Source organism: Manis javanica, chromosome 13 (assembly GCF_040802235.1).
Source record: "Manis javanica isolate MJ-LG chromosome 13, MJ_LKY, whole genome shotgun sequence".
In the NCBI taxonomy this organism is placed as follows: Eukaryota; Metazoa; Chordata; class Mammalia; order Pholidota; family Manidae; genus Manis; species Manis javanica.
This window is the reverse complement of record NC_133168.1, coordinates 55858703-55987046: the sequence shown is the minus strand read 5'-3', so window position 1 is coordinate 55987046 and position 128344 is coordinate 55858703. Positions and strand designations below refer to the sequence as shown.

The 128344-nt window shown below is 39.4% G+C and overlaps 2 protein-coding genes and 1 long non-coding RNA gene across 3 annotated transcripts; all 3 read left to right on the top strand.

The window, feature by feature from the left end:
- The first annotated feature begins 9059 nt into the window (after positions 1–9059).
- Positions 9060–35847, top strand: IL22RA2 (interleukin 22 receptor subunit alpha 2). Its single transcript, XM_017681303.3, has 5 exons — positions 9060–9191; positions 11176–11311; positions 14623–14801; positions 31967–32136; positions 33091–35847. Exons 1-5 carry the CDS (start codon positions 9131–9133, stop codon positions 33238–33240), a joined length of 696 nt encoding a protein of 231 aa, XP_017536792.3. The 5' UTR covers positions 9060–9130; the 3' UTR covers positions 33241–35847.
- A 19825-nt stretch (positions 35848–55672) lies between these two features.
- On the top strand, positions 55673–89545 carry LOC140845481 (uncharacterized). The gene is made up of 3 exons (XR_012124273.1): positions 55673–63162; positions 63258–63395; positions 84837–89545. It is a non-coding gene; the product is annotated as an uncharacterized lncRNA (long non-coding RNA).
- Positions 89546–91265: 1720 nt separating this feature from the next.
- On the top strand, positions 91266–126285 carry IL20RA (interleukin 20 receptor subunit alpha). The gene is made up of 7 exons (XM_017681300.3): positions 91266–91530; positions 110973–111108; positions 116314–116492; positions 117711–117886; positions 118470–118614; positions 121760–121899; positions 123794–126285. Exons 1-7 carry the CDS (start codon positions 91416–91418, stop codon positions 124571–124573), a joined length of 1671 nt encoding a protein of 556 aa, XP_017536789.3. The 5' UTR covers positions 91266–91415; the 3' UTR covers positions 124574–126285.
- The last annotated feature ends 2059 nt before the right edge of the window (positions 126286–128344 follow it).

Sequence of the window (128344 nt, the reverse complement as noted above, 5' to 3'; positions counted from 1 at the left end):
TAAAACAGCAGAAGTGTACTCCCCCACAGTTAAGAGGCAGGGCCAGATCTCTCTGAAGGCTCTAGGAGAGGAGCCCTCTTTGTCTCTTCCTAGCTTTTGGGAGTTCCTGACCATTCTTGGAATTCCTTGACTCATAGCTGCATCATTTCCAATCTCTGCTTCTCTTGTCACGTGGCATTCTTCTCTGTGTATCTCTTGTGTCCAAATCTATAAAGACAGTAGTCATAGGATTCAGCCCACTCTAATTCACTATGACCTCATCTTAATTTGATTAGATCAGCAAGGACACTATTTGCAAACAAGATAACATTTGTAAGTACCAGGGGTTAGGATTTCAACATATCTTTTGGGAAACACAATTCAATTTTTATTTCCCCCCGATAAATTAGTCAGTTGTCCTAATACTAGTAAATCATCCAACTTTTCTGCACAGATTTCAAATGTCATATTTATCATAGGCCAAATTCTCAGTACTCCTAAGATTTGTTTTGTGGTTCTGTCTTTTCCTGTATCCATATTGCACGGTTTTAGTTATTATAGCTTTATATGGGAATATATTTTAACTTTAGAGACTCTCCTTAATACTTGAGTTCAGTGTTGATTGTACATACTCCTTATCAAATGATTGTTCTTACAGGTGAACTGTGGAAATTTTTGCCATTTTCCCAAAAATGTCAGTCATTTGGGGAGCTGTAATAAGCATTATCTTTTGCCTTTGTACAATGTTAAGGAATAACCAGCACTTTCTAAAGTTGAATGTTGCCCTTTCTCAGAGGGTGTAGCCAGAGCATAATAGGGGATCTAGTTGAGACTGGGGATCAGATCAGCCTCTTAAGGAAGTGCCAATCAAGGAAGTGCCAATCACGCATAAACTGTGTGGCAAGAGCAAGGAGAGTGAGAGAGTGAGTTGGGAAGAAAATTCCAAATCTAATTGACAATGAATGTAGGGTCCTGTGCTGCAGAATTTATTTTTCCTATTTTAATGTACATCAGGATATTATTTTTAATTCAGAGTCTTTCTTGCATTTCAAACTGTCCTCTTATCCTTATAGCTTAGCAGTGCCATCAGAGTCAGGACTCCCCCAAAAGTGCTGTCCTTTAAAGGCAAAAGATAAATGGCTTTGTTTGGCACTGATTCACACAAGGAGCAGCCAAAACAAGGTGTTAGAGCTGCCACAGCTATGTTCCCATCTCAACTACCTCGATATTGACATTTTTTTATTTTTTACTCTTCAGATTTTCTAAGCTTAAAGCCTTCATGTGGCTGCTGCTTCCTTCAGAATGCATCCAAAGTCCTTCCCATTGCATCAGATGCCTTTGGCTCAGACGCCTGAGGGCTCCTGCGCTCATGGCCAATCTCCTGCCCCTTGCTACCTCCCCTGCAGCCACAGGGCCCCTCTCTCTCTCCCATCTGGCCTTTGTTGTTCCCCTCAGACTGTGCTCCCCCGTGGCTGCATGGCTCTCCGCCTCACCTAACTGGGGCCTCATCCCATGTCACCTGGTCAGTGAGGTGGCCTCCCTTCACGCCTACCTGCCACAGTGAGGCCTCCCTTCACTCCTACCTGTACCGCCATCTTCCTAGAGTTTTCTCTGCCCACAGCCTGCATTTGTTTCCATAACACTGATGTCACCTGACAAAATGGCCATGTACCTGTTACTTCTGTTAACCCCCAACTATGCTACAGTGTCAGCTCTATGTGAACAAGGACTTGTCTAATCCACTGTAATATTTCCAGAATTTAGGACTGCCTGAAACAAAGCAAGTGCTCAATACATATTTGTTGACTAAATGAATTGTCAACACAACCACTTCTATTTGTCTTATCATGTCTGTGTCAGTTTTACTCCTTTTGCAGCAGTTTGTATGTGTGTGTATGCATGCATGTGCATGTGTACAGAGGGAGAGAATATGTTGGTTTCTGATATTTCTGAACATTTGAAAACTTGTGCAGAATTGCAGAAATTCCTGCAAGCCAGAACTAAGTCAGCAAAATATATGGAATAAATGGAGTAAAGGTGTGAGATTATAGTCAGATGATAAAGGCTGGACAAGCTGTAAAAAAAATCCAAATCCTTCTCATTTTTTATGAGCACTAACCTCCACGTCTTACAGAAGCTTGCCAAATTTAGTGAGCTCATTTTACCTCAACAATTCTACCTGTGTTATGCCATCAATAGAGCTGATCAACTCCATCATTTATGTTGTTTCCAGGTAGGGCTAAGCATGGAACTCAATTCTCCTGGCCTGTGGCAATCCTCTCTTTACATACAGCGGGATTCTGGCTTGAATGTTGGGGAAACATGGCAGCTATCACAACTCACCAGGCCCGGACGGAAGACTGATGTTTATAAAGCGCCTGCTACAGGCAGACGGTCGGCAAATTTCTCTTATGGACCCTCCTAGATTCCTGGTGAGGCAGGCATTATATGTTTTTTTCTAAGTGAGGACATTGGGGCACAAGAAAGTTAGATGTTGTTGTTTTAGGTTAACTGGAAACCAAAGAGGTATATCTTGGGAATACAACATAGACAGAACTCAGAATGCAAATAAAACATGAAGGATGGGCTGGGGCCTTGTGTTGCTGGAAGGCCGGGTGGGGTGCCACAGGGTCTGGGAAACGTGGCTCAGAGGCCAAGGAGTCAGCCAGAAGTTGGGACATGGGAGCCTGGAGTCCAGCTTGATCTTGTCAAGGACCCTCTGCTGGAGCCTGTGTTTGGCTGAAGAAAGAACATGGGCTGGCTGGGGAGAAGCTAGGCACTCTCTGCAGGTAAAGTAGAGCCTCTAGTTTGGGGAATAAAGTTTTCTTTTTAATTGACATATAATTGACATAGAACATTATGTTAGTTTCACACATAAAATACAATGATTTGATATTTTATAATTACGAAATGCTCACCACAGTGCCTAGTTAACATCTGTCACCATACAATTACAATTTTTTTTCTTGTGATGAAAAGGTTTAAGATCTACATTCTTTCTTAGCATCTTTCAAATACACAGTACAATAATACTAACCCTAGGTGCCATGTTGAACATTACATCCCAGGGCTTATTTATTTTTTAACTGGAAGTTTGTATCTTTTAAATATGGGATGTTTAAATGGGTTCAAGTAAAGAGCCCAGAAATCTCAGAAATCGAATGAACTTAGTGCTCCAGGGTTGTGAGCATTCTTATGCCCCGGTTAGAAATGGCATCCTATGGGACCTCATTGCAAGTGGAATGAGAAATGTATTTTGAGGAATTTGAACTCATATATCACCTACCTTCAAAAACGAGCCTTTTCCCACTGTAGTCTGATGTCACCAGGCGTCCTGGATTAAAAAAACCCTTCCTCTTGGTCTTGGAACGTATGTCACACTTTAACTTTGGCAATCCAGCAGCCATGTCCAGAAACAGCCTTAGGTGAGGCTGGAAATACACTCTAATAAGTTAGAAATGGAGGTTACCCATAATGCTACAGAAAATAAGACAAAAAGTTGTTACTTTAAAATGAAAAGGCTATTATCCTTTCTCTGAGTTTTATGAGGATTTTAAAATTTTATTTAGAAGTTCAGTGTACATCTTGCCAGGCTGATACTACATCTAAGCAATTTTCTGACCAAATTTTACCTTTGTTCATGAATAATAAGTTAAGAGTAATTTGTCTCTCTGCCCTTCAACTTCTAAAAAACAAAGCAGTGAAAGAGGGGATTTCCAAATTGCACATGGTTGTGTAAGACAGTATCTGGATTTCTCTGGAAATCATGAAAAACAGCAATGAGAATTAAAATTAAAAAGCTATTTCACTTGGAAATTTTGTTTTAAAACTTGTGGATCAAAAATTGGGAAATTGTTAAAAAAAAATAAGGAAAGTGGTCTACCTCAGAACAAAAGGGGGAGCCTATGGGATACATTTCAGAGTAAATTCCGAGTGTAAATACATGTTTGATGTAAATAAAGGATAAAACAAATGAAATAAACATCTGGCAAGGGGTTCTTACAAAAATAAACAACAAATTAAATGGAAGACAAGGAATTTTGAAACATAAAATGAGATATGAGACATGAAATGTTTTTAAGTAGAATATATAACTAGTTACAAAATCTGGTTCCTTGATAAAAATGTTAAAGATAAATAATTAGCTAACTGAACTTTAAAAAATTAAACAAGAGAGAAAATATCATTACTCAAAACAGGAAATAATAAAAAGGAAACCACAGAAATGGGGAAATGAGTACATGCATCATAAGGGAATAATTAGCATAACTCTACACAAATACATTTAACAGCATGAATGAAATGGACACTCTTCTAAAGAAAGTGTAATTTGTTGAATCTGAACTTTGATAGAAAACTGAAGCAGACTAATTATCATAGGAGAACTGGAATTAGAATATTGCCAAAGAAATGTCATGCCTATGCACCACACTCCCCACCCAGAACAGCACCCAGATGATTTCTCAGGGAAATCTCTCCAACCCGCAGGAAGCACCTAAGACCCAGTTCACAAAGATTACAGCTAAAGAGTGAGCAGTGGTGCCACATGATGTTGCAAAGGCCAGCAGTGCCTCTGCGTGTCTGACTGAACCATAGGAATCAAGACAGAATCTCAGCCCTCTTCTCTTAGGACTCCCACCCTAAATCATAAAAAGCAGAGAAACAACTTCCTGTTCCTTTAGCCTAAGTCTTGTAAATTCAGGCCAGCGGCTAATATCACATTCCCTTTCAATGATGCACCAGATGCATTAAGTGCTTACTCTGTGTTCAGCACTGTCTAGAGTAAAGCAGTGAACCAAACATACAACATCCCTGGCCCCATGGAGTTTACATTCTAGTGGGGGAGATAGACAGCAAGAACAGAATAAAAGTCTGTCAAATGACAGTAAGTGTTATGTAAAAAAATAAGGAAGATAAAGGGGATAAGGACAGCTGGTGGGAAGTGTTGGGTGGTCATGGAGGAATTTACTTGTAATATCTGAGCAGAGACACAAAGAACGAGATGGTGTGAGCCTGGACATCTCAGGGACAGCATTCAGAGGGGATGGTTCATAAAAGGTCCTTGTGTGAGGATGTGCCTGGCATGTTTGAGAAACAGCAAAAAGAGCCATCAGGGCTGGAGCACTGTGGGTTGAGAAAAAAGTTGTAGGAGATGAATTTAGAGGTAATGGGGCCAGATGATACAGTGCCTCAAGGGTAACTATATTTGACTTTCATTCTGAGAGAGATGGGAAGACATTAGAAGGTTCTGAGCAAAACCTTTCATCTGACATTTAGAAGGAACCCTCCACCTGATGCAGACGACAGAGGCAGAGGCAGGAAGAATGGAAAGGAGGCTAGGGCCATGACCTAGTCAAGAGGCAGTAGGAACCCAACTGGTTCCTGACATTGGAGAGGGTAGCATCTGGTTGGATTCTGGCTATGCCATTACAATCTTTCCAGAGTCAAAACAACATGCAGGCATATGCTAGTGCATGGGGCATAATGGCTGATTATATCTAGTAAGGTTTCCAAGGTTAGTAAAATAACTTGATCAAGAAGAGTCAGAGCAAAATCAATAGAATCTTTTACCCAAAGCAATATAAGTGAAGAGCAAAAAAAAAAAAAGGTATCTTAAGGAAGGTCTAAGTCTAATGAATGGAGATTCTAAATAATGTATTAGTGCTAACAGGCCAAAAATTAATCAAAACTAAACAATCAGATTGGTCAGTGAGCTTATTGTGTGTGTTTGAACAACGAAGTTCCTTTTTTCGGCACTTGAACACATAAACTATTTTGAAATTCATGCCAATTATTTACAGAATGCAGAACTGCTTAAAGGTCATGGGTATTACTCAGCAGAGTTATTGAGGGTCCTTTGGGTAAGAAAGAACAAATAGTATCCCATTTGTTGGTACTACAAGAATATGGTTCTCTGTAGGTCTGAGGGGAGAAGGGTGGTGTTCAGCTTACAATTCATTACAGAACTTTACAAACATGTCCTGCTGTTTACCAAATCACAGACTGAGGAAAAGAACCTGGGGCAGAAACCCAGTCCACCTGACCCCTTAAATAAATCCCAATGAAGCAGTTCAGAACTCCAGGTTTTGAACACTTTTCTGAAGGAGAATGAAGAACATGTGGTCCCTCATTACCGAGAGTTGGTAGTGATTCTGGCCCCATGAAGACTGGCTCTGCCTTCTTGTTCATTTCTGTATGCCTAGCACTGTGCCTGGTACACAGTGCATGCTTAATAAACATGTGTTTGAATGACTAAACAATTAAAGAAGCGAAAGGCCAAATCTCCTTTGATATCATGCTATCCTTTTATGGGATGAATATTACAAGTGAAGAATAATACATAGTGGTTTTATTACAGACCTCAGGCCCTTTGGCCACCCAGATCTGATTTCACCCCGCACTTTGTCACTACCTGCTGTAGAGTGTGGCCAGGTACTTTGATCCTCTCGATGTCTCAGTTTCTTCATCCATAATATCAGGATAACAGCACTGACCCTCTGGGCTTGTAAAGATTAACTAAGATAATGTGTGAAAAGAATTTAACACAATCATTAGATCTTATTATGGACAACAAAATATTCAAATTACCAAAAGAACCTTTTGGTAATTTTATGAAGAGGGTATCTTGTAGATTAACTTTTAAAATGTTTTCCCTATTGTTATGAAAAAATTTCAAATATATGCAAAAGTAGAGTATAATGAACCTTTGTGTCCCCAGTACCCAGTTTCAATAAAGACTAGCTCATGATAATTATTACTATATTACCCCCTCTTAACCACTTGGATTATTTTGAAGTAAATCCCAGACATCATGTCATGTTATATGTAATACTTCAATATGTATCTCTAAATAATAGTGATAAAAATAATAACCATAATTACATTTAAAAATAATTAATAGTGATTCCTTAATTAGATGAATCGTTGGTCTGCCAGAAGCCACAAAGAGAAAAGAAGAGGATCAAGTCGGCCCAAGGCAGGGGTTGAGGCCAGTTGTCTCCATACCCACCAGGATGGAAGAATCCACTGTGACTCCCAAGGTGGACTCTTCCCTCTAGGAGGGAAGGGCGTGAGTGTTGGGGTAAAGGTAAGGAATGAGTTTGAAGCCTTTGCTTAAAGCAAAGTAGAGCAAAGACCCCCATTATCTTAATTTTTTTAATTCCCAAAGCAAGTGTCATTTCATGTGAAATAATTCTATACAAATTCTTCTGCTTCCAAACTGGTGGGTTTTTAGAGTTTAATTTTATCTTTTCATCTACCTTGAAGCACTGTTGGTGGAATTGGCTTTTATGAAATCATGGAATCACACAATTAGAAAGCTTATTGGATGGTGACAGGACTCATTTCGTTTCTGAAATTTAACATAGCACAAACACTCACATGTCTCTGAGAGCGTTCAGGTCTTAGTAAATTCCATGCTCTTCTCCCTTGCGCTACAAAGTCAGTAACTAGTGGAAACCCCAATTTCATACTCTGCTGCTCTACTTACTAAACCTTGAATGAAAACATGTTTCTTCTTAACTGGAATTTGGAGCAAGCTGTTTGCATCAAAATAAGAGCTATTCATGTTTAAGTCACTGAACATCAATAGTTCAAACCCAGATTATCATCCTCCATTTAAAAACCTTTGCATAAAAGGTTATGCAAAGTCTAGAGTTCAGTGGATAACATCAGCAGGTAAGTGAAAGATACTACAGAAGAGGCCAAGAAGAAAAGGAGCGCCAAGACCGTGCAAAGAGAACCTAAAATGTGGTGTGTCTGATAATCATTTGAAAGCCAAAATCAGTTCATAAGCAATGGAAACTCCACCTGGAGGAGACAAGGAGTCTGGACTGCGAAGTCTGACACAGTCCAGAGGCTCTGGGAAACCTGGTGTGTCTTCACAGCCCCTCCAGACTGCTCTGGCAGTGTGCGGACTTTCCCTTGAGCAGTAGCTTCAAGAAGGCAGGGCAGTGTCTATTTTATCAGCTGCTGCATTCTTGCTGCAGGTAACAATGCCTAGCACACGACAGGCAGCAAGTATTTATTAAATGTTATTCAATGAATGAATGAGGACTGTTCAACAGCCATCAGTACTACTTACCAAAGAGGCTATTGTACTGAGAACTTGACAGAGACTACACCAAAGGGAAAAGAAGCCAGAGGATATTTCCTTTTATGACCTAAAGAACCTCATTAAAAAAAATCTTTATGACTTTCTTGTGCTTTAATGTATAATTTTAGTGCCTCTAAATACATGTGGTAAAAAATACTGGTTAGGAAAAAAAAATACTGGAAAAATGATATAATGAATCATGGGCAAAGAAGAGATGACCTAGCTTGACAAGATCTCAAAGACGACACAAAAAAAATCTTACGTAGCTCAAAGTGATTCACCCTTTTAAGGACTGTTTAGTTTGATGGCTCAAAATTTTTATCAAATTGCTGGAAACAGAGGGTGGGAATGGGAAAGGAAGAGGTATTAGTTGAGTGGGGCCCAGGGCCACTGTGAACTGGGAAGGCCATTGAGTATGGCAGGGAGCCCTATGGAGAGCCATCCCAGGATATGAAGCATCCCAGCAGCTTCGCTGGGGAGCTTCCAAGAAGCAATGAAAAGGAAGGATTAACCAGAGACCCCACCTGCTTGGACCACTGCCAGGGGCCCTGATAACTGCAATTGCCAAGCACATTACTCAAAATCACCCTATCAACCAAGCCAGGGGGCTGCCTCTCTGCCTCCTGGGCCAAGTTCTCTGCATGAAGGCCTCACGAGCTGTTCCAGTCACTCACCCTGAAGCACCTTGCACGGCAGCTGCCCTGCCCTGCCCTCCAGCCCCCATCCTCAATGCCTTGCCTTTTCACAGCTAATGAAGAGCCGTTCCAACAAAAATGAGCTTCCACATTTACGTGACTCACAGAAGTGTTTTTGAAGTGATTCTTATTAAGCTTTTATAATTCCCCTAGAATAAGAATACATGTCTTCACAAAATGAAATTGAAGTTCTTCCAGGAACCATGGTTAAGCCCAAGAGGGGAGGTTCAGCATGAGGATTCTGCGTTTCCTCTTCCGCTCGGAGCTGCGTCTCACGGAGGGGAACACAGGCTGCCGGACCAGTCACACTTGCGTCTCACGGAGGGGAACACAGGCTGCCGGACCAGTCACACTTGCAGCCATGGCACCTGGACGCTGCTTTGTGGCCTTCCTCATTGATTTCTTTCTGATGGGTGGAGTAGGTAAGTGCTTCTTTGCTTTTTAATTGCTCACGGCTTTGTCATCTAAGTCTGCTCACTGTTAGAAATGGCACTGGCGTGTTTCTGGGTTTTGTAAGTTTCACCTTTCTCCTGTCACAAAACAATCAGAGCAGACATGGGTCGGTTTCCATCTGCAGCTTGAATAACCCCATGTGGACTTAACGAGTAGTTACTAAAAAGGAGGCACTCGAGAAACTTCATACAGAACAAATGTACATCCATCCATCTCCTCAGCATTTCCCTTGCCTTCAAGGGACACTATAGCGTAGTGGTTCTGAGCACAGGCTCCAAAGCCAGACTATTTACCATCTAGGAAATCTTGGGCAATTGACTTATCCCCTTTGTGCCTCAATTTCCTCATCTGTAGAATGGGGAATGTGGGGCAGTGTGAGGATTGAGTGAGGTGATATACACTAAGTGCTTAGAGCAGTGCCTAGCACAGAATAGAGGCCATAAACAACACATGAGAATTTGCTATGGGTATTCACAGAGAAGTGTTCAAATGCAGTCATCAGCTTACCATCCCAACATACTCCTGAGCAAAGTCATTAGAGCCCCATTAACAGAGCAGTACCTCTCAGTGTAAATAGCTCAGGTCACTTTCCCAAGACTATACAGTTGCCCAGTGACTGGTAACATGAAAACAGCTCAAGCCTTCATTTCACAGAAATGTGTGGATTTGAGTAGAATATGCCTTTGGTCCTTGCTAATACCAACACCAATTCCTGCTCATCTAGCAAAATATGTCAGGAATTCAAGTCCTACTAAAGTGATGTTGGCTCTGTATGTCATCAGGTCTATAACCTTGAGCCTCAGCTTCCCCACCTGTACAATGTACTAATAAAAATATCTACCTTCTATGGTGGTTGTGAGAATGAAATAAGATGTGAGGGTTTGAACACAGTCCCCCAGTGTATGTTTAATGCTCATACGTTCAATAATCAATGAATGCAAGCCAGGAGGAGGAGGAGGGAAAGAAGAAGAAAGAATATCCTCAACCTCTAATTGTTTTTCTTCCTCCATTTGCTCCAGGCTTTGCTCTTGGTTTTCTGTGGCAGGTGAGAGGCAGGCTCTGGAGTCAGGCTGTAGGGGGTGCAAAACCAGCTTCACTATTTGCTGCGGTGCAAGTTCCTGTCCAAGGCTGAGTATTTCAGTCTGTAAGAGGAAGACTGAAATGGTACCTCTTACACAGAAGGGGGCGGGTAGGTTAAATGAGTTAGTGCAGGTAAAAAGCCCCTCGGGCTCTGGTACAGAGTGACTTGCTATTGCTGTGGATGGTAGTAGCAGCGGTATCATTACGAAAAAGAGAGAAGAGATCTGTAGACAGAAGAGATAAAGGACATCAAGCCACCTATCTTTAGGGCAGTACATTAACTCTAGTCAGGGTCTTTAGGAAATTGTGTCTATCATCTTCTGAAAACTTCTGGAATATTTACGGACTAAATGTGATTGATCAGGTAGTGATTTTGATGAGCAAAATCAACGGTGGCAATACACTCTTTCCAAGTACGCAGAAATCCAGTGAGAATCTGAGAAATGAGGAAAAGTGCTGGACTAAGGTCCTGGAACCAAAACAGCCTGGGCAAAATTTTGCCTCAGAGTAGCAGTAATATAGTGGCTCCTAGGAAATGAGCAAGTGGCCTTGGGTGGACCCTTCGTATCCATCATTACATGCCATCACCACATGGAGGGGACTACAGACATACTTTTCACTGCTATTTACTCCCTCTGCAGCTTGGAATGGGGTGAGAGGATTTCACTTATGTTTTTATAGTCTGAAACTTTGGCATGCACCAAAATCCTCATATTGAAGATTCAAAATGTAAATTCCGGACTCCACTTCCACCATCTGCACTTACAGCAACTACTTTAGAGATTCCTGATGTAGGTATTCTCTCGAAAATTATTGCTAATAACAATGGCACTTGTATAATATTCAGTGGTTTTCTTTCTCTTATTATTTTAGAAACTCATCCAGTCTATGAGTCTCTGAAGCCTCAAAGAGTATATTTTCAGTCCCGAAATTTTCACAACATTTTGCACTGGCAGCCTGGGAGGGCTTGTGCCAGCAACAACAATATCTATTTTGTGCAGTATAAAATGTAAGTAATTTGAGCTTCCTCCAGCTTCTAGAGGTGGCCACTGGGATAACATGTCCTAGAATGCAAGGAAGTGTTAGAATCTGAGCTTTGTCAGAGGGGTTGAGAGGAAGCTGACGTAGCAGCAGAGGCATCTTGTCTCCTTTGATGCCTAGTGACATAAAATGCATGATGACATGCTATCTGCTGGGGACACTTCATCCCTCAGAGACCCAGTACTGAAGCCTTATGACTCAGCCTTTGGCTTCAGAGCAGGACCTAAGGGCCCATGGTGGGCTCTATGTATTTGTTAGTGAATGTTTGGCAGTGACTTGTTTAGCACATAGTAGGTACTTGATGAAATTGTCACTATTGATAGTGACAAGCTGTGGGACACAAACAGAGGTGAGTAAAATAAGTTTTTAACTTAGAAGTTATTTTTTAGAGTTTTTTTACTATTTAGAAAATTATTTTTAAAAATGAATGGCCTTTGTAAGCCTGAGCACGAACTGGAACATGCAGCTGCATGTTCCTCTCGTGTGATCTTCAGGATAATTCTGGTGGATTGTTGCTAAGACTTGGCTATAATCCAGTCCTTTCCTGGATGGAGGCCCGGGAACAGAAGCTCCTGAATTACAAATGGCAGGTTTCGCACTCATATATTTCCTGTGTTTTTTTGAGGTTCCTCCTTCTCTTACATAGGTTGAGATGCTGGATGAGATTGAGATGAGAGATATTACTGTTCATCTTTCATGGTTTTTTATTTGAAATTCAGAAAATAAAATGCAGCTATGGACCAAAGCAGTCATTTTTATTCCATAAAGTCATCCATGTCTCACTAACATCCATGTCCTAGGTCAGATTTCCCCATTAACCTCTAAATTCAGAAGGACTATCTTCAGAAGTTTCTCAGTCAGTAACTGCTGCTGCTTTTCTCAACACATTTTTTGTGGAAATTGTAAAATTTATAAATCTTTACAATAAAGATTTCTTCATTCCAAAACTAGATTTATAGATGCAAATTTGTATAGTTGAAGATACTCCCAGCGTACGGAAAGTAGGGACTGGTGCTCTTCTGTTGTCTGTGTAATTCCAAAGCAGGCCTATTTGTGTTCCAACACAAAAAGTGAATTAGAAGTTGTTTTACCATGTGTGATTCCCACTTTTCCAACACCAAAAGCAATGGTGTACTTCTTCCCTACGTATATGTATAATAGTAACAGTATTGTGCACAACAGTAATAGTAGTATAACTCCATTCAGGTTCATGGACCCGATTCCAATGTGTGTCAGTATGTGAGAGGGGGCCTTCCCATACATACTTACACCAAGCAATTCTCAAACACCAGCAGGGTGTTGGAGAAGTCAGCTCAGTTCTGATGCTCTCTTCCCAGACACAGAACCAGATTCCCCAGGTTAAGGGCTCTGCCCTTCAAGACTGCCCTCCACTCCCCACTCCCCTTTCCCCCACTCCAGACACTCGGGTACAAGCCCCAGGCAGTTCCCTGTGCTCCTGACCTCTGAGGTACAGATTGGAGGTTCCCACAACCTCCCCCTTAGGTTCGATGAATTTGCTAGAGTGGCTCACAGAACTCAGGAAAACACTTACATTTACCAGTGTAATAAAGGATGCTAGTTAACAGCCAGATATAGAGAGAAACAGGGCAAGGTCCCAAATAAAGGAGCTTCTATCCTCATGGGGCTTGGGGCCTGGCTCAGCGGCATGTGGAGGCGTTCTGGTTCCCCCAGCATAGACGCTGTCCCCAACCAAGGCGCAGGATGCAGCTGAGCAGAGCAGGCAGAACAGAGAGCAGAGAGAGCAAGAGATAGCAAGCTCTTCTCACAGGTTTTTGTGAGGGCTTCATTGCATAGTCACGATTGACTAAATTACTGGCCATTGGCTGATCCAACCTCCAGCCCCTGCCCTTGGGTGAGGGTCCACAAGTTTCTCATTAACATGACAAAACACCCCTTTCACCTTTAACACTCCACAGTGTTTTCAGGAACTGTGGATGAAGACCAAACATACCTGGGAAATACATATTTGGTTATAGAAAGACCAATTCATAGAATGACCAAATATATATTTCTTATAACTCATTATCTCATACCATGAAACAAATGAAGATTAAATCTCAGGACCCCATGGGAGAATTTCATATTTATAATTCTTTTTCTTAAAGAGGGCACCCAAACTCCCATTGAATTCAGAAAACCTAGATTCACTCCTGTGGTATTTTCAACAGCACAATGAAGTTTTATGTTTTTGAAATCTTTCACTTTGATTCTATCCATTTCACATGAGTATACTGTTAACACTTGTTCCCTTTGGAGTGGGATAAAAAATGAGGCATTGCATTGAAAAGAAGCCAGTCATTACACTAGCTAGATTCAGCTAGTAAATAAATGTCTCATCAGTAAATAACAATTTTAAGAATATCAAATTGGGCTCAGTATGTGTGTTGCTGTTTCTGCTTTAATGGTATATTCTTGTATAATGAAACTGCTGTCATATAGTTTGCAAAGTACAGACACCAGAAATATCCCTCATTATTATGGCTAGAAATTCATAGAGTTCAAGTCCTTTAATAAATGATCTAGAAGACTTTTTCTCCAGCCTCTGAATCCTGCTCTGTTCCCACCATCATCTTACTACTTTGTCTCTGATTTGTCACTGGTAAGGAGGTTAAGTCTTAATCTTTCCTTTTGCTGTTATATAATCTCATTGTCACAGGCTGAGTCAGCCTATCAGCCCCTTTGCTTCACTGCCTTTTTTTAAATGTGTTCCTCTCCTTCTCTCCCAGTTCCTAATCCCAGGATTCCTTATATGTCCCCTTTACCACCACTGCTCAATTTTCAATAAAAAGATTGATCCAATGTGTTGCATAAGCACCACTTGAGATGAAAAGTGGTAGCAGTTTCTCAGAATCAGCCACATTACTCAACAGCAAGCTGATGGGAAGTAAGGAAAACCACAAAGTTGAGACCCCAGAAGCACTGAGGATGTGGGGAGCTAATACTCAAAAATGGAACTTGGTCCACACACCAGAAGAAAAATTTCACCATGTATTAGGAAAAGAAAAAACAAGAAACAAAAAACCTTATACAAGGGGTACAGAAGATGTCAGCCTGGCATTTATCTTTCAGCAAGAGGGCACTTTGGTTAAGAAGAGTACATTTCTTAAAAAGATACTTAAAAATAGCCATAAATGGAAACAGTGGTACTGATATTGGAGGGCAAATTCCAAACAGTCTAAAAAATTAATACACTGAGAAAACAAAAGACTCCTTCAATGGAAAAAAGAAACTCATATCTTTGTCTTTTCCCTTCCATAGGTATGGACAGAGACAATGGAAAAATAAAGAGGACTGTTGGGGTATTCAAGAATTCTTCTGCGATCTTACCAATGAAACTTCAGACATATGGGAACCTTATTACGGGAGGGTGAGAACGACTTCGGCTGGGATCCATTCAGGCTGGACCATGACACGGCGGTTCACTCCCTGGTGGGAAAGTGAGTTGTATGGAATTCCTTTGCATTTGCCCTTCCTGCCCTTGAGAGGTCCTCAAGAAGCAGAGCGAGCTACCAGGCCCTATGCTTTGCTGAAGGTTGCACCATCATCTCATTGGATCTAATTTCAAAACAACTCTAGAAGGTGGCTTTTATGCCCCTTTTACAGCCAGGGAAACCACGCCACAGAGGCACTAGTAGATGCCCAAGTCTTACAGCTGCATAACCTGACTCAGGGTTCAAATTCTTCTGCATCTGACTGCAGAGTCAACACTGTGTCCCACTGCCAGGTTGTTACCTCCCAGGAAAAAAGTAGTGTGAGAAGGCAGGAAAGAAGTCATATTGCCCTAGTCCTTTCTTTTTTTTCTTTTTCTTTTTTTGTATATCAATGATACTTTAATTAAAAAGAAAGGTGGCACTAGAACAAAGTGGTTTCACAGCTGCATTATATCTATATTTAAGCAGATGATTCCAGTAGTGTTTAATTATGCTAGACTTCATAAAAAAATAAGAAATTTCACACTTTCACACTTTCTATAAGTCAATTTTGTTATTACTTATTTGTTAGTTTTAATAGTTTAGAGGTTTATTCAGGCTGCTACTTTTCCTTGATATAGTTGGATAAATTATATTTTTTAAGGGAACTAATTGTTCAGGGTTTCAAAATTAATTGGCACAGAGTCGTTCATATTATCTCATAACTTTTTAAACTGTTAATCCAGGGCTGCCAATACAGTTGCACATATTGTTTACTGCATAAGCTTATCTGAACAAGGAATGAATGAGAGCAGTCTTCACCCAGCTTTCCAAGTAACAAACCCAGGGTGAGGCTGCTACCACCCAGGGGGGTGGGTTTTTTTCTTTTCCTAACTCTCTGTGAGGGCTAGTTGTGGCCTGACTGTAACTTACCTGTATCCCCTCTTTTCTTTCCAGGATTGTTGATTTGCCCTCTTTTGTTTAGAGTTTTGCCTTTTCTTTTTTTTTTTTTTTGAGAGGGCATCTCTCATATTTATTGATCAAATGGTTGTTAACAACAATAAAATTCTGTATAGGAGAGTCAATGCTCAATGCACAATCGTTAATCCACCCCAAGCCTAATTTTCATCAGTCTCCAATCTTCTGAAGCATAACGAACAAGTTCTTACATGATGAACAAATTCTTACATAGTGAATAAGTTCTTACATGGTGAACAGTACAAGGGCAGTCATCACAGAAACTTTTGGTTTTGATCACGCATTATGAACTATTAACAATCAGGTCAAATATGAATATTCGTTTGATTTTTATACTTGATCTATATGTGGATCCCACATTTCTCCCTTTATTATTATTATTATTATTATTATTACTATTTTTAATAAAATGCTGAGGTGGTAGGAGTCCTTTCTTAAGCATGGGGGTTATGTTCTTGAAAATAATCATTGCAAAAATTTTCTGCTGAAGAAATAAAGACTTTTAATCACATCCCCAAGGGGGAGACCAAAAATTCATTCTTATATTCATTTCTCAATGATGTGGATTACTTTCCTAATTTAGTCGTAATCTCCGAATAGCATATTTAATCTAAAATGTAAATTATAAACTATTACCAACAGACCTTACATAAAATAGTAAACAAAAGGAAGGAGAAGAACAGTGTTTAATGTATATGTACAAAGATATGCATAACAACACAAAAAGAAAATATGGATATTTACTATAGTCCTCATAATTACAATCAGTCATGAAGCTATACTTAGTATTCATAATGTCCTCCCTCAGTATTAACTCAGTGTTCACTTTCTTTTCAGCCAGCACTTTAGTTCTTCATCTTGAGAAGTTTGAGTTCTTTTGGCCTTTTCTATATTAGTTTAACATAACCTTAGATTAATTTTTATCACTGAATATAGGAGTTCTAAGAGGTACTACCAAGCATACTTGTACCTGATCCCATTTTATAAATAACAACTGTATTTTCCCTTGATAATCAGAACCAATCTCCCGAGACAACACAAGGACCTCATTTTCTCCCTGTTGGTTAAATTGAACGAAGAACTTCAAAGAGTCAGAAGGCAACCTCAACTTCCAATTATTTGAAGCTACCATTGCTAAAACCTGGAAGATTAAAGTCAAGTGTATGGAAACAAACCACTTCATGAGTTGTTCACTATATTTCATAGTGAGGAATTGCCCCTCCCACTTCATTTTCTTGTATCCTAGACCTGTGAATTCTGTCTGTGGGAGAAATAGCACCATATATTGGCCACAAGACTAGAACTTATACTAATTGATATGCAGCCAAACAAGCTATTGTCTCTCAAACTGTATTTTCAGTTATCTACTTTACCTACTTATAAAGCTAGGGATATCTGAGTGATGGGATATGTGGTAAGGCCAAATATTCCTGTGGGTATGAGACTTGACTCCACTTCTTCCACATTAACTCAGCTCTTCGTCATAAGCAATGCATCATGGGGTAGCGTGTCCATGAATAAGGCATTTATTACATCCACAGTAAGGGGCTGTCAGGGGGACTGCCGATAACAACACTGAGATAGGGAAGACAAATCTGTAACCAGAAAAGTGTCTACTCCATTGTCTCTTGTCTCCTCCCAGTTGGAAAGGATTAAAAGAAAACTATATAAAATGAACTATACAAGGGGTTCATGACTGGTCCTCCTTACAGGGAAGTTAGACATTCAGCAGTGTCAGTCCAACCTTGACAAGAAGTCCATATTGTTGAGTCCATAATTAGCCTCCATCCCTTTCACACTACCATTTTGTTCATTGCTTGTGGAACAAGGATTTAGCTGCCTCCACCTAAAACAATTTTCCTTTTCAACCTGACTCCAGTTATGCAGGCTGTAAGACCTGGGCAACTACTAGTGCCTCTGTGGCTTGGTTTTCTTGGCTGTAAAATAAGGATAAAAGCCATCTTCTAGAGTTGTTTTGAAATTAGATCAAATTTCATACTTTTAGCTATTCACCCTACTACTCTCTCTCTTCACTAGCCCCTCAGGCCTAGGTAACCACTAATCTACTTTCTATCTCTATATAGTCCCCTGTTCTTACATTCTGTATAAATGGAATCATATAATATGTGGTCTTTTGTGACTGGCCTCTTCCGCTTAGCATAATGTTTTCAAGGCTCATCCATGTTGTAGCATATATCAGTACTTCATTCCTTTTTGTGGATGAATAATATTCCAGTACATAGATACACCAATTTTTGTTTAACTGATCAACTGTTTTGGTCAACTGATGGACATTTATGCTGTTTTGACCTTTAGACTATTATGAATTGTGCTCCTATAAACATTCATGTACAAGCTTTTTTGTGTAGACATATATTTTTATTTCTGTTAAATATATACCTAGGAGTAGAATTGCTGGGTCAATTGGTAACTGTATGTTTAATCATTTGAGGAACTGCTAAACTGTTTTCCAAATCAGCTGCTTTCCACTCCCATTATTTTACATTCCCACTAGCAGTATTTGAGAGTTCCGATTTCTCTACATCCTCAGCAACACTTTACTGCCTTTTTTGATTATAGATATCCTATTGGGTATGAAGTGGTATCCCATGTGGTTTGGATTTGCCCTGATGATTCATGTTGAGCATCTTTTCATGTGTTTATTGATCATTAGTGTATCTCTCTTGAAGAACTATTTCAGATGACTAGACCATTTCTAAGTTGTAGTATTTATCTTTTTTATTATTGAGTTGTTAAGAGTTCTTATATGTTATGGATACCAGTCCTTTTCAGATATATGATTTTTAAATATTTTCTCCCATTCTGTGATTTCTCTTTTCACTTTCTTGATGGTGTCATTTAAAGTACAAAAGCTTTTACCTTTGATGAAGTCCAGTCTATTTTTTCTCATATTTCTCATATTTTTGTCATATATAAAAATCCTTTGTAAAATCCAAGGCTCTGAGTGTTCACCTGAAGTTTTTTCCTAAGAGTTTTATAGTTTTTAGCTCTTACATTTAGATCTTTGGTTCATTTTGAGTTCATTTTTCTATATGGCATAAGATGAGAGTCCAACTTCATTCTTTTATATATGGCTATCCAGTTGCCCCAGCATCATTTCTTGGAAAGACTATTCTTTCCTCATTGAGTGATCTTGGTACACTTGTTGAAAATCAGTTGACCATTGACCTGTATTCTTACTTCTGGACTCTCGATTCAATTCCATTAATCTATATGTGTACCCTTGTGCAAGCATCACACTGTCTTGATTACTGTTGCGTTGTTGCTTTGTAGTAAGTTTTGAAATTTGGAATTTGAGTTCTCCAACTTTGTACTTCTTTTCCAAAATTGCTTTGGCTACTCTGAGTCTCTTGCAATTCCATATCCACCTAGATTTTTGAGAGCTTTCTTGTGGTAGGTACCTTTTGCTCTGCATTCACATGAACACAGAAATATTTGCTTAGGGGGTCCATCCATATATCTCTTTTCCAGACCTCCTGCCGCCACCTGAGTGGTATATAATACTGCTGCAGTTCACTTTTGGCTGGTGCCATCATGTCATGAAGAACCTTCTGGGAACTAGGATCCTTTTTTTTTCTTCCTAAATTATGTGGTCATAAGGAACTCCTCAAGAGGCCATAGCTATAGAGGAAGAAGTATTATAAGATAGTAGGTGTAGATGCATTTGGAAAGATGAGCTACCTACTTTTGAAAATTAATTTGAGGTTAAGACCTGCTAGAAGCTGGACTCACATAATCTTTTCTATTTAATGTTAGCATATTTCTGTGCATTTTATGACTTGGTGTATTAGAGGACACCCAGTTCATGATAGGAAGTTCAGGCTGCATGGTTCATTGACATCCCAAGGAGAGTTGTTCAGTTTCTATCAGGACCCAGTAACAAGGAAGTCTGGAACTTTTTCTCAAAAGAAAAATAGTTATTTGCTAAAGAGAGTATGATTTTATTATAAAAATCTAGGGACCTGGAATTGCCACAGTTTCCACATGGCACCCCGTTCACCACAGATGTTTTGAAGATTGTTGGATATCTGGATCATAAAAGACTGAGACCTACTTGTTTGCAACATGAACTAGCTGAGAACTCTATCTCTTATTCTGGGTCCCTCTCAAAGCTGAAAATCTTATGAGTTACTTTGCAAATGGGAAACACAACTAATGTGGTATGTGTTTGCTCCAAAATTCACAGACACCTAAAATTCATAGAGACCCATAAAGACTTTCTTAGTGGAAAGGGATGCAAAGTAAAGCAACTTGTCTTTCATTTGAGAGAAAATGTCTCAACAAATTCCAGAGGAAATCGAACTCAACATTCTGCTTCTATGTATTTTACTAAAGCCTCTACAATGCTTAGTGTTGTAGGCATACCAAGAGCAATTAGTATTTTGTATTCAATTTAGTGGATCAGCATGATATCCTGTGGTGAAAGGGTCAAAGACTCTGCAGATTCCATGTGACAGACACCCAAGGTGACAACGAAAGCCAGGTAAAAGGAAACTGTTCTGATGCTTTCAAACTATTGAACAAAGGAAGGGAAAAAAAAAATCATTCCCCAAATCAATAACGATGTATCAGAGGTTGTGTTGATTGGCTCCAGAACAGAGGCACTAGACTGAATAACAATTACACCATGGTGACCACCTAAGTACACTACAATAATCCCTTTTATTGTTCAAGACCCAGCTTTTTGTGAGAAGGGTATAATTCAAATAAATGGGTTAAAAGAGGAAGCGATACCTCTCACTGTCTCTGCATCTTTCAAAGTATTTTTCAGGCACTGACTTCTGCAGTTTCCCCAAGGATACAGTAGTACCTTTGATTTTCTATTTTGTTCAGAGAAATTCTACTGGCTTCCACTTGGAATACATTCTAGGATGTTAGGACAGCATGTTCCTGGAGCTATGATACCAGCCTAATGAGCCTACTGGATGCACGAACTCATCTGAGACCTGTTTCTGAGCAGCAAAGTATTATTGCAGGTTAAGAGGTTCTGGTTTCTGGAATCTACCTAGAGACAATGCATGCTTTTTTTTGTTTGTTTCTTAAGTTAAAAGCCACATTTGAGGCTCAATAAGATTTCAGTATTATCTAACCCCCGAATTTCTTGTATTAAAAATAGTTGCAGAGTTTTGGAGTAGTCCTGATTTTCTAATAGAGTGGGTTAAGGTCAGAATAAATAATCACCTTATCTCTTTATTCATTCAGCAGGTATTTGCAAGAGACTTACTATGTTCCAGGCATCATACTAGGTCCTGGAGGGAAAACAGCAAGCACAGAAGACCCAAAGTTTCTTCATAGAGATTTCTGTTTAATGAGGAAGACAGTCATTAATAAAATAATCACACACAAACATAAAAGGATACCAATGACAGATGGTACAAAAGGGATTCCTAGTGCTATGGAGTCAAGGAGAGACCTGGTCAGCACTATCAGGAAAGGCATCTCTGGAGAAATGACACTTGAGCTGGTATCTAAAGCTGAACAGATGTTAACAAAGCTGAGAAAGTGGGTTAGAGCATTCCAGGCAAAGGGAAGAGCTTTGGCAAAGGTCCTCTGGCAGGAAGAAGAATGGCAAATTTTTTGCCATGCAAACCAGAGACTGAAAGATAACTGGTATGGTGAAGAAGAGAAGGCAGGAGGGAATATGAAATGAGGAGGGACTGGGGAGGTAGGCCAGTAATAATAGTTTTCTGGTAAGTTATGACTTCCTCCTGAAAAACATAAAGTAATTTTAACTAGGAGCCATATCATCAGATTTCTGTATTGAAAATATCACTTCGGCTACATTTAGGGGTACAGATCATATAAAGAACAGATTGAATACAGGTAAGTGAGGTAGTAGGTTCCTGTAATAGTCCACAGGAGGCAAGATTTGGTTTGAATTAGGATAATGAAAAGGGCTATAGAAAATTTTTCACTGGAGGGACATTTGGTAGGGAAAAATGGCAGAGCTTGGTGATGGGTTGGATATAGTGATAAGGAGGAAGAACATGCCAAAGACGACCTCTAAACTTCTGGCTTGCATAACTAGATAAACCACTGAGATACTTTTTATGGGGTTTGATGTAAAAAAGATGAGCTGGATGGGGTGAAGAGTGGAGATCATGAGTCCAGTTTTGAATATGGTGAGTTTAAGATGCTTTTCAGACATGGAGAGAAGTATCTGCACAGATCCAGGACTCTATTAGAGACACCATTTGTGAATCATTTGCATATTATATGATGGGCATTGGTAGAATTGTCTAGAGAAGGAATATTGCCTGAGAGAGAGTGATGAACAAGACCAAGGACTGAGAGAATCCCAATGACAGATGCCTGAGTAGGGAAGATAAATCTTAAAAGGAGACCAAGAAGGAACAGCTAAAGAGATAGGAGAAAATCAGCAGACTGTTACATTCATGAATATCATAGAAAGAGAATATTTCAAGGAGAAACCAGTCAGTGAATAAAATGGTGCTGTGAGGTCAAGGAATCTTAAATTGGCCATTGTAACACAATCACAAGCCAGTCAGTGGGTCAAGAATGGTCACTTAATTACAAAGCCCACTGTCATGGATCACACACCAGGAGTCCCTGTGATATCTGAAGCCAGGCTCACTGGCATTTCTAGGCCAATGTTTAAAATAAGCACTTCACCTATATTGAGGAATAAATATCACATTAAACAATCAAAATCTAAGGTAATGAATTGATACATTCAAATGACCAGGATGATCATGCCACAGCCACCTTACAGAAGCAAAGCCAAATATTTTAACCAAAGCTCAGAAGCAGCACAACACATACTTGGTCATTTGATTTATGCCCATGGTGCAGTTCAGTGGAGTAACTATGGTCTTTTTAATATGTGAAACTGGATTAATTGGGAACACAATAAATACATTACCCATTTACAAAATTAAGTCTGGCTGGACAAGACAATAAAACTCAGCAACTATAGCATGTGGGTCAAATCTGGCCTGCTTCTGTTTTTCATAAATAAAACTTTATTGGAACATAGTCACACCTATTCATTTACATTTTGTCTATGACTGCTTTCACACCTCAATGGCAAAGGTGAATAGCCACAACAGAGACATACATGGCCCACAAGGCCTAAAATATTTATTATCTCATTCTTTACAAGAAATGTTTGCTGACTACTATTTTACAGGATAGCATGGGAGAATATTTTCATGACATTGGGGTATATAGACCCCCAGTGTGCTAATGATGAAGGAAATAACTGATAACTTGGACTACACTAAATTAAGAACTTCTGTTTATCAAAATAAACCATTAAATTGATGAAAATAAAAGCCACAAAGAGAAGATATTTACAATGTGTATATCTGACATAGGACTATGTCCAGAATGTACAAAAAACTCTCACAAATCAATAATAAAAAGATAAGGCAGTGGAGCCAAGATGGCAGCGTGAGTAGAGCAGCAGAAATCTCCTCCCAAAACCACATATATTTATGAAAATATAACAAAGACGACTTTTCCTAGAATAGAGACCAGAGGACACAGGACAACATCCAGACCACATCCACACCTGCGAGAACCCAGCGCCTCGCACAGGGGGTAAGATAAAAACCCCAGCCCGGCGGGTCCCGAGCGCCTTCCCCCCAGCTCCTGGCGGGTGGAGAGGAGTCGAAGTGGGTAGGGAGAGGGAGCCCAGGGCTGCTGAACACCCAGGCCCAGCCATCCGGACCAGAGCGCAGACACAGTGCATGCCCGGGGCCCTGGATACTAGGGAAACAGAGCAGCAGGACCAGGGAGTGGGTCCCTAAGGCTGGCGCCATAGGACAAAGAAAAGTGAGTGGCTTTCTTTTTTTTAAATTATTATTATTATTATTATTTTCTTTCTTTTCTTTTGGCAAGTGCTTTTTGGAAGTTTTAAAGGGACAGGGACCCCAAAACCAGATGGAAGCGCCCCGGGACACTTAGTCCAGAGGCAGGGAAACTGGGGATCTCTGGGCACTCTAACCCCCTGGGCAGCAGGGAGCACGGAGGCCCCTCATGGAGATAAATAGACTCCTGCCGCGCCCCCTCCAATGCAGCTCCACCATTTTGGAGCAGCAGCCGGAGACAGGTCACACCCACAGCAACAGCAGAGATAAACTCCATAGCAACCGGGCAGGAAGCAGAAGCCCTGTCTGAGCACAGCTGCCCAGCACAAGCCACTAGAGGTCCCTATTATCCCAGGAGAGGAAGGCCACAAACCAACAAGAAGGAAAGCTCTTCCAGCCGTCACTCGTACCAGCTCTGCAAACAATCTCTATCACCATGAAAAGGCAAAACTACAGGCAGACAAAGATCACAGAGTCAACACCTCAGAAGGAGACAGACCTAACCAGTCTTCCTGAAAAAGAATTCAAAACAAAAATCATAAACATGTTGACAGAGATGCAGAGAAATCTGCAAGAGCTAAGGGATGAAGTCCGGAGGGAGATCACAGATGCCAGGAAGTTACAGAAGTGAAACAGACTCTGGAAGGATTTATAAGCAGAAGGGATAAGATGCAAGAGGCCATTGATGGAATAGAAACCAGACAACAGGAACGCATAGAAGCTGACATAGAGAGAGATAAAAGAATCTCCAGGAATGAAACAATATTAAGAGAACTGTGTGACCAATCCAAAAGGAACAATATCTGCATTATAGGGGTACCAGAAGAAGAAGAGAGAGAAAAAGGGATAGAAAGTGTCTTTGAAGAAATAATTGCTGAAAACTTCCCCCAAACTGGGGGAGGAAACAATCGAACAGACCACGGAAATACACAGAACTCCCAACAGAAAGGACCCAAAGAGGATAACACCAAGACACATAATAATTAAAATGGCAAAGATCAAGGACAACGAAAGAGTTTTAAAGGCAGCTAGAGAGAAAAAGGTCACCTATAAAGGAAAACCCATCAGGCTATCATGAGACTTCTCGACAGAAACCTTACAGGCCAGAAGAGAATGGCATGATATATTTAATGCAATGAAACAGAAGGGCCTTGAACCAAGGATACTGTATCCAGCATGATTATCATTTAAATATGATGGAGGGATTAAACAATTCCCAGACATGCAAAAGTTGAGGGAATTTGCCTCCCACAAACCACCTCTACCGGGCATCTTACAGGGACTGCTCTAGATGGGAGCACTCCTAAAAAGAGCACAGAACAAAACACACAACATATGAAGAATGAAGGAGGAGGAATAAGAAGGGAGAGAAGAAAAGAATCTCCAGACAGTGTATATAACAGCTCAATAAGCGAGCTAAGTTAGGCAGTAAGATACTAAAGAAGCTAAGCTTGAATCTTTGGTAACCACGAATATAAAGCCTGCAATGGCAATAAGTACTTTTCTCTCAATAGTCACCCTAAATGTAAATGGACTTAATACACCAATCAAAAGACACAGAGTAACAGAATGGATGAAAAAGCAAGACTCATCTATATGCTACTTACAAGAAACTCACCTCAAACCCAAAGACATGCACAGACTAAAAGTCAAGGGATGGAAAAACATATTTCAGGCAAACAACAGTGAGAAGAAAGCAGGGGTTGCAGTACTAATATCAGACAAAATAGACCTCAAAACAAAGAAAGTAACAAGAGATAAAGAAGGACACTACATAATGATAAAGGGCTCAGTCCAACAAGAGGATATAACCATTATAAACATATATGCACCCAACACAGGAGAACCAGCATATGACTAAAGGGGGCAATAGACTGCAATGCATTCATTTTAGGAGACTTCAACATGCCACTCACCCCAACGGATAGATCCACTGGGCAGAAAATAAGGACACGGAGGCACTGAACAACACAGAAGAACAGATGGACCTAATAGGCATCTATAGAACTCTACATCCAAAAGCAGCAGGATATACATTCTTCTCAAGTGCACATGCAACATTCTCCAGAATAGACCACATACTAGCACACAAAAAGAGCCTCAGTAAATTCCAAAATATTGAAATTCTACCAACCAACTTTTCAGACCACAAAGGTATAAAACTAGAAATAAATTCTACAAAGAAAACAAAAAGGCTCACAAACACATGGAGGCTTAACAACATGCTCCTAAATAATCAATGGATCAACGAACAAATTGAAATAGAGATCAAGGAAAATATGGAAACAAATGACAACAACAACACAAAGCCCCAACTTCTGTGGGATGCAGCAAAAGCAGTCTTAAGAGGAAAGTATATAGCGATCCAGGCACACTTGAAGAAGTAAGAACAATCCCAAATGAATAGTCTAACATCACAATTATCAAAACTGGAAAAAGAAGAACAAATGAGGCCTAAAGTCAGCAAAAGGAGGGACATAATAAAGATCAGAGAAGAAATAAACAAAATTGAGAAAAATAAAACAATAGCAAAAATCAATGAAACCAAGAGCTGGTTCTTTGAGAAAAAAAACAAAATAGATAAGCCTCTAGCCAGACTTATTAAGAGAAAAAGAGAATCAACACACATCAACAGAATCAGAAAGGAGAACGGAAAAATCACGACAGACTCCACAGAAATACAAAGAATTATTAAAGACTACTATGAAAACCTATATGCCAACAAGCTGGAAAACCTAGAAGAAATGGACAACTTCCTAGAAAAATACAACCTCCCAAGACTGACCAAGGAAGAAACACAAAAGTTAAACAAACCAATTATGAGCAAAGAAATTGAAACAGTAATCAAAAAACTACCCAAGAACAAAACCCCAGGCCGGATGGATTTACCTCGGAATTTTATCAGACACACACAGAAGACATAATACCCATTCTCCTTAAAGTGTTCCAAAAAATAGAAGAGGAGGGAATACTCCCAAACTCTTTCTATGAAGCTAACATCACCCTAATACCAAAACCAGGCAAAGACCCCACCAAAAAAGAAAATTACAGACCAATATCCTGATGAGTGTAGATGCAAAAATACTCAATAAAATATTAACAAACCGAATTCAAAAATACATCAAAAGGATCATACACCATGACCAAGTGGGATTCATCCCAGGGATGCAAGGATGGTACAACATTCGAAAATCCATCAACATCATCCACCACATCAACAAAAAGAAAGACAAAAACCACATGATCATCTCCATAGATGATGAAAAAGCATTTGACAAAATTCAACATCCATTCATGATAAAAACTCTCAGCAAAATGGGTATAGAGGGCAAGTATCTCAACATAATAAAGGCCATATATGATAAACCCACAGCCAACATTATACTGAACAGCGAGAAGCTGAAAGCTTTTCCTCTGAGATCGGGAACAAGACAGGGATACCCACTCTCCCCACTGTTATTTAACATAGTACTGGAGGTCCTAGCCACGGCAATCAGACAAAACAAAGAAATACAAGGAATCCAGATTGGTAAAGAATAAGTTAAACTGTCACTATTTGCAGATGACATGATATTGTACATAAAAAACCCCAAAGACTCCACTCCAAAACTACTAGAACTGATATTTGAATACAGCAAAGTTGCAGGATACAAAATTAACACACAGAAATCTGCGGCTTTCCTATATAGTAACAATGAACCAATAGGAAGAGAAATCAGGAAAACAACTCCATTCACAATTGCATCAAAAAGAATAAAACACCTAGGAACAAACCTAACCAAAGAAGTGAAATACCTATACCCTGAAAACTACAAGCCACTCTTAAAGAGAAATTAAAGGGGACACTAACAAATGGAAACTCATCCCATGCTCATAGCTAGGAAGAATTAATATCATCAAAATGGCCATCCTGCCCAAAGCAATATACAGATTTGATGCAATCCCTATCAATTACCAGCAACATTCTTCAACAAACTGGAACAAATAGTTCAAAAATTCATACGGAAACACCAAAAACCCCGAATAGCCAAAGCAATCCTGAGAAAGAAGAATAAAGTAGGGGGATCTCACTCCCCAACTTCAAGCTCTACTACAAAGCCATAGTAATCAAGACAATTTGGTACTGGCACAAGAACAGAGACACAGACCAGTGGAACAGATTAGAGACTCCAGACATTAACCCAAACATATATGGTCAATTAATATTTGATAAAGGAGCCATGGACATACAATGGCAAAATGACAGTCTCTTCAACAGATGGTGCTGGCAAAACTGGACAGCTACATGTAGGAGAATGAAACTGGGCAACTGTCTAACCCCATACACAAAAGTAAATTCAAAATGGATCAAAGACCTGAATGTAAGTCATGAAATCATAAAACTCTTAGAAAAAAACATAGGCAAAAACCTCTTAGACATAAGCATGAGTGACCTATTCTTGAACATATCTCCCCAGGCAAGGAAAATAACAGCAAAAACGAACAAGTGGAACTGTATTAAGCTGAAAAGCTTCTGTACAGCAAAAGACACCATCGATAGAACAAAAAGGTACCCTACAGTATGGGAGAATATATTTGTAAATGACAGATCTGATAAAGGCTTGACGTCCAAAATATATAAAGAGCTCACCCACCTCAACAAACAAAAAAACAAATAATCCAATTAAAAAATGGGCAGAGGAACTGAACAGACAGTTCTCCAAAAAAGAAATACAGATGGCCAACAGATACATGAAAAGATGCTCCACATCACTAATTATCAAAGAAATGCAAATTGATACCATAATGAGGTATCACCTCACACCAGTAAGGATGGCTACCATTCAAAAGACAAATAACAACAAATGTTGGCGAGGCTGTGGAGAAAGGGGAACCCTCCTACAATGCTGGTGGGAATGTAAATTAGTTCAACCATTGTGGAAAGCAGTATGTAGGTTCCTCAAAATTCTCAAAACAGACTTACCATTTGACCCAGGAATTCCACTCCTAGGAATTTACCCTAAGAACGCAGCAATCAAGTTTGAAAAAGACAGATGCACCCCTATGTTTATCGCAGCACTATTTACAATAGCCAAGAACTGGAAGCAACCTAAGTGTCCATCGGTAGATGAATGGATAAAGAAGATATGGTACATATACACAATGGAATATTACTCAGCCATAAGAAGAAAACAAATCCTACCATTTGCAACAACATGGATGGAGCTAGAGGGTATTATGGTCAGTGAAATAAGCCAAGCGGAGAAAGAGAAATACCAAATGATTTCACTCATATGTGGAGTATAAGGACAAAGGAAAAACTGAAGGAACAAAACAGCAGCAGAATCAGAGAACCCAAGAATGGACTAACAGGTACCAAAGGGAAAGGGACTGGGGAGGATGGGTAGGTAGGGGGGGATAAAGGAGAGGAAGAAGAAAGGGGGTATTACGATTAGCATGCATAATGGTGGGGGGAGAAATGGGAGGGCTGTACAACACAGAGAAGACAAGTAGTGATTCTACATTTTTCTATGCTGATGGACAGTGACTGTCAAGGGGTTTGTTGGGGGGGACCTGGTATAAGGGAGAGCCTAGTAAACCTAATATTCTTCATATAATTGTAGTTTAATGATAACAAAAAAAAACAGAAAGAAAAGGGGGATTACTCTCTGACAGGATAAAACTAACTGTAAATCAACAATTAATGCATGCTTTAAATATCCTTAATTTTGATCATTTAAAGGGTGTCAGATGATCAGCTATGGAAATACATTTTTCTGATTATATTCCTTTCTCTTAAGAAAAAAAAAAAGCAGTTCCTGTGTGATCTCCAATAAGTTCTTCACAATGGTATAAAGGGCATATCAAAGTGTGGGCAAAGGGTTTGTTTCTGTTTATACAGAGGATCAAAGCCTAATTTGGCTACCCAGAAAAAGAATTAAGATATGATATGAAGAAGAACTTCCAACATCAACATTCTGTGGAAGAGTCATTCCAGAAGATGATCATCAAAAAACTTCAACAAAGATCCTGGTGCTGTTGCAGTTGTAGCTGTATTCATCCCACCGGTTCCTGGACTTGCCATTGGAATGAAGAAGGAGATATCTAAGCTGGCCTGTGCATACAGTAAAACAACAAATTTGACTGGATCTATACTGTCGGAACTCAACCAAGAATTAGGAGAAGTGCAAGTTGCAGCGCTCCAAAATCTTGCGACTGTAGACTATCTACTGTTAAAAGAACATATGGGATGTGAACAGTTCCCAGAAGGTGTTGTTTTAATTTGTCTGATTTTTCTCAAACTATTCAAATTCAGTTAGACAATATCCATCTTATCATTGATAATTTTTCACAAATGCCTAGAGTGCCTAACTGGTTTCTTTGGTTTCACTGGATATGGCTGGTAATTGGAGGTCTGCTTTGGTTATGTAGTTGTATTCCTATTATGTTAATGTGTGCACACAATTTAATTAGTAGTTTAAAACCTATACATGCTTATGTTACACTATAAGAAGATATGTCAAAGAAATAATCAATCTTCCCATGTTTTCTTCTGTCTGCTACTTCTATACCTTTTCTTCTTCCTTCCTAATTACAACCCTTAAGTACAATGAATTCGTGCCTCATATCGAAATTACCAAGTATCATAATTCTTCCAAGTGGTAAAGATACCTCAAGACAAATGCAGGGCATAGAAGCCACAGGGCATAAATCTGCGAAGAAGTAAAAAGCTAACCTTTTCAAACAATATTGCTTCTCTCTCACTTACCAACTTTACATCTCCCTGTATGGCCCCGGAAGATGACTGGTTAGCCAGAGATGGGTAAGATTCCTCAAGGGAGGAACAACCTAAGACAGGCACAGTCGCAGGGGTCCATCAGGTGAGAAATTGAGGATCAACAGAGGTGAGGCTTAGAACCTCACCCCCCGTTTTGAGAGAAACCTTCTGCATCCGTGGATGTTTTGTTGCCCTTGTCTAGCTTGGATTAACACACTGTCTACAGGCACACACCTGATCATCTACATTTGCTCTCTTACAACACTAAACTATGTTTTCTACCTTTATCTTGCATCTACCTACCACTTCAGCATTTTATTAAAAAGAAAATAATAATAATAATAATAAGGGAGAAATGTGGGATTCACATATAAATCAAGTATAAAAATCAAATGAATATTCACATTTGACCTGATTGTTTATAGTTCATAATGCGTGATCAAAACCGAAAGTTTCTGTGATGACTGCCCTTGCACTGTTCACCATGTAATAACTTATTCACTATGTAAGAACTTGTTCACCATGTAAAAACTTGTTCATTATGCTTCAGAAGATTGGAGACTGTTGAGAATTAGGCATGGGGTTGATTAATGATTGTGCATTGAGTCCCCTATATAGAATTTTATTGTTGTTAACAACCATTTGATCAAAAAATATGAGAGATGCCCTCTCAAAAAAAAAATTACATTACAAAGGAAGGAAATTGACAAGGAACAATATGTTAGACAGAAATAAATTCTGTTTTCTTTCATTAAAAAATAAGATAAGGCAACCAATTAAAAAATGGGCAAAAGGCGTGAGCACGCTCCTCACAAAAGGGGATATCCAAATAACCAATTCCTTTAGTCATCAGGAGAATGAAACATTAAAACACAGTGAATTAGTAATGCACACTTACCAGAATGGCAAAATCTTAAAATTTTAAAAATAATGTCAAGTGTTAGAATGTGAAAAATGGGAACATTCAATTACTGCTGAAGGGAATATAAACTGGTGTATTCATTGTCAAATATCTATAAAAGCTAAACATACATATACTCTATCACCCAGCAATTCCACTCTTAGATACATTCTCAGCAAAGCACACATTTCCCCAATGACATGTATAAGAATGTTCATAGCAACTCTACTCATAATAGCCAAAAACTAGAAACAACCTAAAAGTCTGTGAATAACACAATGGATAAATCATGATATTCATACAATTAAATACCACATAGCAATAATAGAAAGAATAAATTATTGATAAATACAACAACATGGATTAATATATATATAATTGTTTGCTACGGTCACCATAGCATAATACTACAGGCTGGGTGGCTTAAATAACACACACTTCATTTTCCAAAACAATCACTGTGGGCCATGGAAATGATTGATAAATTTCCTCTTAAAGCTTATTCAGATGTATCAGTCTTTGCAAATAAAAAAACATCTTCAAAGAAATTTCTCCTATAATACTGTAGGTATCAGCAGTATCTCCATAATGATTTTTGCCAGGCAGAGAGAATTTAATACTGACTTGTTATTATGTATAATGTGTCCATGTGAAATACTACATTTTAAAAATGATTTGTCACAATTTCCTATTCTTTCTCCAGCAAAAATAGATCCTCCACTCATGAACATAACTCAAGTTAATGGATCTTCATTGGTGATTCTCCATGCTCCAAATTTACCATATAGAGACCAAAAAGGAAAAAATGAACCAATGGAAAATTACTACGTGCTGGTATACCGAGTCTTTGTAATTAACAATTCACTACAAACGGTAAGTTCAAAAATATAGATAAGTTTGTTTTCTTCTTTGGTTCATTTGAGTAACATTTTAGCCACCAAATATATCCTCTCTTTGGCTACTCTCTCTCTCTTCTTATCATCCCTTATCTTTTTCTAGTTCCTTCTCACTTTCCCCTTCATCGATAAACTATTAGCTCTTGGCATCAGCCTCAGAATCTGCGTCTACCTGTATGGGTGTTTGCACTTTTTCAATCACTCAGCTTGTCTCAACTTGACCTTCCATGAATATCTAAAGATTAGTATTAGCAATCTTCAGTTCCACTTGACTACCACAAATATTTGTTTGTATGGACTTTACATACCTAATTTCAAGTGGTTTTTGGATCACAGCGCTATATATTTGTGCCAATTTTGCCATCATATTCTAATCCATAAGGTCTATATCTTGGTTTGGTGGTTAACTGAATACTCCTTTTTTGGTGTCCATCTGAGGCAGGAGTCTTTGGTTATAAGGAACAGAAGAAGCCCATTCAAATTGGTTCAACAAGATAAGTGGAAGGGAGGGGAGGATTTATATTAGGAGATAACATGCAATCTTATGAAGAGCTAGAGGCAGGAACTAAAGTGCTGCCAGGCTCTGTATGACTGGGAAGGGAAGATGGAGAAGCCAGTCCTAAAGAATTCCACTCTGTCTCTCTCTGGCCACATGTTGCACACCTACAATTGTCTCCAAGTCTACTCCATTCTTGCTGCAAGTTCAAATTCTTGCAAAAGAGACTGCGCACTGGGCCAATCAATCAGCTGTTCTCAGGGAGAAGTCATGCGGGACCTACACAGCCATATCTCTGGAGGAGGAGGAAGTGCCTGGGAAGAATCCCTAAAACTTAACTACCACTGTAACTACTTAATTAATTTTATTAAAAATAGGGCAAGTTGGTGATTTACTGAAAACCACTTATCATCTCATTTTTACCCCTGTGTGTAGGAACAAAAGGTATATGAGGGAATTCAAAGAGTTGTTGAAATTGAAGCCCTAGTACATCACAAGGGTTCCTGTGTGGTGGCTGACATATATCAGCCCATGTTAGACAGAAGAAGTCAGAGAAGTGAAGAGAGATGTGTGGAAGTTCCTTGAAGCGGCATGGAGTGCTGGGCAGCATGGAAAGCAAAGGCCCCTGAGAATGGGACGCTCATGGCTGGAGGATCTCATTGACAGGGGTCTTTACGTTTTTTTAAAGCAATGTTCACCATTACACTTTAGGAACTTCTGTATTTAGCCATTCTTTCTTTATATTTTACTTATAGACTAAATTTAAGCAACACCCCCATCCCCACAAGAAAAAGTAGGATTTAAAGAAGAGGCAGAGAACAAAGGGCTCTCTGCAATACAGAACTTTATTTCTGAATGTAACATCCCTAACAACAATCTTTACTCTTCTGAGACAGCTAAACAACAATTTAAGAACCAAGGAAAAGTAGGCCCTTAATAAAATATCGTTAGATTATTAAAAAGTAGCATTAAAAACTGAAGCAATCTTGAAGCACACATATTTCATTCTCAGTTGAGTCAGTTAAATTGACACAGATGTGCCAATTTTTACATGAATGAATATTTCCCACACATTTCTATGTTATGTGAATATGCTTTTCCATAGTAACTTTTTATTATAAAATATTTCTACTTAATGAATCAAAATTTCCTTTTAATTGCTATTCTGTGTAAGTAAGAATCATATTTGAAAAACCTCTCATGATGTCTGGGTTAATATCCAGATTAAGATATTAGCAATAACTGATATCTTACTGATATATACTGAAAAACGCCTGTTCTGTACAATTCCCCTCATTACCACACATTCTCTTTAAGGTTTTCTTTTCTGTTTTGGTTTGTTTTGCTTTTTAATCTTGCCTTAGAAGAATTTATCATCCTCACAATCGGGTATCATGTTTTTCAGCATCAAAGTAAAAAAGAAAACTTAGCTCCAGTTTATGCCACATTCCCTACTCAACCCTCCTGGCAAAGAGTCTCTTGCTGGTGGGAGCTTTATAATCTTACATACAGGGATTTTATGAATGCAGTTTGAGAGGCATAGGGAACCAGGCAGAGAAGTTGGTTTGAAGATGAAAGCACACAGTGGGTAGTAGGAGTTGTTTGGGGGAGAGACTGGTGATGAAATCTACAGGGCCAAAGAAGGCTCACCAATGACCTCCCAGCAGCCCCAGGGCCCACCTGAGTAAAGGTCTGAGGCTTAGGGCTCCGTGTGTCAACAGAAAGCTTCCTTCTTCACTTTGAGCTTAGTCTTGTATATTTATTTAATGTTATCTTTCTTATGAAGAGATATATATTGAAGAACATGTGTACAGTTCCTCACGAAAACTGTTACAAAATGACATAAAAATAGAGTAAGTGCTTCTGGTTATACAGAAATACATGCAATACTAAATGGATTAAAAATGATTCAGAAGTGCATAGAGAGAGAGAGTTAGAGGCCTAACAAGATCTGGAGAACTGGTTTTATCGCTTTCCCACATGGTCAGAAGAAATGAAATTGAGCATAGGACTAGAGACAAAAATAAAAATTGCTTTCATCTGTGTTTTTCAATGATATATATATATATTTTTTTCTTACGATCTTTTTTTTACTTTTTGTCCTTTTGAGGGAGGATTAAGAGCAATGGAATGGATGGGGAGTAAAGACTGTGCATGGCCAACAGCATTTGTGTTTATGAAATTCAATAGTCTAAAGCCTGATTTAAAAAACAATTATGGTTCCCTCATGAAAGTTATCAGGTAACATCAAGTTTAGTTTTATTTTGTTTGTTTTGCTTTGATTTTGCTTTCATGCTCAGGTAAATCACTGAGAAACACTTAGGCAAGAATAAAATACTTATAAAAATGTATAATTGTCACATTCTTCATTATGTTAGGAATGTTTTGTCATACTATTTCAATAAATCTTTTAAATTTGCTTTGCATTTTGAAACATTTGTTATTTGGGTTTTTAAAAGGATAGAATTGCTAAGTCTTTCACATGAAATCCTAATTAGACTTCTAGACCCACACTAAATTCCAGCCAGAAAGGAGCAAACAGCCAATTTAGCAGAACTCCAGGCATTCACTGATTTTAGCCTATGATCAAATGGCAATTCCACTCTTAAGTTTCTCAGACCAGAGCCTCTGGGGCCATCTTTGTCTCTTTCTTTTCCAAAATATGACACTTCTCACAAGTACCTCATTGCAAACCGACATTTCTTATCTGGATAATTGTTGCAGCCACCATATTGCTCCTGCAATCCCTCTAGTCTAGTTTCATCAGGGTAGCAGGGTGATCCTTTGAACATAAATCATATCATGTCACTCTTCTGCTATAAACCTCCAATGACTTCCCACCTCATAAGGGTAAAAAGCAAAGTCTTATAATGGCTTCCAAGGCCCTGAATGATCTGATCCCTTCTCTCATAATCTCAGACTTCGCTCCCTAATTCTGGCCACATTAACTTCGCTCCAGCACACGGACCCCATTGCTTAGCCCTTCAGTACGAATGCTCTGGCCTCTGGGCTTACCTACCAGCTGTTTCCTGGAAAGGTGTGCCCTCATATACCCATAGGCTCACTCCCTCACCTCTGCCAGTTCTTTGCTGGAAAATTGCCTTATCACCATTTGATTCAAAAATTCAAACTTAACCCTGCAATTCTCTCCACCCCTCATTTTTAAACCACCTGATACACCGTGCAGTTTACTTATTTACCTTGTTTATGGCTTGTCTTTCCCTCCTCCAGGTAAAGGCTGGTTTGTCTGTTTTTCACAGCTGCATCTTCATTATCTAGAACAGAACCATATACAGTAGACAGTCAATACTTGTGGGATAAATAAATGAAGCCAGAGCAGAATCACTGAAAGCAGGGAGGGGTGGGGGAGGAGGACAGGAGAGGCTTTCCTTGTGATTTGTATACAACCTGCTGCCTTATCTTCCTCTACTGGTTAGTACGGGAGAGTGGCTGTTTTTACAGAGTTGCAGAGATGGAGATAAGCAGAGGCCAGGTCTTGGGCAGTTCTGACACTGCAGGAGAGAGCTAGCTATTCTGGAATCATTGTTTCTTCCTCCCTGAGTGTCATCTCGTAGATGCTGTTTGTTCTCCTAAGTGGGTGGTCAGTGCTTAAGTCCTGCCCTAGACCTTCTTCAAAAGGATGAGGGAGTGAAACTGGGGATGTGAAAAGGACACATGTATGGTGACAAGAAGGAATTTTAGAGAATGTTCTCATGACAGCGTTGAGTAAAAGAAACCATGAGAAACCAGGATGCTCAATGAGCAGATGAGATGCCCTTAGGTCTGCTTCCTCTTGAGCTGGATCAGGTGTTTGAGGGAATGGGCTGGAAAGGCAGCTAACTTCTACTGTGGATGCGCCAGTCATTGCACGTTGAAGGATTATTCATATAATACTGATGAGAGCGAAGGAGAGATTCCAGTGGACACACAAGGTACAAAATGTCTTCAATGGCAAAGGATTTGGGGACTTTCAGATGGTTAAATTACTAAAGGGACTCCCAGTTGGGGTTCATGCTCCCAGGTGCCTACATTGCCCCATGAAGACATGCTGTTCTTAGCTGCTTAGCATAAGGGACCCCCAGGTGAGAGGTCCTCTTTGCCATTCTCACAGGGACTTGATACCCTCCTGGTTCCCTGGTTCCCCTCTCATCTGTCTTTTGAGGAGGCCAGCTAACGGCCTGCCTCCTCACAGGGAGCAAGCAGAAATGGTGGCAGAGGATCTCAGCCCTGACAACTGGCCAGGAGAGCACACGAAGGGACGGTCATTTCTTCAGGCACATCTCAGCAGGTCCAGGCTTCAGCTGTCTGAGGTCTGCACTCACGTGTGCACTATTCCTTTACCCCTCACCCTTGCCCACAGGTAGCCATGATTATTATGAAATAGATAGTCGCCTATTTTATAGAAGAGCCTCTGGGAATTGTGATTTGCCAACAACAGAAACCACAACTATCTAATTCCACAGTTGGAGCACTTTTTATCAGATCCACTAGAATATCCTTTGGGTTTTTGTAGAGGTGGATTTCCCTGTAGTTCCTTTTTTAAATATCAGTTTTGCTCTGTTGAATTTCAGGACTTTTTTTCCTTTAATGTCAGTCAGCATATTGAAGGGCAAGTATGATGTATTCATGGAAAGATCTCTTAAATCTATACATTTAATGGCAAACATTCACTACTTTGGTAAATTACATCTCCAACCTGCTATGAAGGCTAGTGTCAATAACTTCTATGATATCTCAATTTGCAAGCAAGAAATCCAGAAATTATTTTGTAATTAAAGCCCCAATGTTTTCAAGGCAAAAAATAAAATAAAAATTTTAAACACAAGAACAAGAGAACCTGAGGAGTTGAAAATCTGATTTAGAATGAACTCTAGACAAACCTTTTAAAACTATAACCATTCAGAAATTTGTACACCAGACTGTATGTTTCTCTTTACTTATACGCCATTTACCCAGAGAGGTAAGTATAGTCAGAGAATAGAACATTTCTCATGGTTTCAGTGAATTTTCTTTTGTTTAATTTATCCTTCCGGTTGGGACCATGTTCCCTGGAAAGGAAAGCAGGACTTTGTGTTTAAACAATGACAAAACTCACTACATAGCCAAACGCTTAATGTTGCTTAGACTAACTACCAGAATTAATCTCTACAAATAGAAGTGGCCCAAGGAAAGGGACTTTGACCCCAGTGTTCAAAGATACAGACTTTTTTTAAAGCTAAGACCTCAATCCCTTTCAGCACTTCTTCCCCCACAACTAGCATCTCCACTCACATCTCTGGGCCTGACGTGGGCAGGGGCCGATCCACTGAGCTCTCCTTCCACTCTCTAGACCTTCCTCCCTTATGATCCACAGCAGGTTGCAGAAAGCAGCCAGTTATATTTGTATAACTAACCAGGTATTTGCATTCAGGCTTTTTATCTGTAAAAGTTTAATCTGGAATGAAATGCTTTGTGCTGAGTGAAACTGATTCTAGATACAATATACCACTGGAAATATGTAAAAAAGGCCCTTTAGCCTGTCCATGAAATCATACTGTGCCCAGGGCTGGTGATTCTAGAGATGGGTCTGTTTAATTTTTTAGCGGTCTAGGAAGGTGGGAGAGGGTGAGATGAGGCACATGGCAGGTAGTGGCTTCTACAGAGCTGATACTTTCTTCACGCTCACCCCTCGGTCATCGACCCCAAGATTCCCACATAACACCACATGACACTCCACATGACTTCTGCTCACTGTCTTCCCACTTCCCTGCCTATCTGTTGCCTCATCAAAGGGGTTCTTCCCACTTCCCACCACACGCACGCACTACATGGCCAACCTGGTGGGATGTGACTCAGGTGGGTCAGTCAGAGTTCTCTTCAAATACTGGTATTGGGAGTGGAAGGGAGAAACCTGCTCCCACCTCTGGGATGAAGCTCTGTAAGCATCAGCTAAGCTGGAGCTGCTGCAGGCCAGCTTTCCCACCAGATAGACAAAGCCCCTTAGTGAACGAAGTCAACACAGAGAGAAACAAAGGAAACTTTTTCCATGTCCATTCTAACCTTTAAATATTGAGAGGAACATTGCTAGAAAGTGTTATCTTTCCACAGATGATACAATTAATGCAGTTTGAGCTCAGGAAAGCCCTATAGAAACATGTGTGTTATTCTTATCATGGCTGTATTAGATGGTGTCAGCCAAGGTCTGGTGTGTTCAGCAAACCCTTATCTTGGTTATATTACTTGTTTCAAATTGCAGCTACCTTGGCGCTAAGTACATGTGGAATTTTATTTCTATGCATTTTTATAATGGCAAATCAAGGTCCCATCTGAAATTCTTCAGAAATCATACAGCTAAATGATTACTATAACCAAAGGGTTATTATCTCCCTCTTATTCTGTTCACACAATCTTCAAAGTCAAAAAGTCCTTTTAGAAAGCTCCAAGCTCAGGTCACAGATATTTACTGCCATCTTAATATAAGCACAGTGCAGTGCTAGTGACTCTATCCCATATACCACATCTACAATGTCATCAGTACTTGTTTCAAGTGCTTATAATGATCTTGTTCTCTCACCCCTTCTCTCTCTCTCTCTCTCTCTCTCTCACACACACACACACACACACACACACACACAACACACACACAACACACACAACACACACACACACACACACACACACAGAGCATCTGCTGATGTAGGCTTCTAGCATGTCATCTCTACTGTTTTGAGAACAGGGCTTTTGTAATTCTGTCTAAATTTCAGCCAACACCTGACTTCACCACTATCCTCCACATCTGCGCAGAAAACAATATTTTGCATTGTTTGTTTTTTATTGTTTACTGTGGTGCCAAACAACTTTAGTAAAAAGGAATGTTTCCAAAAACAATGGCTTGTCAACTTCTCATCAGAACAACAGCATCCAAGTTTATTTTTGTTCTTGCTTTGCTATTGCAGCTATGCCATCAAAAGTTTTGCAACAGTGGCAAGAGTGGACCTGTGGAGGCAAGACCTTGACAGTCTGCCAAGACCTCCACAGGCCGGGATCCTTTGTCGTTTATAATCATAGTATTCTGATGGCTCAAGTTCATTATTAAAAGTAATAAATCTCATTCCTTTAAGGAAAAGGTGTTTAAGATCCAAACTCTTCCTTTTTATAAACCTCTAAAAGGAAAAATGAATTCACATTGGTATGGAAGGAAAAGAACTAATCTAATCTGAATCTAGATTTCCCTGAAAGGAAACAAATTTCCTTCCCTTTGCACAAGTAAGCAAAGAAAAGCAATTCATCTAATAGGAAAGCAGCCCAAGGATTTGTTTTACCAGCACAATGTAACCATGTACCACATGGGCATGCGGTCAAGTATTTGTTGACGAATTGAGTTACCCGCCCACCCTCCCATACAGACATTTGTTATTCTTTCTGGATGCTTCCTATGGGAACCCCAATCTTATGTTGGAGGAATCCCCCTACTTTATGAATTAGTAGCAGGTGCTCTATCTCCAAACCTCCCGTGAAACTAAGGGGCAAGTGCCAAGACTCTGCCAGTCTGATGCCCCTGTCGCAGACTGTGAATTGCAAGCTAGATAATAAATGAGTGGTCTTGTGCAGAATCCATTCTGGTCAGGGTGATGGGAGAATGGCAGAGAGACAGTTGGGGCTGCAATTTGGTAACAAAATCTGATGTCTAGAGTTTCAGCTTTAAGCTGTGGAAGCGGCAATGGCTATGCCCAGAAGCACAAGAGTCCTTAATGGACCCGCCTGTGACACGGCTGGAACACTGTTCCTGGCTGTGCAGCCTCCAAATCTGGTTCTCTGCCTCCTACCCACTGCTAACTCCCTGAAAAGCTTGCAAGTTACCCATAATCCATTTATTTATTTTCTTTTAAAATTATCTTTCATTCAGAAAAGTATACAAATCTTAGAGCTTTAAGGCAACACTTTTTTTACATATGAATTCTTTATTCCAGATCAAGTTATAGAGTATTTCCAACACGACTAAGGCTTCTTTGTAGAGCTTTCCCACCAGGATCTCCCAGGGCTGACTGCAATCCTGACTTTTGTCCCAGGGGCAAGTCTTTCCTGTTTTTGAACTTCATATAAATGGAATCACACAGTATGTAATCTGCATCTGGCTTCTTCCACTTAATGTGAGGTCTGTAAAATTCATCCATGTTGTGGCATGTTCGATAGTGTATATTTTTAAAGCAATTGTAGATTTCCACTGTATATTTATAACACACTTTACCTATTCCATTGATGGACACGGGGGTGCTTCCAGCTTGGAGATATCACAAAGTTTCTACAAACTCCAGAGACACTCAGGAATTTTTGTCTGATATATACCCACGAGTAGCTTATTAAGTTTGTTTAGCTTTAATGGATATGAACAAACAAAAGACACTTTTCAAAAGTAATAGTTCCAATTTATATTCCCAACAGCAGTATACATCTCTACAAGGAAAAAATAATTTGTATTCCTCTAAAGAGAATCATTTATACACCATTCTCCTTCAATTTTCTGAAGGTTAACATCTAGCTGGAGTTGTAAAATATCCTAATCAATAGCAGTTAGGGGGTCAACGATGGGCCTGTTTGACAATGAAAGGATCTTAACCATCCTTTTCCCTTTATAAGTTAAGGATAACTTTTATTAATGGTTCTGTCATTACTATTGTCAATAATCTCATATTTCAGCCTGATGCACTTACAGAGGTGCAGCAGGAAGCATTATTTAATATATAGAAGCCGACTTGTGGAATAATCAGCCAATCTAGAGTGTATTTACTTAAGCATTTACTAAGGCCAGAAGATTAACTTTCACCTGAAAATTTTGTAGAAGTTATATTATCAACAGTCTCCATCACTCCAGAGATATTTTTTAATTGCTCTTCTATTCCAAGATAAGAAAACCAAATCCAAGAAATTCATCTTTACCTGATTATAACCTGCAGTTGCTATAAATATGGGTGAATTCCTCTCTCTTCAAGGTCCCAAAAATTGTCTAAAACACTGGGCTTTCCTTACTACCTATAAAACTGGATCTCTATAAATCAGGACATCTTACTAGGATGCTTTTTAGGTATTGGTTCTACATATGAAGTATAACTCTTGTTCCTTAGAGGTAGGTTTGTCATACCTATTCAAATAAATTTATTGACACTCTAAAAAAGTATCAATTGCACAATCAGCTCATCAAATTATATTCTGGAAAACAAGCTGTTATTGACTTAATGTAAGTAACTACATTGCCACTAAAGAGAAAGAACTTCAGTAACAATAATTGCTCCTGAATTCTGAGGGCTTAGTAAGAATAAGACACCCTTTTAAAAATGTTTTGCTAAATTAGGTTTAGAGTTGGAAGAGTCAGAGATAAATTAAGTAGCAGTATCTATCAAAATACAACATTGCAACTAATAGATTATTCCAATCAAAAAACCAGTTAGATGTCTCTCTTCAGTTCATTGTGTTATGTTTGATTGATTCTTGCATCGGGAGATATTGGGGAGTAGTCTGCACTCCAGAGCTTGTCATTTTCTGGACTGTAAAGAGTTCTGGAAATCCTAACTCAGACCAGTGATATAATCTGACAGTTGTCATAGCAATGTCAGCTCAGAAACTCTGTTATTTACGGGTCTACTCTTTGAAGAAACAGTGGGTGCAGAAGTATCTGGTAGAGTCCTTCCCACTAAGTCTTGGAAACTATCTTGTTCTGATAAAGATCCACTTCTAGAGTTGCTTATAGCAGAACATTCAGGTAAATGTAAGAGGAAGGCTCAAACTATTTGTTTATGAGAGGACAAACTGGCTACAGTTAACATTATAATCCCTAATATCAAAATGGAGGAAAATAAAATTTTCTATAAGCGCATAGATAGTACACAATCACTTTATGAAGATTTGATCTATGTTTCCCCTGAAGGTAAGAATGGCCTGTGGACAACCAGGACATTAACAAGTTTCTAGGCTCTTCCAGTCTATCCTGTAAAGTTGTACGTGCTCTGAAACACATTTAGCAGTAATGCTTTACAGACACAGAATTAACTTAGGAAAGCCTGAACCTCTCCTTTGACAGCTTTTTCCCATGCATCTCTTACAAATAGCATGGAACTAATTGAGAAATACATATCATACCAAAGCTAATTATTTTTAGCCTCCTTTTTTTAAATAAAGTTTAAAACATACGTAAATATATGTATACACAAATCATTTTTTTTCTGGAGGACCTCTGGGAAACCACAATGTTTGTATACAGGTAAAATATACTGGAAAAAACTTTTTCTGAATCTAAGATCTGACCGTGGGAAGACAAAACCAGAAGAATTAACACAGAAGGGTGGTTGCTTTGCTCAATAATACAGGTGATAGATTGTGATTAGAGACTGATCATAGGAGGTAGTCTGCTGCCTGTTAGTAAGAGTGATCACATAGCATTTAAAAATAGGTATCTGCTGTGATAGCATCAACACAGCAAAAGGTAACACAACTATAAGAAACCTCAACTTATTCACAAATCAAGAACAAAAAGTCAACATAAAAGCACAAAAAGCTATCCTAGTGAGACATAGAATATATGCCACTTGAGATTACATAAAGGTAAAGAACTTTCCCTATCTTTTGTAAGAGCATTTTAAGCACTACAAATCCAATTTGTCATTTTAACAGACAAGGAAAATATAAGCTTACATTAACCTAATATTTTGTGGTAAAAGATTCCTGTTTTTAAAAATATATATTAGGAATAAGCTCGTTAAAATCAAATGAATTTTGCCATAGTTTTAACACATTTCATTGCTTCTATTCAGATTCATTATTTGCAGGTATTATATCCCAGACAAATAAAATCTTTCCGAAAACCTCTACAACTTTTGACCCTGTATTGCATTTTCTCTTCACTACTCTTTGAAAGCAAAAAGGATAAGCAAAAACTCATTCCTTCATATTTCTCTACCATCATTGTTTATAGGATAGTCTCCACCACATACAGTGGTGATAACTTTTAAACAAAGTAATTTCAATTTCATGCAGAACTGTAGAAAACAGGTCATCCATACACTAGTCTTTCATACACTAGTATTTTAGCAGACCAACAAGGCAGATATATATATATATATATAATCTCAAAGAAGACTAGATCCCAATCATCCCAACAGAGACCACCAGAAAGTCCATGTACAGTATGATATTCCCAACCACTGTTGCCACCAGTGGAAAATAACACACCAGCTGGGCACGAGTCAGACTCACATTGCATAGGGCAATCTCAGTAGAGCAGATCTGGTACATACTGTTCCCTGGATATAGATGACAAAAAGCAACATGGCCCAAATATAAGTTAGAAAGCCCAGCATCAGAAACAAAAACAACACAGACTCAGAGGAGGAAAAGAAGTTGGCAAAGGTAAGTGTCTATTTCCGCTTGGGCTTCTCCTGTAGGAGCCAAGAAAAGATGTTCATGGCATAAAACAGACCATGAAGTGTATTTCTTAGTGTAATTGGTTTTGGAAGATAATCTACTTTCTATAAATCTGTCAAAATATAATAAATAGTTATCTGTATCTCCCATATTCATAAAGTAAACATATGATAGTAATTTATTAAACTCATTATTGAAGGGGGAACCAACAGAAAGTTAAAGTTTGGTTCCTGATGATGGTTTTTAATTGTTTTTCTTTAATCAACATCCTTGTACTACAGCCTTTTTTCATGTTTAAATTTCCAGACTTGGTTTCTGCTTTACAACCAAGAGACATGACTTATACATACATTGATACCATCATTAGTTCCAAAAACAGACCTTGAGAGAAAGGAAGGACATTTGGATGTGCTATTTAGCTTTATTAGTGCTGAGCGCAATGAAAATATAGCTAAGTGAGGGTACTCCAGCAGTGGATGCTTGATAAAATTTCCTCTGAATTACCCTGAAATGAACTGTCCTTTTAATTCAAGGCTTTAGGAAGGGGAAGGGGTACATTGCCTGCAGGGAATTTTAAAACTTTAATACAAATAACTACAAGTTCATTTGATTTTTATTATCACCATGTACCCAAATACCCACCCTGCTAGCTTTTTGGGGCCTCTGCAGTAAGGAGATGGGTCTTGGAGAATGATGGAGTAATTGTAAGTCTAATAAAGTAGCAACTCCTTTTATAACTGCTGTTTTTAAAAACAGTCATTTAACTGGAGAAAATCAACACAGCTCCTAGATAGTGGGGCTTTTGATCCAGCACATCTATTTTTCTCTATTCTGATCAGTAGAGAACATCAGAAATACACCTTGAACATCTCACCTCAGAAGTACATCACCACTCTGTCAGGGAACTAAGGCTCCTGCCAGGCCAGGCCACAAGACAAGGAGCTCAGTGAATTGGTTATTATGACCCAGAATAACTAATTCACTGCACTTTGTGGGCAAAGTTGAAAACTAACAACTGCCAACACACCTTATAAGCAGCAATGAGGAGAGGGATAGAATATATATGTATATAAGCATGTATAATATACTATGTGTATTTATGTGTAGATACATATATATTCATTTTTTAAATTTCCTTTTCTATTCCTTTCCCCATCACTTTTTATAGGTCATGTTGGTAGTTAATTTTCCAACTTCGTCCACTTTGATGACAGAGAAAGAAAAACCCAGTGCAAGAGACTCCAATCATCTTTCTGGAAATAGAGCTGAGTCTGTTGTGTGCAATCATGACTTCCCTCCTCTAATAACCACTCCATGTGCTCTATGTCTTCACCTGTTTCCTGAAGTTGTTGAGGATTCATACTGGTGACTGACCCAGACCTTCATTCTTGGCACGTGTGAGCCACATGTGAATTGAGTTCCAGTAGCTATTGTTAAACATTTATCACTGGACGTGGAAGTACTAGGAGGAACTCCAGAAAATGTCTTGGAGTCCAGATATATTCTTTTTTGACTGCATTGGCAAGAGCAATTATATTTACCACCCTTGAATGTCAGAATCAAATACCTCAGGCAATCAGTTACCCCTCTGGGGCCACTGACACTGCAGCACGAGGAACCAACACGTCCAGTTAGCAGTTTCAGTTTCCAATTTGTTTAGGCCATTGGAGGTGGGTTCTTGTTCCTCACAGTGGAGCATAATCCCCAACTAACACCGTACTGCAAACTGTAAAGTCCTTGCACGCTCCTCTAGTTTGCTGGATGTTATCTCTCAGGCCCACAGAACAACATAATGGGAAGGCATCGTGTTCCCGCTCTCAGAAATGTCTCTCCTCCCTCTTCACTTGGCTGGCTCTTACCCTGCAGGTTTCAGCTAATGTCGTCTCCTCAGAAGACCTTCCCTGATTATCCCACCTACCAGGAGTTTCTTCCATCCTCATATTATTAGGTATTATGAGATTGGTTTTTTCTCATTATAATTTTCTCACTTTTTGAACATTTTGTTTGCTTACTTCATTCCAATTCTCCATGCCCTCTACTAGACGTGACAGCACCACAGAGCAAGAGCCCTTTATCTTGGCCTTTGCTGAATCCTCACTACCTAGAACTGGTGCACAGTTGGTCTGGTGCATAATTGGTGCTCATCAACCATGTGTCAAAACATTGTGCTTGAATGAATAAATTATTTTAAACAACAGAAAGCCATGACAGATTTTAGTTTTAGAAAGATCATTCTGGCTAGCACATGAAAGTCAGTGGGAGGAAGCAAACTAAGTAGGAAACCAAGAAGGAAGTCTGGGGCAAGTGGACTTGAGAGTAGATGCACAGTCAGGGCTTCTAGGTGTTGGAGCAAATCCTACCCTCTTTAGCGACTATCTGGTCTGGTCTAGTTCTGGAAAGCTGCTGTTGGCTTGTTACTGGGCCCTCAGGGAAGCTGAATGCCTGCCCATGGGAGGTGGTATGACCAGGGGACCTAAACTTCCCACCACTAAGGGCTGTTCTCTTGGCCCATGAAGCCATGAGGCAGGAGTGGCATAATCATAGCTGGACCCAAACATGCTCTACAGCACAAATAAACTGTAGGATCTCGAGAATAAACAGAAGACAGCTCACTCTGAGAACATGTGACCTACTCAGCGTCTTTCCCAGATACACCAGTGCTTTCTCAGTGTGCTCATGAGCAAATGTCCACGCAGCAGGGATGGAGGTCACCGTATAGGGCTCCAAAGCACAAGCCTCCTCCCCTGAGGCTGACCTGGCTGCTGCCCCTCTGAGTTCCCATCACCCACAGCAGCAGGCAAGCTGTGAGCACCTTCCAAGCTGCCCTACTTCGGAGGGGCAGTGATTTGTTCTCAGTGGTGTAGACGCATCCAGACTTGGGTTTGCTTTCCTAGCCCATCAGGCTTCTCTCTGATCCAACACCTGTGGACTTAGTGAGTGTCTCATTCAAGTTTTACCAGACAGCACTGCCTATAATGAAATAGCTCTCATTACAGGGAAAGAAGCAGAGCAAATACAGCCAAGTGTCTGCCTGACATCTCTTTTGGGATGTTTTAAATGCACCTCAGCACCTCACGCTCAACGTATCCCACACTAAATGCACAACCTTCTCCCATAACCCAGCGCTCTCCTACCATTCTCTCAGTGAATGACACTGCCATCACTGGGCAGTGCCCAGGCACCCAAGCCAGGGTCCTCAGCATCATCCTTGGCACTTCCCCAGCCTTACCCTTCATATCTAAGTCCAGGTCCTATTAATGCTCCCTTCTAAACATTTCTTAAATTCATCTACTCCTCTCCATTTCTAACATCTATGCTGGATGGAACTCTCAAGAAGACTTGTAATTACGTTACTAAGTAGAGGCTGCCACAGATCTTATCCCCACCTCTGCTTCTTTGCTCCTGGTGGCCAAGTGGACAGGAGCCCTGGAGGTACAAAAATATCTCGTAACTATGAGGCAACAAGCATAAGGACAAAAGCCTACATGCAGACGAATGGGGAAGTGGATAGAGAAAATAAGTCTAGATCCCCCAGGACTCACTGCACTGCCATGATGTGCATGGACCACCTGCCTCCACACAGAACCCCTATTCATATAAATTTCTCTCTGGTTTGTGAAACAGGAGTCATGAGGGTATGAATTTTACATCTTTGGGAGGGAATAGGAATTTTGTTTCAAAATGAAAAAAAAATAATGTCACAATGCTTGCCCTTTTTTTTATTTTGGTATCATTAATATACAATTACATGAGGAACATTGTGGTTACTACATTCCCCCCATTATCAAGTCCCCACCACATACCCCATTACAGTCACTGGCCATCAGTGTAGTAAGATGCTGTAGAGTCACTATTTGCCTTCTCTGTGCTATACTGCCTTCCCCGTGCCCCTCCCCCACATTATGTGTGCTAATGGTAGTTGCTTGCCCTTTTGACTCAAGCTAAAATGCTTCCAACGCCAACACACTTGAAAATGATACTATCCACTCCCCTAACCTTTACCAACATCAACAGAAAGAAGATAAAACTTTATTTTCGTATCAAAAATTTCAAGAACGCTTGTGAGTATCATACCTGTCTTAGCCTGAATCTCATACACACGCGCACACACACACACACACACACACACACACACACACGTAACTGTGAACATTCAGTTCTGCTGCCATCAGATTCAGCCAGTATAGTGACAGACAGTGTGTTACGTAGAAAAAAAGCTTTATTCAACAAGCTGGCAGGTTGGGAGATGGCAAGACTATTGTCCTAAAGACCATCTTAATTCAGAATTGATTTCAAGCTCCTTTTATTTTATGGAAAGGGGGAGCAGGAGGGGACTGAGGTTAGGAGGTGGCAGGGAACTGCAGACATGTGGACACCAGCGAGGGCCCAAGGACGGTCATGGAACTCCTCACCCTTGATTAGTTGATTCCAGCCAACGTAGGTCTGATCATGAGGTTCTTAGAAATCCTTGATAGGACCATCTTTATTTTTGTGCATATTTCCTTATCTGCTTGGGGGAAGCAAGCCTTGGACAAGGGACTATTTGCAGAAACCTCAAGCTGCAAGCAACATTCCTTTTGATGATTACAAGTCAATGGGCAGGGCTTTAGGGTTGAGCAGAAGCCCTTCCCCACCAAGCCTCTTTTTCTCTCTTTTGGCCCAAAGGTTAAAGCAGCAGTGGAGTATGGAGGCAGAGATGCCAAGTTTTTTCTACCTGTTACATACATACACACACCTTTCTTTCGAATGTCCTGGATATAGGATTTCACTAATCCCCTAATGAAAAGATGTTCTCACCTATTATTGAATTCTACTTTGTCACTGTAAAAGGACATCTTAGTGATCTATGAAACAATTTATTATAATAAAGAGAGGTATAACAATATGATAAATTTGAAAGATCAATGTGAAACCATGCTGTAAAAATATCTTGTATGTACCACCCACTCATATTTTGGTCTCTAACACTAGCCTCCAATTCAGGGATATAAGACTTTGGAGATCCTAGAGTTTATGACAGAAAAAATCATGATGGATCTGGAACATTCTATTTTTGTCATAAAACATCAGGGTCAGAACTAGAAAGATGAAGTGGAAGACAGCTTAAGGAGGTTCCCAGCAGCCAAGTCTTGCCTATTTGAAAACAGGTTCAAAACAAAAGGTGTGCAAAAAATACCAAAAGTCCAACAGAAAAATGGCAAAGATTTAGAATACACAGTTACAAAAAGAAAACAAATGACTATACAAAGAAAGGAAAAATTCTCAACATAATTTAGAAAAAGCAAAATGAAACAGAATACCACCTTTTACCTAATACATTAGCAAAGACTAAAAGATTAGATAAGGTGCACTTTGTCAGGCTGTGGGAAAGCAGGTACATGCAATGACCTTAGTACAAGGATAAATTTGTACTTCTTCGTAAAGCAGTTCAGACACAGCTGTTAAAATTCTGTATACAGAGGGTTTTCAATAGCAATATATTGAGAACAATCTAAAAATTCACCAACAGGAACATGGTTGAAAAATTATGGTATATCTGTTCCATTGTATACTATATTAACATTATAAAGTAGAGTATTATTCTGACTGCAGCTGACTGTTAATTATCCCTCCAAAGCATTCTGCTCCTTTTATTGGATGGAGCTGCCCTGCTTGATATGACATTTGTCAAACTCCCTTGCAGCTAGGTGTAGTCATGGGCCTGGGTCCTTACCAACTGGAAGTGAATGAAACTGATGTGTATAAAATCAGTTCATTTTTCTTAAAGAGGCTTACTTTGAATCACTCTTCCTTCGTCTATGTCTACAGTAGCCTTAGAAAGCTGTGTGCTGAAGATGGTTGTGCTCCTTCACTCCAATGCATCACTGATCTATTTCATGGGGAAGAGCCCACTTCTCAGCCTTGCACTGTAACATGAATGAGAAACAAGTATTTGTCATATTTAAAACAGGGTACTTTGGGATTCTCTTTCCAGCAGCTTAGCACTTGCCCTAGTAATGCACAAACGTGTGGTGCTGCACATAACTAAAACATAAAATGCGGCACCGGTGTAATGGGAGAGCAGCAGGTGATGGGGCTGTTAACTATTTTGGGCTAAAAGGTTGATAACTGTTGTTCTGGTTGTCACAAAACATTTGGTAAAATGACCATCTGCAATAACTGAGAAAGCAGACCACTTCCTCTATTTCTCCAGGGGATGATGTTGGAAAGAGTCAGAATGTTAATCTGTGTTGGCTGCTCTTTGCTGTTTGTAAAAAAGCTTTTTAAAAAGTGATGAACTAAACTAGGAGTTGCCAAGTTTGCAAGCACAGATGGGAGAAAATAGCATCCAGGAAGGTGAGGCCGATAAGGTTGGAAAAGTCAATTGCATCCCAAACTGTGGGAGATACAGCTACTACTCAGAGCCTTCCCCAAATGCCTGTTAAAACTCCTCAGCCAAACAAAAAGAAGGCTTCAGCAAAGAACTGTTGCTTTCCTATCCAGGCTGATTTGCTTCGGGTAGCCACAAATGACCTACCATTCAAATGAGAAAAAGAAAGGTAAAGGTGTGTCAACCTACAAGCCAGGAAGTATGTCTGAATACCTGTGCCCAGAAAAAAACCCTGAGAGTGGCTCACTGGCTTAAATAACTGACCGGAAGCCAAGAGACCCAGAACCAACTAAGTTGGAATTCTTTGGTCAGAGGCAGTGATGTGTGGTAAAACTTGAATAAGACACTCACCAAGTCCACAGGTGTTGGATCAGAGAGAAGCCTGATGGGCTAGGAAAGTAAACCCAAGTCTGGATGCGTCTATACCACTGAGAACAAATCACTGCCCCTCCAAAGTAGGGCAGCTTGGAAGGTGCTCACAGGTTGCCTGCTGCTGTAGGTGATGGGAACTCAGAGGGGCAGCAGCCAGGTCAGCCTCAGGGGGGGAGGCTCGTGCTTTGGAGCCCTGTACGGTGACCTCCATCCCTGCTCCGTGAACATTTGCTCATGAGCACACTGAGAAAGCACCAATGTGTCTGGGAAATAGGCTAGTAGATCCATGTTCTCAGAGTGAACTGTCTTCTGTTTATTCTCGAGATCCTGTAGCTTGTTTGTGCTGTAAGAACATGTTTGGGTCCAGCCTTGATTATGTCATTCCTGCCTCATGGCTTCATGGGCCAAGAGAACAGCCCTTAGTGGTGGGAAGTTCAGGCCCCCTGGTCATACCACTTCCCATGAACAGGCTTGCAGCCTGCCTGAGGCTCCAGTAATAAGCCAACAGCGGCTTTCCAAAACTAGACTAGATAGTTGCTAAAGAGGGTAGGATTTGCTCCAACACTTAGAAGCCCTGACTGCATCTACTCTCAAGTCCACTTGCCCCAGACTTCCTTCTTGGGTTCCTACCTAATTGCTTCCTCCCACTGACTTTCATGTGCTAGCCAGAATGATCTTTCTAAAACTAAAATCTGTCATGGCTTTCTATTCTTTAAAATAATTTATTCATTCAACCACAATGTTTTGGCACATGTTTAATGAGCACCAACTAAGTGCCAGTTTTATGTCATGAGGATTCAGTAGAGACTAAGATAGGGGGCCCTTACTGTATCCTTTGAATCTGCAAAATGCATGCCTGCCTCATAACATGACTTGAGGAGCACTAGTCCCATATTGGTGCCCAAGTTCCACCATTAGAGATTTATTCTTTGGATAAAGCAGTTTGTCTTATGCTAAAATTCAAATACCCTTGAGGGCAGTAGAGCTTTGTCATTGTTGGCTAGAAACAGTCTGGGTAAATTTAATTCTAGGATGAGATGTGATAGCAGCCCAAGATCACACAATTCAGTATTATCTGTATGAATTTAATGACATCCTTAACAGTGGCTTTGTGCTAGAAAAAAATCAGTCGGGGAATGTTGTGATTTTTTTAAATTAATACTTGATTTATGAAAAATCAAAAATTCAAGTCCCTTGTCATTGCTTGAGTTTCAGTTCAACTCATAAACCTTATTATTCTGTTTATAAATCTGTTTCAATAATCACTTTTAAGAGGGTATTTATAACTTGATTGAATAATTTTAAATATTTATGAATTTAATACATTCCACCTCCTTCTTGAATACTTCAACTGTGTACAATAAACTGTAAGAACTCTGCTATTTCAGCCTATTTGGAAGCTAATAAGTTAGCCTGTCAAAGTTTCTTTGATAATGGCAGTAGAAATAGGACTGCTGGGTCAGAGACAAAGGCTTTAATACTAATAGCAACAGCAATAGCCAGAGTTTCATAATTTTCTCTCAGTTCACTGTTCAATAGGTCTGGGTTAGGACCAAATATAAAGTGATGATTAAACTCAATTTAGTGGTATCCTAGATGGAATCAGAAAGAACATTACCAAAAACTAAGGAAATCTGAAGTATGGACTTTAGTTAATAATAACATATTAACATTGGTTCATTAATTATAACTAGTATGCCCTACTAATGTCAGATGTTAATAATAGAGGAAACTAGGTATGGGTATAGGAGAAATTTCTGTATTATCTTTATAATTTTTAAAAATTTTAAACTATTCTAGAATAGTTTTTCAAAAGGAAAAATATTAAACAACAGTGCGTTGCACCTGAATATTGAAAACATTGTGAAAATTCTAGTCAATGACTGAAGTTTGGGAACACTGGTTCTGAGCATAGTAGGAATGTCTGAACTATCTGTTGAACACTTACCCGTGTGACGGAGGAAGGCATATGATTAAACCACATCAATATCTGCCATAGGTTACAATTTTAGATGTCCTTCTCACTAACTAGAAGAGCCTTTCATTAATCACCCTGAGAATGAGTAGAAACTAACCACGAAAAACAGAGATGAAACTTCACCAAGAGTGAAACATGTGTTTCCCTAGAGGAAACTGGGGGTTCTTGGTGTCTGGATTCTCAGGGGATTTCTTGGTGGGAAGTCACTATTAAAACCCAGGCTCTGGTATACCACAAGGGCATGGCTCTTCAGAAGTTCATGTCATTTAGCAGTCCCCTTGGAACATGAGTCCTTATCTACAGACACGATCCCTCAGTCTGGGGTTAGGGAGAGGGAGTCGAGGACCATACTCACTGATGCCTCATCCTCAATAGTCACCTACCATCTGTTTTTCCAACCTTTTCACACTCATCTAGGCATTATAGTTTCTATCCCTCTGTCAACACCCAAGGTCCCACAGTAAGAGAAGAGAGAGCCACAATTCCTCATCTGTAAAATGGAGGACAACTGGAAAGGGCTGGTGTAAACCAGCAGTCTGCAACTCTAACCTACATGAGAATCATCTGAGGGGCTTGTTACGACACAGGTCACTGAGCACCTCCTCCAGAGTTCTTACTCAATACAGGGCCAATAATTTGCATTTCTTTGAGAAATGCATTGGCTTAAATGATCTCAAGGATATCTTCTACTTTCATAGTGATTAAATTCGTGTACCTCAGCCTCATGCACTCATAAGAATCACCCAGGAACTTGGTGTTCATTCCTTTGAACATCAGTGGTACAAGTCATTTTTAAAGTAAAAATATCCTAAGCCTCCACCAACTAATATATCAGTGGAGTCAAACAGAGAGGTAGTAGAAAGCTGGGCCTAGTCTCGCAGGGGACAAAGGGCTTGCTACCACCATAACCCACCCTGCCCTGGCAGGGAGAAGAAAGAAAAGCTGTGTAGCTCTGGAAGTAAGGGGGGTTCCCAGCCCAGGCCAAGTTCTCTGTTACTTCGATTAAACCAAAGGAAGACAAGGGAAAGCGCAGGTTGGGAGAAAGGGGTTTTTATTGCTCACAGCTCAGTCGGGTTCACTAATCAGCCCCAGCTCTGAACAACCCTTGCAGCCTCAGCATCCATTCACCCTGCTGCCAGCCCCTTTGGCAGGAACTTCATGGGCGTGTCCCTGGTGACTGGTGGGCACCAGGCCAATTAGGTACCAGGAATGGAGGGGAGGAGAGAATGGCTGTTTTCTCTCCACCCCTTGCCCCAGATCTACCAGAGGCTCTGCCAGAGTTAATGTCCATTGGTATGTAAATGGACTAAGGCCAGTGGGAAATTCTGGGTGAAAACTTCTATTTACCCCACAAGTGGTAACAGAAGGAAGGGAGACAGGCCCTCTCAAAGGTGGTTTTCTGTTTTTTTGTGGGGTTTTTTGTTTTTGTTCTTTTGAGGGGAGTTATAAGGTGAGGAGAGCACCATACCCTGCCTCCCGATCTTGCCTGTGTATTCCCCAGTAATGCCAGTTGATTCAAATTAAACAGAAACGAATATCACCTCTGACTAAAAGCAATGTACTGCTTTAATTTGGCCTAAATAGATAGATTGGGGGCAGAGAAAAATGTCTCCTTATAGAGAAAGACCTGGCTCAAGGATGGCAGCCCAAGATGCTCTGTTTAAAAGACCATTTCAGAAAGCCAATAATGAAGTCTATTTCCAAATGGGACCAAGAATCTTCCTGGAGGTATTTCTTCCTTTCTTCTCTGAAAGGTAGATTTGGGGCCATGTCATTTCCCACAGCATGAGGGTGCATGGGGAGGGGTGAGGTGGGGGCGCTGCTTAATTAAACAAGAGACTTAAGGAGAAGGCCATTAAAAAATTGGAAGAGTGGCAGCGAGAGAACAGATGCTCCTGCTTATAAATTAGTGGAAGATTATTCATGGCCAGCTGTACCATATAAATGCTCGGTTTTTATACCACACCATGACCCTCTGTGTTTATCATATGGTCCAGCATCTGGTCAATTCTGTCCCCAACTCCCATATATCTATTCAAATCAAGCATTGGCTGGGGATTTATTTATGTGTATGCTTCAATCGCAATCAGAATACCCTCCTGGGATCTTGACTTGCAGCATGGCAGAGGATTAACCCAGCAAGTCCTGTGCATCACAGATATAAGCTTCTCATTCACCTTGAGGATCTTTTTTCCACAATGTTTAGCAGATGAGCCATGGCCAAGTGAGGAATGTATGCATGTATGTAGAGAGATAGAGAAAGAGATAAAGAGATAGAAATCGATAGGGATATATAAATACAGATTGATATAGATGTGTTAGAAGTCTCAAAGTCTTTATATACCAAGAGAACAGATATGGATACCCTAGAATAAGGTAAAAGTAACATATTTTTTATGTCTTAAACAATTAAGACAAAAAGAAAAGAGATTTTCTTGTGTTTTAAAAATCCTAGGCTAACCCCAAAGTTACATAGAAGTTTCTAAGTTTCCTTCTTTTGTAAAGACAGTTTTTCCAAGAAAAAAAAAATCCATTAATTGATTTCTTGACTTTGGGTGTTTTCTTTAGATGTCTTTGTTCATTTATTTTTAATGGGAGTCAAGTTAAGTGGGTCCATCTTTGTGGCATCAAAAGAATACTCTCATCTTCCTTTCACACCAAAAGCAAAACAAATTCTAGACTGACCAAAGAATTAAAATAAGAAATTCCATTAAAAATAAACTTAGAAGAAAATACTTTAACAATTTTTTTCTGATTTCTAGGTGAAAATTTTAATTATAAAAAGAGTATAAGTTATAATAGAAAAAGACCGATAGATTTTTATACCATAAAACTTCAAATTTTCTAAATCTTGAAGTTTAGCATAAATACAATTAAAAGACAAAGAGCAAGGTGTGATTTTTTTTTTGCACAGATAATGAACAGAGTTAATCATCTTAATATATTAAGAGTTCTTAGGGATCAACAAGAAAAACACCGAAGGATAGATAAATAGGAAAATTTATTTAAATCATTAGTAATGTTAAAATCATACTTTGAAAAGCACTATTCCATACTTATCAACTAGAAAAAAATTAAATTATAATAGCAAGGATGGGATGAAAGCAATAAATTAGGGCAACCAATTTGGGAAGCAAATTGACTTTAAAGTGTTCCTATCCCTTGATTCAGTGATTGTATTTCTGGGCCTCTATTTTAAAGGTGAAAATTTCAAAATGCAGATACAAATTTAAGCATAGTGATATTCACTGCAGTGTAAGTTTTACTGTTAAGAAAAAAAAAACCAACAAGTGGAAACAATCTAAATGCTCTTCACCTATAGAGAAATGGTAAAGCACATTGGTATCTGTCCACTAGGCTATGTTCTCACTAGAAAATCATTCTTACAAGACTTTGTAATGATGTAGGAAGGGAGGACAAATTCTCATTTCTCTGGCCTAATTGATGTGGCACTTTTTCCATGTGCACTTGATATGCATGAAGCATCAAGTCTATGTGAAGCCCTGGTCACAGTACTGAAGGGATCAGGATATGCCACCCTGAAATATGTCACTTTGGCATTTTTTTAACTGAAAGCAATTAAGAAACAGATACAGGAAGAGTTTTTTGCTCTCTCTCCCTTTATCTACATACACATAAGGCATAAATTTTTATTTGTAAGCATGGCATAACTTTTCCTCACTCCTATACTAGGATAAGTGAAGTGACCCTTATCACAGGAGACAGAGTCAGCACCAAGATAAGTCTGCATAAACAAGCCTTACTAAAATAACCTTTGTCTATTAGTCCCTCCATATATTTCCTAGTTATTTCCCTATAATTTATAGTCTCCAAATGCCCAAACTCTCTTTTCATTGTTAAGGTGGGACGAATTAGAAGCTTTTTCTGTTATATACGCTTCTAATCTAACCACTCCTTTAAATTTCCCTTCTTTTCTGTAAACTGGGCACATAAAAATTATAAAATTTGTATTCCTTCTGTCCTGCAAATCTTTCTTTTGTCAGCTAAATTTAGAGGCCCCCAGACACAGAACATAAGAGGGTAGAGGAAAAGTTTTTCCTTCCCAACAGTTTCTAGCCCACAGAAATTCCTTCATTAATCTTAGTTATTATTGTTATTCTTACTTAATTCTTGAAACAACTCTGTAAAGTTGGCAGTTTTTTACCCATTTCATACAAGAGGGAAGGAAAGTGCAGGGGTGTCTAAGTGAACTGCTGTTTGAACATGGATTGGTCAGGCTGCACACACCATGTTCTTCCCAACACACTATGCTCCAAAGACTGGAGAATTCAACAAGACTCATCATAAAATTTGATAATATTCCACATTAAATAGTGTTCTCAATCGTTCAGAGGGTTACATTTTTGCACTGTATGGTAGATACGGAAAGAAGCTGCTACTATTATTCTAATTGGTAGAAGAGAGATGGTTTAAGATCTTATGATTCAAAAGTAATGTTAAGAAAAACCTATCATACTACTGGTAATCCTTTACTTGCAAAAAGAGTTAAGGCAAAACTAAAAACTTTGCAGTAGCAAAATATACCTCCTCAATGATTTTATCCAACTTAAAAGTTTGTTTTCTGATTATCAGGAGGCACATATTCTTATAAATTGCAAATCTGAAATCCTAAACCTGGACTCTGAAGCATGTTATTGGGTGGAAGGCTATAAATGTGACCCAGCTGTTAACTTCACATGGTACAAACAGAAGCTGTCTCAAAATAGCTCATCGAGTGACTTATAAATATCAGTGATGCAAGAAAAAGTAACATTTTTTTTCTACTACACCATGATGTTCCCAGCATCCTCTTTATTGGATCTGGTTACTTACATTTTTCCTTTGTTTATTTTTGAAAGATAACATCCCTTTTACCATATTCCAGACATATGTCAGTATGTTGCTCTGTATGTTAGAGCTGGTAAGAGAAGGGGCTGCTGCAAAATATGACTGCTTGGCACAGAAAGAAGTCATTTAAGACTTTAAAGTGATTTTGAAAATACTTAAGAATTAGAGTGAAAGAACCATCATGAAAATGCATTCGTCCAAAGAGGGAGATTTTTTGTTTTGTTTTGTTTTGTTTTTGGTATCATTAATCTACAATTACATGAGGAACATTATGTTTACTAGACTCCCCCCATCACCAAGTCCCCCCGACATACCCCATTACAGTCCAAAGAGGGAGTTTCTTAAAAAGCAAAGAAGGTGGGGGAAATGAGCTGCCTCCTTTTTTCATGATCTTACCTCATTTTAACTTTTTTTTTTGGGTACTCTGGATGCAGAAATACTTGTAAACATTACAAATTTGAAATCACATGTCTTGAATCTGAAGCATATTATTCAATGGAATACTATAAATGTGATCACAGTTGTTTCTTCACATGCCTCAAAAACATAGGTGTCCAAACAAGGCCCACCAAGTGGCTTTTAAATACTGATGATGCAAGAAAAATTATCTTGGTTTTATGTAATTGGGCACTACTGAGATTTTGCAAGGCTTCAGATTTTACGGCTAGTAAAAGCTATAAACTGAGTCTTCCCTTACCACCAATCTTCTCACCTTGGACTGCCCCCAAACCCCACTTTCCCAGTATAATAAACAGTTGAACCCCAGCATAATTAACCAATTTTATAAGATGAATTTGTCATCAACCCAGAATATAAATGATACAAATGTCTTCCTGTATTATCAGGTGGCAAACCTATTTCCATCAGAGATTTATAGGAGACCATTCTCTGCCCTCTAGATTCCCAAGGCAAGAGGTGGTCGGGGCAGGGTGGGGAGACAATAGTGAAGACACAGAAAAATTCATCATTCCAAGTACTTTAAACCAAACATCATACATTTGCCACAAGAAAGAAAGAGAAAGAGAATGTGGGAGAGCAGAGAGGGAGAGGGGGAGAAAGGAAGGAAATGGAAGTTCTCCTGTCAAGAAAACCGTCCTGGTTAGTGAGAGGTCCGTCCAGAAGAGCAGCTTGGAACTTTGGCGACATAAGGGGTTAATTTTGTTTTTTAGTTACTGGCTTTAAGTCACAATGAAAATTTCAAAAACAGATGACATTTAACTTTAAAAACTGAACAAATGTTCTTCAATATCATCTGAAGGGCAAATACCTTCTGATACAATGGCTAGAGGCCATGTGGTGTTGCTGTGTGATTTACGCACAGGAATCTGCCTGTTAATATTGAAGCATGTCAGCAGACACAATGTTCCTGCTGCTCTCTTACCAGTGGATGTCAGAGGTATTGCCTTTTAGTCTCTCTGAGGTCTGGTGGGCGTTGGGAAATGAGAGAGGAAGCCACTGGTCCTGTGGGAAACTGAGACTGGGCGCAGTCTCCCAAGCTGAAGGAGAAGCCAACAGGATGGAACTAACACATCCAGGCAGCCCAGGATGCTAAGCCATCCTCTGTCTTCTTGGCTAACAACTAGAGAATGGCTGAAACCCTGTTTTCTGGGCCTAGGAAATATTATTTATATTGGAATATCAAGAAAGTAGCCTTCTTTTGAATTAACCAGGTTTTCTTTCACAACCATTGATTGTATTATGGAATAAAACTCAGGAGAAACTAACTATCCACCAGCCAGAGTGTTTCTTTAACTAGCAATTTTGCACATGTACTTTAAACTTAAAATTGAAACTTGTACTCCTCAGTGTTTTGGGTTGCAAACAATAACAGATTTTCTGGCTAATTTAAGGAAAACATGAATTTGTTCCCAGGATTTTAGTTAGTTGGGAGAACTGTGCTAATGCCCTGCTGGACCTGCTGATCCTGGGTCTCCACTGCTGAGCCATCAGCCTCACAGTCACCATCACAAATATCTAAGTGGCCCTGAGCCTTTGAGATGCCCAGCCCCACAGGGAGCATCTGACTAGCCATGCTTTGGCCACCCAGCCATGCTCTGGGAGCCAGCTGTCTGAGTAGAGAAAGCATCTGACACCCTTTGACTTCTACTTGGGGTACAGCAAGTCCTATCTCCCACCCATCTTTGGATTCTCCCCAAATAGGAAGAACACTGGGCATCTAGAACCACAAATCTTAGAGCTATGTGATGATAGGCATTTCAATTACATTATCTCATTTAATAATGACAATAACTATCATTTTCTTTTTAGGAGAGGAAGGCAGAGGCTTTTATTTAAAGACAAAGTGAAAGGACAGAGCTCCTGGCTCATGCCAGGAGGGGACAAGAGAGTCCCTATCATTTTTAAAATGAGAAATTGAAGTTTTTAAGATAAATAATTGTCAATAATGACCAGATCCACGATACTGAAGTGCCATCCCAAATACCAAAGAATCCGAAATTATGCTTACTGTACTTCTAATGATAGATGTGCTTATGTGTATTTTCTGTGAAAAGTTGTGATCTAAATGTGACATATATGGTAACAGCCTTAACCCAAACATAGATTTAATAAAAATACCATTTCTTCAAACACACCCATAGTATCATAGTATCATAGCCCATGAATCTTTAAGAAGAAGTTAATGCCTATTCTATTTTATGAGCTGCAAACATGCTTTCTTCAAACTTGCCTGTCAGTTTATCTGAAAGTATGGAAGGAATAAGATATTCCTAGTTTAGAATAAGGAACTTGTACATGAAAAAAAATAGCAGAGGGGAATCAGTCTTTTGCCTCTTTGTATACCCACAGCATGCTAACCAACCCCCATGGCCATATTTCCAGGTGCCACCTTCAACTCAACCAGCTTCTCCTAAGGGCCAAACAGCCACTGCAGGAGAGGCCCCCCAAGCAGTATGGTCTCTGTGCTCCTGTGTCATCAGTGGGAAACTGGCTGTCATTGTACTCCGATGCAGAATTACTAAACTACTAAGCCCAGGTTTGCACTGCTCAAAAGCCTCAGTCCACATCCTAATGATCTGCCCAAGTCTTTACCCACAGTAAAACTTTATATTCATTGAGCACAATTATGTTTGGGCCATCAGACAGGCACTTTGTCTACAATGTCTCACTTAACTGTTGAAATAATTGTATTATCTCCATTTTATAGATGAGAAATTGAAGTCTGAAGATCTGTAATTGTCCCCCAGATCTGATCCATAAAAAGGGACTGTGAAAAAAGCATTTGAATCTTTCTCCCCTTCTTCAAGGTCTGCTACCATCTCCATGAAAGTTTCTATGACTACTTGGCACCCAAAATCTCACCCCCTCAGGATTTTAGTACATCTATTTTCTATTATTTTTATGTATGTGTTAAAAACTTTGGGTGGTGGTTGGGGAGGGAGGAGTGTAAATCCAAAACAGAAAATCTTCCCAGGGTCAGAATTTGCACACACGGTGGACAATTATGATGGCTGACACCAATTGCTCACTGTGGGCCAGGGAGAGGATGTCTCAAAAAGCTTTACATGGTCAAATAATTGAATCTTTATCCCAACCCCACAAGATAGGTATTATTAATATCCCTGTCTTACAGGTGAAGAAATTAAGGCACTAAGAAGTTAAATAATTTGTTGTTAGGAGTTAAATTGTGTCTCTCAAAAATTTGTATGTTGAAGTTCTAATCCCTAGGGCCTCAGAATGTGATCTTATTTGGAAATAGGTTAGTGGCAGACATCATTAGTTAAGATAGTGTCATACTGCAGGAGGGTGGGCCCCTAATCCCCTGTAACTGTGTTCTTATAAAAAGAATGCCAGGTAAAGAGACAGACATACACACATGAGAATACCATGTAAAGACTGGTGTTTTGCTGCCACAAGCCAGGGAACACTGAAGACGGCCAGCAAACCACCAGAAGCCACCAGGAGAAAGGCCTGGAACAAGTCCTCCCTCATGAAATTCAGAAGGAAGCAGCCCTGCCAACATTTGCTTTTAGATTTCTGGCCTCCAGCCCTGTGAAGTATTAAATTTCTGTTGTTCAAAGCCACCCAGTATGTGGTACTTTGTTAGGCAGCCTTAGGAAAATGATTCAGCTAAGGTCACACAGCTAGTGGGTGGTGATGCCTGAAAGAAAACCTGGGCAGTGGGGTTTTTGGTTCTGCACAGTTCTAGAGAGAGATGGGGTTGAGGAAGGGCATCCAGCGCCTAGGACCAGCTGGGAAAAGGGACTTAATACAGCATCCCCACACGGCAGGTCTGTCCCCGATCTCTCATTTGTATCTCTTACCACCCAGCATCTCCAAGTGGTCATGGGAGCAATGCCATCATCAGCAACAACAGTGGTAATGGTAATGGTTGCCCACACCACCTTGACCTTTGAGTTAAGCCTGCTTACCATCTGTGAGACACCCATAGCAGTAAATCGGGTACCCCAAAAATGTTAGCAAGGTTTTATAAACTTAATAGCTTGACTGGCATATAATCAATGCACAACATTACTCGGGCAGGTGGAGAAGTTGGCCTGAGTTCAGAGTACCCCAACTTGGCTCTCATGCAAAGCCACATCCTCCACTTTAGACTCCCGTCAGTAATAAAGATGTTACACTGGCTTCAATATTTGCCTTTTTGTTTCATTTTTCAACTAGTTCAGACCTTAGGCAAGACAAGGTGCATTAGCTCAGTTGCTGAAGATGTCAACAATTGGCAGCTGGAACAGAATCTGCAGTCTATCAGCAGAGGTTCAAAGAATCTTCCTTCTGCTAAATACTGCATGGCCTTTATCACTACTACTCACAGTGTGGTCTGCAGAAGGGTAGCGTGGATATTACCTTGACGCTTGTGAGAAATGCACAATATTGGGCTCTACCACACACTTAACTGCAATGAAATCTGCATTGTGACAGGATCCCATGATGATTTACATGCACGTTAAAGTTTTGAGTAGTGAAGCTCCAGAGACCTACTAGAAAATATCAACAAGAGTATGTATGGCTGTCTCCCAAGTCAACCATACACTGTAAGTTTAATTTGTAGTTATTTTATTCGTGATTCATCATTTAATTACCTTACTGAATATTTTCAGGATAGTACCTGACAACAAATTTCTTCACAAACATTTGCAGTAGTAATCAAATTCTACCAATACAAAATCACTTTTGCAAATACAGAGCACAACTATATTTTAAAGGGAGGGTAAAATAAAGTACTTTAATAAAAATTATATTTTACATAATAGAAAAATGAATGAACTTTATTGACCAGATTCATGTTTGTTTTCTATAGCAGTAGAGTTCAATATCTTGGCTTCTAGTCAACAGTTTAGTTTTGCTATCACACAAAGAGCCATCAGAGCCCCTCCAGGAATAAAAACTTTCATGAGTCTTTATGACATTTTTGGCCAGTGATTCACCACTTTTGACAGAAGAGGATGACAGGCAAAGGAAGATGTGACTCATTTATTTCTTCTTTTCAACAGGATGTCAGCCTGAGTCTTCCTGCACACATTTCAAGATCATATTGTTGGAGATAACAATGTCTTACATCTATGTGGTATGCTACCATTAGCAAAGTGCCTTCCTTCTTATTATCTTGTCTCATCCTCCCACCTAACTGGCAAGGTGGGTGACATTAAGTTTTTTTTACAGATGAGTAGAATCGGGCACGCTGAAGTTGACTTGCCTGAGATACAAAGTGGTAAAGAGCAGAACAATGAACAGCCCATTCTTCTGACTCCAAACCCAAAATGATCTCCCGATGAGACCCAGATGGGATTTCTCTGAAATGTATGTATGTAAAGACTAACATTGATAAAATAATTAGCACATATTGGCACTGCTTTAAATGCTCTGCCATTGAAAATTTGCTGAAAACTTTTAGGTATTAACACAACTTCTCACAATAACCCAATAATATAGTTAATTTTATTGTTCTCCTTGTATCAATGATATATGTCTACATATGCCCTTGTCTTTGGGTTCTAAGAAAATATATCAATGTCCTGTCAAAATGAGCTTCAGTGAAATTTTAAAACAATTCCTTTTATTTCTAGAATAGGTAAATCTGTTTGGGTTATAAGTGACTTCAGGTATCAAATGACAGAGATTGGTGTACTGGTAAGTGTCTCAAAACCAGTTTTCTGGAGAGAAAAGCCCTCAGTTTGTTGATCTTGCCAATGTATATGGTGCCATTATTTACAACATGGGCAGTTTTAGACTACCAAGTTGACATCACTAAACATGCGGCTGGGAAAGAGATGCACAATCACCTTTTACAAGCAGGTTCTGACAAATTACTGGCCCAGGACAACCCATTTTAAGCTGGCATTCTTCATACTCTTGAGTAAGCTGAAACTGCTTTGTTCTTAAGAACATGTTACAAGAATTTTGACAAGTTTTTGAATTACTATTAATATTTCTAAATGATTATCCAGGGTGAATTATACTAATAGTCATTAGCCAGAATGAAGACCTGAACATGAGCCTCTAAGCCAAAGGTTGGCAAACTGTTTTTGTAAAGGGTCAGTACTATATGGTCTGAATGTTTCTATCCCCCCAAAATTTCTATGTTGAAAGTCTAATGCCTAAAGTGATGTTATTAGGAGGGGGGGCCTTTAGGAAATGATTAGTGATGAAGGTGGTACCCTCATGAATGGGATCAGTGCCCTTATAAGAGAGGCTCTGAGAGCTAGCTTGCCCCTTCCACCACATGAGGACACAGGAGACATTTGTGACTGGGAATAGAGCCCTCACCTGACTATGCTGGCCCTAACTTCCAGCCTCTAGAACTATCAGAAATAAATTTATGTTGTTTATAAGCCACTCAGTCTATGGCACTTTTTATGGCAGCCCAAATGGACTAAGATAGACAGTAAATATTTTAGGCTTTGCAGGCCACATACCATCTCTATTGCACATTCTTCTTTATTTTTATAAATCCTTTAAAATAAATATTCTTCTTAATTCTCACGCTGTTCAAAAACAGCTGAATTGGCCCAGACTAGATTTGGTCTACAGGCTATGCAGTTTGCTGACCTCTTCTCTAAGCCTTGGGAAGGCAGGTGGGGGTAAGAAAAGAGTGGTCAGATGGTCAGGTGTGATACTGGCAGGTTGCAGCCTTCTACCTTACAGAAATGTGAGTTAAATTAATTCCTATGAGAGTTCTTCCTAAAGTATAATGTTTCAACAAGTGTAGGAAAATTTTAGCATCGTCCTGAATTGACCATGAACTACTGCAACTAAGATCCCAATTTAACTAAAACCTCTACCCAAAGGGGGGAGAACTGAAATAGGGTAGGGTCAGTATTATAAAACCTTTATCTGTTCTAGGCCACCCCTGAGGTACTGTCTGGGCCTCCTGCCGTTCAATAGCAATTTCAACCTCAGGTCAACTTAGATCTATCTGTTCAGAGCTCCGATCCTGCAAACACACTGCCTGGCATATAGCAAGTACTCAGTCTATACTGAAGGAATGAATAAGTGAATAAATAAATAAAATCCAATTAGCTGAGCACTCCCCTTCTTTGAGCCACAGCTCTCCCAAACCAGCCCTAGGCCATGTGCTCAGTCAGGTACCTGCCCATCCCAACATCAAGAAGTGGTTCTTAGAACTGAAATGTTTCCCTGGCTCAGAGGAGAGGAGAAAAGGAAAGAGAACACTGTGTATATAAGATAACCAGCCCTGCATAATTGTTGAATAAATGTCTGACTTTCTTTACACCTTAAAAGTCAACACATTATACTCATAATTCTATCATAAAGATAATTGTTTTTTTAAAAAAGGAAGTAAAATGAAGAACTCCTACTTCCAAACTGACTGTGAAGTCCAATCCGACAACAAGGAGAAATGTTCCATGTGCTGGATTGATATGAGGTCATGCTAGGACAGAGATAATCTTAAGCTCCACTTCTCTTCCATTAGTATTTGATGATGTCTTATTATTTGCAAATGCTTTCTAATGATTTACCAATCTGGTATACTTTATGAGCAAGGATTTTAGAGCATTTTAATTTAAAAAGAAATTTCCATTTGAAAACAGTTGGTAGACTTTAAATTTTGATGTCTAAATCAAAACCCATTTCTCCCAATTCTACTGCCTCAGAAATGCCTCACCTTCACTCTGGAGTGTGATCTGGGATCCCCTTTCCTACTTCAAATAGAAACACTTCCACCTATCTGAAAGTGCTTTTACTTTACATATTAAGTAAGCTTTCTTAAGATATGGACAATGAGTTAAAGGATGACAAAGAAAGGTAGATTTAAGAATCTGGTTTCAGAAAAGAAGGCAAACATTTTTTCAGATGCCAGAGAGAAAAAGGTACATTTGTAGTTTTTGCCGCTACAATAAATTCGGCAACGGAATTTGGCATTGAATCACAGCATGTGTTAGAATCCAGAGAGACACCATAAAAAACCCACTGAACATAGGAGCTAAACCTTGTATTGAAATAAACAGGAAGAGATCTTCATAGGCCAATACAAACTGATTGATATGCTTTTACAGTTATGAAATCATGTAGCATTCAGTTATATTTCACATTTATTCATCTCTAGTGTAGACATATCCTAACCAAGAAATTCATTTCCAGCAAAAAAAGGATGGTAAAACTACAAACTAGTGATATTTAAATCAAATGAGTGGATTAGAATTTTTTTTTGGTATCATTAATCTACAATTACATGAGGAACATTATGTTTACTAGATCCCCCATCACCAAGTCCCCCCCACAAAGCCGATTACAGTCACTGTCCATCAGCGTAGTAAGATGCTGTAGAATCACTACTTGTCTTCTCTGTGTTGCACAGCCCTCCCCGTGCCCCCCCATTATATATGCTAATAATAATGCCCCCCTTCTTGCCCCCCCTTTATCCCTCCCTTCCCACCCATTCTCCTCAGTCCCTTTCCCTTTCATAACTGTTAGTCCATTCTTGGGTTCTGTGATTCTGCTGCTGTTTTGTTCCTTCAGTTTACCTTTGTTCTTATACTCCACATATGAGTGAAATCATGTGGTTTTTGTCTTTCTCTGCCTGGCTTATTTCACTGAGCATAATACCCTCCAGCTCCATCCATGTTGTTGCAACTGGTAGGATTTGTTTTCTTCTTATGGCTGAATAATATTGCATTGTGTATATGTACCACCTCTTCTTTATTCATTCATCTACTGATGGACACTTAGGTTGCTTCTATTTCTTGGCTATTGTAAATAGTGCTGCGATAAACATAGGGGTGCATCTGTCTTTTTCAAACTGGGTTGCTGCATTCTTAGGGTAAATTCCTGTAAATGGAACTCTTGGGTCAAATGGTATTTCTATTTTGAGCTTTTTGAGGAACCTCCATACTGCTTTCCACAATGGTTGAACTAATTTACATTCCCACTAGCAGTGTAGGAGGGTTCCCCTTCCTCCACAACCTCGCCAACATTTGTTGTTGTTTGTCTTTTGGATGGTGGCAATCCTTACTGGTGTGAGGCATATCTCATTGTGGTTTTAATTTGCATTTCTCTGATTACTAGCGATGTGGAGCATCTTTTCATGTGTCTGTTGACCATCTGAATTTCTTCTTTGGATGGATTAGAATTTTTAAAAATCAACTCTGGTGAATTGAAAGAAAGAAAAATGATTCTAACTTTATGTAAGTGATCCTAAAATACTTAGGAACAGATTGCTATTCCACACCTCCATGAGTGGTATTGCAATGGAACAATTTTTTCCATATGCAGTAACCATTTTGTGAATTATCTATAGCAACACTTTCATACCAGATTGTATTCTCTATGCTATATATAGGTTATAAAACCTCTTCCTCCATCCATTGATATCCTCAAGAGAATGAGTTAATTTACAAAGTAATCTAAGCCTGCATCTCCCAAACTTCATTCCAAGCAATACTATTCCTATAAGATGTTCTATAAAGAAGAGGTTCATCATTCAATAAAGTTGAATATGTATACTGCCTGTGAGTCCTCCCTTAGTGATTTACAATGGGCCTTGGATTTTAAATTTTCTGAGAAATCTGAAACAAGTAAAGAAACTTGTTTGACCATGGATAGTTTTGTGTTTTGTACAGTTTTTTAAAACCCCATTTAACACTTGTTAAATTTCCATCAAATAAGTGTTCACAGACATACTTTAGGAACATTTCTACAAATTAACCAAGAGGGAATAAACCAACTGATAATAAATTCCATAGTACACTCCAAAGCCAAAGTTCAGAGTACCACAATTACACACACAACTCTGGACCCTGGGATTTACACCAAGTCATTTCCTCCTTTAATGTGCCTTGTCACAGCACCATAAAGCCTCTTTCCTCTAATTCTCCTGCAGCCCACCCTAGTTACCTATCAGCATTGTTTTAAGGACAAAACTATTTGAAGTTCTTTGAACTGCAGTAAAAATCAGACCTCTCTCTTTAGATGGAGGTTGTCAGTATTTGAGAAAATATATGCACATAAGCAGGACAATATTAGGAGAATGTCTAAGAAAGAATAAAAACATAAAAAGTTACTTTTATCTTTCATTTTGGGGAGATGTAGAATTTTTTTTTAATGAAGGAAAGGTGTTAGAACTATAACTATTTCCCCATAACACTGCATTCACTCAAAACATCAATTATTGAGACTGGTCAAAAAGTAGAGAGGAGAGGATTAAAGATGGCAGCATGAGAGGTAAGACAGAGGTTTCCTCCTAAAACAGCATATAATACAAAAATATAATCAATATAACTAACCCGAGAAAGTAACAGGAAAGAGGACTGCGCCAGATTGCATATACCTGCAGAAAAGAGCAGACCCTCAAGGAACAGGGTAACGTACGAAAGCTGTGGCCCAGCGGGACCCAAGCCCTTCCCCCACCCCAGCTCACCGGTGGGAGGAAGAGAAACAGAGAGGGGAGGGAGTAGAAGGCCTGAGACTGCTGAATACCTAGCTCCGGAGATCTGCTCTGGGAGCACAAACCTACATTCAGAAACCTACATTTCATGGTGCTTTCATGATACTCTCATGATTAGGGGATTGGAAAGCTAAGACAGGCAGAATTCCTGGAGAGACTGAGATTCCAGCCACTTGTGGAAAGCAGGGATCCATATACAGCTGCTCTGGGACAAAAGAAAGGCGGGCAGTCTGAGGGACTTCCTAACAGCAAGAGGGCTGCTAAAGGGGCAAGGACTGCACAGAGCTTACTGTTCAGGAGAAAGGACAGGTAGACAAAATTGTCCAGATGCACTCTGCCCAGCAGGTTGGGAGCTTTCACGATATTCAGGTGCTCCAGCTCCCTGGCTGGCTACACAGCTCCAAGGACCCCCTCTGTGATACACAGCCTATTGTGCCTTTCTCCCGGCCAGCCCCACCTGGCTCACAAACCAGCAAACCCTACCCTGGCGTTAGGCCAGCCAGAGAGAAGATCTATCTACAGTAACTACAAACACAAAACAGAGGCTTATACCTGTGTGCTTGGCCCACTGGTTCAGGCAGAGGGGACAGGTATAGCAGCCGGGAAGCAGGAAACAGCTCTTTCCTCCCTCCAGGCAACAATACCAATCCCCTGCCACCCCGGACATTGCTTTAGGGGCTGAGCAGCTCCAGAGATAAGAGCTTCTGGACACCAGAGGGCGCCATATACAAATATGAAAAGCCAAAGGAACCTGGTTCACAGCAAAATTAATATAACTCCTGAGAAAGATGACATGGACCTCATGACTCTTCTTGAAAGGGAGTTCAAAATAAAAATCATTAACATGCTAATAGAGGTATGGAAAGATATTCAAGAACTCAGGAATGAATTCCGGTCGGGGATCCATTTGTTGAAGAGCACCATGGACGGTATTAAAAGCAGATTACATACGGTGGAGGAGACCAAAAAGTGAAATAGAAACTAGAGAAGAGGAGTACAAAGAGGGTGAGGCTCAGAGAGAAAAAAGGATCTCTAAGAATGAAAGAATATTGAGAGAACTGTGTGACCAATCCAAACAGAACAATATTCGCATGATAGGGGTACCAAAAGAAGAAGAGAGAGAAAAAGGGATAGAAAGTGCCTTTGAGGAGATAATTGCTGAAAAATTCCCCAGTCAGGGGAAGGAGATAGTCTCTCAGGCCATGGAAATTCACAGATCTCCCAACACAAGGGACCCAAGGAAGACAACACCAAGACATAAAGTAATTAAAATGGCAAAGATGAAGGATAAGGACAGACTACTAAAAGCAGCCAGAGATAGAAATAAGAAATAAGATCATATATAAAGGAAAGCCCATCAAGCTATCATCAGACTTCTCAGCAGAAATCTTACAGGCCAGAAGGGAGTGGTATGATGTATTTAATGCAATGAAGCAGAAGGGCCTTGAACCAAGATTACTTTATCCAGCAAGATTACCATTTAAATTTGAAGGAGGGATTAAACAATTTCCAGATAAGCAAAAGCTGAGAGAATTTACCTCCCACAAACCATCTCTACAGTACATTTTGGAGGGACTGCTATAGATGGAAGTGTTTCTAATGTTTAATAGCTGTCACCAGAGGTAATAAAACCACAGTAAAGAAAGTAGAACAGCTAATTAGTAAGCTACTGCAAAATTAAATTAACTATCCCCAAAGTCAGTCAAGGGATAGACAAAGAGTACAGAATGATACCTAATATATAAAGAATGGAGGAGGAAGAAAAAGGAGGAAGAAAATAGCACATTAAGTGAGTTAAATTAGACTCTTAGATAGTAAGGAAGTGAACCTGGAACCTTCGGTAACCATGAATTTAAAGCCTGCAATGGCAATAAGTACATATCTATCAATAATCACCCTAAATGTAAATGGACTGAATGCACCAATCAAAAGGCATAGAGTCACTGAATGGATAAAAAAACACAACCCATCTATATACTGCCTACAAGAGACACACTTTAAACCCAAAGACATACACAGGCTAAAAGTGAAGGGATGGAAAAAGATATTTCATGCAACTAATAGGGAGAAAAAAGCAGGAGTTGCAGTACTTGTATCAGACAAAATAGACTTTAACACAAAGAAAGTAACAAGAGACAAAGAAGGGCAATACATAATGATAAAGGGGTCAATCTAACAAGAAGATATAACCATTATAAATATCTATGCACCCAACACAGGAGCACCTACATATGTGAAACAAATACTAGAGGAATTAAAGGGGAAATAGAAGGCAATGCATTCATTTTAGGAGACTTCAACACTCCACTCACTCTGAAGGACAGATCAACAAGACAAAAATAAGTAAAGACACAGAGGCACTGAACAACACATTAGAACAGATGGACCTAACAGACATCTACAGAACTATACACCAAAAGCACCAGGATACACATTCTTCTCAAGTGCACATGGAACATTTTCAAGAATAATCATATACTAGGCCACAAAAAGAGCCTCAGTAAATTAAAAAATTGAAATTGTACCAACCAGTTTCTCTGACCACAAAGGTATGAAACTAGAAATAAATTATGCAAAGAAAATGAAAAAGCCCACAAACATATGGAGGCTTCACAACATGCTCCTAAATAACCAATGGATCAATGACCAAATAAAAACAGAGATCAGGCAATATATGGAGACAAATGACAACAATAATTCAACACTGCAAAATCTGCGGGATGCAGCAAGGGCCATGCTAAGAGGGAAGTATATTGCAATAGAGGCCTACCTCAGGAAAGAAAAACAATCCCATATGAGCAGTCTCAACTCACAATTAATAAAACTAGAAAAAGAAGAACAAATGAGGCCCAAAGTCAGTAGAAGGAGGGATATAATAAAACATTAGAGCAGAAATAAATAAAATCGAGAAGAGTAAAACAATAGAAAGAATCAATGAAAGCAAGAGCTGGTTCTTCAAGAAAATAAACAAAATAGATAAACCCCTAGCCAGACTTATCAAGAAAGAAAGAGAGTCTACACACATAAACAGAATCAGAAATGAGAAATGAAAAATCACTACAGACACCACAGATATACAAAGAATTATTAGGGAATACTATGAAAAATTATATGCTAACAAACTGGATAGCCTAGAAGAAATGGACCACTTTCTAGAAAAATACAACCTTCCAAGGCTGACCAAGGAAGAAACAGAAAATCTGAGCATACCAATTACCAGCAATGAAATTGAACTGGTAATCAAAAAACTACCTAAGAACAAAACATCTGGACCAGATGGCTTCACTGCTGAATTTTATCAAACATTTAGTGAAGACCTAATACCCATCATCCTTAAAGTTTTCCAAAGAGTAGAAGAAGAGGAAATACTTCCAGACTCATTCTATGAGGCCAGCATCATTCTAATACCAAAACCAGGCAAAGACACCATAAAAAAAGAAAATTACAGACCAATATCCCTGATAAACATAGATGCAAAAATACTCAACAAAATATTAGCAAACCAAATTCAAAAATGCATTAAAAAGATCATCCATCATGATCAAGTAGGATTTATTCCAGGGATGCAAGGATGGTACAACATTCGAAAATCCATCAACATCATCCACCACATCAACAAAAAGAAGGTCAGAAACCACATGCTCATCTCCAGAGATGCTGAAAAAGCATTTGACAAAATTCAAGATCCATTCATGATAAAAACTCTCAACAAAATTGGTATAGCAGGCAAATACCTCAACATAATAAAGGACATATATGACAAACCCACAGCCAACATTATATTTAACAGCGAGAAGCTGAATGTTTGTCCTTCAAGGTCAGGAACAAAACAAGGATGCCCACTTTCCCCACTTCTATTCAACATAGTACTGGAGGTCCTAGCCACAGCAATCAGACAACACAAAGAAATGCAAAGAAGTAAAAAGCTAACCTTTGCAAACAAAAAAAAAAAAAAAAAAAAAAAAAGCATCCAGAATGGCAAGGAAGAAGTTAAACAGCCCCTGTTTGCAGATGACATGATATTGTACATAAAAAAACCTAAAGAATACACTCCTGAATTCAGCAAAGTTGCAGGATACAAAATTCATACACAGAAATCTGTGGCATTCCTATACACTAACAATGAACTAGCAGAGAGACAAATCTGGAAAACAATTCCAATCACAGTTGCATCAAAAAGAATAAAATACCTAGGAATAACCCTAACCAAGGAAGTGAAAGACCTATATGCTAAAAACTATTTGATACTCATGAGAGAAATTAAAGAAAATACCAATAAATGGAAAATCATCCTGTGCTCATGAACAGGAAGAATTAATATTGTCAAAATGGCCATTCTGCCTAAAGCAATATACAGATTCAATGCAATTCCTATCAAAATACCAACAGCATTCTTCAACAAACTAGAGAAATTGTTCTAAAATTCATATGGAACCACAAAAGACCTTGAATAGCCAAAGCAATTCTGAGATGGAAGAATAAAGCTGGGAAAGCTGGGGGGATTACACTCCCCAACATCAAGCTCTACTACAAAGCCAGAGTAATCAGGACAATTTGGTACTGGCTCAAGAACAGACCCATAGACCAATGGAACAGACTAGAGAGCCCTGATATAAACCCAACCATATATGGTCAATTAATATATGATAAAGGAGCCATGAATATACAATGAGGAAATGACAGCCTCTTCAACAGCTGGTGTTGGCAAAACTGGACAGCTACACGTAAGAGAATGAAACTGGACTATTGTCTAACTCCATACACAAAAGTAAACTTGAAATGAATCAAAAACCTGAATGTAAGTCATGAAACCATAAAACTCTTAGAAGACAATATAGGCAAACATCTCCTGAATAAAGCATGAGCAACTTCTTCCTCAACACATCTCCTTGAGAAAGGGAAACAAAAGCAAAAATGAACTCATGGGACTATATCAAACTAAAAAGTTTCTATACAGCAAAGGACACCATCAACAGAACAAAAAGGCATCCTACAGTATGGGAGAATATATTTGTAAATGACATATCCAACAAGGGGTTAATATCCAAAACATATAAAGAACTTACAAGCCTCAACACCGAAAAAGCAAATAACCCTATTAAAAAATGGGCAGAGGATATGAAGAGACAGTTCTTCAAAGAAGAAATTCAGATGGCCAACAGACACATGAAAAGATACTCCACATCACTAATCACCAGGGAAATGCAAATTAAAAACACAATGAGATATCACCTCACACCAGCATCGAAAAGACTAAGAACAACAAATGCTGGTGAGGATGCAGAGAAAGGGGAACCCTCCTACACTGCTGGTGGGAATGTAAGCTAGTTCAATCATTGTGGAAAGCAATATTGAGGTTCCTCAAAAAACTAAAAATAGATACACCATTTGACCCGGGAATCCCACTCCTTGGAATTTACCCAAAGAATACAAAGTCTCAGATTCAAAACGACATATGCACCCCTATGTTTATCGCAGCACTTTTTACAATAGCCAAGATATGGAAGCAACCTAAATGTCCATGAGTAGATGAATGGATAAAGAAGATGTGATACATATACACAATGGAATACTATTCAGCCGTAAGAAAGAAACAAACCCTACCATTTGCAACAACATGGATGGACCCAAAGACATGCTCAGTGAAATAAGCCAGGTGGAGAAAGACACGTGCCAAATGATTTTCCTCATTTGTGGAGTATAACAAAGAAGCAAAACTGAAGGAACAAAATAGCAGCAGACTCACAGACTCCAAGAATGAACTAGTGGTTACCAAAGGGGAGGGGTGTGAGAGGGCAGGTGGGGAGGGAGGGTGAAGGGGATTGAGGAGTATTATGTTTAGTACACATGGTGTGGGGGATCACGGGGAGAACAGTGTAGCACAGAGAAGGCACATAGTGGATCTGTGGCATCTTGCTGCACTGATGGAGAGTGAGTGCATTGGGGTATGGGTGTGGACTTGATAATATGGGTAAATGTAGTAACCACATTGTTTTTCCATGTGCAACCTTCATAAGAATGTATATCAATAATACCTTAATAAAAAATTTTTAAAGAAAAGTAGAGAGGAGAATAGAAAATAAATTGATGAGGTGGCCTATTGAACTCCAGAATGCTTTCCTGACCACAAAATCACAATGCAAATAATCTCATTTCAGAAAATACTACATGTGGTGATGGACATTAACTAGACTTACTGTGGTGACCATTTCGCAAGATATGCATATATTGCATCATTATGTTGTACACCTGAAACTAATACAATATTACAGGGCAAGTATATCTCAACTGAAACAAAAGAAAAGAAAATCCTAAAAACAATTTGTTTTTCCACACTTCCCCAAACAGCATTCAGGAATTGTCAGAACCAGCACTTACCACAATAGTAATCCCAAGGTTTGTGGGGAACTTAGCTCTTTGATGCCTTCTCTCCCACGTAGGGTCTAATCTTCCTAAGGGAAAGTACTGTCTGCTTGTTCACCTCTGCATCCTCAAGACTAGTGGAGTGCCAGCACTTGGAATTCATCAAAAAAATATTTATTGAAGTGAAGAAAGGAGGGAAGAAAGAAAGGAGGGATCTTTTTGAGGTTTGGCTGTTTCCCCATGGTAATGATACATTCACACTAGGCTGCCTGGCCTTCCAGTGGCCCCACAGGTTAAGAGTGTAAACTGTAGCCATGAAATAGGAGATAATTAAACCACATGGGCATTAAATCATGACATTATTTTCATGTGAATTTCATGTATTCTGATCAGTCTTAGTAATAGTATACTCACACTTTCTGGAAAGGAAAAAAATAACAGTTCTTAGACTAAATGGACTCTGTCCAGATGTTACATGTGGATAGAGTCATATGTTTATGACATTATATAAAGAAAAGAATGAGATAAAGGGAGTTGATATTTGGTATTTTTATATTGCTTGAATGCAACTAAGAAATTAATATTTTATCATTATGATTTCAGAAATTTCAGTATGGTCTTAATAATCATGACATTCATAAAGCCACAAAGTTTTTGCTAAACTGTAATGGTTGTCTCCTGTCAGTTATCATTCAGTTATCAAAGTTCATTAAAAAAAAATCATTGTGGATTGTCAGGAGAGGAGGAAGGTAAGGGGGATCTGGTCATTCTGCCTCATACTTTCCCCATTAAAACCATGACTAGGTGACTCAATAGACCTGCCTTGTATTTTTCCTTGTGATTTAGCTAAATCTGAAAATAAGTAGATGCACAAATAAGTAGATGTCCTGTTAAGATACAAGGCAGTGTGTATTTAAATATCATTCTCAGGCAGGCTGCATGAGATCACTGATGTGTTCTCATAGAACAATAAGAAGGGAAAGAATAGACTACTTTCCTACTCTGATCAATTTGAAGCAGGAAAAATACAAATTAATATATTTTTTATTATTCTGGGCAGGGTGTAAAAAAAAAGTGCTATTTCAACAAAACAGAAAGAACTCAGGGATTCTCATATTTCCTTTCTGAGCCTAGATTTGAGCAGGACCATTCCGTCTGATAGTAATTCCTGAAGGCAAGCAGATGGTCAGGCAGCACACCAAGAATTACAATAATCTTCATGGGATGTTCCTAAGATATGAGTTAATGCTTTCAGACCCATAAAACTTGGGATTTTATGGCAAAAAAACACATTATGGACCCACAGGCAAGCATGTGCTCATCAAAATCACCTCAACTGAATCAACAGCTCAGCTCATTTGTCCCTTCTGACCTTCTAGAACTGACCTGTCAGATGCGTCCTCAAACCAATTTCTTCCCTTTAGGGACAGAGATTAGATACAGAAAAAGATACAACTAGCAGTGATGACGTGCATTTTCAGGTTCAGATCTCTTGATCTAAAATGAATATGGGAAATGGGTAAATTGCACTGCCAAAAGCAAGAGACCTTAAATGGGAATCCATCACCTGCCTAAGATTTCAAGGGAGAGTGCCAGAGATGACTAGGAAGGAGATGAAGAGGGAACAAATAGAAAAATTCACAACAGGAAACTGACCTCCAGGGATTATACATAATTTACTAGGAGTTGGCTTGGGCACAATGAAAGGAAGGCAGGGCTTGGACTCCAAAAAGCTCTGTGTGAATCCTACTTACTGGTCAGGGGCAGTGAAAGGTTATGTCACCTCTTTCTGCCTCAGTGTCCTCATCCTTAAAATGGGGACATAACACCATAGTTGTGAAATAACCTGTATAAAGTACATGGAACACCATACACAGCCCATTAGTGTCTTTTACATTTCTTTCTTCTTATATTTTCTTTTTTTAGGAATCCTTTCATTTTAAAAACATCTCACTGCTTTCAAAGCTCTTCTACATAGATTTTCGTAACTGATCTCACAGCAATATATAATACAAACATTCATTGCTTCACATATGAGAAAACTAATAAGGCTCATTCTAGAATCCAGCCTACTTCTCATCCTATGCTAATCCTATCAGATTGAATATTGGGATAAATGAATCACAAGAGGAAAGAGCTCAAGTGAACAGACTGTAGGATCAAAATACAACAATCTGAGGTTTTTAAAGATATTAGGCCAAATAGACAAAGGAATATTATGGCAATTGAGGTGACATCTATTTAGTTTCACTATATAGTTGGGGCTACAGAGGCTAGAAATAAATATCTCATTAAGAATTATAGAATGAGAAGTAAATATCTCATTAAGAATTACAGTATAAGATTTAGTAGGCTTGTGGAGGAATGTGAAATGATTCATTCAAAAATCCATTATTGTTTGCAATTATTGTTTGCAGAAATCTACAGATGATATATATACATAAATATATATGACAGTTAGAAATTCTTGCAATGGCAAGGTTAACGTTAAATAGTAAGAATGCATCAGATTTAGCAAATAATAAAATAATTCATTATATAATTGGATACTACTGATAAAATATCTTTTTTGTTTTTTTGTCTATTTATAATTTTATTACTCCAACTACCATACACATTGTCACTAGAAGTCTACATTTAAAAATGAAGTTTTAGAACAACTTTATGAAAATCTGAAAAAATGAAAAGGTGAAATTAAGGGTTCAACAAATTTTGGAAGAAACAGAAATAAAGGTTAGTATTTGAAGAGGGCATATAGAAAGTACCCAGCACTTGTTGGTAGATAGTCTAGTGCAACTTTTCTGCCAGAGGAATATGTGTTTAAGGCCCAAAAGAATAGAAGGCAGAAATAATGAGACAACAAAAATTAAATCTGAAAGCAGAGTAGCAAAGGAGAATCAGCTCAGGGCAGCAGGCCGAAGTTTTGTAGAAATAAAAGACCCCATCAAGAGGTCTTTGAAACCCCACTGTGTGCAAGGCCTTGCTGTTTGCCATAACAGATGCTATACTGCACCCCCCAGACCCCTACTTGAGGCTGAGATGTTCCTTTCCCAGCTCCCGCAGTGTTGGCTGGCACAGGTGTGTCACTCCTGGGGGACTGCCCTGGGCTGAAGGGAGCTGCTGTACCCATTGCTCTGCTCCCTGCTGTTGGAGCTCCCGGCACCCAGTGACTGATGGAGGGGGCCCAGCAGGCCCTCACCTCCATCAGGACAACTCTGAAGGATGCTCCCATCTCCAGAGCCCTTTGTGGGATTACTGCACACAGTTCAACCTCACTCCATCAAGACTGCTTCCTTGCTCTCTGAGCAGTATCAACCCTTGGAGCATCACCAATAAGCTACTGCCCATAAATTTCCATTTTAGAGCCCTTACCAGGGGACCCAACCAAAGACACCTGGTCATAAAAATGGCCATCAGAAGCAAACTCTAATATGAGATTTTGGAGACAGATTACACACTGGCCACCAGACAGCGAGGACCCACAAAGAGCCACAAGTAGAAAATTGACATCCTGGCACCTTGCAGGGGTCGACTGTCAAAACGTTCAGTGATGGCAAGCTTTGCCATGAGTTAGGATGACATGAGAGGCAATTCACAGGCTCAGGTGTTTGAGAAAACAATGGACATATCCCTATCAGGGCTATGGAATAGGGGAAACTTGATTAATCTGGGGCACTGACCTCACTGCAGAAGTGATGGAGTTCAAGTGAACACTGAAGGGTGAGTGTGTATGTGAGAGGGAGAAGGGATGGCTACCTAAGAGCCTTGCAATCAAAGACAACAGCAGTTACAGAAGCTCTGACTCACCAAAGTGCCTGGCAATGAGAGGAACTGAGAAATGGCTGATGAATCTCTAGAGAATGGAAGGAAATAAGAGGAAGAATAGCATCAGATGGGGCTGGAGCAACACGCAGGAGCCCACTCACAGCATAGTAAAGATTACTGTGCATCTTTCAAGTGCAATGATAAGCCATTGAAGGGTTTGAAGCAAGAAAGCTAAAAGACAAGGTTTGCCTAAATACAAATCTCTTTGACTGTTTGTGAAGGCCAAATGCACCTCCACTCACTGGTTAACATCCACAGAAACAAAACAATCTGGGTGATCTCCTTTGTTTAAGATTTTCATATCTATTTAAACACTAGAATGTGGGCTCCACTGTGACACTGTATCTATTGTGTGACTGCTGTGTCCCCAGCAACCAAAATAGTGCTCAGGACTTAGAAGGTGGTACTCAATAAATATCTGTTGAGTAAGTGAATAAATGAGTTTTATAGGAAATACTCCTAATGGGATTGTAGCAAGTTCCTGTACTCATAACCTTAACATGACAGATAAATGTGAGCATAGCTCAAAAGGGGAGGGGAGAAGCAATGGGTAAAGAGGCTGCAGCAACTTGCCTACTTAATTATACCTACATGGGTGGATAAGCATGGGAGGCAAACAGGTAATGCCCGTAGGTTGAAAACCTTAATGGGGTTGGCAGGAAATTATACTTTAAGTCAAGCTAATAAAGTCTTTCAAAGTGAAAGCAACTGTCATGTTCTGACATAAACTGGTCATTAAGCCTTGTTTTTCATTTCCATATTTTGGTGTGTGTGTGTTTTAATGGGAGGATTTTGGTGTTACCCTTGAATGTGATCTAAACCAGCTGTGAAATTAAATTATTCCTAGCCCTTGCTTCCAAGTCTGGGCCCGTAGAAGAGTCAGTCACTCTCGACTGAAAGATAGATGGGCAGCTCTGTCTCTTCTCCTGAGCACTGTTTTCAGGCTGAGAGAAGCACTTGAGATCACTCTCTCTTCTAAACCTTTCTGTGCTGCTCAGAACTGAAAATCAATTTTATATTAGGAACAGTAAGTAATCCCATCTTGAGCAGGCCTTTACAGGTGACGCTGTGTCCTCTGCCATGGCTGTAAACTAGGCCACTGCATATTCATGTATTGAAGAGACTGGGTAGGCCATTCACTGAGAGGCATTAGAGAACAGTGACATCCAGTGGCTCACTGGGTGCGTTTCTGATGGGCAGTACACACAGATTGCCAAAAATGGAGCTCACTATTGGCTCCAGATGCTGACTTCTGCTGTCGTCCTTTCAAGCCTGGGAACACTGAGAAACTCCAGGAAGATTCTGATTTCAAATCAGCCAGGTACTAGCAATAATATTTATCCTTCCATATTCTCTCCTGGGTTTTTACTTTCAGTCACCTCTTTCTGAGTTGTAATGTTTACAATTGCATCATAAAATCTAAAAAATGTTTCTTATATTTTTTAATTACATTTCTTCTCAATTTTGAAAATAAGGTTTGTCACTCATTCAACAAACATACATTGTGCACCTACTGATAGAGTGCCAAGCAGCAAGTCAAAAAGGAATTGGAGGTTGGAGGTTACCCTCTTGGAGGTTACTCAATCATTACTGAGGAAGACAGACAGTAATGTGCATAAACACACATACAGACATGTCAGGTCATAGTAAATGCTAAAAAGAAAAATGGAATAAAGTAAGGCATAGAATTTGACAAGGGGATTGGTGTTATTTTGGATGGTGATCATACAAGGTCCCTGAGGACATTAAGCAGAAACTTGAATTGAGGGGTCAGAGGATGTATAATTCAGGGGAAGAGCATTCCAAATATAGAGAAAGGCAAGTGATAAAAATCACTGTCATATGAAATCAAGATTCTAATTAAAAATGAGATCATCCATGTTGAAATAGAAACAATTACACATGAAAGCAATTTTAATGCTATTTTTAAACATGAAAAAGCAACTATGAGCCTAAGCTTGACTTTGACACTTTAGACAAGAGTGCAAACATTAATTACTGTCAATCTTTGAATTGGAATTGAGATCCAAAGTAAAATAACATCCTAAAATAACAAAATGCCTCTATTTACAACAAATTATTTCATGAAAAGACAAAGAGTTAGGAATATGGAGAGTCACATGCTTCATTCAGTCCTCTACCCAAGTGCATTCAATGGGAACAATAAAACATGGACTTCCCAGTGGCAGTTAAGGGCGTTAGGTCATCTATCTCCTCCCCGCCCACACCACATCTCTCTCTCTCTCTCTCTCTCTCTCTCTCTCTCTCTCTCACACACACACACACACACACACACACACACACAGAGTGGAGAAAGTTTCACATTCATCATAGGATCAGTAAAGATACAACTTTGGGAAAGATGATGACTTTTTTCTTTGTAGTTCCTCTTTTTAAGGTAAAATTTACACATATCTTGAAGGGTACAGCTTTTTGATGTTTACCTGTGTTACATATGTATAAATTAAACCTCCACTCAGATCAACACATAAACTTCCCAGTTCCTCCAAAGTCTCTCTTCTGCCTTCATCAACCCCAAAAGGTTATCAGTGTTCTGACTAATATCACTATACATTTATTTAGCCTGTCTTTTGAACTTATAAATGAAATCACAGGGGACATACTCTTTCTGTGTCTGGGTTCTTTTGTTCCACATCACATCTGTGAGATTCATTCATGTTGCTGCATGTAGCAGTAATCCATTTTTCATTGCTGTCTAGTACTCCATTACATGAGCATGCTACAGTTTTTATGTTCTACTGTTTACTAACTGTTGGGTTATTACTTGACAGGGGTTGTTATGAACAGTTCTGTTATTAAGATTTTGTACATGTCTTTTGGCAAAAAAAAAAAACACATTCATTTTCCTTGAGTATGTATCCAGGATTAAAATTACTGATTCATAAACCAGGCCAGCTACATAATTTGCAGGGCCCAACGCAAAATGAAAATGCAAGGCTCCTTGTTCAAAGAGTGGAAGCAAAGTGCCATCAAATGTACTAAAAATAAAGCTTTTTCCTTTCTCAGTGACCTCACTTAACATGTGGTAGTGATTTGCTATTTTATGACACTCTAAATAAAAAAAAAGATTAAAGTGTTTCAATACCAGCATGAATCTCACCATTCACCTTCAATGGCAATTATAAATGCAAAAGAGCATTTAACCTGTTTGTAGAATCACTGAAATTACACAATTCGTATTTCATAGTTTGTACAGGCAGATGTATTTCATTCTTAACAGGATAGTGAACATGGCTGCATTGAAGTCAGTCAAATATTTTAATTTTGCTTCTTGGTTACATGCACATCACACCAACACCCTCTACCCTCAGCTTACTGGTGAGAAAGAAGGACTAAAGGGAAAAGAATTGTAGGTTGCCCTAGTTTTTCCTTTCCTTCTACGTTATCATTTCTAGTATATGTGATTGGCTAATGCAGGAAAGTAACATGAATAAGAAAGGCTATGATAGGATTCTTTGGTTTTTCATGCTTCTTAAAACAGCACTGGCTTCTTTCTTCTTCCAACTCAAGTTCTGGTTCTAATAGAAATGGGGCTTCCCTGGGATGACAGGCCTGTCCCCCTCTATCTTATACTCTTTTGAGTCTCACTGAACTCCAAGGCATTGGGGTTTCACCAGAATTCTGTGTTCATGGACTTGGAGAAGGTTTTATATGAATGGGATAGCAAGGAATAGGGGCAGTCTCACAAAGTGCACTTACCTCCCTGCTCAAGCACATACTCCATAGTCTCATAAGACTTTCCTTACAAAAAAACAAGTTTAAAGAGAAAAATCATTAGTAATTTCAAGATGTGGACAACAAGGCATTAAACCATGAACAGAGCCCTTTGAAATTTGGGGCCCTGAGCGACTGCACAGGCTGCCCATCCATGAATCTGGCCACGTAGCTTTAACAATTTAACTCTCACGAGCAATATATACGAGAGTTCTAGTTGCTCTAACTCCTCACCAAAAATTGGTATTTTTTATCGTCATAGTGAGAGTGAGCAATTATCTCACTGTGGTTTTAATTTGCATTTCTCTGATGACCAATGATGTTAAAAGGCCAGTGTATTTTAATATCTTCTTTTGTTGAAGTACTGGTTAAAACTTTTGCCCAATTTTATATTGGGCTGTCCATCTTTTTTTCATCAAATGACCTATGTGCTAACAAAACATTTTCAAAACTCTTCAGATCTAAATTCTTTAAATTACCCAATGGAGAGAACCATGCTACAACTGAGTAAGACTAGGTTACTTGTGGATTTGGACCAAAGGAAATAATTAATGTTGTGCTTTGTCTTTCCATACCAGCAAGGAGGAATCTTTAGTTTCTTTTCACATACTCTGGCTAATTAGCATGCCTGGCAGGTGCAACCACAAGCTGAATTATTATCCTAACAGTTGCTGCATTGAGACCTTTTTTGGTGATCATGAATGTCAAGGTCATTCAACATTCACAAGGATTTTCATCTTCTTTATTACCACCATTCTTTACGGTTCTGACTGATGTCATTTCTGTGGCTATTTATAAGCCCTTCCAGAAGCCATTGTTTCTGCTAGGAGAACTGTTTCCATTTTTTGTATTAATTCTCAACCTCAAAATAGAAAAGAAATAACCAAAAATGTTCTTTGAAATTAAATGGAAGTTGCCTAGTATCCAGAAAAAAGAAATATATATATATATATATACACACATATGATGTGTATGCATGTATGTGTATGTGTATGTATAACACAATGTTCTTCATTATACATGTTATATATGATGCATATATAGTTTTCCAGTTTGCAGTTTGTTCTTTGATGAACAGAAATTTTTAATTTTAATGTAGACAACCTTAGCAATCCTTTTATTTATGGTTAGTGCTTTTTATGTTTAAGATATGCTTTTCTCCCTCCTTGGGTAGGAAATACCTATAGATGTAATGAAAAATACCTATTGATAATTTTTAAATAACTTACAGATATGCTACTATATTGTCTTCTAAAATCTTTCTTATTTTGCCTGTACATTTAGCTCCTGGATTGGTTTGCTAGGGCTGGCATAACAAAGGTGGCTTAATTGATGAAGTGTATCATCTCACAGTTCTGGAGGCCTGAAGTCTGAAAATCAAGGTGTTGGCAGGGTGTGCTCCTTCTGAGGGCTGTGAAGCGAATCTGTTCCATGCCTCTCCCTTAGCTTCTGGTGGTTTACAGGCAATCTTTGATGTCCCTTGGGCCACAGATGCACGACCCCAATCTCTGCCTTTCTGTTCACATGACATTCTCCCTTATGCATGTTTGCATCCAAAATTCTCCTTCTTATAAGGACACCAGTCATACTGGATTAGAGGCCCATCCTAAAGTTAGACCTCATACTAACTTTTCTAATTACATCTGCAAGCACCCTATTTCCAAATAAAGCTACTTTCCAAGGAATTGTGGGTAAGAACTTCAACATACGAATTTGAGGGGGAGGGGCCATCATTTAACCCATAACAGCTCTTCAATGAACCTCAGATTATTTCTCTATGTGGTGTGTAATATAGTAACTACTTTATTTTCATAGAAGCATTCCCTGAAAATTCCATTCTTTCTCCACTGATCTAAAATTACCTGTATGTCAGTTATCAAATATCCATATATGTCAGACTCTATATACTGTTCTGTTGATCTTTTGGTCTACTACATTGTCTTACTATAACTTTATAATAAGTCTTGATCTGTGAAAAGAAAAGTCCTCCTATCCAAACTTTTTAAAAAACTATTTTCAAACTTGTAAAGGTCTTAATTCTTTCTGTACTTTAACAACTCCATACAAATTTTAATGACGTCAAGTTTCACAAAAATCTGTTAAAATTTTGATCATAATTACATTGAATCTATGACCTAATTTTAACTGATACTGGGTCCTCAATCCATAACTACACCACATATCTCCTCATCTAAAACAAATACTCTTCAATGTTCTCTTGAGAATTTCATGTATTTTCCTATAGGTATCTTTCATGCTCTTACAATACTTTATTTCATGTTTTATCTGTTTAATATTAGTGTGTAGATGTACAAATGCTTTTTGGATATTGAATTCAGGTTTAGAAAACCTTGTTAAACTCTCATATTAAGATTTTTAAATTACCCATAGGTATTTTTTCACTGTATATACAGGATACTAACCAATACTCCTTAAGACTGTCAAGATCATGAAAACATGGAAAAACTGAGAAACTATCACAAACCAGAGGCAACTGAAAAGACATGGCAACTACATGCACTGTGGTACCTTGGATTGGATCCTGGAATAGAAACGGAAAAATATAGAGAAATTCAAATAAGCCTGAGTTGACTTAACAGTAATATGCCATTGTAACTCCCTCTGTTGTGAAAATCTACCATGGTGCTGTAACTGAGGGAGGAGTATGCAGAAACTCTCTGTACTGCCTTTGCAAATTTTCTGTACGAAACTACATAAATAACAACTAAAACATTTATTTTTTAAATGTGGTACTAGTGCAAAAAAAGACCAATGAGAAGAGCAGAGATCCAGAAATAGAACTGTATATATATGGCCAATAGATTTACAACAAAATGGCTAAGCAATGTAACGCAGACTGAAAATCTTTTAAATGAAGGTGCAGAAACAATAAGACATCTCTCTGCTTGGGAAACAGAATTCATATCTATTTTCTTCTGATACCACATACAAAATTAACCTAAACTGTACTACAGATTTAATTGCAAAATCTAAAACTATAAATTTCTAGGAGAAAACATTTTCAACTTTGGGATAAGAACTTAAATGGGACACACCAAAACACAACTGTAAAGAGAAAAAAATTGAAAAATAGTCCTTCATCAAAATGTAAAACTTCTGCTCTTGCAGACATCATTGCAAAAATAAAAGGCAAGCCATAAACCAGGATGAAAAATCTGCAACACATATATCTGACCAAGGACTTGTATCCAGAATACATGAAGGACGCTAACAACTCAGTAGGAGACAACACAAATGTCCATCAACAGGAGAATGGATAAATCAAATATGCTATATTCATATAATGTAATATCAGGGAAACAATGCTCCACAAATATTTTCATGTTTCTGGTCAGTTTGGTCCTCCTGAGCAAAGGAAACTGGCACATCAGAGAATCACTTCTCCTAGACTCATTTGTTCCTCACATTGCAAGGACATTAGACCTGGAGCCATATGTTCCCATTCAAAGGACAATAAATCTTATCTCCCCGAGAGCCAAATGTTTGCAGTCCAGGGTTAGGGACTTTCCCCTGTGCCTTCCTGAGAGAATTCATTTACTGTCCAAAGCAATGGTTTACATTGGGAAAACAGGGTTTTTTTCCTTCTCTCAGAAAAACAGAGTGGTGGCTAAGCAATGTGTAGCCTGGATAAACTTCCAGATTCCTAATTTGGGACTTTCTCTCCTGCAGTGCATGCATAGGATGCACCTGACTCTCATCATGTCACCCTGGAAGAGAGAGCTGAGGCAGTGACCAATGTGTGCAATAATAGTAACTCTGATCTCTGCCCTAGGAACCTCATGTATGCTTTCGGCATAAGAATGAACAAACACAGATATTAAAAGCTCATCGTGAAACACTCCTAGCAACAAAAAATATAAAAATTACTGGTAACATAACAACATAAATGAACCACAAAGACATTATGTTGAACAAAAAATATAGGTACAAAAGAATATACTCTGTGAATTCTGTTAATAGGAAGATCAAGAAGAGTCAAAAGTAATCAAATAGTAATGGCAGTCAAAACAGTGTTTTCCTATGCTAGGGGTATGAGAAGGGACATGAGGGAATCTTCTGGAGTGCTGGAAACAGTCTGTATTTCGATCTGAGGTTGGTAACATGGTTGGGTATATATGAAAAGCTTGCGATCAGTGTGCTTTAGACACCTTATTTTACGTATGACTTAAAAACTTTTTTTAAAAAGCCTCAACCAATTTTCTGTGGGAATTGGCAAGTGATTTTAAAATTTAAATGGAAATACAATGTGTTCTTTAAAAAGTCAAGATACTCAAATAAGAGCAAAGTAGACTTGCTCTTTCAGCAAAAAGTAATTAAACCAGTGGTATTGCATAATAATAGAAAGACCAGTGAGAGAGAGTATAGTCTATGAACAGACCCATTCATGAATGGCATTTAGTTTATGAAGAAGACAGAACTGAAGAGGGAAAGGATGCTTTTTCAGTAAATAGTGCCAGGTCATTTGGACTCATATACAAAGTAAAACTTGAACTCCTACTTTATATCATATATAAAAATCAATTCCAGGTGGATCATAATTTGAAATCTGAGAAAATAAAACAATAAAGCTTTTAAAAGATAACTTAGATTAATATCTTCATGACTTTAGGGTAGGATAACATTTTTTAAATATTAACTATAAAAGAAATAGTTGGTAAATTAGACCATATTACATTTAAGAATCTCTTTAATCACCCTATTAAGACAGTAGAAAGGCAAGCCATAAGAACAAGGGGGAAAATATTTGCTATATATATGTGTGTGTGTATGTGTGTATATGTATCTGCTTAAAGGCTTCATCTTCAGCATATGTAACAAATTCCTTCAAATAAATTAAAAATAAAATAAGACAATCTAATAGCAAAAATAGACAATAAATTTGAGCAAACCCATGACACAAGGGTATACCCAAGTGCAATAAACTTATAAGTTCTCAATATCATTAGTAATCAGAAAATGCAAATGAAAACCACAGTGAGATACCACTTACAGAGCCTCTAAAGTGGCTAAAATTATGAAGCTTGAAAATACCAAGCGTTGTCAAAAATGTGGAAGAAGAATTTTCATTACAGCTGATGATGGGAGGGTAAATTGCTGCAACTACTTTGGAAAACAGGTTTGGCATTTTTTACTTACATTGAAATTATGCCTGTCTGTCTTATCCAGCAATTATACTTTGGGGGATGTATGTGGCAGAAATATGTGCACCTAAGCAAGAGGCACATACAAAGAATGTTTAGAGCAGTGCTATTGCTAACAGCTCCAAACCAGAAACAATCCAATGTCATCAAAACCAGAATGGATAATTAAACTGTGGCACTGTCATATAATGGGTAACTTTGCAGTGTGCACTACAGCTACAGGCAACAACATGGATGACTCTCATAGCATTATATTGTGTTAGAGAAGCCAGATACAGTAGAATATACACCCAAAGGTTTGGGGGAATGGCGAAGGGGTAGAAAGGGGTTTCTGTAGGGTAAGCCTTGTTCTATGTCTTGACTTCGGTGGTGCTAACCAATGCTTTTACTTTGTGATAACTCGTTGGGCTGTAACATCTACCTTGGTGCATTTTTCTGTAAGTGTATTATACTTGACAATTAAAAATTTTTTTAAGTGCATGAACTTCTCAAGAAAATTGAAAAGAGTTGGAGGAAGACTTGATGACATAAGATTCTATAGCATTTTAAATATCAGATATTATTTGGATTTAAGCAGACAGCATAACATAAACATTGTTACTAGCCCGCAAATATCCACAAAGAATGGCAGAATGGACTGATAAAATTTTAGAACTCTCCTAAGTATTGAAGCCTTATCATCTTCCCAGGACTCTTTCCTTTTCTCGAATTTGCCCCACCCCCAATCCTTTTCAGAGAATTTACCTTGCCAATCCTTTTCCTTTAACTACCACTTGTCCCCTAATCTTCAGGTTTATTTTTGAAGCACTCACAATACTGCATTCTGAACCTGCCCCTGCCTGTACTTGAGTGCCCAGGAATGGGCATCTGTTCCCATTCACAGGGTAGTTTACGATATGGAAATCACACCAATGCTGCATTTCTCAGAAATCAGTAAGTGCGTCTTAGTATGTGTGTTATTTCACAGTTCACCCCGCAAATCTATTTGCTTTATTTTCCTATATGTAAGAAACATGTAAGTCATTAAACACAGACTTTGGAATTAGATTGACCAGGATTCAGATACCAGTTCTGTTGCATATTAAGGAAACGACCTGTCCAAGAATGTTTCCTTGTTTTGTAACTCAGGGTAACGTGACTAACTCAAATAATTGTTTAAGGACCTACGGAAGTAGTAAATGCAAAATGCTTAGCAGTGTGCCTGGTGCAGAGTAAGAATTCAGTAACTTTATATGTTGTTGACAATGTGTGTATATATATGTGTGTGTGTATGTGTGTATATGTATCTGCTTAAAGGCTTCATCTCGGGGTGATAATACTAATGATGACGACACATTACCTCTGGAACTTTTTTAAGTTATACTGGAATAGGAAGAGCTTGTATTTTTTGTTTGCGTATTAGCACTGGGATTGGGGGTAGGATGTATTGGTTTATGGCTTTTCTGATAACACAGCCCAAAAATCCATACATCAGGCTCCGCAAAATTTAGATCTCAGGGTATTAAATCATGGCAAGAGTTGCAGTCTTTATGAATAGAGGAAAATCTCTATTTGAATGTGAGTCATTTCAAAACTCCTCTGAAGGAGATAATAGGATTTATTTTGACTGGGAAGATTTACACTGGGAGGGACTCAGACTGAAGTTTACAGGTTAAGAGGGTAGAATTTAAAGGTATTAAGGAAACTCCCTAAGGTGAGTTCTAGGTCACAGGTAAAAACGAAAAGAAAAGTAATGACTGCATTCTTTAATTTAATGCATAGGCAACATCAACTGAACACCTAGCAATTTCTCATGTCCCACTCATCCCACAAAACCACAGGCATCCTGGGGACAGAGCGGTCAGTTTGCTGTCCAGTGTAATTCTGACTTGCTGTCTGACATGCAAAGTGGAAGCTGAGGAGGAAGGGGGAGGGGAAGGAGGGACACAGAGAACACTATTGGCTCACAAACAAGGGGTAGCCCACTTACTAGAGGTAAGGGCTCCTTCTCATTTCCATTTCCTAGAGGGTGGAAACAATAAACTATTAGTGCTCACGTTAAAGATTAGGGAGGGAGAGGGAGGGAGGGCCAAGTGCAGTCTACTTTAGACCCTTTTGGGCCTTGAATGATTCATATCTGAACAGAAACGCATTCAAGTCCTAAAGTTTAGACACCAAAAAAGGATTGGGCCAAAATACCTTTGTGGCAAATACGTATCACGTTTAACCCACTAGACTTAAAATGATAGAGATGGAGTTAACTAGTACAGTTTACAGTAAGAACAACAGCAACTCAAGAAGATGCTTAGGATGTACGGATAACATAGATCTCTTCCTAAGAGTCCTTCCTACACTCTTAACTGAATCAGTTCAGCCGGGAACACAGAACCATGCTAGTGATTTTCACAGGAAGAATTTGCTAGGGGGGATTGGTTAAATACATGTTGGAGAACTAAGACAGAGAAAGTACTTACAGGAAGCAATACCAGCCCAAGGACTGAAGGGACCGAGGGAGGATGTGGGGTTACATCCTGATCGAGGAACCCAGGACACGGGAAGGCAGGTCTCTGAGAATGGAGGCAAGGCCAGCAGCCCAGTACTGGTATCTGTGGGGGTTGCAGTGGGGCTGATTCTGGGAGTAGGGAAAGAAGCAGGAAACTAGACAGAAAACCCACTGCTTTCACCGCGGTAGAAACACTGGGGGGCCTTGCTGACAAGAACAGCAAAGAAATAGGAAGCAGAAAGTCTCTCCGCTCCTCCTCCCGCATTCAGTATTCCTCCCGCACCCCTGCTGGCAGAACCTAAAGGACCCCGCTGAGAAGCAAAAATGTGACTGGGGAGTCCGCGGTGCCGCCTGCATCACGAGGCCAAGCCCCAGCCGGAGGGACAACCTACCTGGCCTGGCCGCATCCTCTGTTCCCTCGACGTCTTCCTGGGCTGGAGGAAATCGTATATTTGGGGGGGCTCTGAAAATCCTACCCAACCTCTCCTTTCTACCAAAAAGACTCTTTTTTTCCCCCATCACTTTAGATTCTCTTTTCTAGGATAAAGATAGTTGATCTAATCTTAAGGTCATTTTCTCTTGTATGCTTGAAAATAGGTATTTGTGAGAGAATGGGGGAACACCTCTGAGATAAATCGTTTATTTCTCTATTCTCGAGCTGTGCCCAACCTTTATAACTCTCTCACAAGAACTGAGACTGGCTCGCTGTTTTTTTCATATATTTCTTAATTTTAAACCCTACATCCCATTATGAGGAGCAGTGGAATTCGAATCAGGCCTGAGTGGAAAACCACACACCACACCTCACAGGCACGGGGACTTCATTCAAGCTGATATCTCAACTTTTAGTTTCCCTTTCTTCATATGTAAAATGGAACAATAATTGCAGGGAGTGAGGACTAAGTGAAATCAAATACAACGTATGGCAGAGAACCTGGCAGTATGTTGAGAAATAAACATCCATTTCATTCTTCTTCTGGGACTGAGATTTGGCATTTCAAAAGTTTTAGAGAAGAGGCATCAAACCTGAAAACCAGCACCACTTTTCAATGCGCTGGCCGCGCTCTCGTGGAATGTCACCTGCACAGGTGACCCCCGCTGGCTGTGGTCCTGGAAGCGCGCACGGACGCGCAGAACCGAAAGCCGGAGGGGCTGGGGACTAGAGTCGCGGGCGGCCTGCCCCGCTGGGCTTCCAGCTGGACTCCGGCGAGGCGCGGGTGGGGCGCGGGCAGGGCACCGCCTCCCGGGCGCCGGGCCTCCAGGAGCGCCGCGCGCAGCGCGAGCTGCGGGCCGCAGGCGCCCCCGGGAGGCTGCGCCGCGGGCTGAGATGTGACCGGGCCGCGCCGCGCATGTGGGCTCCCCGACCTCCAGGGAGGGCGGCGGCCAGAGGGGCCCCGGCTCGCGGCCTCCCGGCCCTGCCGCTGCTGCTAGGGCTGCTCGCGGCCGCGCCGTCGGGACGCGCAGGTAGGTGTCTCCTGCTGCGGGCGCGGAGGGAGCCTCGCATTCCCGCCGACGGGCCCACCCTCCCGGCTCCGGCCCGCGCGCCCACCGGGTTTCGCTTTCGGACGCGCGGAGCGGAGGGCGCGGGGTCTCCGCGGGGCCCCTGGGGAGAAACTTACCGCCGCCCCTCGCGCGCCCGGGGCTGGGTCAGGTTCGCAGGGCTCCTCGTGTCGCACTTGCCAGTACGGGACTGCAGTCGGGTGCTTGCTCTGAGCGGCAGCCACACCTGGTAACGCGGTCGGCTGCAGCGACCGTGCGCGTCAGCCTGGCCGACAGGTCGCGGGCTCCCGCCAACCTCGCCGCCGCCGCGCGGAGAAGCCCCGTCCGTGTGCGCGCCTCGGCCGCTCGGAGCTGTAGCCCTTCAATGAGGAGCTGCCCCCGGGCTGGAGGGGCGAGGGGACGTGAGAGTTTTAAAAAAACCAGTCTCCCCAGAAGTCCTCTCAAGGGACGGCATCTAGAAAGAGGCAGCATTTCTAAAGTAAGATCGCCACTCCTGGTCACGTCATTTTTGACTTCGCAGTTCCGACCTTGTGCAGGAATGTGCTCTTTGTTTGAAAATAACAAAACTTTTAACTGATTCATGACAGAAGGAACTAAAGTTTTTGGGTTTTTTTCCACAGTTTAAACTCTACCAACTGGAATCCAGTGAACCAGAATGATTCATTAAGCTGATTCCTTTTTTCTTCTTCTGCTTTTCTGGTTTATGAGGAGAAAAAAAAATTTTTTTAAGCAAGATATATCTGAAATCCTTTTTTTTTTTTTATTAAAACAACAAAACTTCCCAGAATACCTTACTTTGTAGCCTTGGATTGAGCTTCTGTGCCTTCTAACCCAGAACTGCACAGCAGTGAATGCAAAATGTTCACAGAAGTACTAGTTAAAGAAAAAGTCAAGTTCATTGTAGTTACAAAGCTGAGAAAAGGGTGCATATAGATTTGGGGACATTTTTGAACAACAGAGTTTTCAATCCTAAATTTGCCACAAATTTTAGTTATATTCTCTTCTACTGTAACTGCATCAGAAACTACTATTCCTGAGTTATGCAAATATTGAGACTTAAGCTACCAGATATAAATTTGCTTGTCTCTATTCTTAATCAAACAGATAAGTAAAACTTGCTCCTTAATCGACTTAGAAGGCAGACATTAAAAGGTGGTAATATTCTTGGTTTCAAAGCAAAATTTGAAGAAGAACCCTTCTCTGATTCATGAGACCAAAGTACTTCCTTAGCTCTTTTTAAAGCATTTCCGTCCCTTCTGGGACTCTCTGCCCCCTAAAGACTGCTGGAAAACTTGGTTGGAATGTATACGTGGTCACCTGAGTACCATATCTGCCTCTTAAGAAAGAGCGATGAATCAGCCACAGTATCTGCTGAGCAGTGTGGGCTTTAAGAGTTGTACTGCCTCTTTGCCACTCCTGGATAGGTGAACGCTGTGTTTGAATTTGTAGCAGAAAAATTCAAAGCTGTACAACTTAGTGTTTTGATCAATACCAAACGTACAAAGAGAAAGAAAAACATTCAACATAGCAACAACATTTTAGGAAAATAGTGATATTTTATTTCAGGTAAGCTTTTAATGGCATGCAGCCCATCTTTGATGCTCCCTCAAAGCAGGCATGACACACACTCTCACATTCACTCTCTATAAACTCTCCAGAGATAGAGGCTTTAAAAGGAAGTCTGTCCCTGTGGGTGATCAAACTCTGCGCTCTTGGCCCATTCCTGTATCTTATTCCTCAGCAAAGATAAAGAACCGTGGTCAGCATTATATAAATAGGCATTCAAAGCCAGTAAGAAAGAGTGGGAGATGTCTTCCCAAGGTCGTGTATCATCCTCTCCTCAAGCCCATCAGAGACTTCCACTGCTCCGAGTTCATTCTAAATTCTCTCTCCTCCGAGATCTTCTGTGGCCCACTCCTGCCTGTCCCTCCAGCCTCGCCTCACACCACTAAATTCCACCGTCCTGGCCTTTCAGCCATTCCTAGAACATGCCCACCACTTTCCATCTCAGGGTCCTCACACCTGCAGCACACTGCTGTAATGCCCCTGCCCAATCTGCACCTGGCTGAGTCCTGCTCAGACTTGGCATTCACCTCCAGTGTGCCTCCCTCAAGGAGACCTCCCAAAATCCCCAAAGAGGGGGAGAAATACAGTTTATTATGTCTATGAACAAACAAGCCTAACTTTAGTTTTGGAGCTTTAGAATGCAGTCTGAATATTACCACTTGACCTATGCTCATCAGAACTAATGTACTATAATTATCATAGTGAGGATATCTTTTGAAGAGTCTCTTCTTAGATAAACAGTAGCACTGGTTATTTTATTTCACTATTCCAGGACATACTTTATGTACACACAAATGATTCCAGTAAACTAAATTTTCTTCATTAGCTTCTTTTCTTCACTTTTAATTTTGAACTAACTTGAGTCTTACAGAAAAGATTCAGAAATAGTACAGAGTTCCCATAAATCCCTCACCTAGTTATCATCTTACATGATGCTAAATGACGTTCAATTAACATTTTATATGGTGTACTATATTTATTCAGAAACAAGACGTTAACATTGGTTTAATGTATTCACTCAAATACAGACCCTGTTTGAATTTCACCTGTTTTTTCACTAAGGCCCTTTTCCATGTTTCCTCCATGTCCTCCAACCTTTAAGAGTTCCTCAGCCTTTCTTTGCTTTCATGTCCTGGATATGTGTAAAGAATTCCTGTCACCTCTTCCTTAGACTGTCTCTCAGTGTGGGTTCATTTGATGTTTCCTCATGATTTTAGAGCATGGTTATTCCTGTTGAGCAGGGATCCCACAGAAATTCTCTTCTCTCTCCCAAGCTGCATCATAGCCAAGGATTCACAGTATTAAATTAATATGACTTCCTCCTGGGATGTTAACATTGATCACATGGTGGAGCTGGTATCTGCAGGCTTTCTCACTATAGAATTACTACTTTTCACTCTGTGATTAATAAATATCTTGTGGAAAGATTCTTTGAGATCATGCAAACATCCTGTGTCTCCTCAAATTTATACCCACTAGTGTAAATTAGTATCCATCAGTGAAGAGTGATTTCATCAGTTATGGTGATTTGTTATTTTGCTCTTTGCTTCTCTATTTATTAATTGGAATTCCTTTGCAAGGAAGAGCTGTCCCTTCTCCCCCTCTTATTTATTTATTAGATTGTTTAAATATTTCAATATAGACTCATAAATATTTACTTTATTCTTTGAGTTAGAATCCAATACTATCATTCTTAATTTTGTTGTGCCAATTGTTCCAGCATTGTCCACTAAAACTCTTCTAGCTTGGCCCGTGTGCTTTCAATAAGCCCCATTTGTTTGGAGCACTTGTCTCTTTCTAGCATGGCGGAATGATCCAGGCTCATTTATTTTCCCTCCCCCGCCCCCCTAGAATTAACCACTTCCCCGTGGAGCTCTAGCTCCTTCTACTGGAGAGCAGGATTTAGAAACCAATATCCAGGCAGGCTCATTGCTACTGGAATGTTGTTTCTAGGCTCACTCAGCAGACAGAGCTGGGAATTACAAATATGTATACTAACCCAGTCATCCACACACATCTGTGTGTGTGTGTGTGTGTGTGTGTGTGTGTGTGTGTGTGTGTGTGTGTGTGTGTGTGTGTGTGTGTGTGTGTGTGTGTGTGTGTGTGTGTGAGCTTCCACCAACAACTCTGATTCCAGTCTAATAGCACAGGATTCATTCTGCCTTCCTCTTTATTTGTAGTTTCCTTCTCCAACAGTGAGAAGGCCAGATATCATTATCTATAATAGGTTTACTTCTTTGTTCAATTCTAGTAAAAAGCTGTTTCAAAATTGCTGTTTATCACCATTAACCTGTGAGAAGCACATTTACTAATTGGATTATAGCACTTATATATAATTCTTTGGTCTTCAGCTTTATAATATCCAGTCAAGATACCATTGACTAAAGCTACTAAGATTAGCGCAATTTTTTCTTCACCTCCTTTATTATGGTTGTTACCCATTTTCAAGAAGACTAAGTCCGTTTGTTACCATTGATTAGGGTTCCCTCACATCTAGTTGGCTTTGTTTGTTGATTTGTGGGTATTTCAAGGGTATGAGAAAAGTTACTGTGGTTCAAGAGTCAGAGCTGCACAGAAGGGTGCACTCAGAGGTGTCACTCCCTTCTCATCCCTTCGACTTCAGTCCCATTTCACACCCCCTCCCATAGGTAACCAGTTGCCTTAGTTTCTGGTTTATCCTTCCTGTGTTTCTTTTGCACCAATAAATAGATACATGTGTATTTTCTCATATCCTTCTTCTTTCTTTCATGAAACAGCACACTAGAGATATGTTTTGCATTTTGCTTTTTCTCACTTAGTTTAATTTTTTTCTGCTTCTCAAGTCAGTAATCCTTAAGGGTACTCCCCAACTATACCAGCCAAATTTATTCCAAAGGTAAATTATTTCCAAAACGTAACACGACAACACCTTGTTTGAAACATATTAAATGCTACTTGTCAGGCACCAGGTCTAGGTCTGGCACCTGACAAATAGCTAAAGCAGGACTTGCAGGCTCAAATGAAACAAGCTTGTCTCCTCTTCCAGCTTCTCCCCTGTTACCGTTGGTGCAGACATGAGTGATTCCTTGTGCATTTGCAGGGCCTCCTCATTTGCCAGCTTGAGGCCCATGTCCAGCATGTTTGCAGAGATCACATAGCCAAGATGCAAGCATGTGGCTGAAGTTATCACCAGCCGCACCCTTCGGAGTGTGTGTTCCTGCTGCTGGGACTGGTTATTCAGCTTCCGATAGGACACGTTCAGGAAAGGCAGCATTCACTTCCTAGAACAACTAGGGATGAGGAGGAAGCAATAGTTTTCTAGGTGAACCTTTTTAGATAGCTCTGTCTGTTAGAGCGGTAGGTAAGGATGCATATTTTCCATTTATGCATGAACTCTGTACAAAGACAAAGACAGTAGGCAGATGGAATTATTAATGCTATAAAAGTAATACTTGAGTATAAGCATTTCAACATAAAACAGTATTTTTAACAAAACTGAGTATCTGTGTGTTGCCTTTTTTAGTGCTTGGCATGGTACTTTTAGAAAATATTACTTAGTAATTTACATTCCTTGACTTAAAGCATCTTTCATTATATGCATATTTTTTAAACGACTTTCTGCTCACATCTTTTTCTTCAATGTACAATTTTACCAGATATCACTGACACACTTACCTACATGATGATTTAAAAAAATACCTAAGAATTAACTGCATTTTAAGGCAGCATATATTTTAATAAATAAAATCATTTTATCTTACTTATTAAGTTATCCTATGATTGTGATGTTCTGACAGCATTTTTACTTTTTCATGAGACATTGTCACAAAGCTGATACCAGAAAAAAGAATTGCACTATAATCAATTCCAAGTGGTATCAATTACATATAAAATTGGAAAGCAAGAAAACCTTGGGAAAAAGAATGCTGGCTGGAGATATTAAAGTTCAATACTGCCTCCACTTTATTTTTCAGAATTCCTTTTGATATAGACACTCAGGGTTGATGAGACCTTACAGCCCAACCAATTGCTTCTCTCTTGAATCTTAAAGTCCTTACCTATCTGCTGCTTGAGCACCTCTCAACACAGGAAACTACTCCTGGCACCCTAGTCAGGTTGTCCTGTCCTTGTGGACTTCCAACTATTAAAATGTTCCTCCCTATAATAAGCTATGGTCTTCCTCTCTTTCGTCTCCACCCATTGTTGGTCTTCACTCTAAACTGATGACACCTTACAGAACAAGCCGCTCAGATTAGACAAAGGCAGTCATCCCACCTCCTCTGTGTCTTCTTTGCTCTCAGTTAACCACCTCCAAGGTTAGGTCACGCCAGCTCCCTCTGCCTCCTGGTCTTTTCAGCATGTGTGCATGTTCCAGTGTGTCCGTGGGCCCCCAGGCCGACTCCCAGTCGATTACGATGAGATGGCAGGTCTACTACATTTTAAATACTACAACTGGCAGGTTCATCCTTAAATGGTTCGGCATGGGTTCTTGGTGAACACAGGGATCCTGATGCCTAAGAGGCGCCCTCCTTTTTCATCTTTTTTTTTTTTGTCGTCTTCTGTGAGACACAAACCATGACCCCTCATTTAAACTCAGAATTTCATGTGAATACAATTGCACTTTGTGGAGGTGGTTTTCCTTTCTGTTTGATTCTTGGGAGACAGAAGATGTAAGTATGGCATAATGTTTTATCTAGGACTCAAAATGTCTGGGATGGTAGTCTTTAAGACCGTTGTTAAGGATACTCTAATGGACAGAAAATTTGTATTGATTATAAATATTCCATACTCAACATTAGTTCTGTCTTTGAGTGTAGTGGTCACTGCCCTGCCCACTGAGCCCCCAAAATGGCTTCCACACAGCTACTTCAGTCACTGTGCATGCTTCTTAATCCAATGCCAGCCCTGCCTCCAGGGTGTGCTTCATCCTTTACAGGTTTGTCAGTATTACTTCTTCATTCTGGACAGGCTTACTTTTCATCCAGCCTCCTCAAAGTTCATCCCACACAGCTGCATTTGTACTTTGGTGATAGGGGGTATTATGGCAACTGCGTCCTCCTAATTAAGGCATTTGTTTACATCATTTCCATCATTCGAATTTCCTCCTTCTCACCTTTGCAGATGTTTTTTCTCCTTACCTCAGTCTCCTGATCTGTACTTCCAGGTGACTTGGCCACCTTTAACGCATTCATTTTTATCTTCAATAAACATGTGTCTATTTTTGAGGAAAAATAGAAGCAAGCAACAGACACCTGCTGTATTAGTTTCTTAAGGCTGCCCTAACAAAGTACCACTACCTCAGGAGTTGAAAATAACAGAAATTTGTTGTCTCACAGTTCTGGAAACTAGGAGGTGTAAATCAAAATGCTGGTAGGACTGATTCCTTCCAGAGGCTCTGAGGGAGCATCTGTTCCGGGCCTTGCTCCTAGATTCCTGTGATTGCCGCGGTCCTTGACATTCCTTGGCTTGTTGATCTTCATTCCAATCCTCCGCCTTCACACGATGCTCCTTCTGTGCGAGTCTCTCTTTCTGCTCAAATTTCCTCCTTTTATAAGGATGCCAGTCATATTGGATTAGGGCCCATCCTAATGACCTTTTTAGGCTTGATCACCTCTATACAGACCATGTATCTAATTGAGGTTACTTCATGAGGTACTGGAGTTAGGATTTCAACATAGTGATCTTGGGGAACACAGTTGAGTTCATAACACCTCTCATGTCCTCAGAGACTTACGGAGTGGTGAGCAGGATCCATGGGCTTGGCTTCTAAGGCAGGGAAAAGCTACCCTTTCGGCTCCATGCAACATTGCTCCTCCTCAACGTGTTTATGAATAGTCTATGTCCACTGCCAAAGGGAAATTTTTGCACTTTGACAGCAAAATCCTCACTCTTGCTCCAACCAGGACCATTTTCATACTTTAGGGTACATACGTGTGCGATTTCAAGGCATCCTTCCTCCTCCATTTTAGATTAAAGTAGATATATTGCAAAAGATCCACTAATTATCTACTAAATGATCTACCTTGTTATTTTTAAAGTTGGCTCATAGTTTTTAAATGCAAAATAAAATATTACATGCAGATCAGGGGCAAATAAGGGAAGGAGGTGATCTGAGGTGATCAGATTTAAGGACAAAGAATTACCTAATACTCAGTGCATCCACTTTGAGTTTTCAAAAGTTAAGTGATATAATGTGATTTTTAAATAATCTTTCTCTGAGCACTTTTCATTCATTTATTCAATGTCATTCATTTATATACATCAGGAATAGTTCTAGGCCTTTGAGGTGAACAAGAAAACAAAGTCTCTCTTCATGCAGCTTTTAGTCTCGGACAGGTCATTACCTTAACATATAAATGCCGGAATTGAGGAAACTAAACTTCTTTAGAAGCGCAGAATTTAGCAACTGATCTAATCTAGGGGTCAAGCAGGCTCCCGATAAAAAGGGTCCTTTAAGCTGAGACATATATACAAGATGGAGAGGAGAACAGGATGCATTAGAAATCAAATGTCTAAGTAAATGTCTCACTATGAATAAAGCATACTTCATATACTCTTAGGGAAAAACATGTAAATTCAATAAATAGTCATAGGAAGGCTGCCATTCATATTATGTAGAATAACTATAATCAATATAAATTCAGATATTTTTCACTTAAAATGTTAGCAAGAAAATAAAGCTAAATCCTGCTCTATGCATATTCTATCTATAAACTACCAGGTAAATATTCCTTTTTCACACCTACATTTCTTATAAAACTACAAATCAACAAGCAAAACCCAAGAACGAATAGCAAAATTCCGTGAAAAGGATGATTTTTCTGAAGCTAGTATTACTAAGCAGGTAGGAATAAGGAAGCTTCATCATAGCTACAGGACGGCCTGACCTCAAGGTCATTGGCAGCCTCAGCAAGTAAGTCACTGCGGTCTGAGGCTCTTTGCAATACTGAATCAAACCACGAAGAATTATTAAGAGGCACAATTGTTACAGTTTTGGTTGTCTAAGATAGGGCTGGTGTCCTGGGTACTGTTTCCCACGTCCTGAATCCACACAGTGGTTTGAGGGCTCTGTGAGCTTTAATGAGCAAGAGCAAAGAGAATGTCTTAATTGATCCATTCTCTGCACTGCCACTGGAGACGCTCCAAGGTTGTCAGTGCAGCAGTGCCTTTGACTCTTCTTCGTGGGCGGCCTCTTCCCTGCAGCTCTGCTCTTAGCCTGACCAGTGGGTGTTTTTGCATCTTTACCTCAAAAAGCTGATCTTCAATGAGGCCTAGGCAACCTCATAGTGGAACCTTTGTTCATTTCATCTCATTTAGTTACACAACTTCCTCAAGGCATAATTCAACCCCAAAGAGGTCTGATCCCAGTCCTGGTCACCCTCAAAAAATCTCAAAACATCTATTTGTTGCTATAGAGGAGAGTTTGCCTTTTGAAAATTAGTTCATTTTTCTGACAGTGTTTTTGATGGCTACTGTACACTTCCATCTTCATCTTGTTCAATTGGGAAATCTTAGGTAACAACTGAAATCACATTATCAACCTTATTTGCCTCAAAACCCAATTGGCAATGAGCAGAAATAAATACTATTGATTATTTCCAAATCACCATTAAATAATTATTTTTAGGACTCTCTTACTTTTAATCTTTTCCTCACATGTTTATCTTGTCAATTTTCTCTCCGAGAATGTCAAAGGATGGAGATATTATTGGAAGAATTCATTACTTCTGTGAGGAGAAAAACAAGTACTAGTTGTGAAAATGATTTGTAAAATAAAGTGGATAATGTATGGTGATACTATATACATAACTCTCAATTCAGCCGGGAGTTCCCCACAGCGATTCTTTTTAATATCTTAGTGGTCTCAAATGGTTTGTCTTTACCTCTTGTTTTTTCTTTTATCTTTTCCTTTCTGAGGCAGGTTATCAAGTAGCAGAGACTCTAACCCACATTCGAATCTGCTTTTCCAAAGTTACTATGGTATTCATTATCATCATACTTTATTATACTTTGGAGATCACTAAATGTGGACATAATCAAGTCCCTGCTCTAAAAAAGTTAATTTCCAAAAGGGAAGGGAAGACATTCATATAAGAGATGAACTGATTTTCTAATGAACAATGAGACTGACATATACAATTAATAATGGAATCTTCAAAATAGGCATTTTAGAAGGCTACACACAAAAATCTCCCAGCAACGTATTTCTTCACTTCCTTTCAGACTTCCAGGTACAGCCTAAAGACAGCAGTCAGAATACCATCAAGTGGCGAATCTTCATCTTGGCAAATCTTTAGTTTTCAAAAGCCTTGAAAGCCACTTACAACAAACTTGGGAAATCAACCTGGGAAATGTTATGTTGGGCAAAAACAAGGTGTGACTATTAAAAAAAAATGAGATGGAATTTTGTTTGCATGTTTCAAACTACGTGTGAAGATAATTGTAGCTAAAAGGAGTATGCCCCAAATGCCATGAGCTGAGCAGTCTCATGGGAATAATTATAAAACCTCCCGAGGGAACTACTTGGAAGATGAGCACTCTCTTTGATGAGTGAACATCAATATATTTATTTTTAAAAGTAGTCTCTACCGTCCTACTTGCTATCAAACAACAACATCAGTATTCAAAAACATGTTTAAGCACATAGATTTACTAATTGAGGTGTGGCTCTAAAGATGTAACACCACTTTTTTTGTATGACTTACGCATCACTCATCCACATAAATGTTCACATACCTGGCAGGAGAAGCATATATTGATGGATTGTGTCCTAGATTCAGAAAATATCTGCTTCACAAGAGCAGGACCTTCTGTTTCTGTCCTCCCCTAGTGCCTCAGTTTCTTTTTCTAGCACACAGTATGTGCTGTGAATGACATGATGGTGTACAGTTCCTCCAAGAAAACCTTCAAATGAAAGAAATACTTGGATTTTCCTCCTTGAATTTCTTATATCTCTCCTTAGAGGGCAATCATCTGTACCATGTAAAATTTATAATGATCATACAATGCCTTCTTCCTCCCACAACACTGTTCTTTGGAGCACTTCCTAAAGACAATAGGTGAGTAACTTAGTAGAGAGAGCCCTGGTATTGTCAGAACACCTGGGCTCCAGCAATCTCTGAATGACTGGATAACCACTTGGGCATTTATTATTCAGCTGTAAAATGAGATTACTGCTGTGGAGGACAGTACCGATCTAGTGATTACTTAGCTCTTTCTTCGTGCCACGCACTATTCTAAGAGCTCTATATAAACAATCTTATTTAATCATCCCAACAAACCTATAAAGCAGGCTTTTAGTGTTTCATTTTACAAGTGAAGAAATTGAGGTACAGAGGTTAAATAACTTAGTTAAGGGTGCACGGCTGGTAAGTGGTAGAGAGCAAGGATAGGCCCCAGTGTGGCTCTAGAGCTCTTGTTCTTAGAACCTCTCTCTGACCTACTCACATAAACAATTACCGGAAACCAATGGGATAGAGTGGGTGGTAGTGCTCTGTATAACATATAGAATTATTACAGAGAAAACTAAAGTGCTGTAAATGTACAGCAGTGAGAGGACAAAGAAATAATAATGAAGTAATAGTGGGGTGGTAGTTAGGGGAAGATAATTGAGATCAAAGGAACTGATGGTATTACCAAACCATGCTCTCTCCTTTGCAGAAGACAACTGTGTACCTTTGCTCAGGTAAATAGTTTCTGAGTGACATTTTAAGTGCTGTTTTGACAGCTTACTTTTTAAGGGCATTTGATATATAATTAGGGGGGAGAGGAAGAGAGAAGAGTTCATGTATTTCAAGAGAAATAGTTTATAACTTGAAACGAAAGAAAATATGCCTTTTCTTTCAGCATGAAGAGGTTAGAACAATGCTTCAGAGAATCTGTTTGAAGGTAGCAATACCGTTTGGCTCTCTTCAGTGATGGTCAGGATGAGTTAGGTACAACCTTTTCTTCCTGAAATTGGTTTATCACCCTCTGGGGGGTTTTGTACATCAGTTCATTCTAAACCCAATAGAAAACTCATTCAGGAGGTGGATTTTTTTTATTTTTTGTTCTTATAAGCATATCAAGGTATTTCCTATTTCAAAAGACACTTGGAATATGTAGCAACCACTTGCCATGACTACTACTCCTTCCTTAAAAAGCATCTGTCAAGTATCCTGACTCTGCTAATCCCCTGTGTATAATAAAAGTTTGCCAAGGTGATTTCAAGCTATTAAGGTTGGGCAGTTCAGGCTTTTCCACCTTCATTCAGACACTCGTATGAATCTGGGTCCTGCCCTGTCTCCGTGATTTATGTGAGCCCCACTGATCTCTGGTTAGTCCAGTTCAAAACCATTTATTTGCCAGCGAAGACATTTATTTGCTGGGAATACAAGAACTTTTGTAAGACATGGTACCCAGGGTCAAACAGCACAGACCCTAGTGATTCCTTTGCTCCAACTTCAGAAGGACAGTGGGGTGGGAGAGGGAGATGTGCTGAGACTTTCTCTGGGCAAGACTGCGCAGGGCTTCCTCAGTGCTGAGCTTCCCTAGTTAGTCATGAGCCTGAGAAATTCAAGTGGCCCCAAAGGGGAGTCCCCAGAAGTGGACACATGGATTGTTAATCCTCTTGCCATGCGGTTGTTTTCCTCCCCAGCGGCTGAACGTACTGTCCATAATGGGAGAGTGGGAGGACTTCGCCCCAAAAGAGAAGGGTTGGGTAACCACGAGAATGATTACCTTAGCTGTAGCTCTTTGTGAGTTCACTCTGAAAACCTCACCACTTTTTACTGGTGTTCATCAGGCATTAATGCATGCATAAGCTTCTTTCACAGTATAAGGAAGTGGAAATACCTTTTACTGTCAGGTATATAAAAGTGCAACATTACTAGACAGTGACTTTAGCATCAGCTTTGAAGCCACTAGGAAAATGTCACCTACCATTTTGCTACACCAGAGACCTGTATACAAAGTAACTCTGGGAAACAATGTAGCAACCACATTTTATAAAACTACATTAATGAAGTTGTCATAGATTTTCCCATTTCAAATGTCACTTATCTATTCTCTTCCCACTAGGAGGACTCAAGAGTAGACATAGGACTTCTTCCTTATGGTGTATAACATAGATGAAGCTGGGCTAGACTTTCCCAAAGGCCAAGATAAAACAAAAATAAAATAAACACTAGGAGGAGACAAAAATCCAAATGATGTAATTTACAAGATATAGTTAACTAAACATTACTTGGAAATGCATTAAGTGGACACTTCCTTGCCAACCCCTCACAACTTTGTTAGCACAGAGGCCATCTTAAATACCCACAGTGCAAAGTCCACACCCTAGTCAGGGAAGCCCCACGGAATGCAGAGGTCCTGCCCCTTTCGAAGGTCTTCTCAGTTCCATTTTTCTCTTCAGAGACCAGCCTCTTACCCAGGTGACAGTCGTCTGGTTTGCCCACTCCCTGTAGTGGAGACCATGCATATCCCATACGACATCACAATATCATGTCATGAAAATAGTACAAGCAGATATTGATTAAATGGATGCATCCATGGAGGAATGGTATAGTATCTTTTAGTTCCGAAAGATGCTATAGGACGAGGGTACCAATACAGCAGGGCAAGTTAGGGAGCTGCAGGTCATTTGGTGTGGGTGATGAACATGGTTATCTTTGGCAGAATTGCAAAAGGGGAGGTTGGACCACACCATGCAGAATGGTGTGTACCAAACCAAAGTTTTAATGGTATAGCACTCCCAGAAATAAAACAAGGTGTACCAATCCAATTGTTTTATGATTTGGGATGTGAAATCAATGGATCATCAGAGACTCAGAGTTGTACTTACAGGCCATAAATCTATGTGAACAAAAATGTTTTGTTACCCATAAATTAGCACATGACTCCTGGTATCAACATGGGTGTGACACATTTTCACTTGGGTGTTGATTAAATTATCTTATCAGTACTCGAGGTTAGAAAACTGACTTATCTCAACTGGAATGTTTGTTGAGGAGTGTCTTTCTTGGTTACTGAAACTTGAAACAAACACGGTGCCTAAAAGCTTTGCAAAGATTTTTAAACCACAAGAAAATACTAGTTATAAATTGTTTTTCTTCTTCAGGTGTGCTATTTCTCCTCCTTAAGAAAGGTACTTTGCATCATCAAAACAGATAAAAGGGCCAGTGTTCCTTGATAAATCTTCATCTGATATTTTAACTTTCGCAACACAGCAACTCTCTTCCTGGCGAGACTCTTGCAGCTCTGCTTCATCAGGAGATCCTGGTTACTGCTTAGAAAATAGAGCTCTGAGCTGCCCACCCATCTCCATACGCACAGCCAGCTTCTGCGTGCCAACCCTCCTCCCTCACTCATATCACTGTAATTGTGGTCTTCGCAGTATCTCCAGGTCTGTTCTTACCCCCAGCCAATATTTTTCTCTCCTCAGTAGTGAAGTAATTCGTTTAAAATATAAATAGGCTAATGGCTTCCCCTGCTTAAAAGGCTTCAGTACTTTCCAGCTTCTGCATGCCAGCCCTCCTCCCTCACTCATACCACTGTAATTGTGGTCTTCGCAGTATCTCCAGGTCTATTCTTACCCCCAGCCAATATTTTCTCTCCTCAGTAGTGAAGTAATTCGTTTAAAATATAAATAGGCTAATGGCATCCCCTGCTTAAAAGGCTTCAGTACTTTCCCACTGAATTTCAAGTATAATCCAGTCTTCCCAGGGTTTACAAGGATCAGGGATCCACCCCCTTGGTACTTCCTCAATGTTATCCTGGCCATTCTCCTCTTCCTCGCTTTTTTCCAAACACTTTGATCTTTGTAACAGTTCCAAGGTCACTGTCTTTTTGGATGGGATTTTTCCCATCTCGGGGGTGTTTGCCCGGAACCCTGGCCTCCCTGCCCCACAGCTGACTCCCAGGACCCTATCTAAGTAAGTTCTGTGACCCACACTGTTCCAGCCTTGTTCCCTTTCATAGCCTGATCATCAAATTTTTAAGTATGAATTTGTTTATTTTTTTACTTGTCTATGGTGTCTCTCTTCCCACTAGCCTCCATAAGGGCAGGAGTGTATCTGTTTATCCACCATTAGTATCCACATGGTAGCACCTATATTTCTTTCCTGGGACTGCTGTAACAAAGCACCACTGTGATTTTCTCATGGTTCTGGAGGCTGGAAGCGTGAAATCAAGGTGTTGGCAGGGCCACGCTCCTTCTGAAGGCTCTAGAGGAGGCTCCTTCCTTGCTTCTTCCAGCTTCTGGGAGTCCCAGGCATTCCTTGGCTTGTAGATGCCTCCAATTCTACCTTCAGATGGCATTCTCTCTGTGTCACTGTCTTCACGTAACTGTGTCCTTATGAAGACACCAGTCATACGGGATTAGGAGCCCTCTCCACTCAGTAGGACCTCATCCAAACTAATTGTATATGCAACAACCCTCTTTCCAAATAAGGAAACATTCTGTAGTACTGGGGGTTAGGATTTCAGTATCTTTAGTTGAATGGATAAATAAAATGACTCTTGAACTGGTATTTCTCATTTATACAGTTGGGACTGATTGCAGTGTATTCTATATAGGAGACAAAGAGCTAAAGCCCAAGGCCAAGGCAAAGTATTTATCTCTATTGTTTTACTTACTTTCAAATTAGTAGAGGGCCTGTACTCAGCAACTAAACAGATACCAGAATAGACCCAAACACACTCTTGTAGGACTAGCTACCTACCTTCCTAGTTACCATGTTACCTGGGGAATGTGTTAAAGTAGGAATAGAGTTCCTACTTGCATTCTCTAGGGTCAAATATGGGCAAAATCAAACTATTCTGGAAGAAAAAGGAATGGGCTTTCTACTACAAGATGTGGTGGGATCCAAAACAATGTAATGACCAGATGAGTATCTAATTTTTTAACTTAAATTATTTTATTTATTAATATATATTAATATCAGTCTTGCCTTATCTTTGTTTAAATTCAACTAATGAATAGTCTGCAAGGGTAGCAAATGAGTGAGAAGGTTAAGAGGATGGGTTCCAAACCTAGTCTTCCACTTACTCACTGTGTGGACTTGTGCAACTTACCTAACTTACCTGTGCCTCAGTTTCCTCATCTATATAGTGGAGATGATATAAAAGTACCTTCCACTGAGCTCTGTGAGGATTGAATAATTTATATAAAGCATATAGAATAATGTCAGCTGCATAGTAAAGATTCACTAAATGATGGCTACTATTTTTGTTATATGCTAGCCAATTGCCTAACCTCAACAAAATACTATAACATGTAAAGATTTTCACAATATTTGTCATGATTTTAAGTCTTATGCAAATTGAGTTTTATTCATGATTTTAAGCCTTATGCAAATTGAGTTTTATTCACATACTGTGTCTACTATTGAATCTCTCATTCTGTTATAAATGGATCCCACTCAAGATTATTTTTAATGATACCTAAAGACCTCTTGTGTCCTGCTGAAATTAGAACTAACCCAAGGGAACAAACAGTCCTTATAAATCTTTGCAGAAGGGTCAAATCTCACCCTTAGTAAGAACCATCTATCTGCACTGACCAAAGATAATCATTAAAATTCCACAATTAACAAAAATTATAACTGATACAAATAAATACATTGTTCACAACTTGCAACAATTGATAAATATTCATTTCTGGAAATAAGATTTTTACAAGCAGAAAGACAAGTTGTCAAGAAAGAGGACTATATGCTTTGATAAAAAAAGAAAGAATGGTTCAGAAACTAGCAGGCCATACATAACAAGATCCAAGAGAGGAAAAGCAAGATATAAGTCACAGTGTCTTTTATAATATAATCTTAAAAATTATGTATTATCACTTCTGTCATATTCTATTAGTCACACAGACCAACCCAGATACAGTATGGGAGGGGGCTATACAGGCTGTAAATGCCAGGAGGAGGGAATTACATACACATTTTACAACATTTATAATGAAATATATGCCCTTTACAAAAAACAGAATGTCATGATGAAAAAAATTGTTTAATGTTTTATTGTTATAGTCATATTATTAATTCCCCCTTTTTAACCTATTATTACCAGAATTTGGTAACATTTTGATAATCGATACAGCATTTCTAGAGTATATTAAACAATTACACATTAATCAAAATGTCTGTTGAATTAATGAACATTAATGATTGACAGCACATTCCAGAATATAGTTCATTTCAGAAGAACAAAATTACTTTGTTTCCTCATGGCAGTGCCCAACAAAACTAATTTTAAAATGAATAATCCTTTTTTTTCAAGTTGTTAAAATTTTTTGTGATATTTTAGGCATCTTGAGAGTTCAGTCAATTGTTTACTTATATTAAAGATGAAAAGAAACTGATGTTGTAGAAGATAAACATTTGTGTAGGTTAAACACTGAGAAAATATTCCTGACCTATAATATCCAAGATAACTTGTGTTTTATATCTCCAAACTGAAGTTGCCACAAAGCAGAATATTCTAGTTCCCTCTCAGTTAGTTCTGTAGAACCTTGTTTTGGCAATGTCTTCCGTCTTGATATTATAATGCACAGTCTATTTTAATTTAAATTTTTACAAGATTGTAACCACTCTGCACATGTTAGTGTTATCTAAACATATAAACCCCACAGCATTTTACATCTGCAAAGATCCTTGGAATTTTTTTATGTTAAAACTGTTCCTCACTTTGAAGGGTTGGGAAATAACTATATTTCATGGCACTGTCTCCCCATATTCTCTGTTGCATCTGAAATTAACTTAATGTACTCAAATTTACCACCTAGTGATAACACAGAGCAGTATTAAATCATTGATAATTATTCGCTTTATGTGATCTCCAGAAAAAGCTAATACCAGTTGATACACAATAGTTTCAAAGAGCTAGAAAAATAGAAATCAAAGACAGACTTGGGCAGGCTGTATCATTTTGAGATCCTTTCTACTCTTGCCACACACATAACCACACAGTGATCAGCTGATAGTCCTACTCTTTGAATACTTAACTTTCTTCTTAAAAATAAACTGAAATACTTAAAAAAATGATGAAGGTTAAAGATAGGAGTCATTACAAATAACATATGCACACACAAAAACACACTCAACTGCCTGTATTTTGGTTTCTGTGTCACATGTTAAAGAGCTTATTTTGGCTTAGAATCAGGGTCATATTACAAAATTTAACCCTAAAGTAGAGAATTTTTTTCTTTCTTTTCATTTGACTTGAGAATTACAATACATTGTATAAAGCTAATTTTAGCCAAGGATTATTCCAAGGATAAAGCTAATTCCTTTCTCTGACATTAGTCCTGGCTAATTTATAAAAGAATTATGGGACTTAGTCAAGATCGGACCAGCATTCAGTGCCTGAGTTAAATTTTATTTCCTAAGTTTGATTTGCATTATGAAAATTTGGTGTTTTTCCAGGTTCACTGACTAGAATATGCATATTTATGATACAAGATCTTCATAAAATATGATTGCTTATTACTCAGTTCTTTGTGATCTCTCCAATAGTTTAGTATTCTGATTCTTATGTTTTACCACTGGATTTTTTCATTTATTTTAATTCAAGGATCATCCTTGTTTTCTTTTATAAGAAACTATCCTTCACTTTCCTTTTGTCCTTTTCTAATTTTTTCATAGTTTCTCAATTCTTTATCAAAATCTCTCCACAAGATTTCTACAAATCAATCCTCTAGGATACACTTTTTCTTCGAGTACAGTTATATGAATTTATCCATGTTTAATTGAATAAACTGTCTTCTTTCACTGATTCCTTTTCTAATCATTGCTTTATTATGTACTTTAGTAAAGCTAGCCCCAACTCCAACTTCCAAAACTCTGACTTTTCAGAGGCATCTAATAATTTAGATATAGATTGTTTCAGTTATCTGCAGGTACATAACAAACTACCCCAAGATTTCATGGTTTAAAGCAACCATTTTCTTATTTCCCACAATTCTGAGGTTTCACTGGGGCTCAACTAGGTGGTTCATCTGCTTTTCTTATTTGGAGTCTCTCGTGCAGCTTCAGTCAATGACTTTGGTGTTACACAGTGGCTTCATCCTGGCTCCTTGGTTGGGAATCTCTACTCAGCTGGGATACTGGGGCAACTGAATCTCTCAAAATAGTTTCTCCAGCAGAATAGCCCAACATTTTATCTAGCTAAAGCATAATATACAATATTATATTGGTTTCAGGTGTACAGCGTAGTGGTTGGGCATTTATATGCATTATGAAATGTTTGCCGTAAGTGTAGTTATCATCTATCACCATACAAAGATATTACAATATTATACACTGTATCCCCCATGTTGTGCTTTTCATCTGCATCACTTACTTATTTAATAATTGGAGGTTTGTACCTCTTTATCCCTTCACCTGGTTTGCCCATCACCCCACCCACCTACCCTATGGCAACCACCAGTTTGTTCTCTATATTTCTGAGTCTATTTCTGTTTTGTTTGTTCGTTTTATTTTTTTGATTCCGCAGGTAAGTGAAATCACATGGTATTTGTCTTTCTCTGACTTATTTCATGTAGCGCAATACCCTCTAGGTCCATCCATGTTGTCACAAATGGCAATATTTCACTCTTTTTCTTATCAGAGTAGTCCAACTTCTTACATGACAGCTCAGGGCTTTCAAAAGGGCAAAAATGGAGGCCCCCAGGCCTTCTTAAGGCTCACTCCCAGAGTTGCTTCTGCTACATTCTGTTTAAGTGAGTCACAGGGTCAGCTCACGTTCAGTTTGGGAAGAAATACACAGGGTATGAGCCCTGGAACATGGCTCCTCAGGGGCCGTATCTGGAGACGAGCTACCACAGCGATGTTTTCCTTTTTCTCCACTAAGACCTTGATTCTACTTTACTCCTTTTTCAGTTCCCTGTGTCTCGGGTAGTTTGCCTAAGCCTACAAATGTCACCTTCTTATCCATAAACATGAAGAATATCCTACAGTGGAGTCCACCAGAGGGCCTGCAAGGAGTTGAAGCCACGTACACTGTGCAGTATTTCATGTGAGTTGGTTCTGTTCCTTTTGGCTCTCTTAGGAACACAAGACTCAGAGTCCCATGATTAAATAAGCATTTTAAAACAAGAAAAGCTTTATATATTTCATGTTAAATTTTCTTGCTATGTTGTTAGACCAAATCAGGAAAGTTTCTTCACAGAGCCAGAGGCATTGGGTACTTGGGCAACAGGAAGTTATTACAATGGAGAAAAGAAGTTGGTCAAAATATTATTCTGAGGCTGAGCAAGCAAGTAAATCCATCATCTCTGAATCGTCTAAACTTATTGGGATTATAGACATTTTTAAGTGAAAGTGAAATTGAGTGCAGGTTTTTTCCAATTAGCTGTTCCTATGAAAGATAGTTGTAAGTGGACATTTTCCCTTTTCAAGTCTCCCTCAAAAGTCATTGTAAGCAAGAAGGAATGCCAAACAGACAGACATGGCCATCTTCAAAGAAATGAAGGAAATGGCCACAAGCCCAAGGCACAGACTCTGAGCTTACAAGTCAGATACTATGAACTCTGAAGGAAAACAACCACAGATGCTGAAAGGAAACCTGTATCTTCTTGAGTGCCAACAGTAGAAGATATTTTCCAAAGAATAAATGGTCACAGTACTGAAAGGTTTGCCTAACAATCTAACGATGTGACATCTAAGGATTTCTGCCACCAGAAATTGAGGAAATGTCCCCATAGAGCCCCAGTTTGGTGCCACAGAATGTCAGAGAAAGAGGAGCTGAAAGAGAAATCAGGTTCAAGTGGCTTATCCATTGTAGAGACCCACCCACAACGCAGGGAGAACCCTGGAGTGAGATGGGTGTCAGAGGAATGATGGAGGTAAACATGGCTGTGACACAGCCCCAGGAGGCTGTGACCTTTAGGGTGTGCCAGGAGCCACAGCAGTCTCCTACAGTCCAAAACCTGAGGGTGGATAGGCTCCCTGGCAAAGAGAGTGATATGATTCCATGAACAGGCATGTGACTGACCCCCACTCCTACCCATTTGCCTAATACTCAATAAACAGCCAGCCCCATTCAAAGAGTCATAATCTTCACGAATCCAGCACAGCACCTCTCCATAATTACTGGAAGGGTAAAACAAACAAACAAACAAACAAAAAATCACAAGTTAAAAGTTCCCCAAAAGCCTTCTCATAGAAATAGGGGAAAAATTCAGACAAGTAATTGTCCATGGTTCAAGTCTAAAAAAATATGATCTCTAATGGTAAAGCTCAGAGCAGAGGTAACAAAGAAGAGATTCTAAGGTAAAAGGGAGAACTCTTTTTTTTTTAAGTGGTCAGAGCTTAGGAAGAAGAAAATTTAAATGTTATACAGAGATAAAGAACCTATTATCACCAACTGATAGCAATAATTGAGAAGGTAATAATATCTGGAATTGCATGTCATAAATATATGACATGTCAAGAAAAATGTAATAAAAGCAATAGGAAGACATATCCTGGTGAAGTTACTGAACTTTAAGAAAATGAAGTGATTTATGACCATCATAGCAAAAGCAGGACTCAAGTGGGGCGGGTGAGTATGGGTAGGGTAATTTCTGTCTGGTAACACACAACAGGAGACATGATATATCTTCCAAGGGAAAAACGGGTGTGACCTAAGACTCCTATTAAGTTCAACATGTATTTTAAGCAGGTGGGAACTCGTGACATCACTCACCTGAGACCTTCAGGGTAGGAAAATCATTCACTAAAGATGATATCCAGCTGACAGAGAGAGAAAGATGAACCTGAATGAAGAACTTAGTAATGACAAGATTATGGCAAAAAGACTGGTAACATGCAATGAAACCATCTAAATACAGAACCACGACTAAAGAGTGATGGGAAATTTCATCACCGGACTTTCATATAAATGTGTGAACCTAAACAATAATATAACAAATCCGAAAGTGAGGTAAAATTATAAGTGTACTGACTTTCATAGGAGGAAACCATTAAATGTGATCTAAATGAAAATATTTCACCATTTTAATAACTAAACTCTATTTTCATAAATCACTCTTAATTTAAAAGAACTTTAAGGAACTAATGCTTTTTGTGGTGATGAAATATTTGAACTACAGCAATTTCCTTTAATTCCACTTCAGTTTAATTTTCTGTTAAAGTTCAAATCATGTTAAATGTACTACTTTTATTAAAACAATATGTATGCTATAATCTAGTTTTTTCTAATATCCAGTCATCTAACCATTCTTCTGTGTATAAGTAACTTAACAAGATGACTAGAATCATGTATTCCAAATGCTTCAGAATAATGTGTTTCAGGGTGTTTGATTTCTCTCTTGATTATGCTGTTTTTTTCATTGTTTGAGGTTTTTTTAAATGTACCATTTTTACAAAAAAGTATAAAGTCATTTTTGTCTTTGAAAAAAGAATTTTGGCCACTAAAGGCAGTGAGAGACTTCAGCTGCTATTCACAATGGCCTCATTTTATCTAGAACCTCATTCTCATTTCCAAGGAGTTTCTCAGGAGCAGGTGTTTTAGGAAAGAAGATATCACTGCGCAAAGAGAAATGGCTCATGACTATGCCCTTGCCTTCTCTTCCATTAGGTGGAGCAAAGAGCTTGCTCTGTCCCTTGCATGTTTATATGATTCAGGAAAGGATTTTTAAAAAAGAAAGAGAGAGTCATCACTGCTTTGTGAGAGCAGATAATTTAGATTACACAACTCTCAAAAGAGAATATTTAAAAAGAAACTTACCATGTTGTTTTTTACATGCCTATGCATGTGAAATGTGAACAGTGGTACAGGGCAGTAGATTCCACTGACAGAGGACTCCAAGCCCAGCCCCCAAGTCAAACAGTCCCGGGTTCATCTCTAGTCTGTGAACCTAGCTGGGTAACCTTGGGCAAATTACATATTATACTTTTATACTTTTGAGTGAAGTTTGTTTCCAAGCAAAATATGAAATTTTAACAAAAGTTTAAATTATATCTGCTAAAAGAATTTAATGCAGAAAATAGAGTGTAACACTAAAAGCACAAACTTTGGCATCAGGGAAAGGTGGTTCAAATCCCAGATACACCTGTTAACCAGTCATATGAACTTAAACAGCTCCCTTCATCTCAATGAAAGTCAGTTTTCTCATCGGTAAAATGTGATGAAAATAATGGTACTTACCTCTTACCATTATTATGATAATTAAATGAGATAAAGCGTGCAGACCATAAGCACTGGTCCCAGCACATAGTGGGCACTTGATGTTTCCTGCTGTTACCAGAAAACAGACCACTGAAGGGCTGTATGTGCTTGCTGTTGGGCACAAACACCATTACTGGAGTATTGATTGAATGGCTCATGTCTATCAGCTTGTCAGACTTTACAAAGCATTTTATCCAGAAGCCAGTCAAGGGCATTGTCTCCTTCATCAGCATCTGCCATGGGAAGCCGCCCTCTCTTTGGCAAACTAAGGAGGTTTGAAGAAGGGGGATCAAATAGGCAATGGTAATATTTTTCAAACAACAAGTCAAGAACCTGTTGGTGGGTCATGAAAAAAGTAAAGGTTAGGTATTACCTTATAAAACCTTTGTTTTAGTGCGTTAGATCTCTATGTTTTTGTGAGCTGTGTCATAATGTAAAAGGTATTTCTCTCTGTGGCTCACAGTCAAAAAAGTTTGAAAGCCCGTAGGGAGCAGTGATACCTTGATGGAGAAGTTGGTCAACAAGATCTAAGTATATTTCTAATGTCTTCTGGCAGGTTTGGTGCTTATGAAACAGGAGACATTTGTTTGCAGGGCTCTGTTGCCATATTCTGAAAAGAGAAGAAACCCTTAAGCTTCGGCCACACCTAAGTGACATTTCTTCCTTCTCAGAACATGCAATTCCCTTGAATTTTTTTATGTCTGTTTTTCCTTCACCCTCTTTAGCTGCTTCTTCTAAGTGTATTTTGTATCTAACCTTTAAATCTTGATACTCCTGAAATTTTATCCTGGATGTTGCTTTGTCTTCATGAATAATTTCATTCACACCTATGTCTTCAATGAGTAGTTTTATGCCTGTGCTTTCACAGTCACTGCCTCCCACTCACACCTCCCTCCTGAGCCCCAGTGCCTCCTGGGCATCTGCCCTGGGTAATCTTTTACTACCTGAAGTTCACCATGTCAAAAATTGAACTCATTATCTTTCCTTTCTCCCACCTCCCACTCCGCACTCGGCATTTCTTTTCTGCGCCTTATCTTGGTAGATGTTGCCACTATTCCATCCATCTCAGACAGAAGGAGACCTCATCCTCAACACCTTCATGTCCCTCATCTCTTACATTCACTCAATCTCCAGGTCATGGCTCCTGATATTTCCTCCTTTGTCCTATCATAATTTCCTCTGCCACCATCCTTGTCCAAGCCACCTACATATTCCACCTGGACCGCAGCAATACTCTCTCAACTGCTCTGCAGGCTACCTCTCCTAACCCATTATATTCTCTGTGCTATCACCACGGTTAGTTTTTCTAAAACCCCAAAATGCCTGCTTTAATCCTTTCATTTACCCCTCATGCAATCCTGTCTCTTTCACTGGCTAATCCCATGTCACTTAAACTCTGTACCTCAAGTCTCTCTCACCTGAAAAGTACTTAAAATATTCACCCCTCTCTATTTGCAATGGGTGTTGTGTTTTTAATAAAGAAAAGGAAAAACAGGTATGAACAACTTAATATAATCATCATCACTATATTTATTGAAAATGTAGATTTTTGGTATGCACTCCAACCTCACAAATTTTCCCCAGAACCTTAGCAGATTTTTAAAATTTTATGTGAATGTCAAGGTAATTTTTCTTCCAAGAAAAAAAAATGATTAATTTTTTTCTTAAAACAACCCATCAAACTGACCTTGAGATGCATAGTGGACCAAAACTTTACATAGATAATTGCAAGAAAAATTGATCACACAATATGTAAAAATTTTCCTGTATCCCAAGAATAATTATAAAATATATGCTTTTAAAATGTACTATCCACATCATAATTCACGGAAAAGAAAGGTGATTACAGAAACTCTGACTCATGTTCCTGACAGCTAATGAAAAAAATTGCCAGCAGCAAAAGTGGATTCTTTTTTATCTCAATGACAGGCGCTTCTGTTGTTCTAAAGAGAAGGTCTTAAGTTCCATTCATTATATAATGACTGTTTTTTTCCTATTGTACAGCAGAGAGGGCACCTCATTATTAATTCACAGTTTCTTTCTCAGCAGATATGGGCAAAAGAAATGGCTGAATAAATCCGAATGCAGAAATATCAATAGAACCTACTGCGATCTCTCTGCTGAAACTTCTGACTACGAACATCAGTATTATGCCAAAGTTAGGGCCATTTGGAAAACAAAGTGTTCCAAATGGGCAGAAACTGGGCGATTCTTTCCGTTCTTAGAAAGTAAGTAACACAGTTGTCTTTTAAACAATTTTTAATATCAAATTCACCTGCGCTCCTGGTGTAAAAGTCTCAGCCTCACAGACTCACAGACAGCCTTGCCTGAGAAGCCAGGGCTCTGCTTGACCCTCCTTTGCACACTGCCCATCAGCTGGGGGAGTGACCAGCCCAGGGAGATTCATCTTGCTGGATCTCAGAGCCTCATCTTTATAATGAAAGGTTTGGCCAACTGATCTCTGAGATCTCTCCCAGATCCAAAATTGACACTTGATGCTAATATTATCCAATTTTGATTTTGTTTTATTATTTAGTGGAACAACTGACAGATATTCTTAAATGTTGTGGGCTTATAAACCACTGATACATGTCCACAGGATTGATTAAAGATTGTTCTGACCACCAAACTAAGTGTCCTCTTGTTATAAACTTGGTAATGTAATGACATAATTTCATGGTATAACTCAGACTCAAGGCAACATCTTCCTGGCATTTCCTTTTTTTAGTTTTTCCATTCCCAATCTGTGGTTAACTTAGCCATAGAAGACCCACTCAGTGTGCCATAATGAAATTTACAAGCACCCCGAAGTCCTGGAGCGGGAGCCTTTCACCTGGTGCCCTTCTAGATCCAAAGTCAGTAGACCATACGTCAGACCAAATGCAACACTGCCCCTTTCTGACTGTCTACAGGCGAACTGCTAAGAAGGCATTTCTACATTTATGTAAATAATAGTTGCAGCAGAGATCGTATGACCTGCAAAGCCTAAAATACTTACTGGCTGGACCTTTATGGGAAAACTTGGTGAACATCTGTTCTGGGTCATTGCAGTCACATCTCCAAAGGCTGTTAGCAGTGCTTCATTTCTCTATTTCTGTTTGTTACCATGTATCAAATCATATTAATATTATTTATCACCAACTTTTCAAGTCACAGGAATGCTGTAAACATTTTTAATTGTATTTACTATCCAGGGTTGTTTATCCAAATGACTAGAAATAAATAAAGTAAATACCCTTGAATTTGCTGTTTTAACATTGTGTCAGGGTGTGTGAAATGATTGTCCCAAGATTTAGCAGAACTCAGGCCCACCTTAAAGCATTCTGAGGCATCTCAAATAAGAGGGTGAGCTTTAGAGCTCTGATCCCAGTGGGATTATGTTGTAGTTTTATCCAAGGTGATTTTTACATCTGAACATGATCATTCCCTCTCGCCTCCCTTTTAAGCACAAATTGGCCCACCAGAGGTTGCTTTGACTACTGATGAGAAATCCATTTCTATCATTCTGACGGCTCCAGAAAAGTGGAAGGAAAATCCAGAAGAAAGTTCTATTTCCATGCAACAAATCTACTCTAATTTGAAGTATAATGTGTCTGTATATAACACTAAATCAAATAAAACGGTAAGCCTGAAATGGAATGCGGGCATATAATTTGAGTCACTTTTTGCAACTGATGATACTGGAACAAGCAGCCCTGACACTTAGATTATCTACATGTGCATCTGGGAAGATGTGATATTCAAAAGAGATACCATATAAGATGGCACTGAAGCTGATACGCAGAAATTTTAAGAACATCCTTTAGATTTCCTTTGCAGAATTCTCTGTTAATGGGGTGTGATGTTGCTACTGGAGTATAGAGCAATTATCCACCTCATTTTGATGGAGAGCTTTTCTTGCAAAACATCTGTCGGTCACTCTCCAAGAGAGAAAAAAAAATGTTAGCAAAAACACAGGATAAGGTTGAATAAGAAATCCATCCTTATGTTATTATTTAGAATTGCTCCCAGAATTGTTCCTGTTCCTGACCATGCTCTGCTGAGCTAAAGGAAAAGGGTATTCAAGCTCTTGTTGGAAAGAAAGCATGTGGTGAGAGTAACAGATGTAATGTTATCTCAGTCTTCTAGTTCCTTCTGGAATTATTTGTCGGTAATGGCACTGGAAATCCTTGGCTCTAACTGCTATTTGCAATTCCTTGTCCTAGTGGTCTCAGTGTGTGACTAACCACACGCTTGTGCTCAGCTGGCTGGAGCCTGATACTCTGTACTGTGTCCATGTGGAGTCCTTTGTCCCAGGGCCTCCTCGCCTTGCTCAGCCTTCTGAGACGCGATGTGTCCATACTTTGACAGGTAAGCTTTAAAAAAACTCTCCACAGGTCTGAGGAAGGCAGTCTGATAGAACTAAAAGGAAGTGTGGTAGTGCATTCAAGGTTGTGGTGTATCCATGTCTGCCAGAAACAGGTTGAGGCAAAGGCAGAAACAGCCAGCACCAGAAATCCATCAGGCAGCTTGTGACTCTGCCATTGAACTTGGCCAATGTTAGGGAATATTTTCAACCCCTTGAGGAATTCTCAGCACTGGTCCTGGCATCCACTGCCGAGCTGCTGCCTTGGGAAATAACTATTAAGAATTTTCACACACACCTTTTTCCTTCTTTAAAATTATAATCAGTCTGATCCATTGAAGTTCTGTGGTTCTCATGAACATCAGGAAATTGTATTGTTGGAACAAAGCATTACCCTAAAAATCCTTGAAGGTAGAATTCTTTGCACCCCCTCAGGAATACTAAATACAGGCTCTGCAAGTTGCATCCAGATACCATTCACTGGCTGCCGAGGGTCTGCGAGCAGCACATCAGTCAATCAGTCATTGCACCCTTGCTCTTATGGTGGCTTCTTCTCCTTCCTTGTATTTGTCTGTCTTATGTTTTCTGAACTGGGCTACCAAGACCTGTGGTTGAACATTCCCATTCCTGTTAGGAGGCCCACACTTAGGAGCTTGGCATTTGTTCAACCTTTCTTCCCCTAAGGTGAGAGGACCTTGAACTTAAAACCTGAAAATTGAAAATAAATCCTGAAGTTTACAATGGCTCTTCATCCATTACTCTTCTGTTTCTCTCTTCCAGACGTGCCAGCATAGGACAGACAAATGGCACAACTTTCCCCAGGTCTTCCGATCAGTAGACCTAAGATAAGAATGTCACAGAACTCCTGGTTTCTTTTTCCCACACGCCATCCACATTTTATGTTGAAATTGTCCCAGGGAATAAAAAGGGAATTGTATGAGTATGGATCAAAAGTAAAAAGTACTGTTTTTGAAACTCTATCCTTATCATACCTTTCCCTTTGAAATGAAGGGTTTACCAATAAAACTAAAGAGCTAAGCAGGCAAAAGGCAGAACAAAGCAGATTGAATAAATCATTTTTGTATTTGGAAAAAGTGCTTTGTTTACTAACAGCCTGACAAGTGGCCAAATGTTAGGAATGAATTTCCAGTGGAAGTCACTGAAGCAGTTGGCAAAGCAAAAGCAACTAAAGTACAGATTAAATTAAATACTTCCCAGCAAGCAGATGGAGCCAACTTTCTCACTAGTCTACGGAAGGTAACAAAACAAGGAGGCACCATTTCAGGTGCTGACCTTTTCCTGAATATCTCAGCTGTTACTGCCCCAGACGCCTTTCCAATATACTGCTATGAGGGGCTACTTTTCTCAAAAATCAGTATTACATCTTTGGGGACTATCCTTGGAAAAATATCTCTGCTTTCTATAATTCCCCAGTTCCTGAAACACACATAGAGTTTGTTAGGCTTACTGTGCAAACTAAATGCCATTAGTCATTGTAACCATGGCTCTTTTTATTTAGGATGAGTTCAGTCTGGAGACCAAGGACTGTACTAAGAGGACAGGACCAAGTTGTAACCTAAAAGAGGGGCTAATGATGCTCAGCCATCTGCAATATCTGCACTGTGGCTTTAGCACCTTTCTATGGGAACCTGCTGACAGATGTGCTCTTCATCAAGAAGAGCCTGTAGCTGTACCCTCATACCTGGACTTTCCCACTGGCTATTGTTAACCACCCTCACCACCCATGACACTTCTATTTCTAGTCTTTAACTAGATCGTTAATTAGATAGTGACTTTGCTGCTCTCTCTCAGTCCTATGCATCAAGAGCATCCAATATCTGCGTAGACCGAACACTCTGATGGCACTCTTGCTTACTTTATTAGTATATAAGGGACGTGCTAGAACTTTTGTCATTTGTCCTAAAGCTGCTCCTCTTTTCTACTGCTGTATTAGTCGGGGTTCTCCAGAAAACAGAATCTATGTATATATATACATATAAATATATATATGAATATCTGTAGAGATAGAGATGTATTTTAAGGAGTTGGCTTACATGATTGTACAGGCTAGTAAATTCAAAATGCACAGGGCAGGCTGACATGCTGGGGACCCAAGGAAGAGTTGATGTTATCTAAAGGTAATCTGCTGGCAGAAGTCTCACTTCCTTGGGGAGGTTAGCCTTTTTTGTATAAAAGCCATCAACTGATTGGATGAGGCACACCCAAATGATAGAAGGTAATCTGCTTTATTCAAATCTACTGATATAAATGCTAATCCCATCTAAAACATGCCTTCCCAGAAACTCTAGAATAATGTTTGACCAAATATCTGGGTACCATGGCATAGCCAAACTGACATGTAAAATTAGCCATTACAACTTCCAAGTACCCCATAGGAATTTAAGAAATATGTTAGTCCACAATAAGCCCTATTCATCAACTGTGTAATCTGATCAATGGTGAGTCAGGGACCCTTTTCTTAAAACTATTCACCGGGTCTTTTCATTCCTCTATGACTGCTATTTATCATGAACCTACAGCACATCCGGACCTGGCAGGGAGTTACTGTCATTCTCAGCACTCACCAGCTCAGTCCCTTCCCTACACATATTCTCAAGCTCCAGACCTACCCTGAAAGTTTGTGCAATTCATGTGAGGATGGCTCTATTAGTAAGTATAGAAAGTAACACCATGCATCTCTGTTCTCCACATATTCCTAAATATATGGAAAAAAATTAAGGCAAAGTAGCATGGAAAAGTGAAATGACCTAGAGGGATCTGCACAAGAAGTCTTTGTTGTCTGGTTTGCTGTGAGGTATCTGAATATCAGACACACTTACCTTCAAATATAAAAACCGTCATGAATCTGACAGCCTGTCATAAAATGCTGGAACACCTGCTCCCGTGGGTTGTTAATGCATCCTTTCTGTAAAGTTTGAAGACAAGTCCAGATGATTCCTTAAAACCATCTGTTGTCAGAGAACAATTCTGAGACCCTTTATAACCTTTAGTTCAAGCTTCTCAATTTATAAAAGTGAGAATCTGTTCCTAAATGTAAGTGATCTGCCCAAAGCTCCTTGCCATTGTTAATGTTTTTCCACTGCACCAAATCACAATTATCTCCCCCACCCACCTATTTGTTTTTTACAGATCAAACATCAGTATTGAACATTAAAATCATCTTCTGGTATGTTTTGCCCATATCTGTTACTGTGTTTATTTTTTCTGTGATGGGCTATTCCATGTACAGATACATCCATGTTGGCAAAGAGAAACACCCAGCAAATTTGGTGAGTGCTTAATATGACGAGAGTCATTATAACACACCTCCAGGATAATAGAAAAGGAGGCTTTAAAACACATACCATTCCTTTTACAGGCAGAGTGAGTTTAAAGTTAAAGAACTGATGAATTAAAATACACTTTCTTTACTAGATTAACTCACTAACATAACCCAAGAGAAGGATTCCTTAACTTTGACAAAGATTTTCTCTTTAATGACCAGAGTAGAAAAGGTCTTGAGGTATACAGATTAATTGAGGCATGATCCCTGCCCATCCAGAGGTTTGAGTCTAGTTGGGGACTAGAATTTAAAATGATATGTGAAGGCTGAGATGAAAAAAGGCAAGGGGAGTCTGCAGATATGGGGAAGAGGCTGAAGCCCTCGGTGGGGGGTCAGGAAAGGACTCAGGCCTGGGCTTGGGTATGAAAGGAAGTAAGAGTTAGGGCACCTACTGAAGGCAGAAGAAACAGCAGGGGCAAAGGTGGGGCAGTGTTCAGGAAACCACATAGTAATACTATGTTATATGCCACACAATATTGTGAAACCATAAGGTTCCTGATAAGGAGCTTCAAAAGATGAGACTGGAGAGTGGGTGGTAGGGCCAGATAATGGGAGAACTGGGACATCACTCGAAGGAGCTTGGGCTTTATTCTGTTGGCGGGGAGAAATCTCTGTGAGATTCTGGGTTGGGGGTGTGATGGTCAATACTGTGTTTTAGATCCAGCTGGGTGGTGGGTCTAAGACAACTTTACAGGGAGTAAGACGAGAAGCAAGAGGAGCAGTGAGGAGGCTGTGGCGGCTGTGCAGGGAGAGAAGATGGAAATCTAAAAGACGAAAGTGGGATATAGGGCGGAGACGAAAACATGGAATGGAAACACGGGAAGGAAATGGCCAGGATTTTATCATTCATAACAAGTAGAAGCAAGAAAGCAAAAGGAAGAACAAACCTTGTGTTTCTGGACCATACGCTGAAGGGTTCCAAAGGGCTGAGCATATTTTTAGAATAAAAATGGCTTAGTTGGGAATTACATAAATGTATGTTCACATATACATGATGCATACATGTGTTCCTGTTAGTTCAGTGTTAAAATGTTTCTGATATCCTGCCTGCACTTAGGTTTCAGAGTTAGCTCCTTAGTGACATAGGGAGACCTTTCCCAGGAGGAAAATTCACTGGAGAAATGGGCCACCTCTGACTTTTTGAACCAAAATTTTGTAAAAGAATGAAGCTGAAGGTCTTGTCTTGTAACATTAAATAAAATCACATCATTGGACAGACGATGAAGATTGCAACGTAAATCATCATTGGCAAACTAAACAGGCACCTTCTGTGTATTTCCAGCAAAACTGTAATCTCAAACAAGTTTCCCTGACATGATTTAGAGTTTCTCTATCTGCCATCAACTGGCAGGTGAACTTCCCTTTTGGGACTTATCACAGCATGATTAGAATGATGTTTGGGCAAAGTGAAATCATCTCTACTTATGTGCTTGTCTCCCTTTATACATCCAGTTTTCATGCCCATCCACATTTCATGCCCTCAGTGTATCCCCAAAAGGGCTGGTAGCCCAGCTAACCATGGCTTAATAACAAATTCACAGGAAGCCATACACAACAAAGTGATTTCAAAAACTCTTATTCTTAGACCTCACCACCCCTAACACAGCAGAAATCCTGATTTTAGAGAAACCACTTGTCACTTTCATATGTATTTTGCATGTCTTGGGTCTCTGCCATGTGAATGAGGTTTCCCATACATTCCAAGCATAACTTTAATTTTCATGAGTCAGTAAGAATAGGTCTTTAAAACTCTCTGGTGACAGTATAAGCTGTACTTAACAGCTGTTTTTAATGTCTCTCTAAAGTGAAAAGGTGAAAACCATTCTCTTTTTTCTTTATAGGTTTTGATTTATGGAAATGAATTTGACAGAAGTTTCTTTGTACCTGCTGAAAAAATTGTCTTTAACTTTATCACCCTCAGTATTTTGGAGGATTGTAAAATTTCTCATAAGGATTTAAGTCTTGTGGAAAAAAGCAGTGACACAGCGAACCTGAATGAGCCCAGCAGGGCCCAGAAGCCCCCTGAGGAGGAAGGAGAGGTGATGCACTTAGGGTATGCTTCCCATTTGTTGGACATCTTCTGTGAGTCTGAGGAAAAGACCAGAGGTACCTCCCTAGCCCAGCAAGAGTCACTCAGCAGAACAATACCCACGGATAAAGCAGTCATTGAATATGAATATGATGTAAGAACTACTAACGTTTGTGTGGAGCCCGGAGACCAAGAGCTCACTTGGCAAGAAGAAGTGTCCTTACAAGGAAACTCCTTTGAACAACAGGCGGCTTTGGCAGACGCAGGCCCGCAAACACTACCGCAGCCATACACCCCTCAGCTCAGAGACTTGGACCACCTGCCACAGGGGCACATAGGCATGGAAGAGCCACCGACCACCACACTGGTCGACTGGGACCCTCGGACTGGCAGGCTGCGTATACCTTCATTATCTAGCTTTGAACTTGACTCAGAGAAATACGAGCGCCCTGAATACCAAGAGGCCCCAGAGGAGGGGCTTTTGTCCAGACTCTACAAGGAGCAGGCTCCAGACAAGCCACCGGAAGAAAAGGAAACTTATCTCTCCCAATTTATGGAGGAATGGGGGTTATATGTACAAATGGGAGACTAACACCCAAACTTCCCTTTGCCGGACCCCCACTGTTACAAGGCATGTGAGTGCAAATATCTGAGTGACCCAGCAAGAGCACGCCTGGGAAAAAAGAAGTGTGCTCAGATTTTCCTGCGTCAGCAGGAATTCCTTCCTTCTCCACCTCATTCTCACAGGATTATTTCATCCTGCCTCTCATGGTGGCTGCTTCCTGCTGTGGGGCTCTCACATGCTAGTGGGCCCCTGCTGTGCCTAGTGGCTGACCCATTACCTGGTACCCAGTAAGTATTCAAAGATGCTCTGCCAAATTGGATGCAGGATTTATTTAGGTGGGTGTACTATGGCATCTTTGTTTATTGTTTTCTAGCAAGCACACTTATACATTATTTTCTGGGCACTTACCAGACGTAAAGCCCTGTAAAAAATATTTCATGAAGACCCTTCATTTTTTTATTAATGTATCATTGATATACACTCTTATGAAGGTTTCACATGAAAAATAATGTGGTTATTACATTCACCCTTATTATTGAGTCCCCCCCACACACCCCATTGCAGCCACTGTCCATCAGTGTAGTAAGATGCCACAGTCACTTCTTGTCTTCTCTGTGCTACACTGATGAAGACCCTTCATTTTATAAATACTACTTTTTTGGAATTTGGCTTATCATCAGAAAGAAGAGATACTTAAAAGTTGGACACATTGAAGGGCCGCAACTCACTTTTCAATTACAATAATCTGTATTTGAAGTAAAGCAGGCACATATGTTGATATCACATGCTTTTGGCTACTTTAAGTCACCATATGAATACTTACTGAAGTTCTGAAGTGTAAACATAAATTGTTACTATTCTTTTGAAGTCAGAAAATGCCCTTTCAATTGAGTAGCAGGAACTTTTTAGTAGGAAAACCAATCTGAAAGCATATGCCACATTTGGAATAGTACATTTATTTCTGGAAATGTGTGGGATTTTTTTAAGACATGTACATAGTCTATAAACTAGAACATGTTTAGAAGCTGAAGCACTGTGTTACTACCATAATATTAAATATTTTATTTGAATGGACAATGCCACAAAGACTCCTTGGAATATGTATGAATGAACATCCCCTATCTACATAATCTTAAAATGAATATGTAAGGGAAAGTGTATTAAAACATTGACATAATTTACTGTGAGAACCAAAGTGTGCCATAAAACAATACCATCCTATTTAAATTCTAGTAGTTCTTCCCATCTCCTTCACTGCTTAGAAAATAAAATCCTATAGTTACTGCATTTAAATAAGGCAGAATCTGTGAAGTTGAACTGTGTAAAATTGTTGCTATTTGACTGTTTTTTACCTGCAGAAACAGCAATTTTATATTACCTTAATATGTATTTGTTTTTATCATGAATTCAAAATCCATTGATGTTCTCTCAGGAAAACTGATATCATCCATATTCCCTCTGTATATTTTTGGCACAAGCAGACAACCTGGTAGGAGAAATGGACTCTGCAGTCATGGTCTTCTGAGCTTGTCCACAAAGCCAAACAGTTTCTGATCTAATGGTTTAATTTAGAACATAATTATATTAACCAGAGTGTTCTGTTCTTCTCAATCTTTGTCAAAGTGGTTCTGCCAGTTTTGAAGAACAAATCTGTAATACTGTAAAAGAAGTTCAAGAGTGGGGAAGAATGAGTCGTTATTCAGAGCAAAAAGAAAAATAAAGTAATGGGTTGCTGTTTGGCTTATTCTTTCATTCACAAAATATATACTGAGCACCTGTTGTGTCTATACAATAGTCCAGTGCTCTCATTCTATAAAATAGGGATAACAATTCCCTTATGGTTGTTTGATGACGCAAGGAGTTAGAATATAGAAGGCACTTAGAATGCTGCCTGAGACACAGTGAGTGCTGTGTTAAGGGTTTGTTACCATCGTGATTAGCTGCCAGAGCCTCTGCTGAGCACAGGGAAGAGAAGCCATTTAGACGTCTGACTATTTTGATCCAAAGGCAGAGTTTGCCAACCATTGTTTTTCTTATCTAGAAGTACAATAGTCATTTGCTTCCTAATTTATGCCTTCCTGTTGAAGTCTGTCAGTGGTTTTGCAAAAGAGAATCTAATTTTGAGTTGCTTTTACATCTCATGTCATACTAAGCATGTCAGAAGTACTAAGCATTTAAATAATTCTGTTACTTCAGTACTTTGCAACATGTAAGCACCTATATTCAAATGAGCATACAATAAGTATTTCTTGTGGGGGAAGGTAACCCATGCTTAAATGTGTTATCTGTGTGGGTGGCAGCCCTGTGCATCCTGTCACCTCTGTGGCCAGGGCCTCAGCAGCCCCAAGAAACCATCCTCTGGAAGCCATCCAATTCCCTCCGCAGGCCTGAGTCCAGGTGGAGGTGGGAGGCTGAGGTTTCAGCGTGGCTGACCAGCACCCCTCATCCTCTACCTGGCTGGCTGTCAGTTCTGGGATTTGACAAACTTCTTCCACATTGAGTTTTCCAATGTCTGCTAGTGGCCCTATTTCCACACCCCATAAATTCTAAATAACTGGGTGAACAAAAATCCCCCCACAAAAATCCATCCATGAGGTGGGTGGAGCCCAGGGTCACAGTGACCATAGGAAGGAAGGAAGTGAAGAGGGATGCTTGTCCCCTCAGCCTACAACATGGGAAAGATCTGGTGCCCGCAGGCGGAGCTCAACCCAAAGGAAATCAGTTCAGAGGAAAACTGTACAACTCAGAGCGCAGGTCTGTCCAGCGTGGTAAATCTAATGAGAACATCAAATAGAGGGCTCCATCAGCACAGATCCGTGCACCTGGGCCATAAATCAGATTCCTTCTCGCCCACACACTACCACGTCTTGAGATGAACTTTTGCTAACTTATCTTGGGAGAAGGGTTTTCCCTATTTCCTTTGTGGTTTCCCACATTATAACTTGCATAAATCTGTCTATAGTTCTTCTCAAAGACTTTGCCAGAAGAGATATGCCGTTAATTTTTTAATAAATAGTGCCATGGTTGTGGGTATTTTAATAGCAGCTTTTATTTTTTACTGTAGAAGATAAATGTATACATTTTCATTGTAGATTAACTAGAAATAAAGGAGGGAAAAATAGGAATTACCCATAATACTCCTACCCATTCTTAACCACTGTAAACATATTAACATAGCGAAATGATTCTCAACTGGGACAATGTCCAGAGACATTTTTGATTATCACCACTTCGGGCGGAAGGTGCAGCTGATGTCTAGTGGGCAGAGGCCAGGAATACTGCAGAACATCTCAAGCCGTCCAGGGCAGCCCCCAGAACTCAGTGTTCTCCATCCCAAGCTGTTAATAGTGCCTCAGTTGATAAACCCTGGTGTAGAATTTTCCAGACACTTTCAATGCAGATATGTATATATTTTTCCCCAAAACAGCCATCATACTGAACTCTTTTCCCTCAAAAATATATAATGAACAATCTTATTTTGACTAGACTTAAATTAACTTTATGAAGCACCAACATTATTCAAACTTTAACTACTGAAATGCAGATTATGAATTTTCTTTGAAATGTAATGCTTTACAAATGTTTTAGTGAAAATGCAACTAAAGGTTGGAGCTATTATGAGCAAGTGCTGTGAGTCCTTTAAAAATAACTGAACCTCTCTGAAATGTTACTTCCTGAAAATCACTACCTCTGCAGAGTAGCTGGATGACTATTAAGTGGTCATTTATCTTTCCTTTGAAGTATTGGACTCTCTTGTACTTAATTCCTTAAAGTCTTCCGGATCTTCAGTCTCAGGTG

Bases quoted from the DNA above. Each gene is read 5' to 3' on its own strand.
- IL22RA2 (XM_017681303.3), top strand. From the start codon at position 9,131: ATGGCACCTGGACGCTGCTTTGTGGCCTTCCTCATTGATTTCTTTCTG. The intron at 14,802-31,966 runs GTGAGTTGTATG...TTCTTTCTCCAG, and splicing joins GTTCACTCCCTGGTGGGAAA to CAAAAATAGATCCTCCACTC. The intron at 32,137-33,090 runs GTAAGTTCAAAA...CCCTGTGTGTAG, and splicing joins TTAACAATTCACTACAAACG to GAACAAAAGGTATATGAGGG.
- IL20RA (XM_017681300.3), top strand. From the start codon at position 91,416: ATGTGGGCTCCCCGACCTCCAGGGAGGGCGGCGGCCAGAGGGGCCCCG. The intron at 116,493-117,710 runs GTAAGTAACACA...CTCCCTTTTAAG, and splicing joins ATTCTTTCCGTTCTTAGAAA to CACAAATTGGCCCACCAGAG. The intron at 118,615-121,759 runs GTAAGCTTTAAA...TGTTTTTTACAG, and splicing joins ATGTGTCCATACTTTGACAG to ATCAAACATCAGTATTGAAC.